The sequence below is a fragment of the Homalodisca vitripennis genome, chromosome X (assembly GCF_021130785.1).
Source record: "Homalodisca vitripennis isolate AUS2020 chromosome X, UT_GWSS_2.1, whole genome shotgun sequence".
NCBI classification, from domain to species: domain Eukaryota; kingdom Metazoa; phylum Arthropoda; class Insecta; order Hemiptera; family Cicadellidae; genus Homalodisca; species Homalodisca vitripennis.
The window spans coordinates 159,886,497-160,030,675 of record NC_060215.1 but is presented as its reverse complement, the minus strand read 5'-3'; the positions used below and the strand labels follow the sequence as shown (position 1 = coordinate 160,030,675).

At 33.8% G+C, this 144,179-nt stretch overlaps 1 protein-coding gene and 1 pseudogene across 1 annotated transcript in view; both read left to right on the top strand.

The window, feature by feature from the left end:
• LOC124370062 (alkaline phosphatase-like) overlaps positions 1-45,166 on the top strand; it is a 54,617-nt gene extending 9,451 nt beyond the window's left edge. Inside the window, exons 2-10 of the mRNA XM_046828381.1 lie at positions 8,756-8,957; positions 10,282-10,502; positions 17,755-17,929; positions 20,153-20,331; positions 22,453-22,660; positions 28,938-29,078; positions 32,673-32,867; positions 34,133-34,455; positions 44,921-45,166. Coding sequence (XP_046684337.1) covers positions 8,876-8,957; positions 10,282-10,502; positions 17,755-17,929; positions 20,153-20,331; positions 22,453-22,660; positions 28,938-29,078; positions 32,673-32,867; positions 34,133-34,455; positions 44,921-45,079 — 1,683 coding nt within the window. The 5' untranslated portion in view covers positions 8,756-8,875 and the 3' untranslated portion in view covers positions 45,080-45,166. The remainder of the gene's footprint in view (positions 1-8,755; positions 8,958-10,281; positions 10,503-17,754; positions 17,930-20,152; positions 20,332-22,452; positions 22,661-28,937; positions 29,079-32,672; positions 32,868-34,132; positions 34,456-44,920) is intronic.
• A 29,608-nt stretch (positions 45,167-74,774) lies between these two features.
• Positions 74,775-142,524, top strand: LOC124369710 (annotated as a pseudogene).
• Positions 142,525-144,179: the final 1,655 nt, after the last annotated feature.

Sequence of the window (144,179 nt, the reverse complement as noted above, 5' to 3'; positions counted from 1 at the left end):
ATAATGTATATGGGTTTAGTATGCCATAAAAATATTTTTGTACAGAGTTGTATAAAATGTGTCTGAAGCATTATAAATGAGTCATTGACCTACAATCAGTTGTGACACAGTTAGCCTGTACTATTGTAGAGAGAGGAGCCACAATCGTCGCCTAAAGGCGTGTGCAAGTGAAGTCAACATTGACGCGTTCTAAAATCCCTGTAAGTGAAGTCAACATTGACGCAGTCTAAAATCCCTCTAAGTGAATTCTACATTGACGCGTTCTAAAATCCCTGTCAGTGAAGTCAACATTGACGCGTTCTAAAATCCCTCTATAGAAGTTGACGAATAGCTGTCTTTGAAATCACAATAAACAATATTATTGAGTTATCTCAACTTATACCTATGTGATATTTCTTAACAAAAATGTCCTAGTGACTTGTAACTTTGCACATGGGTACCTTGAAGTCCAAAGAAAAAACTTTTTGATTGTAAGGTTAAACATTCAATGAGCATTCATTACGTCTGTTTATAACTTTTTCGTTACTTTCTGCCGTATCCTTCGATACAATAATAGGTTTATGCAATTTTATTTCATAAAACGTATTCATACAAATATTTAAACTTCTAAGACTCAAATACCTACGGCACTGGGTATTTAAAATACTGGAGTAATGAGTGGTAGATTGCGTATAACTGTTACACTAAGGGCCCAACTATCAATTTTGTCCACACTATTTAAACTGGCATGTGAGATTTGTAACGTTTGTAAATCTGTTTCAGTGCTAAGAAAAAATAGCGAAAACTCCTAAAGTGGTGATGAGGGCACAAGAAAGGTTTCGTAACTCGCATCTAACGGATTACATACCTCATAAGATGCATTGATGAGTAATCCCAATCACATGTGGAAGCCACTAATTCTGTCTGAATAGTAATGATCATGTATTGTTGTAAATAGAAACCCTGTTATACCCGAGTATAGGGAGTCAAAGTGCTGATGTTTCACGTAGCGTGATCGAAAATGCGATCCCTGTTATCCAAGGCTTTGACTCTTTAAAGATTGTAACTTTAAAGCAACATTTGTTTCGTAATAATCATGCCTTTATAGTAATTCTTTTAATTGACTATTAGTATAAGTAAAGCTAGCTAAAATATTTTCTTTGCATTATTAACAATTCCTAATCGTAGACTGTCATATTGATGGAAATCCTAAGATTATTTAAGTATTACAGTGAATAAACCATGTAGATACCTTCTTTGATTAAAATTTATGAAAAACATCGATTAAGTTATACTCGTATATGTTATTCATTTATGTTTTTTATTTATCTACAGGTGAAGTTTCAAATTTAACAATATTTTGTAACAACGTGCTCGAATAGAACGTTTCATTAGTAGTTTCGAAAATGATCTAATGTGAAGCCAAACGTATAATATGCTATCGAGCCCTGCAACAGAACTGTCTAGACAGTGTGACCTTTCATCTCGACACAAACGACGCACACGAAATATTTAAAACTATTGTCTGACATTTCATACTCTGGTAAAATTCTTCCTTAAGGTAACGTTACACGATTTTATAACTTATTTCAATGGTAAAATCAACTGTTTCAACATAGAGATCACAACCGAATCACAATGATGTGCTTACACATTTAATAATGTCCGTCATACAGAAAAGAGTAAAAAATAACTGCAAGCGGCTTTGATTTGTCAGGAAACCTGCCTTTAGAAAAATCACGTAATATATACCAAGATGCTATAAGATGCTATGGAATGGTGCAGAGTTGAAAGTATTAGAGCAACCCAAGTAAGCGATGAAGTTTCCGGTTTATTTGTTTGCTAGTCAACACACTAGAAACTTTATTGAGTAAGTTTTAAATTTTGAAAAAATCTTATTTAAAAATTAAAGAAAATATAGATATCAGTGACTGTTCTAGAACTATTGCATTTTTTTAATCGGCACGAGTTATGCAGGGAAATAAAGTTTGGGAGTGGAAAAATCAGCTGACAGGTTCAAGGAAAACGATGAATTTCTCAGTTGTATTGCCAAGTTACCCATTACCATGAAAAGATGTTAAAATTTGTTTATTATAAATAACAGCCGTATATATCATTCATGAATAAATCATTCTTCATCTTGGTTTCACTATAGGTCATATGGGAGCCGCTCTTTGTCGTACTCATTGTTAAATTAACCGATAATTAAGCGAGCCGTTTACGGAAAATTAATATAAGATTAGGTACTTTTGAAATAAATGGCTATACATAGCTTGATGAAAAGTCGTTTCAAGAAATCGTTCTAATCGTTTTAGAAAGTTCTAACTCAGAAAGAAAGTTTGTCTCTTTGTGCCTTAGTCAGTCTGTTGAATGTCTCAAGACATTAGTAAATGACATTATTAAGCCTACTGTATTGAAGAGACCCTGAGTTTTATTGTTGCTCGTATGACAATGGGATATATATCGTTGTAGAGATACGACTAGTACACATCTAAATCATTATTAGTTTTTCTTGTAAAGAGGATAATTTTGTCAATATTAAATATGTAATATAGTAAATTTTTTTATTGGTTTTCTTAAAACAAATAAAAATAAGAGCTTAAACGTGGTTTAAGTTTAAAAATAAGATAAAAACCAAAATTTCTGCCTCTTAAAACTTAGTCTCTCTCTGAAACTTTCTTTCCTTTGTGGAAAATGTCCATGACGCATTCTAGAGGTAAAAAGTACCCAAGTTACTATGAAAGGTTTTAGAAAAAAATATAATCCTTCCGAGATGGACTTTTCTTTCGGCACGAACGTTTATAGTAGTGTATATTTTATATAAAACAAAATAGTATTCAGTGGGTTATTATTTGTTTGATACACGATATCGTACATGGATATGACATTATTAACACTAACAACAACAAAAAAATTCATGACTAAATAGAAAACCACCTTTCCACCGTAGGAAAGGAAGTACTGTAATAAAACCATTCTACGAAGCATACCGAATGTCTGGTCACCCGGTGGTATTCGGTGAGAGGATACCGACTTCCGCTCCCATGCAGCTGCTAGACAACAGGATGTGATCATCATTTTAACAGTTCCCATCAAACATGCTGATAACAAAATATTGGTACTCACCATAGACCAGTGGAGATTCGGAATAGGCGTGGTCCAGAAAATGGAGTGGGATGCTCAAAACACAAAACCCTGGAGCGGAGACGGGAAGCCACTCAAGAAGTCAAGGGGAGTTCGAGAGACTTCGCGGAAGACGCGGGAGTAACGATCAGACGCGTGTGTGTGTGTGTGTGTGTGTGTGGGAGTGTGAATCGTGAGCGGGACAAATACTTTGGGCGTAAAAGTATCTTGTGTGAGTGCCCAATATATATCTAAGTTAAAAAAGTTGTATCGAAATATTAAGAAAATAACATTAGGTAAAATCAGTGTTTAATCAATTAATATTTGAATGTTTTATTTCAAGTTTAAAAGGATTTATATTTAAAAGCAATGAATTTAAAGATAATTACATACTGAAATTAATAGCTTGTTTAAGAATACAATATAAGATATGTTAATTATTCTTAATTTGCACAATAATTTTATACTAGTTGTTTTTGTAAAGATAAAATGTAACCGTTTTGATATTTAAAGAGAACATTCTCCCCTTGCATAGCTTGATCATTTTAATCGTTTAGATATTTAAACTGAAAAATCTCTCCTGGAGTAGTTTTTAAAATACAATTGTTTTAAATGATTAAAAGAGAGACATTTTCTTCATGCTTAATATGTTAATGGAATTTATCTGAAAATATTTACGATCTGAAGCATAATATTCAAGTACAAATGTTATCATTGAAATCTAACTTATTATTACAAACGATAGTAAAATTTTTGTTCGAGATCAATAATAAATTGTGATGTAAATAAGATACTTCTCATTTTAAATTACGTGAAAACTATTGCAAATAAATTAGATTTTGAAATTAAATACAAAAATATTTGTTAATTAATTCAAGTGTCTTGAATTGCTGAACGAACCAACTAATATACATCATCATGCTATAGTCAAGTACACACACACACACACACACACACACACACACACACACACACACACACACACACACACACACACACACACACACACACACACACACACACACACACACACACACACACACACACACACACACACACACACACACACACACACACACACACACACACACACACACACTCACACACACACACACACACACACACACACACACACACACACACACACACACACACACACACACACACACACACACACACACACACACACACACACACACACACATACCCACACTAAGCTTACATTTTATGCAAAAACCTTACACCCTTTTACAACAAACTTGAAATATGTGATAAAATTAAGGCCTTTATTGGTATCAATAGACGATGAGTAAACAAAGAAAGAAATTTAAATTGTTATTCAAGTTCCAGACAATGTAGCACTTTTTGTTTAATGTGAGACCATCAACATGTAATGTAAGGCAGGGAACTGACAGTTTAATTGTTCAGTTGGGAATATAAAAGAATGGTTGAGCAGAGCAGTGTGCTTAGATAGAGTATCACGTGTGTCTCAGAGATACACAGGATGCAAATGCGGTGACACTGAGGGAATACAGTTTCTGCTGTCTGAGACAATTAATAGTCGATATTATAGAGTTATTTTGTTTTTTTTTTAGTTTTAGTGAAGTACAATCCAAGAAAAAAATCTGTTTGACTTTGAATTACAATTAATTTTTAACTTAGATTTTCGTATTTTTTCACAGAGTTTTAATCTCGTACAGAGAATACTTTTGACTTATACCTAGTGCACTCTTTGATCTATAGTACAAGATTATCTCAGATATTTAGATCCAGTAGTGAAATATCTGAGCTTATGTCAAAATTGTCCACATTAAAAATTTACTAACAGGTTGTTTTAAAATTAATACATATAAAACCATTATATATATATGGATAGATATAACAATACGTTTTGGATATACATATCTATCCTGGAGCCTTACTGAAGTAGAGAGTCTGGATTTCTACGGAACATGAAACTTATAAATAAAAATTATGGTTGCCTGTAAAGTCGGTTTTACGGGCGAAGATTTTACGTGACAACGTCTTTTTCTCGGTAGAATATTTATTGATATGAATATTATTAAATTGCACAATAGGAACAAGGAATTGAATGAAAATAAGAATCGCACAAATTTTAAATATAGAAATATATTTTGTTTACTAAAACATTGTACATAATTTGAAATTAATTAAAATTTGTTACTGTAAATGGTAAAGTTGAATAAAACATTTACTAAAATTGGAATTGGAAATTCTTGCTAAACACAGTTAAATTCTAACTCCGCGCGTGGTGATTGGTCGGTTTAGTTCGTTTGTTTGGTCGCACTGTTATGACAGGTTAGAGGTTATAATTTGTTGTTTTAAATGTTTGACTAGCAATACGCGCTGTTTCTTCTCAATCGACTGAATTACGATTGATTGCAGAGTGATTTAAACTAATAATTTACTTAACACTATCAACATTTGTCAATAGTATGACATAACCTATAAATTCAGTTTCTCAACTTTTGTGTCAATCTAACAATTAATCAATCAATCATAGTTTACGATAATGAAATATCAGTGTACAATTATTTACCTTTATTGTTGTAGTTGTTGTAAAATGACGAATCTAAGCACTCCACATTTTCACGAATAAACATAGTTATCTGCTTTATCCCGTGCGGCGGACCCACAGTTATCTGCTTTATCCCGTGCGGATCCCGTGCGGCGGACCCACTGGACGGGCATCGTAACGTTACCGGGCGTAACGTCACTTTTTCATGAGTGACTCCGAGCCGCAACCTAATTTAAGACGTTGTCACGTCAAAACACGATTCTTAATAAAAAGTACAAGAGTGTTTCTCTAACCCAACTTTTGTCGTCTAGTTCATTTCAGCTCAGCAATCACTTCAGCTCCATTGGTTTTATACATTGACATTAGTTAAAATCTGTTCGCTTGAAAGCAACAAGAACATTTTCGAACAGATTCTTCTATACCTAACGCCCAGTTATTACGATTTCCATCCCCAGTTATTACGATTTCCATCTTGAAAATTTTAGTTGTGTTAGCAATGATTCGTGTGAACTGGAAAATTTAGATGTTAGTTATAAAACGTGCCACTAAAAAGTCTAAAGAAATTATGATTTTCCTTTATCCTCCAATAGACCGATTTATGTAAGCTATTCAAAGTTATGGTAAGTTAGTTCCATTAGTCTTTCTTCCAATAACCACAGGTATTCAATTCGAATTTTAGTTTGAAGTTATTTTGATGTTATCAATTATAAAAAATTAACATAAGGGCGTACGAGGGAATGCTAATTTAATTCAAAATAATTTTTGCCGATTGTTCCAGGGTTTCGTATTTTTGCCGAGGAATGTGGTAAACACTTGTATAGTTGCCCTTTCGTGCTATTTAATACATCGGTGGAAATTATTTTTTACATCGTCCGATATAGATCTACATTTGCTGCACAAAAATGTTTCAGGGCAGAAAAATCTGTCAATCGTACAAGTAAAATGTCCATATACAAACAGACGTTCAATTACATTTTAAATTACCCAAAACTGTTTGACTGGACGAGCGCTCGACTTTTGCTACTCGGGCGCTGAGAGTCGCTATATCTGGCGTAATGGTGATAGTGATCTGTTTTATATTGGTTTCACGAAGAAAGGTTTTTGTTTCAGTGCTTCAAAGTATCTTTAATATACAGGAAAAGTAGGATTATTTCCATTGTAACACGAATCACAACTATTTATAGTAGTAAATGGAGGTAAATTGTATACACGCTCATTGGTAAAGACAATAGTGTGTAGTATATACAGAAAAATACCTTTTGAAATGCGATTTCTGAATCTAGTTGTTTTTTAACTGATATGAAAATATTTTCCTGGTGATTTTCGAATGTACAAATATGAAGAATGGAAGGTGGAAACTTATAAAATGACCACAGTACGAATAGGTCTTGGGATATAATTTTTTGACCTGATTGTCTTTGGGCTTTTGTGAAAGGCTAAGCCGGGATAATATTCTAAAAATCATTAACAAAATTATGAAACAGTAAAACTATGGTAAATTTCAAGGTCATATTTTGGAATGTAATATTGTCTCTTAGATGACCAGCAAGACGAAACCCGAGCGATCGCTGAAAATACAAGGGATTTGGTTGCGTGTACAGGTAAACATTTCTTATTAAGATATCTTTAACATAGTTATCTCTATGTCATTAGAAAGATCGCCCCTTCCATCCAAAAAACAAATCAATAAGATAATAAATACAGGTAAAAATGTTTTGGAGTATCGTATTTTACTTAGTTGTATTTTAACTGAACAAAAGCCCACCTTCGATTATGGCCAATTATACTTAGTTTTAACTATTTTGTGTTGTACGTTATACCAACAACTAAATTTGGTATTTACATGTAATGCAGTGAATAATAACTTTGACGTTGAAACGATAAACCTCGTCTAAGTAAACGACTAGATGGTATGCCGATAGGTAAATAGACTGCACCGTTCATTGCTTTTGGCAACATAGCATAAGTTGAACTGTATTCCATACAAGCAAGTGCGATATATCAAGGAGCTCCGATATTCAATATAATGTGTTCCTCCCCCACCCAACAAAATATTGGAGGATCGTTGCGAAATCGTACCCGTTTGTTCACAATGGCAGGCGTTGTGAATGTAAAGCGTTTAGTCCTCTTTCCAATAACCACAAGGTTTGGAATAAAATGTCTGTAATTAAAAATTATTTTGCTTTCATTAAATTAGCAAAATGTAATGTAAGTGAAATAATAAAATGTTTTTGTAATTAAATTGAAGTAAGGTGTAATTTCTTTACCTCATTATAACTCTACTAAGGTTTGCGCGAATACTATTTTACTTACACTAATTAATTATTTATACTAAAGAATACTTTCACTATTATCTTTTGAAATGTTTTGTAATCCACTATTAATGACGTCATTTGAGTTCCAGAACCATTTAATGTTTTTAAAGTTTCATAAACTATATTAATAAAAGTAAAATTAAATCAACTAGATTATCTTGGAATAATTTTTCTTTTTCTTTTTACCCTTTTTAAGTTCACTTGTGATATAAATATGCTTTTGAATATTAACGGTATTTTAGATACGGTTTACTTTATACAAAAGTTCCAATCTAAAGGCAGGAGTTATAAATTTAAGGTTAAAGCCTAAATTAAGTTTTAAGACGAACCGGAATGTTAAACTTATACAATACAATATAATTGTACAAAACTATTGGAGCTATGAAAGTTTAGTCGAGATCCACGAGAAAAGATAACGGACATATGTCAGTCAAGTCACTTGAAAGACGTGGAGGCTAGAGCCTCTTTTAGCCAAATGGGACAAGGAAAGACATACTCCCTGACTTCTAGGCTTTTAATTGCCTTTAACATTAAGGAATCCTCGTCCACTACAATGGCCATCCACCGCAGCAAACTAGACCTTTTTCTAGACCAATATATACACATTTGTGCTTATTGATGTGTCTGGAGATCCACTGGATATACCAGATTCAGATTTAAGTGACACATCGGCTTTTGCTATACCCAGTGTACAAACTAGCCAAAACTGAACTCTCCTGTTGGGGTATGCACCAAGAGGTTATACAAATAAGTAACCATATAATAACTGAACTTAAACAGTTCGTTTGTTTTATTTCAGGAATTCACAAACGGTCAGGTCAAAGCAGATTATCTAATTATAATCAAATAGCAAAGCCATTGGTCTGACTGAGTTGGAAATGTACAAGAGAAGATAAGGTGACGGTGCCGATATGGCGGTATGACAACCAACTATCTCAAGCTTCAATGTCTGCTGTGCTTGCTCTCCTTGCTGGCCACGGGAGATCAAGACGGTTTCCAAGGTTTGTTATTAACAATTTAACTTGTTTTTATAATATTATAACTACGTTAGAAGAAATTAATCAGTTGGAACCGAATGTGTATGTCTTGGAGGTTAATAATAAAATCAATTTCTTTATAACAATTTCAAAATTGTTTTATGCAAAACATAATATAGTAAGCAAATATTAAAGTTTTTATATGAAGTAAGTGTACAGTTAGAGAAACAATAACAAATATGACAAGTTAAATTATTATTAATATTTTATTACGCCCTTGGAGGAAACAGTTTGTCGTAATGTAAGTTATCCCATGGGATTTTACAACAATAATTAATCATGCTTTTAAATAAAGTACTGTATGACGTGTTCAGCTATTAGTTAGTCACTGCAATAACGGAAGTGATGCTTTAGTTGATTATTACACTTTATAATTTACGTTAATAGACCTAAAGATTTGATCTCATCTCAACTATTCCATGGAGTTTAATATAAAGTACTGTATGACGTGTTCAGATATTAGTTAGTCACTGCAATAACGGAAGTGATGCTTTAGTTGATTATTACACTTTATAATTTACGTTAATAGACCTAACAATTTTATCTCATCTCCAATATTCTATTTATTTCTATTTCATTTCATTTCATATTCTATATTTCTAGTTTCACTCTTTTTATTAGTCCAAGTTGTAATATATAATATGTCAAATTATTAGTTGATCAGAACAATTACGGACATTATGTTTTAGTTATTTATCGAACTTAACAATTAACGCAATTTTCTAGAAGAGTTTGACGTGACTAAGTTATTCAATGGAGTTTCACTACTACTGTTATGCTACATCTCTAAATTTAGCCTTATTAAGATAGTTAAACACTTTATACCCTAGTGTAATGGTGTAGTAGTTTTATGACTATGGATGGAATACTTGTCAAAAGATTTTTACAAGCCTATCGATGGTTCTGATAAAATATTGAAATGGAAACAAATTAATTTCAGTTTTTTTTTTAAATATTGTTGCAACTCGCCTATTACAGTAGTCCCTCTTAATCCAAGACTTGAAACATTCCTTTTGTTAATTTATGTGGGGCTGTTAACTGAAACAACATTTTTACATTTGTGTTTACTCTTACTACAACAACGAGTAGCTCAAGTGTATAGTTTAAGTTATTTGTAAATATTGATAGTTAGTATTGATCACTCACTAGCTGACAGTCTGTAAAGAAGGATTTTTATCAAGCAATGTACCAGTTACTTTGTAATGAAGAGTTATAAATAGAACAGTTGTACGGTTTAACAAAGAAATATCGCTAAGTTGTAAATTAACTAAGCCGCTTGTCGCCTCAGACCGAGACTTCTGGTTCGAGGAAGCTAATGCTGCGCTTAAGCGGCGCTTGTCGCTGCAGAGCCGGCGTCAATCGGCGAAAAATGTTGTGCTCTTAGTTGGGGACGGACTGGGTCTGGCTACACTCACGGCAGCGAGGATCTTCAAGGGGCAGCGGCAGGGACAACCGGGGGAGAGCAGCCACCTGGCATGGGAGAAGTTCTCTGCAGTCGCATTAGCAAAGGTATGTAATGAAAATTAGTAAAAGTCAGAAATTTATATTTTAAAATTTTATCCTGGTGAACAAAACGGTTAAATTTATTGAAAATCACTGGAAACTCCACTCTGTTCAGAATCTCTTATAATTTTTAATCACGAACAAAGACTCAATACTGTATTCCCATTATAGACGTAAAATTTATCCGACACACGTAAGGAAGGGTTTGGTTCTTATTTTATATAATTATTTTCAAAATGTATCTGTGTATAAAGCATGCGACAGATACCAACAAAGAATGGAAATTGACAATGGCCTGTATACGATAGGACAAACAGAGAGCACTTCCGGAGATTGGGTAGGCAATATTTACTCAATGTTACTTGAGTAAGTCTTTCGAAATTGTGTTTCGATATGATGATTGAATAGGAATTGTTTCTTATGACAGTTTTGTTGTCGGTGCGAACATCATATGTATCACATTCTTACGTGTGAATGTTATGTGAGGGCGATGATGTAATGGTATGATAAAAATATCTTTGACCAAATATATAAAGTACTACCATATTAGAAACAATGAATACAGGAACATTTGTATGGTTGTTACTTGAGCTAACCGTGTTTTCGTAACGAATACCTCGTAGTACTACAACCAAATGAGATAATATCCTAAATATTGCCTCTAATCTCAATCCTAAAAGTCTTCTTTGCCAACACCTTTAGGGTAGTATTCCTGGAGATCCTCCTGGGAATTAAAAACCCTTTCAATAACTCTCCAGTTTAATAATTTATAACAATTTGTCTCAGACGAATATGGCGGGAATTGTGAGCGTGGAGCCCCTTAGTTATCTAATGAGCCCAATGAGTTTCTGCAGTTTTCCAAACTGTGTAGCTTGCTTGTGGGAATCTTTGTCTGCGTTATCAGGGCAAGACAATAACTACCACGCAAAATTAAAAGCGTCGAATCCCTGTATTTCTAATCCAAAGTTGTCCAGAATTTTTACAAGCTATTTCATTAGAGAGTGTGTCCGAGAGAGGTAGGATCAACAGAGTTACTATTTGTTCAGTTATAGATTATGACGGAATTTTGGGAAATGACAGCTCTTGTTGCATTTTTAAGCTTACCTCTGTGAAAAAGTAACAGAACGTCAACCATTCTGTGGAATCATCAGTTTTGTAGCTTTTATATCCGTTCCATTGTTTGGAGTTTGTTTCTGAAGATGGAAAGATTTTGTGGGAAACAGGATTTTCCGGAAATTTGCCATCATTAAACGATATAATACAACAAATAATACTTCGTTTTGAGTGTTGCAATTTAATCTATTTCTCATTTGAATGACTAACCTAATACATAACTAAAATCTAGATTAAAGTAACCAAAACATAACAGACCTTTATGACACGCATAATTCAGGAATAACATCAGCCAAGCTGTGTGTCTTTACCATATATACTAACTCTAAAATATGCTCTTCACAAAATTAAATACTAATTATTAAAACTTATCAACAAGATAGCGGTCGCAACTTACTTTATATCCATTTTTAAATGTAACCAATTCTGAAAATCCAAGAAGAGATAAACATTTTGTGCTTAAGGATGGAAGAGAAAGCTTTCTTTTCCTTCCTACCCATAGGAACGTATCTGATTTTGTCAGTAAAAACTAATCTTTGTCTTTTAAGATAGTGGATCTAATCACAGAGCATGTTTATCTGAGGAAAGGCCTTCACAGAGTAGGTATATCTAGAAGCAATCCTCTGTGCAGGTTAAGCAATGTTAGGTTTAAACCTGAAAATTTCAGGGGTTTAACCTTCGAGGTCTACATTCATGGCAGTTGGCCACCCTTTAAAAGAAGATTGCGTTTTTAACCACACAATTCATAGGTAACGATAGAGGAATTTCAGTGGTGAAAAGGCTACTGTCAGACCAATCATGCTACATAATCCTCTGTAGTCATGCACACCATTGTTTGGTGGATTAAGAAATATCATGGTGTTTGATAAACTGTCCACGAACCTGTGTAATGAACTAACTAACCCCTTTTTTGTTTCTCTGTCAGAAATCTGATGTTCAGCTCTGAACAGGATCACAATTTGGACGTTGCGTAATACAAATACATTTTCCAGATTATCTTTGTTGGAAAATAAATACTATAATGTTATATTATATTTTAATCTGACTTTTAAAATACTAAATATAAAAGTAGATCATACATAGAACCTATAATCATGAACATTCAGTTAATAATCGTCAGAAACGTTGGAACTAAAGTGCAATTTTTTTTAGTTCTTTAAACGAATGTGCAAATTCAAAGCAACGCCAGCTTATAGGTTGGGTAAGTTATTAGGAGTTGTAAAAACTCATATCACAAAAATGTCTGTATTGAAAATCTTTATTAGAATGAATAAAAAAATTGAATATTAAATTTTAAATAATTTAGAATAAATTAAAGCCAATCTTAACCAGTGTTTGTTACGGTACACGCATGTAAAATGTCCAAAATAGAATAGAACCCTATTGGTGTTAAAGCAATGTTGATTATTTTCCCTCCGATATTACATTATGAAAAAAAGATACAGAATAACGTACTAAAAACTCTAAAGAATCTTATTTAAGTTATCCAAAAAGAATTTTAAAAATAATACAGACCAACCTGAAAGTAATATTGTTTGAGATATGTATTGTAAGCTAGCATAGAGCCTAAGTACTAGGATAAATATATGTCCCTTTAATAGCATTATGAGAAGAAATCTAAAAGCCTAAACAAATGTTTGCCATGGACCTGCATAAAACGTACGTTAAGCTCATTCTAAATGCGCACAATCTTTGTGGAAACAAATTGTTGAATAATTTTTCCTTCAAAAGCATTGAGGACTACGATAAAACCTCAACTAATGATTTTAATGCGTATATAATGAATTCTGCACTCAACTTATAGCTATCAATATAAAACATTGCTGTCCATTCTTTTATTAAACAACATTTTACGATTAATAAATAACGAAAGAAACAAATTATTTGTTAGGAATAGTCACTAAATGGATCTTTCAACCAGCCTTCATGTCAGAAAATGTCTATACATTATTTTTTTATGTACTTGTACAAGTATTTTTAGAAAGAATAAAGAACAATCTAAATCAATGTACAATGCGGAGAATACAGGAAATTAATCGTACTTTAGACTAAAGCTCTAATTATGTACAATGAATGGTGGTTATGATACCTTTTATACAATTTTGAAAAGGAAAAATAAACAACGTCAACTAATACCTCATTTACACATACATGAAGTGTATTTTATACTCAGACTACAAGATAAAAGAAAGTAGAAATATGAATGAAAAGTAATTGATCCTCTGAGGATTTTGAGAAGGAATCAAGAAAAAGCTGAACTAAGATTTGTTATAGTGTACAGTAAATAGATCTTACGCTGTCTAAGAATTTTGAACCACGTGTTTTTATTGGTTCTTTTAATTAGGAAAATATAGCATCGTATGACACAAAAGTTCAAAGGTCTCAATAAAAGAACGAGATCGATAAAATGGTTTCCAGGTTGACTACATTCAATATAGCGTCAATAGAAATTACAAGTTTAACTGAGTTAAAACAATACGATTTTGGATAAGTCATAAAAAACTGTGGCTGTTGGTGATTTTGGGTGGCTCAACAATAGTGCTAGCAAAACATTTTAAGATCTTGACAAAAGAAAAATACTGGTGAAAGTTTAAGTTCAGGTTTACTCTACTTAACATGACATCAGATTGAATTTATAGATCTAATTTTGTTACAGTGATACCCCTTTTGAGAGAAGTAAACAGAAGTTCAGATGGTTCTGATTGTGGTTTATCTCTAAAGACATATATTTTGGAATATTATTCGAGAGGTCTCCCACTTATAATATTTGAACTTTCCTTCATACTCCTTACTTTCGAGTGAATGTGTGGTAATTTATAAATCTATAAATATTAGGATTAAATGATATTGTTTACTTTAAGTCTGTTTTTGAAGATGGAGTGATTGTGAATTAAACAGGATTTTCCGGACTGTTATTGTCTAGTTATGCAAAAAATTATTAACACTACGCTTTGAGATCTGTAATCTGATCTTTTCTTTAGGTGGATAACTAACGAATACAAAACTGCAATTTATAATAAGATAAACAACCATACCAATCACAGTTTTTTAGTTCTTGTTCAACTTGTATTTTAGTTCGGTTTCAATAATTTGTATTTGATTAAGTACATGTTTTATTGGTAGTATGTATTCAACAGAGCCACAATAATGTTTGTGTTGTAATTTTTGCCTTATACGTATAACAAAGCTCTGTTTAGTTTAACCTACATTGTAACTATGTGTTAGGTTATTTACACACCTGTGCAAGATATCATATGTCAGATATCGAAACTTAGTGTCAGTGATTTATTTGCTGAGCCTTAGTGTAGTCTATCACTCGTGGTTCTGCCCACACAATATCTCATAAACGAACTGAACAATAGACTTTAAGGTTCTTTTTCGTTATACGTATACCACTGAGTAACAACCTGTAAAATGCATTCCCATTATTTTTGTACGTAATATGTAAGTTAGTTAGCTGTTCAACTCGATAAAGAAGGCCAATAGTCGACGATATTGTGTATTATTTCCTCGAACAGGTTCTTTCCTTGGTGTCTCCGCCGTCACGTAAACTCGCACAAAGAAGAGTCAAACATTGCCCGGCTGGCCCCGCACTGATTTTTATCACGCTGTTTTGCCAGACGCCAAGTACTTTAACTTGAACTTTGTTTTATATAAAAGTTCATAGTAGGCTACAATAAACTGGTTGCTGCAAGGAAGAAACTTCAAGGTAGGCTACAATAAACTGGTTGCTGCAAGGAACAATGTTCATAGTAGGCTACAATAAACTGGTTGCCGCAAGGAAGAAACTTCAAGTAGGCTACAATGAACTGGTTGCTGCAAGGAAGAAAGTTTATGGTAGGCTACAATAAACTGGTTGCTGCAAGGAACAATGTTCATAGTAGGCTACAATAAACTGGTTGCTGCAAGGAAAAAACTTCAAGTAGGCTACAATAAACTGGTTGCTGCAAGGAAGAAAGTTTATGGTAGGCTACAATAAACTGGTTGCTGCAAGGAACAATGTTCATAGTAGGCTACAATAAACTGGTTGCTGCAAGGAAGAAACTTCAAGTAGGCTACAATAAACTGGTTGCTGCAAGGAAGAAAGTTTATGGTAGGCTACAATAAACTGGTTGCTGCAAGGAACAATGTTCATAGTAGGCTACAATAAACTGGTTGCTGCAAAGAATGGACGTGCACTGGCAGCGCGCGTTGGCAGAAGCTCGCTTATCGCGCAGACAGAGATAAGGATATACTAGTTAAGAATGTCGCTTCTATAGAACCCTGCTTTAAAATAACTAATCACAACCATTGTAGTCGTACTTTTACTTAATCATCAAGTAAACGACCAAAAAATTCTATTTTAATAGTGGTATACGTGTGACGGAAAAGATCCGACTTTAATTTTTGCATGAAGCTTCATTTCTAAATAAGAAACACTAAATTGGATGATGGTGCATGTCATAATGGGATTTTGCTGAGCGCTGGCAAATATTTTTACATTTGTTTTATAGGTACTCATGATCGCAACGGGAAAACAGCATAGTAATACATTTGTAAATAAACTCAACATCTCTGGAATGAAATGAACTACAGGTTTGAAATGTAGGATGTAATTTTAGAGAAGCCTGTTACGACACTTGATATGTCGTACTCCTGCCTTTTTATATCACTGAACAACGGAAAGTACCTGGAAAATAATTAATGTCTCTACACATCCTCAAAATAAAATTTAAAAAATCCCAACCTTTCACAAATTAATATTCAGTTAGAACGTACAGGACATCCGTTATATATAAACAGGAGTATTACAAAGAGATTCTGGCTAATGTCCGTGATATTTAACAGAATAAACTGTAACACTCTAGAATCACACCTTACTGAGAACGGTTCTGCTGTACAGGAAGTTCTTCATTTATTTACATACAAGGGTGCACAGAATAATTTAAACTATGCATGGAGACTAGAAGCGTCTCCTCGCTTTAACGTACTCGGTACACAAGGCTTTGTTTATTGTTTCAATATTCCGCAGTGGAGGGCAATGTAAATTCACCCTAAACAGGATTTTTGTATTATCAAAAGTCAAACAAGAAGTCTATTCAGATTAATAATGTAACTCGATTGTGATTTCCTTGCGTTATCTCCTCTAATGTATTTAATCAATGTTTTGATTATCATACACTCCCTACCAGTTTAAAAAAATAACAGTTTGTAGAGTAAAACTCGTCATATCCGATCTTGACGGCACCGAGCTGTGGTCGGAACAAAAAGATTCGGATAACCCTAGCAGCGAAATCCTCCTTTTTTGAGCAAATTCGTGTATATATATTGGACGAAAACCATAAATACAGTAAGTGTATAAAACAGTGTAAAAGCTATATACCATGCTGTATACAGTAACTTATTGAATAACAATCGAAAAGATATATGCTTACGGAAAATAATGTTTAAACTCCGATCTCGACAGTTATATATACCTTTATTCATACATATTGTTTATCCGTCAATCTCTATAAATATTTGAATTATTAGGGTTTTATTAATCTAATAGTAGACAGTTCATAAAAATCAATTATTTACCCTACAACACAAGAGGTTAAATATTATACTCCCTCGTGGATTGACAAGTGTATTATTCTGCTTTAAAAGTTCCAAATAAATTGCACAAACTCTTTAGAAAACGAATGTTCAAATGAACCGTTTGAAAATTCCGGTTTTAAAAGTCGTACCTTTTAAACCGAGCATACTATTTCGTAAAAGAAAATTTAATTTGTTCACATTTCTAATTTTTGCATGTAATATTGTATGATATTTTGATATTTTATTTTTTATTTATCTTCTTTTTTCATTTATAGTATTAACTAGATTACACTTACAACTCATATAGCTCAGCGAAATTAAATGTAAACGCAATGTGAAACTTTTAATTGGACTAATGAAAGTTATCTAAGTAAAGTTATCGCCTGATACCGGGAACAATCGGATTCGGTCGGATATCCCGAGGAGTCGGTCACGCCGTGTGGTCGGATACGAGGGGTCCTACTTTACTTCATCTTAGGTTCTGTGATGTATTGTATTCTAAGGAGGAGGATAACAACAAGAGCGAAATTAAAACTCTTCCCGGTAATTGTATTGATAGACTTTATTTATACTACTCTATTTTTAGACGTACAATCTCGACGCTCAGATCGGCGAGTCGTCCGCCTGCGCTACGGCACTCCTTTGCGGTGTAAAGGCGAACTTCGAGACTGTCGGCCTGGACATCAGAGGGAAGTTCGGGAACTGCACGTCTAGCTTCGTGTCGAGGGTGGAGTCCCTCATTGATTGGGCTCAACAGGAAGGTGAAACAGACTGTACATAACTTAAAGACATAAGTTACATTCATGTTAGGGTTATAATATATTTTCTTACGTAACCTTTATTTTAAGACTTACGAAACCTATGCTGTGAATAAAACGTTAATGTACAACAATTGTGAAATAAATTCAACATCAGAGACACTTATTACTAAGTGAAATTTTGAAATTAAACTGAATCAACCCTTCTGGATCTACTCAGACGAATATTACTCCAGATTCCAGGAGTCAAGTCCGAGACAGAGTCAGATAAAAGACTCAGCAACAAAAGGAAGGTGACTGGAGCTAAACTCAAAATTTAACCGAATCGACCCTTTTTATCATAGGTACGTTATATGTTGTTAATTTTTTATATAAGAAAAGGGGTTTTAATAAGATAATTTCAATAAATGTAATAAAAACTATTTATTCAAGAAACAAAATTTCAAACGATACACACTTTTGTAACTAAAGAATATTTAGCCCACAAAGACTACACACATGTGGATGGGACAAAAAACTGCTTATGAGTCTAAATGTAAACGATAAACACTCGAATATTATATTATAAACAAAATAAACTTTGATAATTTATGATAAGAACATTTTATTATAACATAGGTACGTATAAGAAGGTTAAATGCCTAAAATTATGAACAAATGCTGTTGGGACACAAAGTAGATTACGCTAGAAATTGGCCCATGGTTTAAGAATTTATTATTAAATTACGTAGTTTAAGGATCATTGTGGGTAGAAGCGAAATTGAAAGAACATATAGAATTTGTAGATTAATCGAGGCAGAAAATAGCCACAAGGATACAATTGAAGTATTTTAAATACTGTATATCGTTTAAAAACTACGTGAACTTAATAACTGTAAAAAACTTATCCAACAAATTTGAAATTCTTTGAATTATGTTTAAGTATTTTTGTACTTTTACATGTATTTTACATCATATTATGATGTACGAATTATGAAGAATCAGGGTTGTATTGGTGTGCATGTATTAAAGTAATTAAACGTACAAACATGATTGGAATGACATGATAATTGTATTTGATTTATCTAATTGTTTCATAAGTCATATTTAAATAGATTAACAGAATCCACATTAGTATGAAAATAGAGTTAAAATATCAAAAAAATTTACACATATACATAATTAATATGGAGTTATAAAAACTTAATTGAACTCTAGATCGGTTTAGTTAACTGCCGAAAAAATATTCAGCTTAACTTTATAATACCATGAAACTTTTTAGTAACCTTCAGTTTAACTTTGAAATGCCAAGGAGCTATATAATAACCAAAGTAACTGTGCAGCTGGTATCTTCGACTTCGGTTCTTTTAGCAATGAACTATGAGTCTATTATCTAAAGAAATATATAAATATTTATTAATACGCGTTCTTTTTAATGTACAAAATTTCCCGGCTGCATGTTTTGAAATCTGGAAAATCATAACAACGTTATTAATTGTAAATGACCTTTTTCATAGTAGCAAAGTGTTAATTTTTTGAAAGAGAGCCCGCTACCCTTGTAAGCCTTATTCTACATGTCCTCATGATCCACTGACCTGTGCGAGGATCTTATAAAATAGAACAAGGGAGAGAGTCAATACACACAATGTCAATTATTCTGTTAAATGTGCAACGGTCAATGACATGATTTGAACATACGCTATCCCTAAACCCAGACCTAAAGTCCAACGTAACACCGCTCGGCCATCGGTATACCCTAACTAAACTAACAATTATTTCATAATATTCGTGCAGGTAAAGCGACCGGTATATTGACTAACACGAGAGTATCACATGCTACTCCTGCGGCTCTCTACGCCTACTCAGCTAGCCGCTACTGGGGGAAAACTAGCAGTCATCAGCTGCCATTATTATACAATCTTGTAAATTCCTTGAGTGTTTGCAGGTAAAGCGACCGGCATAGTGACTAACACGAGAGTATCACATGCTACTCCTGCGGCTCTCTACGCCTACTCAGCTAGCCGCTACTGGGAGAAAACTAGCAGTCATCAGCTGCCATTATTATACAATCTTGTAAATTCCTTGAGTGTTTGCAGGTAAAGCGACCGGCATAGTGACTAACACGAGAGTATCACATGCTACTCCTGCAGCTCTCTACGCCTACTCAGCTAGCCGCTATTTGGAGAAAACTAGCAGTCATCAGCTGCCATTACTATACAATCTTGTTAATTCCTTGTCTGTTTGCAGGTAAAGCGACCGGTATAGTGACTAACACGAGAGTATCACATGCTACTCCTGCGGCTCTCTACGCTCACTCAGCTAGCCGCTACTGGGAGGATGACAGCAAAGTTCCTGCCACAGCCAGAAAATCTTGTAAGGACATTGCTCGACAACTGGTTGAAGATGATCCAGGGAGGCATATCAATGTAAGAATATTTGCGCACTTTTCTTTTATAAAAGTGGAGCTTTTTGTATTTTATGTATTTTTTATTGCCCATAATATAATAATCTGTTTGCGGTAATCACTTATTAGAATTTCGAAGAAAACAGGACAGCATATGGGGTATGATATAAGTGTTGTTAAATCAAGAACGAAATCTGAACCTGCCCTTTATAAAGCATACCTTTTAAAACATATGTATTAAAACCCTAATAATTGTAAACAATTTTTACGCTGACAGTTACGTATGAAGGAAAGAGAAAATAAACAGAAACTAGTCCAAAAAAACTACGGTCGAAAGGATAGAAGAAGCTAAAACAGGTATGTAAAATGTCACTAAAATAACGTAGCAATACTTACTAATTCATTATATTTCATACCTAAATATGTAGACGATCTCAGACAGAAAGTGAGACTCTTGAAGCTCTACAAGTAATTGTGTTCTTCATTCTGATGTTGAACTAGCATCGTTATACACACCTAGGATTGGTCTAACCTACTGGGATTTGGAGGTATATAATTGCAGACTTGCAGATGGCAAGTGACATAATCATGTGCACTAGCTATTTGTGACGGGTAATCTTATTATACTAGTATTTTAGCATAATCAGATAACCTATTTAACAAAACTACAATTTAACACCTGTTATTGCCTGCGTATCAATATAGCGAAATTCCTCCCAGAGTGTACTGGCTCTTATCTAACTAAAAGTGATCTTCACTAATTATGTGCAATTACTACGGTGGTTCAGCCTAACTTAAGTAGAACGTATCACATACACATTATACTTATAATTTAGTCCACCATTGCTTCAATCATGAGAGACAAGTAACACCCGTGACACTCTATATCTAGGTTTAAATACAACCTGGCGTGTTCTGGCTTACTACTTTTCAACACCCTCCACCGTCATAACTGAAAGGATCAAACACAACCGTTATGCCGTATAGTGCTCTGGCTTACTACTTTTCAGATATTAGTAGAGACCTTCTCCAACGTTAGTATTTAATGCATTAAACACGATAAGCTTTCTTCCACATTAACTTGGCAATATCAATATTTTTTTTATTTATTATGCTCTATAATTTTTACTGGAAATATATAATTAAGATGGAAGATTGTGAGGGAAAATAAATGAAGACGTCTGGTCCACTTCCCTGAGTATGGACTGGGAAGGAGATTAACCTGTGTAATATTTGTGCGATTGAAAAATAAATATTCCGCACATTTTTAAAGAGTTAGTTTAAATGAACAAATAAAGACTAAGGTATATTGGTTATTTACAGACTAAGACGATTTGTGAAGTTAAGAATTTATAAGATGAGTATTGAAGTTGCAATCAACAAACACACTAATATGATAAAGAAATGCTTTGAACAGAATTGAAATTATCTAAACTGAACGGGGACATTCTAAGAGTTCAATCAATAAAACTTCATACAAACTATCGACGCAATGCAGTCTAATAAATGTCTCGGTAATATGTAATAATTGACATTGCAACTCTGTTTGAAACTTTTTAACTCTCAATAAGATATACTTTAACCTTTTCACACTCTCACTCCCACTAAGATTTACCGTTTAAAACCTAAGTTAAGGAACTAATTAAATTTCCAGCTCATCAGAGTTTTATGATAACAAAGTGAAATCAAAGTTTCCTCTCGAGGTCTTCTCGTTAAGAAAGGGATGTAAGATTTTTAATAGACAAAATTTATTTAGCTGATATACTTAATCGAGAACTTGTTTAAAAAATTCTTAAAATGATCTTTTTTATTTTCCGTAGGAGTGTGTAGAATCTTAGTAATAATTGAAGTCACGCGTTATTTCACTTGGAGGAAGCTATTATGTCTGGAACTAGTAAGATCGCAGATGTCAGAAAATACAAGATACAAACTACTTTCAAATTCTTATTACAGTTCTAATGGAAATCGTCAACAATTAAGCCGTTGTCTTCTTTAAAGGTACGTTTGCACAGGCTGGGATCAACAAACATGTATAAGCAGCTGATGGCTCTCAATTGACAATATAATGTCTCAATCGTATCATTGAGATTCAGCTCTCGCAGTACTAACATTCAAGAACCAATTTAGAATGTACCCTTTCCAGGTGGTGATGGGCGGTGGAAGACGCCACTGGCTTCCCAAAGTCTCAAGGGATCCTGAGGAGCCGAGTCTAGAAGGGAGGCGCCTGGACGGGAGAAACTTGATCGACGATTGGGTGAGAGACAAGAGACGTCGGGGACTCAAGGCCGAATACGTTTGGAACAAAAGGCAGATGGAGCAATTGGACCTGGAAAGAGTGGACAGATTACTTGGTTTGTATCTAGTACATACTTTCGTTTATCTTTTTTGCAAGTGGATGTATATTTATTTAATTTTATCTGTAAAAACCGTGACATAACGACGTCTGTTTGATTGAGTAAAATACAATGAAGTGTATACACTCTCAAATCATTACAAATTGATTGTACTAAATGCATATCAGTAGATTGATAATCGTAAGTTAAATATCAGTTTCGGAACAACTTGTTATGGCCTCCTCATAAATAAATTGGTTTACACGAATAAAAAAATTCAGACATACTACAATCTTAATTTTTGTTATAATTTAAAAAGCACAGGGAAGTTTTATAAAAAAAAAATATAACAACTTTATGAAATCTCCAAAATTCATTAAAATTTACCGGGACATTTTTAAATATCTTTTACTTTTACCAACATTTCATAAAATATAACTCATGATAAAGATTTATAGCATTAACGCAAACATTTCTCTCTGAAATAAATTTCTTGAAAGTAATGAACTCAAAAAAGGCTCTAAATTTTATTATAAACAAAGAACTTACAAAATAAATCAAGCGGAGTTTGAGAAACATGTAAAACACATTTTCCTATGGCATTTTATTTCAAAAAAATTTTGTGAACCCCTGAAAATATTTCAAAATGATATACTAGAAACAACTTTAATCATTCTAAACTCCTGGATGAATTCAATCCATTAAAATAAATTTAAAGCATTTTATTAAAACTATTTAAAACATGGAATTTAGCTAGAAAATTAAAGAGTCAGCTACAATAAATAATGTATGTAAAATATTACGAATAGTAATTTGCCTTGTTAGTTTTTGCATAATGAGGCCAAATTATTTTTTCTAGACTAGAAATTCTGCGTTAACTTTATAAATTTGATCAGAATATTATTAATTTAAGTGGTATTCAATTTATTCTAAAGAAAGATGACTTTATGTGCATGATGAAGAAAAAATAATCATCGAAATTATGCTTTTAATATTAACAGAGACATTCAACTAAGAATTATATAGGAAATTATTTGCAATAAGAGATGGAAAATGTATAAAAAAGTAATGTGAATTATTTTACGAATTAATTCAAATGCATTCAAAGATAACATTTCAGTTACATACATTGTAGCAATGTTTGAATGTAAATAACCTCTTTTATTTACTCCGTTATTCGCTTTTTTCCTATAAAATGATGAGGGTCCTTAAGGTAAGAAGTGGGCTATAAGTGGTGGGGATCACGCTTACCACATTTACCACACAAATGACTGGTGCAAATGGTGTTGACTGGTGCAACAATATTTCATGGTGCACACGACTAAAGCTTTGGACAAATCGAGGGATATATCACCCATTTTTATCACTTCTGAATCCGTCGACAAAATTCTTCAAAAGGTTGTTAACAGCGTCATTTGTATATGTATATATGTATTTTTCTTTTGTTCTAGGAATTATTTGCATGTTTTAAAAGCGACAAAGTTTTGCCAATTTAAAATTAAACATGAAAATATTTTGTAAGTAGTTTATTGTATACTAGAAGTAACGTTGTTTAATAACACTGACTTCCCGTTGTCATGGCAAGTTTTTAAGCTCAGTCTCTTAATAGTACGTGTTAGTTGCAATTATTAATAAACTTGTTTTACAAAAATTGCCAAATTTCACAATTTAACCTGTTTCTAAATACATGTTTTTAAAATTACAAATTTTAAAATTTTGTTAAGGTAAAATACTTAGGATTTGAATCCATGAACCTAGACTTCAGACACATTAGTTTTACCTCTTTCTACGGGCTCAACTGTTTATCAATCTTGTTCGTTGCCACTGGAGTGCTCTGGTAAATTAGTTTTATTACTTCGGTTAATAACTTTTAATTCCAAAATAATATTTTTAAATTTATATTTTTATAACCTTCTCGTTTAGTGATGAAAAGAATAAAAACTAGAACATCATGCATGCTTTCCAATAATGTTAAGTATAGTCAGCAAAGACTTATAAAAATGTTGTCTTTGTGCGATCTAGTAATAAGTTATCATTCAAAAAGTGATGACGTAATAACAGGAGTGACTTTGGCAATAACAAACCGGGAATTATCCAGTCACCATGCATTAGTTCACTGCTACTCAGTTTTAATAAAACACTGGCAAATAATAAAAAATATATATAAGATTAAGTTGATTTACAACATATACCATAAGCTGTTTGATTTAACCGAAGATTCGAGTATTAATGATATAGGCAGATAAAGGTCAGTGAAGTACGACTGACATTTGAATCAGTTCCAACAGGATATATCGAACCGCTTGCTCCATTGCCAACAAAATAAGTTTCTGTTAGGTAAAGAGTTTGAGTTATTCAAGTGTCAAATTATAATGCTTCATTTTATTTATTTAGTCAAAATAATAGTTTTTCTTTGTTATTGTTAGTATAACATCTGCTGATTTACCTATAAAGATAAAAATTATGCTGAAACTTACAATTCATTCTTTAAGTTAGATAGATGCTCCCAAACTCCCAAATCAGTAATAAATAACACATTTTATATTTGGAATGGGAATCAAAGGAAATCTTTCTGAAAAAAACATTGTACCCAAAAATAAGGCTAAGATAAAATTATTAACTTGATAGTGGAATATTTAATACCTAACATGATGCCAATAAATTATGTATAAATCATTACTCACAAATAGAACCTATAAACTGTTAAACATTTTGAAATGTTTTGTCTTTGACTGATAGTAATAAAAACGATTTCTTCTTATGAGCTCTTTGGATAAAACGCAACAATGATTTGTTCTGTATTGTAAAATACGATATTGAATGAAACCTACTTCATTGTTAACACTAAAATTAGAATAAAAACGAAGCAACCTGTATCTTTTACAATACAAGGTAACTAGACACGAGTAGGGTTTATTAAATCACACATTTCTAATTTGTTTCAGAAGACAAGTTTCTGCGAGGCATTACCACCTCATTAACCTTTTTACCAATTGAGGCAATATGGTTACGTTCTTGTAATTGCGTTATCCCAGATGGATATGTAAAATCAGTCAAGGCAATTCTTTGTAATTAATGAACTGATATTTACAGGAGACTGTCTCCCTATATTTTATTAGATATTATGCATTAATATATGCATTTTGAGGCGTCTCAGTTTTAGTAAAAGTGTCCTATAAATGATGATTTTTAATATATAAATTTTTCATCCATCAGCATACACGAACATAACAAACATATACGTAATTTAATAACAGAATTTACCTGTTGAGTATTTTTCCTATGTGGTAATTGTAATTATTGATCAGATATAGATTAGAGTCCACGGTGTGCGTATCTGCACTCGACCGATCTGTACAAAAACTAAACTATCCTTGTAAAAACATTGTCTTGACTCAGCGACAAACCCGCGTTCAACACTGGAAGGTTTTCAAACTAAACACTAATTAAACTGCACTTCGAACAAAAAAAGTTTCGGAAAACTTTTGAAATGTGGGGTAAAGCAAGTCAAGACAAATTAAATTTCAAATTGTATTATCTTTTTACTTATATTTATAGTTATCTATTAAACTTTGGAAACAGTTAAATTGTGAAACTAACTTTGAGGAGAAGTTTATTATTGATAGATCATGCAATTTATGTCCACTGCAAAACGTTTTAGATAAAGAGATAAACGAAATTTCGTAGTAGTACTATTTCATCCTTCCGTGTTCAGGACTAGGGATAACATGTGTCGTGTATTCTATATGTCTGCACAGGTTATATATTTTTTAAAATTATAATTATTTAATCGCCGTAATGCAGATTTTTATCGACATTTAAAAACTGAATATTAATCTCAACGTGTATTAATTCTGAAATTAAATATAAATGTTTAAGGGGGTTCGTTAGGCCCTACCTTGCCAATGTTAGATTTACTATATTGATGACCGTTTTTCTTAGAAACTACTGGAGATATGTGACTGAAATGTTTTACACATTATATATGAGTTATGTTTACCACTTTAATACGGGGAAATTTCTTTTATCCATCCCTGATTTTTAATTACAATTTTTTTAAATTTTATTTATAAAAATTTCAAATTTTTTAATACGTTTTGGCATGTAAAATAAAAACTAAACCAATTATCTTAAAACCCCTGTTTTAAAGTTTAAATTATACCTCAATTAGCATGTGGTAAAAAATATCAAGTCCATATCATTTATAGTTTTTGAGAAAACGGGTCATTTGCATAAAAATTTAAAGTTTTCGGCAAATCGCAAATAATGTATAAATAAACTTTTATTACCTGTATAAATAGGGGTTTAGTGCATTCCTGCACCATAGAATGGCTTGTCTGGGTCCTCCTCATCTAAAAATGCTTCTTCCAGCTTTCTTTTTGCACTGTCTCTTTGTTGTCTGGCTTTTTTCAATAAACTAGAAAGCATTCGCTCGGCTCGTAGTACACGTAAGTTGCCAAGTTCACAAATCACTAAGGCTGTATTATCAGTAACAGTCATTCTAAGTTCTTTTAACACTAGACATCTAGTTTCATTGCCCTTATTAAAATTAAAAATGGCATCATAGACTCCAAATTTTAGGGTTTTCGGGCCTACAAATACTGTTTTAGGTATTCGCGACCAAATCACTGCATTGACCGATTCGTTAGGGTTTTGTGACTTGCCATCAAGGCATTTCTTTAGTAGATTAGGGTCTGAATAATCCTGGAAAATAGGTTTTATGGCAGTCATAATAGCTTCAGGTATGTGCATGTGCTGACGGTGGTCATATTTTTCTTTTTTGAATATGGCTCGCTGGTATTTGCACTAACTGTCTTCACCTTTTTCACAAAGTCCGTGCTAGGGGGTTTCATCTGTGGATAACAGGTGAAAATATTCAGCCCATATAGCTTTCTTCATTCCGTCCAAATTCCCAGAATTCCTCCTGATAGCCAAGCCGTAATATTTTGTATAGCTAAGATGCGCTCATCGGTAAGTCCATCTCTTCCTCCAATAGTTTTCCCATTAGAAAGAACATTTTTTCCCACATTTCATTTTTAGTTTCCTAAGTCTTGAGCCCATACGCTTTTGAACATGTCCACAAACACTCCAGTTTTTCAATCACACATTGGTCTCCATATGGCCTACTCTGAAGAACTGTACTGAACGCACTTGAATCTCCGTCCCAAAGGGAAAAAACGTTATGACATTTTCCTACATAAAGTATGCATAAAATAACTCCGTTTGTATTTATAGTACAATAGTGGGAGTGGTCTTAAATAAAAACTAAGATGCAGAGGAATACAAAAATGCAATAAAAAAATTACGATATTTTTGAAGAATTATAACTACCGAACCCCCTTAAAAACTAAGATTTGATAATACGTTATCAAAAATAATAAATAGTTAAAAAAAAACTATTTTCTTAAATAAATTCTATAATGTATAACTAAGAACAACAATTTTACTTCTAAATGATAAAAAATATGTAGGGAAATAGCCTTTAAAACTGGACTGAAGTTGTTTGTGCTAAACAAGAATAGTTTCTGTGCCTTTTTAAGTAGACATTGTCCTATAAAATGCACGTTATTTTTTTCGTAATTAATATGCATAATATCTTCAAAACAAGAAACAAGAATTGGTCTTCAAATTTAACTGATGCTTTATCATGTTATTATTAGAATTTGTTTACAATTTTGGTTATATCCTTTGTCCAATTGTGTAAAGAAATGGAAATAAAAACCCGATTTCAAAAATAGCAAATAAAATATAATTGCTACCTTTTTATCCAGATTACACTGTATTTTGTACTCACTGTGGTGGAACTGTGGAAAAAGTTCGTCTTAAGCTTATAGGTCACCGACTTGTTTTGGATCTCTTCGGTTCCAAGAATCAAGTCTTTGACAGCGTCAGATTTCAGACGCTGCGCTAAGTGGAAGGTGAAAAGGAGCTGAACTCTACATTCACATTGAATGAACCCTTCACACCTACATTATGTGTAAGAAAATATAATCATGGCAACTGCTAACAGTAAGGGATATTTCATCATTACAGAAACGAGCTTTTACAATTTACAATAAAAACGTGGAACTCACGAGTACATTAACAAACCACTGGGAATTGAGTCAATATTTTTTGCTATTACTTACGTTCCTCCACTTCACCCCTCACCAATCCCACCTCCGCTGAACAAATACATCCACTCACGCCGCTTACTGTACATTCATCATGATTGTAATAAATTTAAATTTCAATGCAGTGAACAAGCAGGAGTATATGACACTGCTAAGTTGGTAAACTTTTTTATTTTTTCCAGGTTTGTTCTCATTCTCACATATGGAGTTCGAGGCCGATCGAGACAGAACGGCTGAGGGCGACCCTTCACTTGCAGAAATGACAAGGACCGCCCTTTCTGTACTCATGAAGAACCCCAGAGGATTCTTTCTGTTCGTGGAAAGTAAGTAGGAATTTTGTACGGAAATATAGTTAGTTAACCACAGACTTTGTTTTAGTTTAACCTTAAAACGTTAAAAATGCCAATAGCTAGAAATATTCGTGCGGCAAAAATACTAAATTTTAAAACGGATTAGCGATAGCACTTATTAATTTTGAATACTGTATGATATTTGAAGTTAATTTTTTCAGGTTACAAAATGTGCATTTACCCCCATTTAGAGTCTCTAATCTTCATACGAAGATTAATAATAAGGCACAATACACGTGTACCAAAGCGTAACAGTTAAATACAACTAGTAAAACCCTTCTTCGTAGTTGGCAAACTTGAAAAATATTTAACTTTGTTTAGGCTGAGTTAAAAAGCGCAAACACTTACAGAAATATACACCTCGTAACACTCGAGACTACCCGTATGGTTGAGGACATGTTCTCGGGTTTTATTCGCATACTGAATATCAGTAAACGCATAAATAGGTCTAAGAGTTTCTGAGAATATTGTAACCTTTACTACAGGCCACAATAAAGAGAGCTGTTGGAATTTTTGTGAATATTTATAGCTGTTTATAAAAAGGGCGCCACCTCATTTGCAGTATGTCTCGTGGTAAGAATGAGGAAATTGTCCCCGCCTGTCTATCGTTAGTTTACGGTAGCTTATTGTAGCCTGGGAGGTGAGAGGTCTTTCGTACCGGATCGATTACGGTTTAAACCGGATTTAAAATATATATGTTTATGAATCTTGAATGTGAAAGTTTAATATACGGTCCTCCACAGATTTTATAAAATAATTTAGACCCACGTGAAATGTAAACTAATTGACTATTTTATAGTTTTAAAACAATTCGATTAAATAAAAAATTGAGCTTTGCTGCCTGTCGAATAATTATCAATTATATAACTGACCTATACAGATGTAAAATCAATAATATCAATCGACAGAGGTTTAAAGCAGAGTTAAGACTTAAACAATTGTTCCAGGCAAAAGATAAAAAAACGTGTAGTTTTTAGAATAGGAAAAATTCCTCAGACTGTAAAGAATTGCGATAGTTGGTCTTATAAAGAATAAATATCTCAATAAATAGTAACTTTTTCAGTTTAATATATATATATACTAGGTGGCCACCAAAACAGAATAAATACTGCAATGACATTCACTAGCAAATAAATTGTATAAATACCTAAACATTGTAACCGTAAGCTGCACAATAAAAGAAGTCGTAGGGCTGACAGTTGTCAGTTCAGTGGCAGGTTCACAAACTCCCTCTCAAAACAATTATAAGTTTTAAACGTATACTCGCGATGTTCGAATATTTATTTCATCATAGATAATAATCGTAATCATATAATATGCTGCGTTACATTAATAGACTTATTGGTTGTTGTATGATAAGGTCGAGACAGAGATAGCGATACATCTACATCCCTCATTAATTGTAACTGTGAGGATGATAGAGGTACAATTATAAGGGCACCAAAACTCCAGAACGCTTAAAAACTAACTTATAATTCCTACAGAGCTATATATTTCATGATAACAGATAATGACCATTTGCTTATTTTAACAGAATAATTAGCATGATAGCCATACATTAAACCTTAAAATTAAATTGCTGTACATTGCAAATTAAATGTATTTACGGTTAATACAGGGTAGCGGTAATAAAGAGAATATTTCACTTTGCTCATCTCCGAGTCCATGAATATCCCTGTTTTTCATTCAGAGAGGAGAAGACAAGAGAACAAGAAACGACAATCTCCAGTTTTCAGCACACGCAATCTCAGACAAGCTTAGCTCAGAACCTTAACGGCTTCTTCTGATGGATGATAACGGCGCTGTGTAGGTCTAGTACGATAACGAGGCAATTTCTTCACATCCAAGCCCAAGCCCTCATTAGTTCATGCAATTACGCCGCGCTCCGCAATTGATTAATTTTATTCTGCAATAGCGTGACAAGTCCCATTTTAACCTGTATAGCGATGATAAATAAAAATTCTTACATTATGAAGGAAAACGAATCACCTGGGCATTTTCCAAGGTAGAAGAAATCACAAACACTCTAGATCTGCAATAATGCATACACTTTTGTGCATTAATATAAGAATCGTTTTCGTCAAATATATACACGACATTTCTTAAAATATGACGTTTCGTTCCTATGGTTATCCGAATTTTTCCTTTCCCACCACGGCTCGGTACCGTCAAGATCGGATATGACGAGTTTTGCTCTACAAAATATTATTTTGTTTAACTGGTAGTGAGAGTTTATCTAGTTATGATAATCAAAACATACGTTCCCTCCACTGCGGAATATTTAAACAATAAACAAAGCCTTGTGTACCGAGTACGTTATAGTGAGGACACGCTTCTAGCCTCCATGCATAGTTTAAATTATTCTGTGCACCCTTGTATGTAAATAAATGAATACCTTCCTCTACAGCAGAACCGTTCTCAATAAAGTGTGATTCTAGAGTGTTACAGTTTATTCTGTTAAATATCACGGTAATTAGCCAGAAATTCTTTGAAGGAATCCATTTTATGAATACCGGATGTCCTGAAAAAAACCGAACCTTAATTTGTGAACGGATGAGTGTTTCAAATTTTATTTGTATTTGTTGTGTATTGGATTTGTAGTAACTACAATTAATTAGGCGAACATTTGCAATCATTCAATGGTATAATAAATCAGTAACAATAGGTTCCGATATCTGAAATACAATCTCTTGCTCAGGTGAATAACTACCCTAACAAATAATTACAATGTACTTTAAAATTAGCAAAATATTGCTATTTACTTTCTTATCAATCGTTCCCTTCTAGCTATTTCATCATTATAAAATTATTCAGTTTTATATCTTTACAAATATATTTTTCCTAACAGTAATAAAGCTTGCCTTCATCAAGAAAAATATCTACACGAAATGTTTCTTTTCCGTTATAAGGTACGTACACTTTATGTTATGTAAACATGTTAGTGTTTTTCCGTCAATAAACACGGATATACCTGTTTTAATGGGTACATCGTACATGAAAATAATGGGAATGGTTTGAACTAAGATGTTAAAATAAGGAATGGCTTGACTTTAAAAACTTGTGTGTGTGGGGGTGATTCATGTATAATGAACAAAACACTATATGTTTACTTATGATCTAAACTTGACGAACAATTTTGTTATATTTAGTCAATTAAATGATATTGGAATCAAATTAAATGAGCTCACCAATAGCGTTCATAAAACTATAGATTAAACTAATTGTTGTTTATTAGACGTCATAGACTACTCCACTTCCGAAGAGATGACCTAATTCTATAGTTAACAGAGCCGTCTTTGAGTTGTAACTTTGTTTATCATCTTAAGAAGCAATTTGCAGGGTATGGGCACAAGTTGTTCATAACATCAAGATACAGGCTAAGCCTAATATCAGATTATCAAAATTTGTTGATCAAACTCGTCTAACTTCCGCAACCTTTTCTTCCGTTCTACATTAATATATCGTTTAATACAGTATATAGTAGAATATGGAAAATAACCTTTTCTACTGCCTATAGCAATGAGCAAATTTAAAGTGTTATTAGTAGTGAGCCAAGTGTTTGTCCAGGTGGTAGGATTGATCACGCTCACCATTACAACAATCCTTACCGAGCCCTGGAGGAGACCTTGGTGCTCGAGGAGTCGCTGCTAGAGGTCCTGTCAGTCACGGACCCGCTAGAGACTCTTACAGTAGTCACTTCAGACCATTCCCACGTTCTTACGTTCGGTGGACTGTCCACTCCGCTCGGCAACCCCATACTAGGTACAGATTGATACTGGCAGTAGTCTCTTTTTATTGGATTCATAGAATGTGTTCTGTTGGTTTATCTCAACATTCTCTAGTTAAGATCTAGACAGTGCTATCTCAAATATTATAATATATTTTGGAAATAATGATATTTTAGAATTATATAAAATTTTTTAAATTAATAAAACAGATTATAACAGTGATTAAACAGATTTTCAATATCTTGGTTAGCAGGGATTTCAATATATTCGAACGATATGCTGAAGTAGGTATATAAAGCTTTCTGAAACAAATCTTTACCACTTTCTTGGACTGTCTTTTCCAGCAATTTGCAGTAATTCAATATAATGCTATTTTTATCATCATCGCCTAATGTTTTATTTTGTAACAGAACGTAATATTTCGTCTAATGAAAGAGATCTAAATATGAAATGTAAAGAAATAATTCTAGTTTCAGATGTAATTTTTGTGAGGGTAAATGAGAACACGATCCGCAATTCTTGCAATTCTTAAAATATGAAATTTTTGTGATAATAATCGATTTAATAAGTATTTACTTGATCAATTATTAAAATTCATTTGGGTAAAACACCCAGCTTTTTCTGGTAACAACTAATTATTTGAAAATGAGTGTTTGACTTCAGTCCAAAAACAAAACACGCGAAAAGTCTAATGTGTGTACATTCCTGCGAGAATATGCTTTTATGTGATGTTGAGGTTACTTTTCAGTAGTTTCAAAGCTTCTAGTGATTAAATAGGCAATATAATCCCAGCTAAGCTTGGACTGTATCTCTAAGAGGCTTGTAAAATCTAAGAGCTATAACAGTACGAAAGTAATGACTGTCCATGCATGAAATTATAGCGTTGTGTTTCTTAACTACACAATATCTACCAAACCAGGCGCTGACTGATGGCTGAAATATTCGAAAACTTTAACACTTTCGCAAGGTAACTGCTGGCCATGGACTCTAGCCTTTACTTTCTTAATTAAACAGTATGAATCGAGCGAAACATGAACGCGATATTGGGATACCTTAAATGTATGTTTATCCAGTTTAATCATAAATCTTACACTCCTTTCCCAACAACAACTTGTAGATTGCTTTTACAAAACATACATACGAGGCTTGTAATACTAGTGTCATGTATGTAAAATGTAATAAAACTTTAATACAATTAACGTATTTAAATAGGTAATAGACAGTTTATATGTAGTTGTGCATGATACTTGTACATTTAATACACCAAATGTCTGTGTAGTGATGACCTTCTTTCTGCAGGAACCGACACCAAGGTGTCAGACATGGACGGCTTGCCTTACTCTACCCTGCTGTATGGTAACGGTCCGGGCTACGCTGCTCCAAGATCGATCCCCGCCAACACCACCAGTGTCAACTCCGTCCACGGGTCCGCTGCGCCTCGGCAATGGGCGACCCACGCCGGTGAGGATGTCCCGGTCTACGCCCAGGGACCCCTGGCCAACCGACTCTTCAGCGGCACCCTGGACCAGAGCTTCATACCTCACGCGATCGCCTACATCGGCTGCCTGGGCGAGCACAGCAAGCGCTGCCAGGACTTCAACAACACTGCTGCCAAACAGGCGGTACAGTACAGTCTTTCTTCCTATTATCTTTCATGTGTTTGTTTCCCAGGAATCTCCAGCATGCTAATTGATATGTCTTATTTGTTGTCAGTTTATATTATATACTAGCTATTCCCGGGGCTTCGCACGCTTTTCGTAAGCTTTGCCCGTGTATGAGTACTTCTGGTTCAAGTGAGTTATATTTCCAAAGCTGATGTATAGTTTACCTTGTTGCAATGATCAAGAATATAAGTCAAAAGTGTATCTTTATAGCTGTTGTACGCGTCCATGTATTTTATTGTATTCAGTGGTAGACCACTTTAAGGTCAGCCAGAAATTTATTTAATGACGAATATACATCAAAACTTAGCGCCTTCAATTAGTGTTTCGCTATTGAATAATTGTACTGTAATTGCAGTTTTGATAATGCAGGCGCTCTGATAACTTTTATATTTTGCAGCACGGCCTGTAGGTGAGTTACATCAATAGGCATAGCATATAAACCTTGTATGTGGAAAATACATATACATAAAAACATTTTATAATTATCCATCAAATACTTTGTGTCACAAACCTGACCTCAAAAGGTTTACCCTATTCAAAATGGTGGCGTTTTTAATAATTTCTTCAAGGTAAGACCATTAATACAATGAAGACGCCTTGGTATTTTTATGGTAGGTGTGTGATAGGAGGGGTAGGGTAGAAGTTGCTCTCCGGCACGTACAATATATGATGGGCGGTGAAGAGGGACAGTGGTTCGGTTCTTTTCCTACTTGACTGGACTGAATTACGGCTTGTTTACAGAATAGATACGCTACAGTGAACTATGGCCGCGCTGTTTTCGCCGGCCTCGAATTGTAACATAGGATTGTCTACTTGTATATATGGTATCTGCTACAGTGAACTATGGCCCCGCTGTTTTCGCCGGCCTCGAATTGTAACATAGGATTGTCTACTTGTATATATGGTATCTGCTACAGTGAACTATGGCCCCGCTGTTTTCGCCGGCATCGAATTGTAACATAGGATTGTCTACTTGTATATATGGTATCTGCTAGAGTGAACTATGGCCGCGCTGTTTTTGCCGCCTCGAATTGTAACATAGGATTGTCTACTTGTATATATGGTATCTGCTAGAGTGAACTATGGCCGCGCTGTTTTTGCCGCCTCGAATTGTAACATAGGATTGTCTACTTGTATATATGGTATCTGCTTTGATTCATGTCAACACTGTTACAGTTCTAAAAATTTTTAAATATTATTTATTCAAGTGCATTTTGCATATGTCGATGCTGAATACTTTAAAATAACATTTCAAATTACCCTAAGTGTTCTATACATTCTAAATCTACAAATGATGAGACTGCAGTCCATAATAAGTATTAGTTTTTTGTTTTTCTGAAAATCCTTATTATCACGTAGCGGGCCGTTTGCTGTCTAAGTAATTACAAAATTTCGATATTTGAGTTTTTTTATTTACCTAGTTGTTTTAGTCAAACAATCATTTCTATACTTCAATCAATAGATAAAGAATTTAAAACGATTATTTCGTTCGATAAAGGAAAACTCAAAAACACGGACCTGGTTATAGACCTAATGAAGTCTATTTTTTAAGGAAAGGCCGATCCCCTTTTAAACTTATTCTGCCCGCCCTCATCGCTGACATTGTTTCCAACAGTTAAACTTTCAGTAAGGCTGCAATCCTGTTTAGACTTCCAACCTTACTGAAAGTATGGTTACGAAAGGAATTCTACTCTCGTTAAGCAGTGACGATAAATGATTTATTGCAAATTGAGTTTGGCGGTGAGGAATAAGAGGCATTGATGAGGCTATTCTTGTCTCACTTGCGCTTGTTTCAGAGATAAATTTGACACTCCGACTTCATGGCCTTTAAACACTGCTCTTCAAACATAAATCCAAATGCACTAGGATATTAGGTATATTTTAGTGACTATTACATATCTTTGGAATGTTTAGAATGATATTGAAAAGAAATATATGCTCAAAATGTTAAACAAATAACTATTAACTATATAATGATAGAATATTTGTTAATACATTTAAACTAATCTCTAAAACCAACATTTATTTCATCAAAATGAAGAGAGACTGGAAATTTTGCACGTAACAATTTACAATGTATCCTCTGTTCGATATTATGTGGCGGCGCGGCCTCGGTATGTAACGTATGTTGGAACTCCGCGGCCATTTTAAATACTTTATTTGTGTTGGTGAAACACGACGTACTCGTTTCATCCATCTCATATTTGGTATTTACCCTATGTATGACGAGTCCACGTTTCATCCATCTCATAGTTAGTATTTACCCTGTGTATGACGAGTCCACGTTTCATCCATCTCATAGTTAGTATTTACCCTGTGTATGAATGAGTCCCCGTTTCATCCATCTCATGGTTAATATTTACCATATGTATGACGAGTCTACGTTTCATCTCATCTCATAGTTAGTATTTACCCTGTGTATGAATAGTCCACGTTTAATCCATCTCATAGTTAGTATTTACCACTGTGTATGACGAGTCCACGTTTCATCCATCTCATGTTAGTATTTACCCTGTGTATGACGAGTCCACGTTTCATCCATCTTATGGTTAATATTTACCCTGTGTATGACGAGTCCACGTTTCATCCATCTCATAGTTAGTATTTACCACTGTGTATGACGAGTCCACGTTTCATCCATCTCATAGTTAGTATTTACCCTGTGTATGACGAGTCCACGTTTCATCCATCTCATAGTTAGTATTTACCCTGTGTATGAGAGTCCACGTTTCATCCATCTCATAGTTAGTATTTACCCTGTGTATGACGAGTCCACGTTTCATCCATCTCATAGTTACTATTTACCCTGTGTATCACTAGTCCACGTTTCATCAATCTCATAGTTCGTATTTCCACTGTGTATGACGAGTCCACGTTTCATCCATCTCATAGTTAGTATTTACCCTGTGTATGACGAGTCCACGTTTCATCCATCTCATAGTTAATATTTACCCTGTGTATGACGAGTCCACGTTTCATCCATCTCATAGTTAGTATTTACCCTGTGTATGACGAGTCCACGTTTCATCCATCTCATAGTTAGTATTTACCCTGTGTATGACGAGTCCACGTTTCATCCATCTTATAGTTAGTATTTACCCTGTGTATGACGAGTCCACGTTTCATCCATCTCATAGTTAGTATTTACCCTGTATATGACGAGTCCACGTTTCATCCATCTCATGGTTAATATTTACGCTGTGTATGACGAGTCCACGTTTCATCCATCTAATAGTTAGTATTTCCCCTGTGTATGACGAGTCCACGTTTCATCCATCTCATAGTTAGTATTTACCCTGTATATGATGAGTCCACGTTTCATCCATCACATAGTTAGTATTTACCCTGTGTATGACGAGTCCACGTTTCATCCATCTCATAGTTAGTATTTACCCTGTGTATTACGAGTTCACGTATCTCTTCGTCACAGAGACACACAGAAAGATAACATTCTTATAACAAATATCGATGTGTTAATAATACCACAGTGTTCATATATATATATATATATATATATATATATATATATATATATATATATATATATACATATATATATATATATATATATATATATATATATATATATATATATATATATATATATATAAATCTTCAATAAGAATTCTTCAATTAAATTAAACAGTTTCTATATTTCGGCTTAAGCCGTCTTCAGGAAATTACAATAAATATATAAATAGGGCTATAAGAACAGAATAAACATAAAACATCAACACAGAAAATGAATAATATATATATATATATAAATATATATATATATAAAAATTATAATAATAATTGTGCATGCATGTAAACATTACAGATTAGGCAGTAATCCAAAACACTGTAAAAACTAACAACATATATAATTTTAATATATCTTGCATTGACGTTTTATTACTTTTAACACTGCCAGCCCTTTTAATAAATTATACAGTATATTAAATAAGGAAATATTAAGTATCGCTCTCATTTACAAGTTGTTCAGTACCTTAAGAAAATTATCCGAAGTTATTTTTAATTTTTTATTTTCTTATTGAAAACCGTGTAAAACGATAGACACCAATATAAATATAAAGCTTACGTCACCACATTTTATTTATTATAAGTATTACAGAAGACTAATAGTTCATCGAAGAATAAATTGACATCTATTTGACCCCTTATTTCATAAGCATTTTCCTATCTATGTGTAAATTTAATTATACTCGTACAAGCCAAACTTTTCGTAAAGCACCAGTCATTAACAATTGCGATTCAAAACTGATTTTAATTTTGAAAATAAATTATATAATTAATTCAACTATACACGGAGTTGTTTATCTCAATATTGATATGCTTTACAACAGATTAACGTAGGCCTATTAATCCCATTCATGATTGGATGTGTTAGCTTTCAACCATGGTTAATCAGCCATTGCCAATCTCCTCTAATACTTGGATCTAACCATTCATATCCGCTTAGGTAGCCCTATTTTATCGGATTATCTACAAAGCCTTGATCTTTTTAAAAATAATTTACGTAAATGAAATTATAATTGAAGTGTTATGCATGTCCAAAACTTTAATATAAGCAGGATATGTCTATCTTTTATAGACGAATTACATATTTTACACATTACTGTGTTTAGTACTCATTTTTCGGTTACTGTAGAAGGTTTAACGACTGTGGTTAATATAACTACTTTTTATTTTCTCAAAAAGAAAAGGTCGACAGTAAAAGTCAAAGACAGTATAAGTTTTAATCTTGGCGATCGGCCTTCAAAACAACTTTAACCACAACGCCAAAGAAAATGGTAGAGAAAGGAGCACGCCCCTCGTGGCAATATAATCATTTTCCATTGTAACTAGTTCTATAACGTCAAAGTTAACCACATTTATTTGGCAATTACGAATGTAGTTGAATAATATAATATTGTTACACTCATACATATAAATACAGCGCCATGTATTGAAAAATATAAACAGTAAATAATAAAAATATATATACAAACATGAATACTGTCTGAAACTTTAATAATATTACTAATTCTCTTTTACCATCGTATAACCATTTTTTGATTAGTACGCTTGTTCAATTAATATATACACTAGGTTTATTCTAAAATTGATGAATGCTCCTAAATTATAGTATACACAGTAATTAAAAATTCTCTGGTAATATTTTGAAGATTTTTAAAGACAAATATTCTATAAACATGAGTTTTTAAAAGGAGTTCCAAAAAGGAGTTTTTCGTTACGCTGTATGTTTATGTTTTTGGATTTCATTTTCATACCACTAACCAGTACAGACGTTTTGCTTGTAATGGTCCTCAAAGTTGGAACATTTATTCGTGTAGCAGTCTCAAATAAAGAAACAATTTAATGCTAGGTCGTCATATAGCCGTAACATTTCAACCTGATGGACGGTGGAAGTTTTAAAGCTTGATAACGTAAACACAATAAGACTATACAAGCTTTTAAGGGAAAATTTAAGCTGCTAAATTTCATTACAAACTTTGTACTATCCACATAAAAATTGGTCTTGACATAATATAGATATAAGCTTTAAACTGTTGCAATACACGGCAATGCTGTCATTGCTTACACGTTTACGGCGTGAATAACCGTGCATCACCAAAGTTAAAAGTCTATATTATTTCCTGATACATTTTTAAGTTCTGGATTTGAACATTTCTGTAATTAATTGTAGCAACTTTTATTAATCCATAAAAATATTGATGAACTTATAATGTTTATTTTATTACGCTTTAAATATTTCAATTGTCCGCAATCTTGAAACATGACATGAATTTAATATTACTTCCGCCTTTGAGTACAAAAACAACTATTGTAACAAATTTGAATAGAATTAGGTTTTTATTTTTTATTTAATTCACGTATTTTGTCTATCAAAAATGTTTTTGTGGTCGTTAATTAAGTGTTATTTAGCTCATTTTAGTAAATTATCATCTCATTTTGAAAAATATCTTTGTTATCCAAATGTGTTTTATTTTTATGCCTTTCATGATTTTATCTTGATATTTCTTTTTCACAATAGGGAAAGTTTATGTTTTCGCGCTCTATTAATTACAGAAAACATTTTTAAATAAGCATTTATAAAATTCACATTTTTGCGATATAAGGTGTATGAATTACGGCATATTGTTGTAAAATTTGAGAAAAGGGGGTGAAATATTCAAAGCGGAAAAACAACTGTAAGGTAACATTGTAGAGGTGATAATGTTCCTCAAATTTATACCAATTTTCATTGGTTTTGAGAGATTATTGACAGATTTTTGTAATTTTATTATTACAATTTTCTTCGTAACTGTAGCAGATTTTTTATTCTTTTACGCTACTATAATTAATATAACGTTGTTAATATTTGAAGAGTGTAACTTTTGGTTTAATGACTTCAAGATGATTTATAAGAAATGTAAATGATTTTTAAAGTAAGTTTTACCAAACTTTTACATTTAACTTTTCTACGCTTTAAAAAACTTTTCAAAACACAATTTAACCCATACGTTTTAAATTATTTTGTAAAAGATCTTCTAAAAACACCTATTCAAATACTAAACTACTAGTTGCTTAGCTTAGTACTAAGTACGATGTGGTCACTCCGCTATTTCTAGATCAGTTTTCCAACATATAGCATTAAAATATCTTGATTGAGTTTGTATTATTATTTTAACAGTGTTTAAAATGATCTTTATGTACTAGAATTTATTCCCTATTTGTCTCAGGCATAATTTGTTAAAATTGAGTAATTTTTTCTATATAATTTATATTGATATTTGAGAGTGATTGTAGGGAATTGTGTAAATGTATGAACTTAATAGACATTTTATTGTCCCATTTTTGGCACTTGCAGATTAAATTTTCTGCTTATATTATGTATTGTGCATTGGACAAGGATATTAAACTGATTCACTGTCGACTCAAAAAGTGATCCGGCATGGGCATAATACTATTAAAATATATTTTTTAACAATTTTTAAATTCTGTATTTTTCATCAATAACGTTTAGAATAATGATTGTTGAAAAGTATTTTACTATAATGTTCATTTGAATCAGAGTTGGCATCATTCTTAAGTTTTCTGTAGTTTTTATCAGGTATTTTAATTCATTTTTAACAAATTACCTTATTTATATTTATAGCCCTTTGAAAATATTTTTTTATTTACTGCCTCCTCCAAAGGGGAGCCATCACCGTATTATTAATGTCTACAAATATATATATATATATATAATATATATATATATATATATATATATATATATATATTTATATGTAAATATTTTTATATGTATATATCGTGAAAAAAAATAAAACAGGGTACAAATTATAGAACCATTCAAAAATCTATGTACAGTTTTTCCGGAGTTTTTCCCTTATGAACGAGATAACGGATGAAATTGTGTATCTCGCACTTCGCAGGAGAGTGGATTGGCATTTTTTATAAAACATACTATCTTATAGAAAGTATGGCCTTGAACAAGAACCAGTTTCCCGGAGCTGAGGCATTCCTTTACAGATTTAAAGAAATACAGTATCTTTGATTTCTATTTTCATTTAACGTTATTATTTTATTCTCTATGAGTTTAAAACCTGTAGTTTCGTTGGTTTTTTGTGTTCAAAGTTGAAAAAATGTGACAATTTAAATAATATAAATATATTTACACAATTTTAGATAAGAATGATCGCAATGTGTTATATCTAATTTCTTAGTAAGTTTGTAGGGACATGATGCAATTATCCTTTATCAATCATGTAGGTATTTTTATTAAAAGATCCTTACTAATCTTAGCGTTATTCATATACCATAACTTTAGTTGTAAAATTATTAAGTTTGATAAAATTATACATTTAATATCATAGCTCATAATAGTTTTTTTAATCATGCTTTTTACTTTTTCAGCGAATATAAAGTTTCACCTTATAAACCTTATAAAGTTTCAATTGTCGAGTTTAGGTAACCAAAGGTAAAATACAGAGGTATAACATATGTACGTGTGTGGGTTATGAAAACGTTTGTTCAAGCAAATGGGGAAGTGATTAAACAATTTTCTTTTCGAGTTTATTCTTTAATAGCACAGTTTATTTAGCAGTTTATTTAGTCCTAGAACAGTAGCAAAAATTATACAAAACTACATTATTTTATTTTGTTTTAGGAGCTGTTATAATAGTTTAGAAAATTTATGTTGGGGGCTGTTTTTTGTTATTTTGTGAGAATCTGCTTGTGTTAGAATGTTACAGATCTGTTTACAATTCGTTTAGCTATCATTGCGTTTCTACTTATCAGCTTAACATGATCCACATGTGTGACCTACGTGCATAAAAAAAACTAATAGTGTATATATAATATTTTTAATTTAAACATGATTGGGCTTTTTTAGTAGAATCGAATGATTGAAACGGACAGGTAAATGCTGAATAATCACTTATACGTATCCGCAAACAGTGTTAACACAATTATTTAAAACATTTATATATGAGCGTGGTCAGAGGAATTGCCTATTCCTGGTTTGTGAGTTACAACATTTCAAAATTTTTAATGAAATCTGTTACATCAAAAGTATACTACCCCAAAAGTAAGTTTTAGGAGCAATTCTCTTTTTAAAATTTATAATTATGATCTTTGTATTAAAAAAGTAAATTGAAAATTAACAATTTTCACTATCGTTACAGCTTTTTTTTACATAAAACCTAGCTGGACTGAAATAGAGCAGGCCATAAAAGACTTGAAAGCTATTTAATAGTGGTTTCCAAAAGTCTGGAAAAGTAAATACATTTTAATTTAAGAAGTAAACAACAATTTTATAGTGATAATATATATATAAATGAATGCACTTTTGAAAAGGAGTGCAATTTGTCGCAGGCTGGTAGTTTATAATAATTGGGAGTAATTGTAGATAAGGATGTAAATTAGAAGAAACACAATTAATTTTAAAGAAAAAGTTCATCAATAGCCTACAATTTACAATTTACTTTAACGGGTGCTCAGAAGATGTTTTAAGAATGTTACATCTTTCATTGGTATACAGTAGATTACATTATTGTAGTATCTCTTCGGGTTGGACTTTTGACCGGAATTGTATACCAGTTTATATTCTAATTTATTAATAAATCTAAAAAGTACATTAAAACCAGCATGGCTTTTATTTGTAAAATTATGAATTCTCCCTCCAAAATACATATTTGTATATATAAAGTATGAACATTCAACATCAAAAGTGGGAAGTGGGGTAAGTCAAGTGTTAAGAAAAATTGATTGACAAACAACGTTTAGAAGTTCTAAAGCCAAATTTGAAATTTTTTACAAAAGTTAACTGCTTTTTAGGTTCTAGAATATTTAATATTCTTCAAATCGTGAAAAAATTTAAAATGGTATGTTACTAAACATTTAAATTTCTGTTTTTCCATAAGCATGATATTAAGCACCAAATTTAAAAATGTTTTATTTACATTTTAAACAAAAAGTGTTTCCTAAGCGTGCTAAGTTTGTTGCAGTAACATGGCCACAGTCACATTTTAATTAGTAGGATTTTTATGTACTTCAATAAACAAAGTTTTGCAAAAAAATATACATTCTATGTTAAATGTTTTGTCTTTAAAATTTTATATACATTTTCAAAGTTTTACTTTGATAATCTGAAATATTGCTGTATATACTAATTTGTAAATATATTGTAAAATTGGAAATAATTTGCAGGATTAAGTATAAGAGTAATTGTAAATGGATACTGCCACTATCTGTGTTGATAAGTTTGTTACAGATTATTTTAGTTGTGATAAATTATAATTATTAAAACTAATATGTAAATTAAAAAAATAAAATGAGGCAATATTAGGACTACACAACTTTATCGTTGATACATCAAAACTAGTTAATATATTAAGTATACGGATTCACACCCGTTAATCCTACTATATCCAGATTATTGCCATTTGGTACATTAGTGGCTTACTGAATTTTTGCGTAGAAGGCTTAGGATTTAGCTAACTCCAAACCACAGTATATTTATTCAACATCGAATTTTAACATTTTTACTAACAATAATATTCATAATCAAATTTAAAATATGATTGAGAGATTATAAAAACGTTTATGTGGTATAGCATACTGTGAATTTAAAACGTCTTCTTTTTAACATAGTTTTTATTGGTTTTATTTGTAAATCTACTAAAATACTTTTAATACGTTATTTCTCCTCAATACCAAAGACTGCGTGAATGTTATTCTAACTACACAAGAGTAATACAGCAGTTTCTAAAGTTAAGACTGTTTTGAAGTTAGCATATCCCCAATATTCGACTATGTGCTGAGAAACAGTTTAAAAATTTAGATTTAGAATTCTATATTTAAGTAAGCTGGAAACAACATAGTTTGAATAATATAGAATGTGGAGACTAAAATTTACGTGTATGTTTTTCAGGAGGTTTGCGAGACTCCGGAAATAAACACAGTTACCGGAAAGACCCGAGGCGGCCGGATGTTGGCGAGTAGTGTGTTGAGTGATTCCGCTTACCAGGAAAAAGTTGCTATCCATAACTTGTTACTTCTTGTCCTCATCGTCATATCTGCGGTCACTTGATCTTGCGATGTTTGTCTAAAAACCTTTATTGGTTTCATTGTATATATGTAAGCAATTAGAAAATACATTTTATTATATGTAATTTAACCATATTAGTTTTATTTTCAAACCTTTACTATCAGAGTCTGGTCTTTTGCATACTACTAAGATATTCCAAAATCAGATTTGTTCTGATTGATTGGTATTTTTTTTTCATTAAAAAAAAGCTGCAGTCGACGTAGTATAAATACCAGTTATTTCAAAACATTCAAACGTGTTACAGTAGCAAGCTTTCAAAATTTTGTGAGCCACAAAAATAAAAATTAATTTACATATTTGAATGAAATTTGATATCTGACCTTATTTTTTATGTATTGAGATAGAGATTTTAGTAGGGATTGGGTAATTAGGAATTTGCTGTCTTTAATCATTCTGGTAAACCCGGTAGGAACACATTAAATTGGTGAGTATTATATAAAGGCTTTAGATATTCTAATATAGAAATAAAGTACATGCTGTCAAATCATTGAGTAAAGAGGTGGGTACACGGACCATCACGTCATGTTCCGTTCAAATTCTGATGGAAAATGTAACGTTAAATGAAGATAATTTAACATCACGTCTCAGAGTTGGGAGGATACTGTTAAAACTTGTCACTTTATAATAGGTGACTCGACTGCCATCTCACTGAATTATGTTATATGTATGAAATAACACAGGTCAAAACTGTAAGTAGACAGTGAGAAAAAAGATTTAGCCTTAAAAAAAGGTTTTTATGAATTAGTCTGCACCAACTGTAACATGAATCTGAGAGGATAAATGGATTTGGTCATTTCCCGTGATATGGTATAAAAATACAACACGTTAGGAGGATTGGAAATTATCTTGTTCTTCAGGAGTGGGAAACTTAAAACACGCTGGTACAAACTTAAGCTGGTAGACATAAATATATTGCGAAACTAAAACTTAGCACCAGAATAGTCGGTCAAAACATTCAGACATACAAGTATACCTGAGAGTCAATAACGGCCAAAAATGCACAAACCATTCACCTGTACTTTACAGGCACACAGCTCAAACTATATAGTTTGTTAAAAAAAGACTTCCTTTTTTTAGTGTAAATCATCCGGTATAAGGATAAATGTAAGGACCCGTATACTATATAAAATTCTGTAAATGCATGACAGTTTAAAAAATGCTGGAACTAATGCGTCTCTTTTTTACAATCAAAATATAAATCATGTAGTAACCCAAGATACAAAATAGGCATCCAACTGCCCCTTAGAAGTATGCAGGTGAATTTTTTATTTTAATATAAATGGTGTCAAGAAAATATTGAAATAGTCACTCTCTGAAGAGAATTTACAGAAGTAAGATAATATTAATTTGGAGGTAATCAATACCTGAACGGAAAAATTTTATTAGAAATTAAAAATAATAGATTTCTGTTGAATTTGAATACTAAATTTTGTTTAGTAACATTAACTTAATTGTAAAACCTTATGTCGAATAAAAGGGTCTTCTGCCACAAAGTTCTGGTTGTAACAAATAAGAAAGAGTTAGAGTAAAACGATAAAATATATTATTATCGTTTTTGACGAAGATAACTCTGAAAAATCTTGTGGGCTGAAGGAAATGTACATTATGTCTAATAGAATAAACATAAACGATAATTTCTTACTTGTCTGAGATGATATCAACATTAAACCACTTGTAATGAAAATAGACGTTGAGTTGAAGCACATTCATTACAGCGCAATTGAGAAATTTTTAAAAGTCATGAAAACATCTGTCTCTACAGGCATTGTGCTGAAACCCCAGAAAATAGAGAAGTTGTTATTGTAACTAATAATAATTACAGCATCAAAGCTGGCACTGATTGAAATGTTTAAAAATTATTAGGCACTGTCCTTTTTTGTCGCGTGCTCCTTCTCAATTTGTGTCTGGGCCACTTTTGTTTTTGACGTTAAACTTGGTAGCTGTAAACTTTCATATTGGTGTATAAAAAAACTATGATTTTTACACAAACTATAATTTCTTGCTTCTTTTACTAACTGTTTTAAGATTTCAACCCTATATTTTTGTTGGTAAAGTATTAATGCTTAAGATACATTTTCTCTAATAAATTATAATTTCCTTTACTTGCTCTTTTAAGTATTATAATACCAAACTTTCGTTTTTATGTGTCTATTGTATGAATCTATTAAATATTTACAACTATTACAAGGTTTTTAGGCTGGTTATATTCCAAATTGAACATAAGCCTATCATTTCTCTTTAGAATTTTTTAAATCAATATCAAAATTCATAAAATGTCTCTATAGAAACATTAACCCTCTATAGACGCGAGAACATAAAGCCATATTAGACTGCAGCTTATGTGCCAGTTTTGCTACACATCCATTCTGACAGATATAAATACTGCCAGGTTATCCCATCCATTACATCTATAGTCGCGAGAACACACAGCCATATTAGACTGCAGTTTATGTGCCAGTTTTGCTACACATCTATTCTGACAGATATAAATACTGCTAGGTTTTTACATTTTCACGAATTCCACAAAATGTAATTACTTTTAAATTAGGTCGTGGTCGACAGAGTGTACTTTTAATAGAGCACAAATAACAGATCCTACGCGATTCCTTCCTTAAAGAGATATTAAGACATTTTCAAATAATACAGTATACGTGTATATATTTTGAAATATCTTATTATGAATCAAAATTGAGATTTGAAAAGATATTTAATTTCGAAATACATTATATTGATCTAGCACGAAATATTTTTCACAACTCTTGGATAAGTGTATACTCCTGTATATAATATATAAACTTTTATTTCCAAGAGTTTCATCATTTAGTGGAAGGTTCCACTACGAATGAACAGTTCATGCCAATAGATAAACGTTTTGCAGTGAAGTGAGCGTAAGATATATATTAATTCTAATCTAACCAGTGGACGTTGCTTCTTTAGGGTAATCACTGCCCTGAATAATACTTACGGTCAGGTAGAAAATAAAACATTGGGGCAATGTTTTCTTTCTAACTGTCAATAAGTCTTGTGGTAAATTGTCGTATATTGAGAAATTCTAAAGTGGTTCAATTTTATGTATATTATTTTAAGTGAAGTTTTCAGCTTCTAATTCTTCATTTATTCCATTTCGTGACGGACAACCTCGGCATTGAATAAGGTTGTTCTGTTATTTTCCATTGTAAATCGGGTAATTGGTAAAGTAACCAATTAAGTAACATGTAACAAAAAAAGTAAATAAAACTTAATTGTTGGTGAATTTCGAGGTGTGCTTGAATTTGCATTTCTAATATCCAGGGAATCTCAAAAATTTGCTCCTCCACCACGTTTTAAGGTCTGGCACCATCCCGGAAGACGAGAGAGATTTGAACATGGACCATAACAGTCGTAAGAGGAAAGCCTATTGAAATTTGACAAAATCTTTTAAAAAATGTTATTAACTTTCATTTTATAGTTCTTTATTGTTGATGACTGATATTAGAGATTAAAATAATGGTTAATAATTTAATTTAATTTAAATAGACAATTATTGTTTCTAATTTATTACCGCTTGTTCCTGTTAACTGTTAAAAATTAACATTATTAAATTACTGGCTTCTTCATCAGTGATATATACTTAATTGAATATTATATATATATATATATATATATATATATATATATATATATATATATATATATATATATTCCTATAAATCTTAGGTTTTTAATTTTTTTTATTATGTGAAGTGTGTTGCCAAAACTTATATTGTGTTTATCTTCTGGTTGCAACAATACCTGATTTTTACGCAATTTGTATTTGTACCAGAGTGTAAAATAAAACATTGATGTTTTACCTTATAACTGTCAGTACTTAAGAAAGAAAAAAATTATCCACATTTTGAAGTAATTGTATATTGCTTATTAATATGATGAAGTAACTTTTGTAACATATTTTGACAAAAGACATAATTTAACATGTTATTAAGACATTAAAACGAACCCGTGAAGATCACTCAAAAGCACAGTCACCTGAAATACGACGTCTACTTGAAATTTGATAATACTATGAATAACGTGTTCATGACTGAGATAACTATTAAATCAAGGTAGATAAAAAGGTATTATATGAGAAACAATTTCTAGATGACAACTCCCACGACCGATTTGCTGCCTGTAATTGTCTGCAATTGTTAGTGAATTATCGTGTTAATTACTAGATGAATATTGATTTCATCATTCTAAGCTCCCCCTCATCATTACCATATAAGGAGCCAATGATTAGTTAGTGCGTAGTCAGTGAACCAATAAATTAAATTCTATATCGATATGAGGTAAAAAGGAAAAGAGTAAATCATTATAAACCTGTACGTCGGTAACAAGAAACCCGTAAAAGCAATCGTAGCGGTTATTGTCCTCGTTTCAAAAAAAAAAAAAAAAAAAAAAAAAAACCTAAAAATATTACTTAATAGAATCATCTGTTATTATCTGATTATACCTATAGTTCATACTTACGTTTTAATCTGCTGTAAGATATTGTGAAGTGTGGTGCCTAATATTATATTGTATTTATTTTCTAGTTCCAACTTTACCTGATTCTTACATTATCTTCCGTGCACTGTGTTGTAAAACAAAACAAAGGTTTTTATATTTGTGTGTGGTTTATTAATATTTTACACCAACAATTTGTAACATATATTGATATAAGTTTATTTGTTATTACAAAATGAAAAATAAACAATTGAATATCAGTCAACGACACGGTTAGTAGAAATATGAAAAATTATACTTGAAATTTGATAATATTGCGTATCACGTATCCTTGAATGAGATAATTGAGGTATTAAGGCTGGCAGTAAGATATAATGTGAAAAACAATTTCAAACTGACAAGTCCCGCGGCCGTGTCGCAGTTTTTAATTGCCTGCAATTTACACCATGTGCTCTCTACTTTGATCAAGATATGGTTTGTGCACTCGCTCCATCACGAACATGGGCGTGGAATATTTTAATATCAACACAATATTACATTGTAAAAACTGGCGGAGTATGTAGTGGAGTGAGAAACAATTTACACCCTCAGCTCTCTACATTGATCAAGATATGGTTTGTGCACTCGCTCCATCACGAACATGGGCGTGGAATATTTTAATATCAACATAATATTACATTGTAAAAACTGGCGGAGTATATAGTGGAGTGAGAAGCAATTTCGAGTATACAACTCCCTCGGTGGTGTTGTTGCCACCCGACTGCCTAGTTTGGTCCTCCTCAGTGCTCTTGCCTTAAACATGTTATGGTTTGTGAACCACTCTTCCACGAACACAGCGATGGAAACTACAAACTTCAGCTATAATATTTGCACATTTACATGAGTTTGTACACGTAGTATTTAACTATGCACAAAATCATCAAAATAACTGGAAGTTTGAAAGCTGATTACTCCATATTTCTCTATTTCAATTAACTCATCAAATTATAAATACGGTTTATATTTTGAAACTTTTGCTTTACACAACTTAAATACACATAACGTAGCTATGACGAGAAGAGTTAATTTAATGTGAATATTGAGTTTAGCTCAAGTCTCAGAGTAAATTCCAGACGCTGTACTAATGAGTAGGTGAACTTGAGCTAAAATCAACATTTCCCTAACTTTGATAATTGACCGTCGAGTCATCGCCAGCTCCAAACCAGCTATAGAGGCGCCACTCCACTCCACCACATCACACAACAACAGCAAGTCCATAGATACAACTGAGTCGTTTATTGATGTATCGGACGTTTGGAGACCAACTAAGCTTACAGTCTATACTCCTAAATAATTATATTGTTTCCCGTGCTCAACAGTGCCGCAGGGTTAGGCAACACCAGTTCAGGCATTATCTCAGGATTAACTTTATGACTTTGGTAAATAGCAAGGCTTTTGGTATTATTGATATTTAATGTTACAAAACCATGTTCAAGCATGACTATGATTACGATTTCCACGATACAAAACGCCTGGTACCACGAGCACGTAGACTGTACCATAGCAGTAGATAGATACAACTTACATTTTGTAACGACCTGAAATATTTTTATTAGCAATATTGGAATAATTTTGAACACAATTATACTTCCCTGCACAACTCCAAATTAAAATTGACAGATAACTTTTATTGTTACAATCAGTAGGTGAAGAACGAATCGTATGCATTATATTTTACACCTATAATGGTGGTCTTACTAGCTCTTGTTTGTTCCAGTATTAATTCAGGATGTAGAATTATGTTGGTCATAAAAGTAGAAATGTACCCATTTCAGCAAAATCAAAAACTTTGTTTAAGGTCCTGTAAATATTTATATTTACAATCAAATAAAAAGTTATTAAGTATTTATATGCTCTGCAGAAAAATGTTACTCCAATTGCTCTACAAACGAATCTAGGATGTCCTTATTAATGATCTGTTACCTCAGACCTCTCAGCCAGGACCCTGACAACGGATGAGCGTAATCAATATATTCCCGTCGTTACAGACAACGTCGAGCCAGGGGCTGTGCTTTCTGGCTGATAAGGCTCCTTAGTGAACTGAGAATTCATGAAAAGATTGTTACGCTCAATTTATTTTGTAGATTTAGTTTACCATTTGACAAGGACATTTCACCAGCGCTAATAATCAAGTATGGAGAATTTAATGAATAATGTATTAATGAATGAGTTTAAATTGTACGTGATAGAGTTACTCTTTTGTAAACTGTCGATACAACTTTAAGTAAACGTATTAGTAGTGTTTAAGTATTAAGTATTAGTGTACAACCTGGTTTATTTTTGTACATTGGTATCTAAAATAGCATCCAATAATGTACGAATTTGCATTTAGGATAAAACAAATACTTTAAAAACAGTTTGACAAGAGTTGGAAGCAGTTGGGATCTATACGAACATTTTAATTTTTTGATGTCTTTTAATGAAACCACTAAAGCTTAATCTTAAGAAGATCAATAAAATTTGTATCTGCCCTCTTCCACATTAGGGGGTTCAGTGGCGGATGTAAATACGTGGGGGCCATTCGCACCTTGGCCTTTATGGGCACTTTGTTGACAATTAAATAGTAATATTTTTTATTTACTCATAGGAATGAATTTCGATACATAAGAGTTATAGTGTAAATTCGTTTATTAATGACTGGTACTATAGTATTAAACTGGGAATATTTGTCAAATAAATCTTAATGACATATAGAAAAAGCAATTTTTAATGTATTAAACGATATTCAAATTGTACGAAACTGTAGCTTATTAATAATATTTACACTTTGTAGAGCACAGGCTAAATACATTTCTTTCTGGACTTTTCAGCAGCAAAAGTGTCTACCAGTTTATAGTAGCTGATATTTTTCAAAGAGTTACTTTCTATGTAGAGAATTGCCAATTCATTCAGGTGATCTTCTAAAAGCGTCGTGGGAAGGTTTTATCATCTTCAAAGAACTAAGTGATCTCTAGCCAGAAGCATTGAATATTGGAATTGTAAGAAAGGTTTTCAAGAAAGTTTCCTGATTGAGAAATATTCTTTAACTACGTTGTTTGTCGCAATATGCGTATAATATTTTCTTAACAACTCTTACTCACATTTACGTCCGGCCCTTCAATTATAGTGGACCTACATGTTGCATTGATTTCTTCTAAGATATTTAAGAACTCAGAAAGTGTTTGAATAAACTTCGGATATATTCTTTAAGTGACTTATTGAAAGTTAATCAATTAACAGAAAACAAGTTCTGAAAAATTATTATAATATGCTAAAGTTTTCATTGTATTTTATAAACAATTATTTAACAAACTTGAAGATTGAATACTTCCACTCCTTCTGCATCACTGCCCTGTGACATTAATTCATTATATTATGAAGATGGAGTCTCTTTCTTATGATTGATTTATTTCTCCGTTTATATCGTTTTATTTTATCATCTCTTTATTGAAATGTTTCTGTCAACATTGTCAATTAACTTTGGGCTTCACTTTCCATTGTTGGGAAATCCTCACTTACATCAAAAACATAGATTGTCAATGACACCATCAGCTGTATTACCATGTTAGTGTTTCCATATTCTTTTTGTAAACAATCATTGGTTTTAGTCAATCATTCAAGCAAGCGGTTCTATAAAACAATCACATCGGCAGTTTCGTAAGACGGTAACGCTTTGGCCATCCCCAGTGCTTGCGCAATAACTGTAACTTTTTCAGGCACTTTTTCATGTAACACCTGCAAGAGTTCCTACAATAGCATTTTGAATTTTTACATAGCCTTTGTAAGAGCTAAGGAAGCGTCTGCTCTGGTAATCCACCTGGATTCACCCAGTCGTTTTAAAACTAGATGTTTTGGCTGAAGGTGCATCATGAGTGTACCCTAGCTATATGTTGAAGCACTAAAAAACGTATACACATGTTGAACCAATTCAAAACAAATAACGAACCCACTGCAACTTTCGGCAAAGTTATTGCCAACCAAGTTTAAAGTTTGAATGGTGCAAGGCAAGTAAATGCTTTAGAACTCATCTCCAGTACCTTGGGTTGTAGTTCTGCAAGTACCACTGACGTATTTGATACATTGTCGTAGCACCTACCACTATACTGTGCTATGTACAGACCTAGACCATTAACTACTTTCAGTACTGACTCTTTCACGTATTCTGCTTTGTGTGACTTGACTATTTTCAATTGGACATCCATTAAGTGTGACGTATCGTATTACAAAAGTCAACTAGTCTACACGACTCATATCGGGTGTTGAATCTACAGTTATGGAAAATTGTAGAGTTTCTTTAGCTTCGTTACTTAGAGTTTATATAAGGTCTTTTGCCTTGAGTGTTAAAATCTAATAGTAGAGCTGAAGAGACAAGTAGTTAGTTTTATCAGGACCACAGGGATCATATTTCATTAAATTTTCTTTCAGAAACTTATCAAATTCATAAATACATTCTAAACATACAAAATGTTCTTCGCTTGTATTTGTACCAGAAATTTAAGATGCTCTCTGTGACCTTTAAGAGGAAGTCCAATTTTAGCGAGCAGCTTAACAGTGGCTACTACACGATGTAGAAGATGTTTCTCCAGTAAAAATACTCATTTTCAATTTGAATCGTTAATTAATAATTTAATCTAAGTTTTTAATGGCTTAATTCAAAGAAGTCTGACATAGCTCTGAAAGTTAGATAATAATTTAGTTATAATTTTTGATTTTCTTTAGGATTAGGACACAGGTTAAAATCGTAGCAAAAACTGAATTAGAGGTTTCATAAAATATTAAATAATTTTTCTTTTCTTTTCTCTTATTCATTTGGATCCTGAAAAGTGTTTTTGGTTTAGATGTCTAAAAAACTTTTAAAAACATTCTTTTTAAAAATCTAAAATTTCTGTTTTCCCTCCGACTGATAATATGGAACTCCCAGAATGATACACTGGTTTTTGTCATTGTGCAGCATATATATCAGATAATTAAAAGAATATATGACAAATTATAAGTAATAAATGTTATATATAATTTTTTTGTTAGAAACTAGTGAAAACTTTTTCATATAAAAAAATATGCACTTACCATAGTTATTGTTTTTTTTATTTGTACATAAATTAAAAAATATGTATTGTTAATTTTTTGTTTTCCAAATTTCACTACATGTAGCTTTCACTTCAATTGAGAAATTACTTCACTGTAAATGTACAAAATATACACAGTTTTGTAGTGAACAAAAATATTATCACATATATACACTTATTTACAACACAAAAAGTTTTTTGATAAAAATATAAAGTATGTACCACTTCTTTTTTTCACTCATCACCACTGGAATCAGTTCTGTTCCTCTTCCCTGAGTGTGTAGGCCTAAGATAGTGGTCTAATTTATGGATCACCCATTTTACAATGTAACAATCAATCATAAACAACTAGACCACATAATAACCCTAGCAAGAGTAGCAACAAAGAACGTCAAAGCTAAGCAACGCGCCGCGCCGCTCCGACCATGCTGCGCGTCAACAGCTGCGTAGTCTGTAAGCTGTATGACGGGCGGCCTTTGGATTTATATTAGCTGACAACGAGTAATATTACGGATATAAACTATATCAAATGAATTTGTATGTATGAGTGGAGGATTCGACTGGTGCAAGTTATGTCTTTATAACTTTAACGGTTCTCGCGTAATAGTAGCGGAAAGTTCATCGACGTCTGAACCGTCGGTCATCAGTCGGATGGTTAAGGAAAATTCTGTTTTGGAAGTAGGCCTAGACCTAAGGATGAGCTCGAATTAGTTAAGCTGACACTAGCTCAATATTACAAAGACTTAAGCCAGGTTCAGTCAAGCAAAAGAAAATAGGATTAACCCTTGTTTTTCTTGATTTAAGGAAGTGACAGATGCACGGAATTAGGGCACTAATCTCAAAGCCATGTACCCCAGGAACAAGGGGAGGCCAGCTCAGAAACAGCCTCTCCAGTCAAAGCAGTCAGGGGTTGGAACACCCTTGTTGAGGTTACCAAGAACCCCTGAGGTTAGGGAACGAGCCCCACTAAACTCCAATAGTTATGTCCCGCAGTAGATTAGACCTATCGAATTGTTCTTGCACCCCCGAATATAGACATTTTCGGTTATTGATTTGCCGCTCCTGGACATCCATAGGTTTGCCCACATTTAAGTGACACATTAGTTTCTGCTGTGCACAGTGGTATGTTCAACTGGAAGGTATAAACCAGCCAGGAGTGGTCACAGCTGTGGTCGGGGGAGGTAATAGATTATTACTTACCAGTAGTTCCATACACATTTTATAATCACAGCAAATTATACTGTAACTGAAAAGTTTACTTTAGTAAATTTAGGCTCATTTTAACTAATCAGGAGTTCATTGCTGCTATTACTCCATTGAATATACGAAGAATGTTTGGTTCGTATGACGAAAGACGGTCACCATTTACTATTATAGTAAATAACTGTAACATCAATTTATTTTTTTTAAAAGGTATTTAAAAATACATATAACTGAAAATGCAATTTCAAACTAATAAGAAATTCAAAATTTATAGGAAAATGTTTTGTATAGTTTTTGCGAGTGTTATTTATAAATACGAAATTAAAGTTCTTTCATTTTGTTTCTTGATGGTAAATTCCGTTCCTTTTAATCGAAAAAGTGTATGTTGAGAACCGTAATGTTTTCTGAGCAATAATTGGGGCCGCCATCTTATGCCTTATGAGCATAAAATGCATCAGTTTATATAACCAGTGAGCTGAACAGTGTAAGAATTTATTAAATACAATTATATTTTCCAAATGTTCTGTAGTTTTTTTTTACTATTACCAGTAAAAACATTTTACGGCATTCAAATATTTTACAAATATTGTGACTATAATAGAAGGAACAAAATAAAAATCCCTCCGGTGCATAAAAGTTCCAATACATTCTCTTAAACACAAAACATGATGACGTAGCACTCTATTTAGTTTATTACCGATCTCGTATTCGATAATATACAAGACTATCAAAACCTACAAGTAGCGCGCCCTTAATGCTCTTGAAGCAAACATTAGAGCCGTCAATAAACGAACTCGCCCAGGAGTGTAGGTCAGGGGTTTAATGGTGAGGGCTCTGGGGAATATCTTTGAGCAGCATTGCAGTATGCCACTGGGGCATTGGAATGTGAGTTGAATACTTGTGAGAGTTCCAAGTTTTGTGTATTTAATCAGTTATGGATAATTGTCTATTTAAATCCCGTATCCTTATAATGATATGTAATAATGGGCATATTAGCATTTAATAATAAATATATCAGATATAATTTTATATCTACAGACTAAGGCTGTATCTTTGATCCGTGTGCGGTAACTTCACTTGACCAGCATCGTCACTAAGTACTTTTTGAATTGTTATGGTTATAACGCAGAATGCAGGAATTTGCCACATTATATTGAGAGCCGTAAAGAGAGACTAAAACACATATTTTATGTCTATGACAGTGAGATAACATTAACACATAGATGATTCAAGAACGCATTAGAGTTTTCTAAATATTTAAAAGTTAAAGTTTACTATTTAAGTGGTTGTTAGACTAATTACAAAATTGAACTAGGAAATTTCCCATTCCTCTACTCTGAAGATCTCAGAAGAAAGTAGGTGGAAAGTAAGACAGAACCATGATTCATCTTGATTAACTCACTGCAGAGTAAAGGAGGCCATTTGCAATTTCCGAGGCCTTGTTATCCTCATCTAATGGACTAACTTTATTCATCCCTTACCTCGCATCGGCCTTGCGTGCTATAAGTTCAAACTTTCCATGGGTACTTTGTTAGTTCTGTGGTAGTTTGGTAATAACGTCCTGTCTGATCTTTCAATGGACCTCACATTTTGTCCTGGCATATATCCTGGTATATATATTGGGGAGGCGGAAATCCTATATCTGTAATGCTAAAATAAGGAATATTTTCTCAAAAACTATTAAGCCTATTGTTTTGAAATTTTTGTTAGTTATTCATATGCCTTTTATACATAGCCTTAGTTTTTTTAAGTAGTTATATAAAAAAATAAGTATGTTATAATTTTTTTCCCATGACACCTAAAATATTCAGATTTCTTTTTAAGATTTAATTTTTTTTTTACCAAATTAGTTAACTTAAGGCCACAAAAAAATCTCAGGGTGTGTACAAATATTACATAAATATTGTGTAAAAATTTGAACTCTCTATCTTCAGTATTTCCAGAGAAAATGTACCTTATGTCAAAAAATATAGATTTTCGGAAAACGGCTAAAAACTAAAACTGTGCATTTATTTACTTACATTAGTACATTCCACTCTTATATGCAGGGTTTTCATCTTCCACCTCTTCAAGCCTTCTCTTCAGACTCCTCTCTTTTCTTCTTGCCAGCCTCAAGAAGTCTGAAATGGCTTTTTCAGCTCTTCGGATGCGTTCTGAGTCTAGAGATTTCATCGCGTTTATTAATCGGACACAAGGTTCAAGTCCCATTTAGTGCAGAACTCTGCATTTGGTAACCTGCCCATCATTGTAAGTGGCCACTGCCTCATATACACCAAGTTCCAGGGTTTTAATAGTCACAAAAGTGTTTTTAGGAACCCTTGACCATATCACACTATTAACACTCTCGTTCACATTTTGAGTTGTTCCGTGTAAACACTTTTTCAGCAAGTCTCGATGGACCAACGCCTTAAAAGTTGGTTTGATTGCATTCATTATAGGCTCTGGTAAACTATTTAAATGTAGGCCTACTAGAGGTTTGTTTTCTGCTTTGGCTTTATTGTACTTGCACCATGATTTATTACTCTCTGGACATAGCAGATGTTGTGGTTTCTCATCTGATGAGCCTATGTGACAAAAAATAGCCCACATGGCCCTTCGCATCCCTTCTAAGTCAGTTTTGTTCTCTTTTATGGCTTTACCATAATAAGACTGGATTTGATCTATTTTACTGTCAGTTAGGCGATTTTTCCCTTCCAAACTTTTACCATCCTCTAGGTCTTTTTCTTTTTCATGTCCGTCTTTAGTGTACGTAGTCTTGCACCCATACGTTTCATAACATGATTCACACATTCTAATTTTTCTATTTTAGTGTTTCCATAGGGACTATTAGCAACTATACCAGAAAAACTATTGCTATCCCCATCACCTAAGTATTTCACATATTTGACATTGTACTTATCTATTGACCTGCTAAAGATATTCTTTGCACCCACGCCTTCCATGCTGCCACTTGAGCCCTGATGGTTTCCTGCACAAGCTATCTCATGGTTAGTTTTATCCAGGCAAAGGCAATACTTGGATAGAACCTCAATGTCCATCACCTTGCCACTGTCAATGCTGGTACATGTGACCACACCATTTAGGGATTGGTGGTCTCTACGCTGCCACGTACCATCAAAACCCGCACATATGTCACGAGAATCCGTTTGCAGTTCAGGATTAGTTATTTTTTCCTCTTCAATTATAGCTTTATTTTCTTCTACAGCTCCTTCAACAGCTCTGGTCATAGATTCTAAAGCCACCTGTTTACATTTTTCGTGCAATACCGTGTTATAGGGTCGGAATTTTGTAGGAGGCTGGGGGAGGTTCAGGATGCCGCATAAAGTTTGCGCAGCGGTCTGACCTTTTCCAATGCATCGCAGGCCATACACTAATCTAATATTTACATCAAAAAGCTTCTTACTTGCTACGTTAGGTATTTCAACCTTTTTAGAGTTGTTAAATTCTTCACAAAAGTTACAATGTGTGCAAAAGAGTTCTAGTTTCGACACTAAGCCAACATAATTCATGGAACGCAACTGTAAACCATATTTCTTACAGTTTTTGCAAAGAGAACATTCTTGGAGTTTCTCTGATAGTATACTGATATCTATAATTTCATTCTTATAGCTATGATCTGTAGCATATTGGCTATACTCCGAAAAGTCAATTTTCTTTGATGAGCTCGACGCTTTGGTAGGCCTAGGCCTAGGAGAGCTAGGAACACTAGCAGATGAATGTACAGGTACACCTTGTACTACCTTCTTTTTTCCACGTCCACCAACTCCTTTCCTGCTTTTAGTTGTTTTATAAGTAGTTCTAGGCATTATGAATAAATAATACAACCAATAAACGAAACTGTAAGAATCACAAACGTTAGTAAAAACTTTCACAGAAACTAATAACGTCCATAAACAATAACAAACAAACAGGTTACGTTTACAATATTTATTCCCTAGCAAAAGAAGACAGTAAGCAGTTGTCTATATTCAGTGTTGCCAAATGAAGCAAAATTAAATAGCAACAGAAATGATGGGTAGATATACGTATGTATGCAAGCGAAAATATTCTAGTAAAAACTGACCCTGCAACAAAAGTTCAAGGATTTATTTTGTAATGAAATATTTAGATAACCCAGGTGTATTATATATCAATGAACTCGGAAAAATGTATATTTAATAAAATACAATAAAAAAAGTTTGATTTTTTTTTTTTGTTCCGCCTCCCTTTAAGACGTGAATGAGACAAACATAAGTGTTCTAGATCAACTCAGCGGAGATATAGGAAAGGAAGCCTTTTGAAATTTCTGAAATATTTTCATCCTAAATTAATGTATTTAGTCTGTGCATATCATGAGGCCTTAGCGCTGAATTTAGTTATTAAATAGATTAAACTTTAACGAGAAACATAACATTTCGAGTAAAACTAGGTATTTTGATTAAACACTCGATTTATATTCAAGAGTTCTTCGGCCGAATACAAGGGAAGTCGTGGGTAATTTGGAGGTTTCATAAGTTCACCTCTTCTTTGGGCAGCTTCTGTGAAAAGTTCACAATGGCTGACCGTTGAATTGAAAGCGATAGCCTTCTTCCTAGGAGCTGTTACGCCGGGTGGAAAGTTGCTGGCAGGAGATAAATGAAGAAGTAGCACTACAATTTATGCCTTTAATGATAAGAATAAGAGCAAAACTTTTAAACTACCTAGACAGATATTGCAATAAAGCTGACTATTCATGGTGCCGAGCAGCCCTTTTAAACAATAGTCAATAGTGAAGTATTTATTGCAGACAAAAAGTACATTTGTGTAACCAACGTCAACTTTACTATCTAATAATTTCGACACACATGCCACATCGAACTCTTATCTATACATACATTTGATACTCACTTCCATTCATCGCCAATTTTTCTTTCCTCAAAAAAGTATTCTAATTGTGCGATCTCCAAGTTATGAGCTACACTCGTTCAAGCTATAAAACGTGTTCGACACCAGACAGCGTTTGAAACGAGTTTTTAATGCTTTATCGTAGGTGAGTTTTTAACAAGCGTAGCATGGTGTGTTTTTTAATATAATAACTGTAAAGTTTGGTGCATGAAGTGTAGAAACTTTTAATAACTAAATATCTTGATGTTAATTTATAATAACATAGGAAAATTTCAAACCAGACTTATTTCCTTATTGAATATCAACATTCCCTTCATGTTTTACTAAGTTAACGTTTTGTTATCCAGTGTCCAGAATTGAGTAAATACTCTACTTCAAGAATAATAAAAAAGTAACAGTAATTTTTTAAACTTTGTAATATTAGGTATATCCTTTAATGTATGTACTAAATATATGATATCATGTATTTTGGACTGTTTTTGAGAATTCCATGAGATGTAAATTCATGTCATATTGTTAATTAATAGGTTTCGTCTTGTTAGGGTCTTGAAAGCATAACTAAATACACATACATGCATTACAAAAAACACTTAATCATACATTGTTGGAAGACTGCACATTTGATAAAAAACATATCGTGTTTACTGACTATATGACAGAATAATTGATTAATAACTGCATTTGAAAGACATTTAAATTACTGGTATTTTACTACGATTATGTATTACAAATTGCATTGACACTTTCAACCCTTTACTGATTTAGCATATCAAGTATCACTAGCTTTCTGCTAACGTTACACAAATACTTATTTTGTGATTTACTCATTATAGTACGTATTTATTTTAAATATTTCATCTGTACGATTTGCAACTATTGCATATGCTGTTATTGTATTCTGTATGAGTGAGTATTCAGTATTTTATGTTCCCCTACAGGTGTTCAAATGTTTGTCTTGATTTTGAATGCACATTTTAATACGAGTTCCAAACCTGGCAACGGCACACACGATTTCATCACCAAATGAACTGCATTTCTAATCCTGTCCATCATGCCCTGTCGCGTTGAGGGCTTTGTAGAATACATCTAGTCTTTCGTTCTTCTAGGAATATAGTAGATATGACTGGTTTCTTGATCAATGATAAAAATATCGACATATTATTTCTTTATATATTTTTAAAAATTTATTATTTTTGATGGATTTAGCTTGCTTACTAATACATTTGATACATAATATTTTACTGTCGGAAAGTCTAGGTTCGTATAACCTAAGACGTTAATCTTCGTATGTCAGTCTCGATATAGATTAATCTTAGTACAATTAGTATCTTAATATCCGTTTAACCTATATATGCATACTAATTTCCTCCTCCCAGATAATGCAGGAGAGGTACCATGAAAGTCAGTATGTAATCTTTCACTGAAAGTATTGGTTCGTTAGAAATCAGTGATTTGTTAGAGCAAAAGGGAAATAATAAAGTCCATTCAGGCACCGACAGGAGAAACACGAACCTTACAATTGGTTTGAGGTATATACAAAACAACTGTAAAAAAACCTCTTCATTCTCTTTTGGTTTCAGATTATTTCAAACCGAACTGTCTTATAAGAAACGTGCTTTACTATTTAACCTACTACAGATGTTTCAGGACTATTCGAACAAGTAATAAGGCTCCAGGAATCTGCTTCTTGAGAAGTTTCGTTACAAAGTACATTCTCCAATTCATGTATTCTTCTTTTCAGACTCACTCACATTACAGCTGTTGTTGTGTACCTCAGTATTTGGCACAAAATTAATGCAATAATTTTTGATATTGTTACGCTAACGCTACATCCACTGAATCGTTATATTTCTCTATAATAGAAGGAAAGAGAAGTAAAATAAAATATAGAAATACGAACGTGCATCTAAATGACCATTCTGATACACAAAAGAATGCAAACTGATAGGAGTTACACCTTTATTATGAAACTAACTTTGTTTGCCAGTCGATGAGGCTTTCTTCGTTACTCTATCAACAGCAAATAAATTTACTGGGGAATCAATTTTTGTAAGTACCTTTAAACCAACTTGTTAAAAATATATAAAATACAGGAACTATCTCAGAAACCAGCATCTTTAAGGTATTAATTATAATAAAATTTGGAACAATTTACACACTTACAATAAGATATGATTAGTTGTACTTATGAATTAGTGAATTAATGCGTAAATTACTTGATGAATATAGATTCCATCATTCTAAGCTCCCCCTCACCATTACTATATAAGAGCCAAAGATTAGTCAGTAAACCAATAACGTAAATAATTAGTTCTTAAACCCTTTCTCTAACCCCCTTCGTTGAAGAAAATAATCCAAATTATACATTTCAGTTTGCTTTCTAAATAAATTAAATTCTTAATCGATATTAGGTAAAGAGGAAAAAGGTAATTCATTCTAATTCATATCTTCGGTGCACTGCGTTGTAAAACAAAACAAAGGTTTTTATAAATGTGTGTGGTTTATTATTATTTTATACAAAATTTTTTTTGACATATATTGATATAAGTTTATTTTTTATTAGAAAATGATTGAATATCAGTCAATGACACGGTTAGTTGAAATATATTAAATTTTACTTGAAATTTGATAATAATGTGTATCACGTATCCGTGACTGAGATAATTAAGGTATCAATGCTAGTAGAAAGGTATAATGTGGGGAACAATTTCGAGTCGGCAACTCCCGCGGCCGTGTCGCTGCTTGTAATTTACCCTCTCAGCTCTCTACATTGATCAAGATATGGTTAGTGTTGTCGCTCTATCATGAACACGGCCATTGAATATTTTAATATCATCATAATATTACACTCTAGAGTCTGGCGGAGGTATGGAGTGGGGTGAGAAACAATTTCGAGTAGACAACTCCCCCGGTGGTGATGTTGCCGCCGATTGCCTAGTTTTGTCCTCCTCAGTGCTCTTGTCCTAATCATGTTATGGTTTGTGAAACCAGTCTTCCACGAACACTGCGGTGGAAACTACAAACTTCATCTACCACGTTTTTACTTTACTTCTAAAATTCCCTTACTCTTTTTATATCTATATTAAAATGTAAAATACTTTTTACATTGTACATATAATGAAATTATATTAAATATTAATAACTATTTTATTGAAACTTTTATAGACTTCCATTATTTAGGAGCGTTATAGTAATATTAGTAGCAAATTATAAATCACTTCATACTTACGATAAGTTTAGGTATAAGTGATTTCGTTCACGTTATTCTGTCATTTTTAGTAGACCTTAGTTTTAAAGAAAAAATTTTAAAATATTTTTACTGATTTTAATAATTTATTTATTTTACTAAGTATGAATGTTGGTTAGCACAATATACAGAGTGCATCTGGCGACCTGAGTAAAATATCTCTTATTCTTTTATTATCTTGAAATATACTTATAAATACAAACAATTTAAGTTTTTTATTGATCTTCAATTTTACGTGAATGGCAGGCATACATTGCCATTTGAAATTTTTTATACAATTAGTAATTTATTTTCTCAACGTGTATAATGTTTTTTTAAACGTGCTTTATAATATGATTTTTTTTTACCTAAATATACTAACAAATTAAAAGTTTTGTGTAAAATAGTTCACTACGTTTTTATATCTGTGATTAAGGCTATTTCCAATTGAATTTAATTTGTACTGATATAATTAGGTGTACTATGACCAATATGTACATTTAAAAACTTTGCAAAAAACCGACCTTATACCTCCAAAAGTGCCATTTTATAACGTGCAACCGACTTGATTGTAATAATGTTCATTAAACAAATTCGTGTTGAAGTTAAAGCTAAGAACTAATGGTCCAGGACAGATCGTATGATGCATCCTGTATTAGAGCTAGTGCCCTGTTCTTGTAAAATGGTAAGGTTGTTAACGCGAGGTGTTAAGAACAGGCAAGAGTTTGTTGTTATAATAATGTAACAGGTGTGGATTATCACCCCCTAGTTCATAACGGAGAAAAGCTTATAAATCGAGTATAATGTTGCCAGTTCTAATGGAAAGATATACCCCCATATCGGGTCCAAGAGCTGCCTGCAGCATACTATTATCATCACAATGGAAGCTTTCAGTGAGAAATATTCTCGGACGAGTTGATGTTTTCTTTTTCTTTAGGTTTCGTTATTTTTGTTTTACTTTGCAACGGTCTGTTTTAACAAAATACAGCGGGAAAGTTAGTAACTGAGGATAAATATAAGTGATATTAAAAGGTTACTCATTTAACCTATAGATATAAAATTAAGTGAAATTTTAGTACTAGTGTTTTTTGCAACCCGTGTTCCGTATGCGTAAGAAAACTTAGGGACCTTGAACGTTTGCTCTGTAATGCCGGACATTTTAATATGACGTGCTTGGCTTTTTTTATCAACCACGCCACATTTCTTGCACAGTGTTTCCTGAACCGGAATACCTATTCTGTTCAGGTGGCTTCGGAATATCCAATGACTTGTAATAATACCAGCCATCTTACGGATCTCCGTTCTACTCATTCTAAGAGCATCTGCTGCAATGTTCCTTGATGGTCCTCTGAACATCCGCTTTGTTTTACGTTCCCCTTAGTTTTTCTCCAATAGTGTCGGTGTTTCTTAAGCGAACACTTGGCAACTGATCCACGTGCTAAGTTATATGAAACCGCACAGGTTGGTTCAGGACCATCAAAAAGATAGTTGGCTCCTTAGTTAGCACAACTGTTTCCCCCTTCATTACCTGTGATTCCTCCATGTACCGGCACTCATGTTAGAATAACTTTATTGTTTTTCTTTAGCAATTTCATGACCTTAAGGCATTCCCATAATGTCTTTGAAATAACAGTCATGGTTTGCCAATTCCTGCTGAGCAGCCTGCTGTTCGAGTTAATGTAGATGGCTTTGCCTTTATAGCATCTTTCCACATTAGTTCTCACGCATTTCTGCAAGGGCTGTCACTTCATCTTGAAGGAAAGTTTCCAGTTTTCCTAGGCTAAAGCTTAAGCTAGCTCTAGGTCTGGCTCCTCAGATCCCTGGCCTAGTACTCTTCAGAGTTTTTCGACCAGTCCGTGTACCAGGTTTGAGCCTTCATGTAGACATGCTCACCGTTTGAACGTTGACCTTGAAACAGTTTTCCCCAGTCTGTAAACCTTTGACATTCTGTCAGACATCATCTCCAGAATGTCCAGTTTTAGAAATGTGAAGAGGTCTTGCAGTGCTTGCTAGCATGGTGATAATGCCTCTTCCCATTGCAATTGCAGTCTTTAGGCAGCCATCCTAAGCCTCTCCTATGAAAAATATATCAAAGGGGTGGGAGGTTTAGCACTAATTTCAGGGCAGCGGTTGGTGTGCCTCTCATGGAGCCCGCTGTCCCTAAGTTCGCCAATCGCTGTTAATTTGACAGATTTTTGCGGCAGTCACCTATTGGACCCTTGGTTACTATACCAATCAGACATACACTATCATCGATCTAATGACTCTGATATAAAGCAAATATTGCAGGTAGGTTGTAAGTCCCCATGTGCATTCTACCACACGTCTCACTAATCATCAATGTAGATTGAGATCGGCTGATTATGTATTCCAGATGAATGTTCCCAGATGGGCCTTATCATCTAGTTGGACTCCTAGATATTTCAACTCCCTGCTTACCTGTATCTGTCGCGGCACATAGGACTGGCCTGAGAAATTTGGCAGTTTCCTCATACTTGTAAATGGTTTTCATGACGGTCTTCGAAGGATTCACTGCAAGTCCTTCTCCATCACACCCATCGCTCCACAACGGTGTTTTATGCTTTAATTTCCAAGCACGTTACCATATGCTTGCCGTCACTAGTATGACAACATCATCTGGATGACCTAGGGCATACGTAACCTGTTTATACAGAGTCCAGAGTAAGTCATCCACAACTATGTTTCACAGGTTTGGTGATAGTACACCACCTTGTGGACATCTTCGCTGCGTTTTTACCTGTCTTGTGACTCCGCACGGAGATGCCTGTGCTCTTCTGCTATTAAGCATGTTCTTTATCCATCTGACAACAGTTTTCTCAGTACCCTGGATGTAAGCTTGAACACTATAGACTGAGTACTCATATTATCAAAAGCTCCTTTTATATCCAGGATTAATGCTAAAGCTATATCATTTTTTACAATAGCTTATTCAATCTTGCCAACCAAACGATTAAGGGCTTTTTTCACAAGATTTACCTTTCTGATAAGCATGTTGATTTGGATTTAAGGGGAGAGTAATGAGGAATGTGTTCCCTTAAATGCCTATCCAGAACCTTCTCCCTGGTCGTGAGGAGGAAGGATTGTTAGGCTCATTAGTCTATAAGCCTTTGCAACCTTATAGAAGGTTTTCCTGGCTTCGGGATAATAATAACCCTAGAGATCCTCCAAGATGAGTGTAGGACTCCTGTCGCTAGGCTAGTTCTAAACAGTCGTAGGAGCAGAGGTATCACCAATTTGTGTTTTGACTGGCTATAAAAAACTCTAGAGCCCACTCTATCCCTGATTAGTAGATGGCAGTCTTTGCACAGTTCCAGTCCTCATTAGAAGAGCTCTCCCTAGGTTGTCGCCGGCAATTCACTAATAACTTTTTCACTGGTCTGGAAAGATCCTGGTAAGTGTATGTTCAGTAAACAATGAAGAGTCTCCTCAGGATCCTTGGAGTAAATATTGAAGTATAGTTATTCACCACATTTAATGGGGCTTCGATCTAGGTTTTTTCTGGAGTTTTGCACAGTTAGGTACCTTGTCAATACTCCGTCAGAATTCTCTCCATGAGTTTTCTCTTAGCTCTTCTCACCTCTTTATTATAACTATGGTAGGGCAGCATAGTACCAATCATAGTTCCCTTCACATTTGCATATATTATATGCTTTGCGAAATATTTTCTTTTAAGGTTGTAAGCCCCTGGTTCCACTAACAAGCTTTTTCCTACAGGTCTTTTCTGTTACGGGGTAGGCTTTATCGTACGATTATTTTATGGCGTTTTGCAGAGAGTTAGCCATATCATAAACTCCATGCGTTGATACGAATTTCTTATTACGAGGTTGCTTCTTAGCTCCGCATTTAAAGCGACGCAATCTGTTTCCTTTGGTTTTGGATGCTTCATCTAGCATAATACAGTTAAAAAACTTTAGTCGCAATATAGATGCTAGCCAGGATAAGACCTCTTATCTTACCCCTTTACCTCTTCTTTGTACAAAAGTTGGTTTTACGGCCTTGATTCATAATAACTAAGTTAGATTCTACTAAAAAATCTAAAACGCACACTCACCCCTTCTTGACGAACTTGCTGCTTCCCCATGCAGTTGTGGTGGGCATTCGTATATCAGCCGACAATTAGGTGCCTCTTCGTAAGGGTTCCGAGCACCACAATCCACCTCCTCTCAGCAGTTATCGGTGGTTTTTAGAGAATCGTATGGGAGGGAAAACCAATGCAAACAGGATTATGACGTTGTAATCACCTACCTGCAAGTGAACCTCTATAATGGCTGATTCTCAGGAACAAATTTGTGCAATTGTTGTGATTTGATTTTTGTTACTGACATAATATACATGCCCTAGGGTTGTTACTGCCAGAATCATGTATCAAATTACCTTTAGCGATGATCATCCACATCACACGGCTGCCAACGGTCCCATGGTTCTTGTATTAGGACCACGCCTATGTCGTCATGATGAGCCAAGGATTCTTCATTTATGTTTCCTAATAATGTTATAAAGAAGGAATAGTTTACATCAAATATATATATATATATATATATTATATATATTATATATATATATATATATATATATATATATATATATATATATATCGCTGTCGCTATGTGAATAAAGCGTCCGTCTGTTCAAACAGTTGGTTTTAATGGATTCGTAAACAGTCAAAAATGAAACTGACAATTGAATACAGACGACGGAAGTAAGCAATGTGTCACTTTTTCCAATATTACAGTTACAAATCTAGTTGAAGAATGAGGTGTAACCTTATATTATATTAGACCCGATACTTTCGTATTAAACATTACCATTTACTAATTTATTACTGGTGATATAGAATATTTATATATATTGCTTCCGAGAAATCGCACAATAGTTATAAAGAAATTTCTAGTTTATAAAATAGTGCAGAGTAAAAACACAAGTAACTTATGGGGAGAGAGAGAGAGAGAGAGAGAGAGAGATTTTCGTTTTAATAAATAGTTCTAATCGTTTTTGTAATTTCCACCTTATAGAAAAAACAAGCTCTTATAACTATTTGACAAGTATATTTGTAGAGATACGACTAGTAGACATCTAAATAATTCTTATTTTTTCTTTTAAAAGGTATAATATGTTTTTTTCATGATATGATATACTAAATATTTTTATTTGTTTTCAGAACAAAAAACAAAAATTAAGGCGTAAATATGTCTGCATTTACAAACAGATAAAAAAACAAGAAGACTGCCATTAAAGCCGCCACTTAAATCTTGTCTCTCTCGAAATTTCTTTCCTTTGTGGAAAATCTACAGGACGCAATCTAGAGATGAAAACGAACCCATGTTACTATAAAACGTTTTCATAAAACACACATCTTCCGAGATAGAATTCTGTACCAAAGTTTATAGTAGTATATATTGTTATATACGTTTCAATCAAGTAATATTTATTAGGCTATTAGTCGTTATTAGTTTTTTTAATACTCTATATTTTATAAAATAAAGACTTTCATTGTTATCAATAGACGAGGAGTAAACAAAAGAAGAAATTCCATTGTTTTTCAGGTTCCAGAAAATGTAGCAGTTTGTATTTAATGTGAGAGTAAATGAAATTATTAAGCCTACTGTATTGAAGAGACCCTGAGTTTTATTGTTGCTCGTATGACAATGGGATATATATCGTTGTAGAGATACGACTAGTACACATCTAAATCATTATTAGTTTTTCTTGTAAAGAGGATAATTTTGTCAATATTAAATATGTATTATAGTAAATCTTTTTATTGGTTTTTCTTAAAACAAATAAAAATAAGAGCTTAAACGTGGTTTAAGTTTAAAAATAAGATAAAAACCAAAATTTCCGCCTCTTAAAACTTAGTCTCTCTGAAACTTTCTTTCCTTTGTGGAAAATGTCCATGACGCATTCTAGAGGTAAAAAAGTACCCAAGTTACTATGAAAGGTTTTAGAAAAAAATTTAATCCTTCCGAGATGGACTTTTCTTTCGGCACGAACGTTTATATTAGTGTATATTTTATATAAAACAATATAGTATTCAGTGGGTTATTATTTGTTTGATACACGATATTGTACATGGATATGACATTATTAACACCAACAACAAACAAAATTCATGAACTAAATAGAAAACCACCTTCCCACCATAGGAAAGGAAGTACTGTAATAAAACCATTCTACGAAGCATACCGAATGTCTGGTCACACGGTGGTATTCGGTGAGAGGATACCGACTTTCCGCTCCCATGCAGGTGCTAGACAATAGGACGTGATCATCATTTTAACAGTTCCCATCAAACTGCTGATAACAAAATATTGGTACTCACCATAGACCAGTGGAGATTCGGAATAGGCGTGGTCCAGAAAATGGAGTGGGATGCTCAAAACACAAAACCCTGGAGCGGAGACGGGAAGCCACTCAAGAAGTCAAGGGGAGTTCAAGGGACTTCGCGGAAGACGCGGGAGTAACGATCAGACGCGTGTGTGTGTGTGTGGGAGTGTGAATCGTGAGCGGGACAAATACTTCGGGCGTTAAAAGTATCTTGTGTGAGTGCCCAATATATATCTAAGTTTAAAAAAGTTGTATCGAAACTTTAAGAAAATAACATTAGGTAAAATCAGTGTTTAATCAATTAATATTTGACTGTTTTATTTCAAGTTTAAAAGGATTTATATTCAAAAGCAATGCATTTAAATATAATTACATACATGAAATTAATAGCTTGTTTAATAATACAATATAAGATATGTTAATTATTCTTAATTTGCACAATAATTTTATACTAGTTGTTTTTTGTAAAGATAAAATGTAACCGTTTTGATATTTAAAGAGAACATTTCTCCCCTTGCATAGCTTGATCATTTTAATCGTTTAGATATTTAAACAGAAAAATCTCTCCTGGAGTAGTTTTTAAAATACAATTGTTTTAAATGATTAAAAGTGAGACATTTTCTTCATGCTTAATATGTTAATGGAATTTATCTGAATATTTACGATCTGAAGCATAATATTCAAGTACAATGTTATCATTGAAATCTAAACTTATTATTACAAACGATAGTAAGATTTTTGTTCGAGTTCAGTAATAAAATGTGATGTAAATAAGATACTTCTCATTTTAAATTACGTTAAAAACTATTGCAAATAAATTAGATTTTGAAATTCAATACAAAAATATTTTGTTAATTCATTCAAGTGTCTTGAATTGCTGAACGAACCAACTAATATACATCATCATGCTATAGTCAAGTACACAGACACACACACACACACACACACAAACACACACACACACACACACACACACACACACACACATATATATATATTAGTGGTTTCAAAATCAAACATTACATTGTGGATGCAAAAGCCACACTAAGCTTACATTTTATGCAAAAACCTTACACCCTTTACAACAAACTTGAAATATCTGATAAAATTAAGCCCTTTATTGACGATGAGTAAACAAAGAAAGAAATGTAAATTGTTATTCAAGTTTCCAGACAATGTAGCACTTTTTGTTTAATGTGAGACCATCAATATGTAATGTAAGGCAGGGAACTGACAGTTTAATTGTTCAATTGGGAGTATAAAAGAATGGTACAGCAGAGCAGTGTGCTTCCGTAGAATATCACGTGTGTCTCAGAGATACACAGGATGCAAATGAGGTAACACTGAGGGAATACAGTGTCTGCTGTCTGAGACAATAGTCGATATTAAAGATTTATTTTGTTTTTTAGTTTTGGATGAATGCAATACAACAACAAATCTGTTATACTATGAATAACGATTACATTTATACTTTGATTTTCGTATTTTTTCACAGAGTTTCAAGCTCGTACAGAGAATATTTTTGACTTATGCCTAACGTACTCTTTGATCTATGGGACAAGTCCATCTTAAATATTTAGATCCAGTAATGAAATATCTCAGCTGGCCTCCAAGATTGTCCACAGTAAAAATATCCAAACAGTTTGTTTTAAATTCAATACATATAAAATCATTATATATAGATATGGATGGATATAACAATCCATTTTGGATTTATATATCTATCCTGGAGCTTTACTGAAGTGGAGAGTCTGGATTTCTGCAGAACATAAAACTTCAAAATAAAACATGATTGTTGAAAAAAGTACGGTAGTGTTTCCGTAACAGAACTTTGATCGTCTGGTTCGTTTCAGCTAAGCAATCACGTCAGCTCCATTTGTTTTAGACATTGAAATTATGTGAAATTTGTTCGCTTTAAAGCAACAAGAACATTTTCGAACTTATTCTTCTATACCTAAGGTCCAGGTATTCCGATTTCCACCTTCAAAAATTTAGTTGTGTAAGCAATGTTTCGTTAGAACTGGAAAACTTAGATGTTAGTTACAAAACGTGCCACTAAAAAGTCTAAAGAAATATTGATTTCTCTTTATCCTCCAATATAAAGATTTATGTAAGCTATTCAAAGTTATGGTAAGTTAATTCCATTACTCCTTCTTCCAATAACCACAAGTTTTCAATTCAAATTTTAGTATCAAGTTTTTGTTGTTATGAATTATAAGTAATTAACATAAGGGTATAAATCCTAAATTAATTCTAAATAATTTGTGCCGATTGTTCCGGAGTTTCTTTTTTGAGCCGAGGAATGTGCTGAACACTTGTATCGTTGCCCTTTTGTGCTATTTAACACATCGGTTTAAATTATTTTTGACATCGTTCGATATAGATCTACGTTTCCTGTACAGAAATATTTCAGGGCAGAAAAATCTGCCAATCATACAAGTAAAAAGACGAGCGCTCGACTTTTGCTATTTTGGCACTGAGAGGCGCTATATCTGGTGTAATGGTGATTGCAATCTGTGTTTTATTGGTTTTACGAAGAAAGGTTTTTGTTACAGTCCTTCAAAGTATCTCTTAATATACAGGAAACGTAGGATTATTTCCATTGTAACACGAATTACAACTACTTATAGAAGTAAATGGATGTTAATTGTTCGCAAGCTCATTGGTAAAGACAGAAGATTGTGTGTAGTATTTTCAGATAAATACCTTTTGAAATACGAATTCAGAATCTAGTGCTTTTTTTAATGATCTGAAAGTGTTTTCCTGGTGATTTTCAAATGTTCGAATGTTGTGAAAAATGGAAGGTGGAAACTTATAAAATTACCACAGTACGAATCGGTCTTGGAATATAATATTTTGACCTGATTGTCTCTGTGCTTTTGTGAAAGACTAAGCCGAGATAATATTCTAAAAATCATTAACAAAATTATGAAAACAGTAAAACTATGGTAAATTTCAATGTCATATTTTGGAATGTATGTAATTGTCTCTTAGATGATCAGCAAGACGAAACCCGAGCGACCATTGAAAATACAAGGGATTTGTTTGTATTTACAGGTAAACATTTCTTAGGAAGCTATCTTTAACATAGTTATCTCTATGTCATTAGAAAGATCGCCCCTTCCAACCAAGAAACAATCTATTAGATAATAAGTACAGGTAAAAGTGATTTTGAGTATCGTATTTTACTTAGTTGTATTTTAACTGAACAAAAGACACTTTCGAATATGGTCAATTATACTTAGTTTTTAACTCTTTTGTGTTGTACGTCATACCAACAACCAAATTTGGTACTTACACGTAATGCAATGAATAATAAATTTGACGTTGAAACGATAAACCTCGTCTAAGTAAACGACTAGATGGTATGCTGATAAGTGAATAGACTGCACCGTTCATTGTTTTTGGCAACATAGCATAAGTTGAACTTTATTCCATCCAAGCAACTGCGATATATCAAGGAGCTCCGATATTCAATATTATGTGTTCCTCCCTCACTCAACAAAATATTGGAGGATCGTTGCGAAATCGTACCCGTTTGTTCACAATGGCAGGCGTTGTGAATGCGAAGCGTTTATTCCTTTGTCCAATAACCACAAGGTTTGGAATAAAATTTCTGTAATTAAAAATTATTTTGGTTTTATTAAACTAGAAAAATGTACTGCAAGTGTTACAATAAAATGTGTTGAGATTAAATTGAAGTAAGGTGTCATATTTGTAGTTGATTATAACTTACTCTACTCAGGTTGCGCTAATACTTTTTTACTTTCACTAATTAATTATTTATACTAAAGAATACTTTCACCGTTAACTTTTGAAATGTTGTGTAATCCAATATTAATGACTTAATTTGACTTCCAGAACCATTTATTGTTTTTAAAGATGCATAAACTTTATTAACAGAAGGAAAATCAAAACAACTAGATTATCTAGGAATAGTTTTTCTTTTTCTTTTTACTCTTTTTAAGTTTACTTGTAAAATTTTAGATGCCTTTAAAATTAAGGAATCCACGTCCACTCCAATAGCCATCCTCTGCAGCAAACTAGACCTTTTTCTAGACCATTATATACACATTTGGGCTTATTGATGTGCCTGGAGATCCACAAGATATCCCAGATTCAGATTTAAGTGACAGATCGGTTTTTGCTATACCCAGTGTACAAACTAGTCAGAACTGATCTCTTCTGACTTGGGGGGGGGGGGGGTAGTATGTACCAAGAGGTTAAACACATATGTAACCATAACATAACTGAACTTAAATTGTTCGTTTGTTTTATTTCAGGAATTCATAAACGGTCAGTTCAAAGCAGATTATCTAATTAATCAAATAGCAAAGCCATTGGTGTGACTGAGTTGGAAATGTACAAGAGAAGATAAGGTAACGACGTCGATATGGCGGTATGACAACCCACTATCTCAAGCTTCAATGTCTGCGATATGACGCTATGACAACCCACTATCTCAAGCTTCAAATGTCTGCGATATGGCGGTATGACAACTTACTATCTCAACCTTCAATGTCTGCTGTGCTTGCTCTCCTTGCTGGCCACGGGAGATCAAGACGGTTTCCAAGGTTTGATATTAACAACTTAAACTAGTATGTATAATATTATATATGTTAGAAGAAATTACTCAGTTGGAAACGAATGTGTATGTCTTGGAGCTGAATAATAAAATCAATTTCTTTTTAAAAATTTCCAAATTCTTGATGCAAAACATAATATAGTAACCAAATATTAAAGTTTTTGTATACAATAAGTGTACAGATAGAGAACAATAACAATAAAAAATATAATACGTTAATTTATAACTAATACATTATGACGCCTTTGGAGGAAACAGTTTGACGTAATGTAAGTTATCCCATGGGATTGTACTACAATAATTAATAATGCTTTTATATAAAGTACTGTATGACGTGTTTAGTTCATTAGTTAATCAGTACAATAACGAAAATGATGCGTTAGTTCATTGCACTTGATAATTTACGGTAATAGTCTTAACAATTTGATCTCATCTCAACTATTCTATGGACTTTCACTCGTTTTATTAGTCCAAGTTGTAATATATAATATGTAAAAATATTAGTTGATCAGAACAACTACGGAAATTATGTGTTAGTTATTTATCGAACTTAACAATTAACGCCATTTTAGATAAGAGTTTGACGTGACTAAGTTATTCAATTGTGTTTTACTACAAGTGTTACTTACATCTATAAATTTAGCGTTATTAATATAGTTAAACACTTTATACCCTAGTATGATGGTGTAATATTTTTATGACCATGAATGGAATACTTGTCAAAATATTTTCACAAGCCTATCAATGGTTCTGATAAAAATTTTAATAGAAAAAAATTAATATCAGTTTTTTTAAACATTGTTGCCACTCGCCTATTACAGTAGTCCATCTTAATCCAAGACTTAAAACAATCACTTTGTTAATTTATATGTGGCCGTTAACCGAAACAACATTTTTGCATTTGTGTTTACTCTGTTTACTTTAGCTACTGTAACAATGAGTAGCTCAAGTGTATAGTTTAAGTTATTTGTAAATGTTGATAGTTAGTATTGATCACTCACTAGTTGACGGTCTTTAAAGAAGAATTTTTATCAAGCAATGTACCAGTTACTTTGTAATAAAGAGTTATAAATAGAACAGTTGTACGGTTTAACAAAGAAATATCACTAAGTTGTAAATTTAAAAAAAAACGCTTATCGATTCAGACCGAGAATTCGGGTCCGAGGAAGCTAATGCTGCGCTTAAGCGGCGCTTGTCGCTGCAGAGCCGGCGTCAATCGGCGAAAAACGTGGTGCTCCTAGTTGGGGACGGACTGGGTCTGGCTACACTCACGGCAGCGAGGATCTTCAAGGGGCAGCGGTAGGGACAACCGGGGGAGACCAGCCACCTGGCATGGGAGAAGTTCTATGCAGTCGCATTAGCAAAGGTATGTAATGAAAACTAGTAAAAGTCAGAATTTTTTTAAATTATGGTGGTGAATAAAAGCGATGAATTTATTGAAATGGAAACTCCACTCTGTCCGAAATCTCTTATACTTTTTAATCACTAAACAAGACTCAATATTGAATTCCCATTATAAACGTAAAATTCATCCGATACACGTAAGGAAGGGTCGGTTTTTATTTTATTTAATTATTTTCAAAATGTATCTATATATAAAGCATGCGAGAGATACTAACAGAGAATATAAATTGACAATGGCCTATATACGCCGGGACAAACAGAGAGTACTTCCGTAAATTGGGTAGGCAATATTTACTCAATTTTATTTGAGTAAGTCTTTCGAAATTGTGTTTCGATATGATGCTTGAATAGGAAGTGTTTCTTATGACAGTTTTTGTTGTCGGTGCGAACTTCATATGTATCTTAATCTTACGTCTGCAGGTCATATATGATGGCGATGATGTAATGGTATGATAAAAATATCTTTGACGAAATATATAAAGTACTACCATATTATAAAAGTGAACACAGAAATGTTTGTATGGTTGTTACTTAAGCTAACCGTGTTTTCGTAACGATTACCAATGCTACGACTGCAACCAAATGAGATAATGTCCTAAATATTGCCTCAAATACCAATCCTAAAAGTCTTCTATGCCAACCCCTTAAGGGTAGTATTCCTGAAGATCCACCTAGGGAATTAAAAACCCTTTCAATAACTCTCAACTTAAATAATATGTAACAATGTGTCTAAGACAAATATGGCGGGAATTGCGGGCGTCGAGTCCGTTAGTTATCTGATGAGCCCTATGAGTTGCTGCAGTTTCCCAAACTGTGTAGTTTGCTTGTGAGAATCCTTGTCTGCGGTATTAGGGCAAGACAATAACTTCCACGCAAAATTAAAAGCGTTCGAATCTCTGCATTTCTAATCCAAAGTTGTCCAGGATTTTTACAAGCTGTTTTATTAGATAGTGTGTCTCAGAGCGGTAGGATCTACAGGTTTACTATTTGTTCAATTATAGATTATGACGGAATTTTGGTAAATGACAGCTCTGGTGCATTTGTAAGCTTAACTCAGAGAAAAAGTGACAGAACGTCAACCATCCTGTGGAGTCCTCAGTTGTGTAGCCTTTATATCCATTCCATTGTTTGGAGTTTGTTTCTGAAGATGGAAGGATTGTGAGGAAAACAGGTTTCTCGGGACATTTGCCTTCGTTCAGTGATACAATACAATAAATAATACTTTGTTTTGAGTTCTGGTATTTAATCTCTTCCTCATTTGAAAGACTAACCTATACATAACTACAATCTAGTTAAAGTAATCAAAACATAACAGACCTTTGTGACACGCATAAGTCAGGAACAACATCGGACATAGCGTGTGTCTATACAATGTACACTAACTCTTAAACATGCTCTTAACAAAGCTAAATACTTCTCTAAATGTGAGCAATTCTGAAAACCCTAGAATAGAAAATAATTGTGTTTAAGGATCTAATAGAAAGCTTTCTTTTCCTTCCTACCAATAATAAGGTATCTGATTTTGTTAGTAAAAGCTAAACTTTGACTTTTAAGATAGTGAATCTAATCAAAGAGCATGTTTATCTGAGGAAACGCCTTCACAGATTGGGTATATCTAGAAGCAATCCTCTGTGCAGGTTAAGCAATGTTAGGGTTCAACCTGAAAATTTCAGGGGTTTAACCTTCGAGGTCTGCATTCATGGCAGTTGGCCACCCTTTAAAAGAAGATTACGTTTTTAACCACACAAATCATAGGTAACGATAGAGGCATTTTAGTGGTGAGAAGGCTGATGTCAGACCAATCATGCTACATAATCCTCTGTTGTCATGTACAGCATTGTTTGGTGGATTAAGAAATATCATGGTGTTTAATAAACTGTCCACGAACCTGTGTAATAAACTAACCCCTTTTTTGTTTCTCTGTCCGAAATCCACTTCAACGAGTTTACATTTAAAACCATACCAAATGTCTATAAAGTATTTTTTTATGTACTTGTACAAGTATTTTTAGAAGGAATACAGAACAACCTAAACTATCAATGAACAAAGCGGAGAATACAGGAAATTAATCATACTTTAGACTAAAGCTCTAATTATGTACAATGAATGTTGGTTATGATCCCTTTTACACAATTTTGAGAAGGAAAACTAAGCAACGTCAACTAATACTTCATTAACAAATACAAGTGTATGTTATGCTCAGACTACAAGATATAAGAAAGTAGAAATATGAATAAAAAGTACTTTCTTTCTCAGTAAGGATTTTGAGAATGAATCAAGAAAAACCTGAATTACAATTTGTTTATAGTGCACAGTAAATAGATCTTAGACTGTCTAAGAACTCGAACCAGATGTTTTTATTTGTTCTATTAATTAGGAAAATATTTCATGGTATGACACAAAATTTCAAAAAAAGGTCTCAATAAAAGAACGAGATCGGTGCAAATGGTTTCCAGGTTGACTACATTCAATATAGCGTCAATAGAAATTATAAGTTTACCTGAGTTAAAACAATACAATTTTGGACAAGTCATCAAAAATTTTGGGTGTGATTTTAGGTGGCTCAACAATAGTGTAAGCAAAGCTAGCTAGGTCTCCTAGTTATAATATTTGATCTTTCCCCCATACCCCCATTTCGGGTGAATGTCGGGTGATTTTTAAATCTATAAATATTAGGATTAAAGTTATTGTTTGCTTTAAGTCTGTTTTTGAAGATGGAATGATGTGAATTAAACAGGATTTTCCGGACTGTTATTGTCTAGCTATGCAAGAAATTAGTAACACTATGTTTTGATATCTGCAATCTGGTCTACTCTTTAGGTGGATAACTGAACGAATCATACCATTCACAGTTTGGTTTTGAACAGTTCATTTAGAATGAACAAAGTATAAAAGCCACACCCGTTTCCTTATTTGCCAACATTTTGTTTCTAGTTTTTCGATCGATTAATACTGGCCTCTGTTTATCTCAGTGGTTAGTCATTCAGTAACTTGTATTTTAGTTCGGTTTCAATAATTAGTGTTTTATTAAGTACATTGTTTATAGGTAATGTGCATTCAATTCACCACAATAATGTTTGTGTTGTAATTTTTGCCTTATGCTTATAACAAAGCTTTGTTTAGTTTAACCTAGATTGTAATTATGTGTTAGGTTATTTACCCACCTGAGCAAATATAATATGTCAGATATTGAAACTTAGTTTTACTGATTTATTTGCAGAGCTTTAGAGAAGCCTATCACTCGTGGTTCTGCCCACACGATATATCATGAATCCACACAATCGAATCTGACACTCGTTTGCTCCAGTTCACCGACGAGATCTTCACGGTGAACAACTCGCCTCGCTTCAACCAGATCGTCCGCGCTTCCGCGACAGTGGACTGCGGTATACAGTGCGAGCTCCCGCTCGACCACCGTTGGAGCCCGCATCTCCCGCTGTAGACTTTGGTGCACAGTGTGACCTGTCACAAAACCCTGTTTCTTCTGTGGTGTGCAGGTGTGCAGACAGCACTGAGCTTCTAAGTGAATTTAAAACCACAATAGATGTAATGGAAGCTGAAAACCAGTGCATAAAATATCAACTGCAAACTTGTGATTGCATGGTATTTAGTTGTTCTCAGATGTGGTCACAAGTTAAAACAAAGAAACCGGCATATCCTGGAAATATTCAAAACAAATCGTCATTGCAATCACCAAACAAAATTAATAGTCTACCGGCCCAAAAATATATAGAAACAAATGTCCCTACAATAATAACTACAGAAAGAAGGCATAAAATTAAAAAAATAGACATTCCTTTAAGACATCCATTCCCAACAGTAAAAGAATAATGATTAATGGCGACAGTCACACCCGGCATATCACGGGACTTGTGCGGGAGTTGACCGACTCTGCGACCTCGATTGGCGGAGTGTGCATGCCTGGGGCCCGACTGCTAAACATCATCAAGCTGAACCAGTCTTCCCTGGACCTGGACCTCGATGTGAGGTACTGATTGCCGGCACAAATGATTTGGCAGTCAGTGCCCAGAGAAATATATACCGCCACATAGAAGGATTTATTGCTGCCCGACAAGCCGATGCCGAGTTCGTCATTGCCACCCTGCCGCACCGTCATGATCTGCACCCAGACCTTCCTGTCCACGATGAGACCGTCCTCTTCAATGCTTACATCGAGGAACTGGCTGCCCGATATAATGCCAGAGTGCTAAACTTGGGGGGGATCGGCCGAAAGTTCTTCACGAGACACGGACAACACCTCACAATGAGGGGCAAGCGGCTGCTGGCTAGGATGATTGTGAGGGTCGCATCGGAGAGACCTCTCAAGACTGCGGGTGCACCGGGCCTGGCGATTCCAACAGTCTCCTCCTCTCCCACCATTAGCCAGGTGCCAGCTGCTGTCAACCCTCAGCACCACCACTCCGGAAGACTGCAGCACATTTCGTACGCTAAAGCTCTGAGGAAATACCCTGTGCTGGACAGTGGCGATAAGTCCGGATCTGGTGCGGCCGTGCCACGGGGAGTCAACGGAGCTCAGGCTGCTTCGATGTCGCCCGGAGGCGGTGTTCTTGCTGGTGCCACAGAGGCCTCCGAGTACATATCGCCAACTATACGACAGACTGACTCGCAATCGACTTTTTTAGGGAGCCCACTTTTCGGCAAAGGGCTAAGTTAGCCAACTCAAATCGGTGCAAACAAAAAATACACAATAATGATTCATTACGAATGCTTAATCAAAATGCCCAATTAGCAACTAACAAATTGGAAGAACTTCAACTTATGGCTGAAGAACTGAAAACAGATATTCTCGTTGTAACCGAAAACGGTTTTAACAGTGAAAAATATTGGTCTGTGCAAAATTCAAAAATTATAAATTGGCAAACTCATACTGCAGACAGGTCTCTAAGGGAGGCGGTGTTGCTATTTTCTTAAAACAAAATTGTATCTTCACAAACTTTACAATAAAAGAAACGTCTGAAAAACATTTTGAGCAGTCGTGGTCAAACTTGAAACACACAAATCAAAATTAGTCGTCGTAGGCATATACAGGTCTCCTGGAGGAAACGAAGACGTTTTCTTTTATAGTTTAGAAGCTTTACTTACGGACCTGGGTAAACAAAAAAATTACATTCTGATGGGTGATTTTAATGTTGATGCACTAAACAACAATCACCCATCTACCAAGCGTTTAGTCGATTTGCTAAGATAATTTGATCTTGAACTGTTGGTGAAATCTCCAACGAGAGTAACCACTAATACTCAATCGGCTATAGACAACATTATTACTAATATCTCTGATGTCGCAGTGACTGTGGTCAATACAGCAATCTCTGACCACTATGGCCAAGAGGCTATTATCAGAGGTAAACTATTCAAAAAAAGAACCGAAAATTCCCAAAACAATAAGAGACACAAGGCCTGGAAATATTGCTCTCCTCAACGCCTCCCTTTCTAAAGAAAAATGGGATTTTCTAAATTCGATACAACCGGTAGAACAGCAGTTTAAAACTTTTCAATATTTAAATTTCCATTTCAACCCCTGTTGTCCTACTGAACAGGCAAAATACTTGGATTACAAAAGGCATCCTTGTTTCAAGGGGAAACCTTAAGTTTTTTTCAGAAATCAATAAAACCACGACCTACGAACAATTTAAAGCCTTTTTTAGAGTTTACAAAAGAACTTATAGGAAAGTAATCATTGCTGCGAAAGCATATGTTGTTTCTAAATTAATTCTTTTTTCCAAAAATATTTCCAAAACTGTCTGGGACATTATAAACAACAAAAGTCGCGAAAATAATCAAATAAAAGTCCAAACAGGGGATAGACTTGTGAGTGATGCCTCAGAGGTCGCTAGCGAGTTTAATAGATTTTTTGCATCTGTTGCTGGTGGGCGAGATCCTCGTTCATCACTTCCACAAGGAAACCCCAGGCGTAGACAGAGCCCACCTCATTGGTGCTGGCTCCTGTGTTTGAGGAAGAGATCAATCAAGTAATTCAACAACTTCCAAACAAAAAGTCTAATGACGTTAATTTTATGTCAATGTGGCTAAAAAAAATGCTCAAAGCATATAGTGAAGCCACTGACCAAATTAGTTAATCTATCGTTTCTAACAGGAGTCTTTCCCTCTCTCCTAAAACTGGCAAAAGTGCATCCAATTCATAAGAAAGATAACCCCAATTCAGTAAATAACTATCGGCCTGTCTCTATTTTGCCTGTATTAAGCAAAATATTCGAAAAAACTTTTTTTGTCAAGAATGCTAAATTTTTTAAACAAACACAACCAACTTTCAGACGACCAATTTGGTTTCAGAAAGGGAAAGTCGACAATTGACGCTATAGTGAATCTTGTCGATATGGTTGTAGAGGGAGTTGAAGGTCATAAACACACATTAAGTGTATTTATTGACCTTTCAAAAGCATTTGACTGTGTTGACCACAAAACACTGCTTGAAAAATTAGAATCCCACGGCATTCGAGGCGTGCCACTTTTATGGATTAGTTCATTCCTAAACCATAGAACACAGGTCGTCCAAATTTCGAATCAAATTTCAAAACCTACTGCACTGAGATATGGAGTTCCCCAGGGATCAATACTCAGTCCAATTCTTTTCCTGATATATGTTAATGACATTGAATCATCACTACTGCATGGAAAGCTTGTGCAGTACGCAGATGACACGACTCTCTGTTTTAGAGGAGGTATAAAACAAAATTTAGAAATACAGACCTTTGTTGACCTTAACAATTGTGTCTAACATTTCAATAGCCTCAATCTTCAAATAAACTCATCAAAATCTAATTTCCTAAACTTTTCAATGCGCTCTATAGATATTGAAAGAGGTCCTGCTGTTATGGTTGCAGATACATTATTGGAAGAAGTCTATTCTTCAAAGTTCCTTGGAATACACCTTGATCGAGGGTTGACATGGAAAAATCACATTGATTATGTTTGTGCCAAATTATCCTCAGGAGTTTATGTCTTAAGATCTTTGGCAAAATACTGCCCAAGTCAGGTACTGATTACGGCGTACTACGGGCTAATTTATCCCCACCTTTCGTATGGAATCGTTTTGTGGGGAGCCTGTGCAAACAACCATCTTACGAGAGTTTTCAAATTACAAAAAAAAGCAATTCGCATTATCGCTAATTTTAAACTTCAGAGAGTCGTGCAGGACAGCGTTTAAAAATTTCCAACTGTTAACTTTGCCATGTCTCTACATCTTAGAAACAACCTTATATTGTTTGTCTAAATGTGCCTTAACTAGAAGACGCGACATACATGAATATGAGACAAGAGGCAGAGATAACTACCGTTCGGGAATGCACAGAACGGTGGTTTATGAACATTTGCCTTCGCAGGCAGGTGTTCATTTTATAAACAGATTGCCAAACAAAATTAAAAATGCCTCAACGCCCAAGGTGTTAAAAACTCGTATCAAACTCTGCCTGGCGTCAAACGCTTTCTACAGTGTTGATGAGTTTCTGGCATTCAACTGGTAGTCCACGCGATGAGGAAAACTGACTCCAGCGCCGAAAGTGGGCGTAATTGGCACGGAATGAATGGGGAGTGAATGTTTCAATGTTGGAAGTTTAAATGTGGCCTTGATGTGGGATGAATGGAAACATTTTAGACATGAAAAATTGACGTTTGCTATGCAATTTATATTGTCAACTGCAATTAAACGATTTGATTTGATTTGATTTGATCATACACGAACTGACCTATTGACTTTAAGGCTATTTTCCGTTATACGTATACCACTACATAACATCCTGTAAAATGCTTTCCCATTATTTTTTTACGTAATATTTAAGTTAGTTAGCTGTTCAACTCGATAAACAGGGCAATACTCGGCGATATTGTGTATTATTTCCTCGAACAGGTTCTTTCCTTCGTGTCTCCGCCGCCACATAAAATCACACAAGGATCTAACACTCCATGGCTGTTTTGCCAGATTCCAATACTTTCAACTGTTTGTATGAGTGCTTATAGGCAACAGCTGAGCCGCGGAACGTTCAACAACGGCTACTAAAACACTCACGACTTTCCCGACTCACTCCTCAAACACCCACTGTTGTGTTATTACACGTCCAATATTGTTTTTACAACAAGAAAATGAAATTTGATCAATTTCTACGGTAGTGTTCGGTCCTCCAATTGTAATAGGATTGTAGAATATTGCCGACACAAACTTTTCGGATATAACTACAACAATCAACTGTAGTGTTATGGTTAAGTTCTAATTCATGTTTACAAAATTCTATTGTTATAAATTTCTTTGAGTAGCATTAATTGAAAAACAATACCTTACGGAACGAGAGTTTTGAACCGGATAAATATGTGTCGACAGGAATCGACTGACGGCAATCACGTTTAGAACAAACCCACTTCAACGAGTTTACATTCTACACCATACCGTAGCCACGGGCATATTTACGGGGATTATTTAAAATCGACTTTAGCTGGAAAAAACTTAATTGCGTCTACTTCACTTCTATAAGCATCCGCTAGGCGAAGAAAGTTCATAGTAGGCTACAATAAACTGATTGCTGCAAGGAAGAAAGTTCATAGTAGGGTACAAAAAACTGGTTGCTGCAAGGAAGAAAGTTAACAGTAGGCTACAATAAATTAGATACTGCAAAGAATGGACACGCACTGGCAGCGCGCATAAGCAGAAGCTCGCTTATCGTGCAGACTGAGATAATGAGATACTGGATAAGAAAGTTGCTTCTATAGATCCCTGCTTTAAAATAACTAATCACAACCATTGTAGTTGTTTTTTTACTTAATCCTCATGTTAAAAACCAACAATTTCTATTTTAAATAGTGGTATACGTATAAAGGATACATCCCGAGTCGTACAAAGAGATTCTGGCTTATGCCCATGATATTATCAGAATAAAATGTAACACTCTAGAAACACCACCTTACTGAGAACGGTTCTGGTGTAGAGGAAGGTCTTCATTTATTTAAATAAAAGGGAGCACAGAATAATTTAAACTATGCATGGAGACTAGAAGCGTGTCCGCACTATAACGTACTCTGTACACAAGGCTTTGTTTATTGTTTAAATATTCTGCAGTGGAGGGCAAAGTAAACCCACCCTAAACTGGATATCTCACTATCAAAAGTCAATCAATAGATCTAATCAGATTAACAATGTAACTCGATTGTGATTTCCTTCTGTTGTCTCCTCTAATGTATTTAATCAATGTTTTGATTATCATAACTAGATAAACACTCCCTACCAGTTAAACAAAATAATAGTTTGATGAGTAAAACTCGTCATATCCGATCTTGACGGCACCGAACCGTGGTCGGAAAAAAAATTCGAATAACCCTAGCAGCGAAATCCTCCTTTTTTGAGCAAATTCGTGTATATATTGGACGAAAACCATAAATACACTAATTGTATATAACAGTGTAAAAACGATATACCGTGCTGTATACAGTAACTTATTGAATAACAATTTAAAATATATATGCTTACGGAAAATAATGTTTAAACTCCGTTCTCGACAGGTATATAAACCATTTTTTCATACATACAAATAATTATCCTTCCATCTCGATACATATTTGAATTATTAGGGTTTTATTAATCTAATAGTAAGCAGTTAAAAAAAAACTAAGTATTTTCCTTACAACACAAGAGATAAAACATTACACTCCCTCCTCCCTCGTGGATTGGCAAGTGTATTATTCTGCATTAAAAATTCAAAATAAATTGCACAAACTCCTTAGAAAACGAATATACAAATGAACCGTCGAAATATTCCGGTTATAAAATTCGTACCTTATAAACAGAGAATACTTTTTCGTAAAAGAAAGTTTAAATTGTTGACATTTCAATTTCTTGTATGTAATATTGTATGATATTTTGATATTTTTTAAAATGTATCTTCTTTTTCATTTATAGTATTAACTAGATTACATTCACAACTCATATAGCTCAGCGAAATTAAATGTAAACGCAATGTGAAACTTTTAATTGGACTAATGAATAAAGTTATCGCCTGATACCGGGAACAATCGGATTCGGTCGGATATCCCGAGGAGTCGGTCACGCCGTGTGGTCGGATATGAGGGGTCCTACTTTACTTCATCTCAGGTTCTGGGATGTATTATATTCTAAGGAGGAGGATAACCATAAGATCGAAATTAAAACTCTTCCCGGTTATTGTATTAATAGACTTTATTTATACTACTCTATTTTTAGACGTACAATCTCGACGCTCAGATCGGCGAGTCGTCCGCCTGCGCTACGGCACTCCTCTGCGGTGTAAAGGCGAACTTCGCGACTGTCGGCCTGGACATCAGAGGGAAGTTCGGGAACTGCACGTCTAGCTTCGTCTCGAGGGTGGAGTCCCTCATTGACTGGGCTCAACAAGAAGGTAAGGCAGACTGTACATAACTTAAAGACATAAGTTACATTCATATTAAGGTTATGAAATATTTTCTTACGTAACACCTATTTTAAGGTATACTAAACCATATAGAACCTATGTTGTAAAACAGACGATTATTTTCAACAATTGTGAAACAAATTTGACATCTGAGACACTTATTACTACGTGAAATTTTGAAATTAAACTGAAACAACCCCTTCTACCTTAACTTCCTTACCTTACCTTACCTGACCTTACCGGGTTGTGTAGAAAAACTCGGTTACTCCACCGTGGTTAGTGATCGTGTCTATCACATCATAGTACAGAACACAAGTCTGAGACAGCGATATATATACCAAAATCTGCAACAAAAGGAAGGTGAACTGGAGCTAAACTCAAAATTTTAACTAAATAAAACCTTCATATAATAGCTACGTTATGTATCGTTGTGTCAGGGTTTTTAATAAGATAATTCAACTCAATTGAATAAACACTATTTATTCAAGAAACAACGTTTTTAACGCTACACAAGTATATAACTAGAGAATATTTCCCCCACACGTGTGGACGGGAGAGAAAACTGCTTATGAGTCTAAATACAAACTATAAGAACTCGAAAATTTTGTAATAAACTTTGATAATTTATGATGAGAACATTTAAACATAACATAGGTACAAGTTAGTTAGTCTATAAGAATATTAAATACATGAAAATATGAACAAAAGCTGTTGGGACAGAAAGTATATTACGCTAGACATTAGCCCGTGGCTTAAGAATTTATTATTAAATTATTTAGTTTAAGGTTCATTCTGGGTAGAAGCGAAATTGAAATAATATAGAATTTGTAGATTAATCGAGGCAGAAACTAGCCACAAAAATACAATTGAAGTATTTACAATACTGTATATCGTGTAAAAACTACTAAACTTAATAACGGTAAAAAATTATCCAACAAATTTGAAATTCTTTGCATTATATTTAATAATTTTGGACTTCCAAATGTATTTTACATCATATTATGAGGTATGAATTATAAAAAAATAGGGTTGTATTTGTGTGAATGTACTACAGGAATTAAATGTCTAAACATGATTAGAAAGAAATGATACGTCATATATAAATAGATTAAAAGAGTAAATTAGTACATTATTCTATAAATAGACTTTAAATATCAAAGAAAGGTTATTTAGATATAAATAAACAAACCTAATACGGAGTTATTACAATTTATTTACACTATAGACAAGTGGAGTTAACCGCTGAAAAATATTCAGCTTAAGCTTATAATTCCAAGAAGCTTTTTACTAACCTTCAGTTTAACTTTGAAATGCCAACGTTATGGATTGTAATGCCCCTTTTCATAGTAGCAAACTGTTTATTTTTTTAAGGATAGGCCGCTACACTTGTAAGCCTTATCCTACATGTCCTCATGATCCACTGACCTGTGCGAGGATCTTATAAAACAGAACAAGGGAGAGAGTCAATACACACAATGTCAATAAATCTGTTAAATGTGCAACGGTCACTGACATGATTTGAACATACCCTATCCCTAAACCCAAACTTAAAATCCAACGTAAGGCCACTCGGTCATCGGTATTCCAAAATTAAGCTAACAATTATTTCATTGTATGTATGCAGGTTAAAGCGACCGGTATAGACTAACACGAGAGTATCACATGCTACTCCTGCGGCTCTCTACGCCCACTCAGCTAGTCGCTATTGGGAGAAACCTATCAGTTATCAGCTGCCAGTACTACACAATCTTGTAAATTAATAATAATAATAATATTTTATTCGTTCAAATTACAATACAATTGAACACATCAAAGTAAGAACAAATATATAACAAAGAAATTACAGTTTACATGTCTTGTATAAAGTCCGTCTTATAAAAGCCTTTTGTTAAAAAATACTCTCTTAAAAGTCTTTTAAATGTATAAGCACCTGTCTCTTTTTTATGTTTGGTGGCAGCCTGTTATATACTACAGTACATATGTACTGTGGCCCTTTTTGAAAAAATGTAGTCGAATGTTGCCGCACTGTCAGTCGCTGCGCGCCCCGAGTTGAATACGAGTGGCAAGCCGCGCCAGCAGTAAACAGAGTGGGATTATTTCTAACAAACATGCAGCACTCATACCCCACCAGACCAGCCAACGTCATTATGTTTAATTCTTTAAACACCAACTGACAAGATTCCCTTCTGGTCATTTTCAACATTGCTCTTATGCACCATTTTTGAATTGTGAAAACTCTTTGAAAATTTTTTTTACTTGACATACCCCAAAAAATAATTCCATACCTTAAAATTGATTCAACATAGGAGAAGTATACAGCGAGAAGGACTCGGATGCTGCATACCTGAGCAAGGCGGCCGAGAGCATAGCAGACTGGGCGGAGCCTTTTGCAGATGACATCCACATGAGATTCCCAGTTGAGATGGGCGTCCAAATGCAGCCCAAGAAATTTTGTGGCAGAAAAATGTTGCAATGAGTTGTTGTTGTAGGTGAGTCCACTGCCTGGGAATATGTGACTGTTGGTTGCTTTAAGTATTGTGAAACGTATAAAGCCTGTCTTGATTGGATTGAGAACAGGCCCATTTTTGCAAAACCATTCAGAAGCTTGAGCGAGGCTTTTGTTGGTAGCATCAACTGCTGCTGACGCAGTAGACTCTGACGTTTGTAAAGTGCAGTCGTCGGCGTACGTAATAATCTTACTATGGTTGATGTTTTTGGGAAGATCATTTATGTAGATGACAAACAGTATTGGTCCCAAAATAGAGCCCTGTGATACGCCGCACTTAATGACTCCCTCATTTGAATGGTGAATACCTGTATTTGTGGATATTTCTACGACTTGTTTTCTGTCTTTTAAATAGGAGACAAATAATTGAAGCGCAACACCTCGAATGCCATATGCCTCAAGTTTACTCAGCAGAACGTCATGCCTGACACAGTCAAACGCCCTGCTGAGATCACAGAAGATGCCTATCGAGAACAGCTTGTGGTCAAGAGAAGTTATAATGGAATTATTGAAATTAAAAATTGCAGAAGACGTAGATTTACCTTTGAGGAAACCGTGTTGGTGCGGTCTAAACATATTTTGTTGCTGAAAGAATTGGATAAGTTTATTACATATAATAGTTTCAAAGATTTTTGAAAATGCCGATAGGATACTGATTGGTCTGTAATTTTCTATCTGATAATTAGAGCCTGATTTAAATATCGGTATGAGTTTGCTTATTTTATGTACAGATGGAATAATGCCATGGGTTAAGCTGGAGTTTACCAAATGAGTGAAAACAATAGAAATGAACGGAAAACACCTTTTTATAATACCAACACGGATACCATCCATCCCAGTTGAACGCGTGCTCCTCAGCCGCCTCACAACATCCCACACCTCAGAGACTGACACCTCGCTGATGAACATGTTGCCAACCGGGGTGGGGGGTACAAGCACCGCAGGCTCGGATGGGTGTGGAATGCTGGTAACCATGTCCGCGGCTACTACTGAAAAATAACTATTAAAAGTGCTCGCTAACAAGCTGCCATCAATTATTTTCAATCCATTTACAAAAAGTTCATATTTAAATTTATTTTTTGCTTTACATCTCATAGGTACTGTGTCATTAACAACATTCCACATAGCTTTAGACTTGTTGTCTGAGGTCATAGTTTGTTCATCGTAGAACTTAGCTTTTGTATTCTTTACAAGACCATTATACTTACTCCTAGCATCCTCAACAACATTGTCAGGTACTAAATTCCTAGGAAGTGACTTAAGATAGTTAAGATTAAGATTAGCCTCTCTTACTTCTCTAGTTATACAGTTCAAGCTAGTTTTTTTCCTAAGATTAACCTTTTTACTAACCACTGGAAAGGCTAAGTTATAGAAATAATAAAATGTATTAGTAAACAATTCAAATTTTTCGTTCGTTAAACTACAGTTATATACATCATTCCAAGTTTCTGAGTTTAAACGTTTTTCAAAATATTTCCAGTTGTTGTCAGAAAAATATCGCTTAGTTATTGTTGCGGTTTCGGGTACTAACTTTTTACTGGAGTTAACAAAATATAAAACTTGAGCATCATGGTCAGAAAAATCTGGTCTTATAACATGCGACTTAATAATATTTTGTATTGGCAAGTTGGTAATTATATTGCCAATTAGAGTAGCACTATGAGAAGTTATTCTAGTGGGTTCCTTTATAACAGTGTTATAATAGTTTAAAATCTAGTAAGTCAACTAAGTTTTGTCTTTTGTTACAAGTCTTATCTAAAAAATTTATATTGAAGTCCCCACATATTGTGGTGTGGTACGATGTCTTATGAGCGAAAGAAAAAATGTCATTTAGAATGGTTAAGAAGACATCAAAGCTTCCATTAGGTGGCTTGTAAATTACTATTAAATTCATTTTAATTTTCGAAATGGAGATTCCTGTACACTCAATGTCCATTTCAGATGAGAGCTTTTTTTATGTTTTGTAGTGTTTTTGTGTCGCAACACCGCCATGTATATGGGACTTCCGAGTAGTTGCAGATGATTGAGAATGGCCATTAAAATAAACACAATAACTATTGTGTTCATTTTACCAAGTTTCAGATATGCAAAAGAAATCAGGTTGATGTTGGTTTAAAAATACATTAATGATGTCAACTTTGTTATTAATTCCTCGTGTGTTTGCAGGTAAAGCGACCGGTATAGTGACTAACACGAGAGTATCACATGCTACTCCTGCGGCTCTCTACGCCCACTCGCTAGTCGCTACTGGGGAGGATGACAGCAAAGTTCCTGCTACAGCCAGAAAATCTTGTAAGGGACATTGCTCGACAACTGGTTGAAACACAATTTAAGCCAGGGCGCATATTGCCACACGTGGCACGGCCCGGGCAGCGCAGCACAGCACAGGGCAGCAGCGGCGAAAAATCTGCGTCGCACAGTTTACCTCGCATATTGGGAAGCAGTTATCATACAGCAGTTCAGTGTCTTGTGTGTTTGTTGATATAGTTTTGTTTTATTATAATAGTTTAACATAACAATAACAGTTACCTTGTTTACCTAGTTTATTACCTTGTTTAAAACCTTGTATGATGAGCATGTTGTCAAAATATTTGGATTTGAGTTCTGACTCAGATTCTGATGCCGACCTAGATTTATTATTACTACTTCATCAGAGAACAAGAAAGAACAAGCGTAGAAACAGTAACTACCTGAAAAAAAGAAGTTCTCATGGTGAATTTGTTCTGACAAAAGAGTTGTGTAGTGAAAGGTTTACGAACTATTTTCGTCTCAACAAAGCGGAATTCCAAGAAGTTCACAGCCTGGTCCAACCTCTTATTTCTTCCGAGGGATGTAATGCTCAAAAACCAATTGGGAGTGAAGAAAAACTAGCAGTATTTCTAAGGTAAGTTTTTATTTATAAGTATAACACCAATATGAAAACGTGTAAGTACAATGAAAAAATGGAAAAATCATATTGCCTTACTGTAATAATCTAAAAACATTAGGTGTTAAAGGTATTGATAAAAGAGACCAGTGAAGACGTTGGCAAACTGGGGTTTTCAGGGGCATAAGGCGAGGTCGACGTTGAACGATGTCCTAGAGCTGAAGAAGAGGTAGAAGTTTCCGGAGACAAGACGTTTGGAGAACGTGACCAGTTGTCATACGTTAACTGACGATCCTCATACATAGGCTGATGAACTTGATGCCGGGGCTGTTGTGGGGAATGGGTAGGTTGTTGAATGTTCAGCAAACGTGCTTCCTCGTCGTCGGTTACTGACAGAAAGACATTCCTTCTCACAATATGCTGGGATGAAGGAGGCATTTTTTTGTTAGCTCATACATCGACATGAAAAATAGATGTAAATCATCTGAAGGAGCTATTTTTTCATCCAGTTTTTTTTTTTCTTTAGCCCCTCTCTGTTGCCCTCTGCTCACGCTGTTCAATAGCTTTTACTATTACGGTGTCAACTTCATGTTTTTTAAATTTCTTTTGTGGTCTTGATGGTGGTGGCGATAGATTATCTGTAGGTTTCCTTTACAGACAAATCAACTGAGTTAACTCTTTCAACGTCGGCTGTGTCTGGCTGAGACTCTTCATCAACTATCCCGGTAATGTTATTTTTCGACGTCCTGGTTCTCTTCTGCCTGCTGTGTTTCTGGTTGTCCTCGTAGTTGTGGTTCAGATTTGGGGTCATCATTGGTAAAACTTGTTTCTCGATTTTCATTAACCATGTATTGCAACAAAAATTCCATTTGAGCTTGAAACCTCCATGGTTTAATATCTGTTGCTGCTGCACCACTTTTCATCATACGCTTTTTGCCGGCGTAGAGCATCTCTATGGTTGTTCCTTAATTTCTTCCACATAGATTTTACCTCTTCAACTGAAAAAGAGAGAGAGAACTTAATACTTATTTTATTTATAACGATAAACAGGTAAGGGGATTCCACACTGGAAAATGACTATTTACCAAAAACAATTTTGTTGCATACGTTTGTTCCGCTAGGCTAAACCAGAACTATCTACTGCAACTATTAAGTTATCTATTGCATGAAAGTAGCATATATATATTTTTTGTTGTAGGTATCTGGCTTCTGGTGACAGCTACAAAAGCATCGGCTACAGTTACCGGATGGGAGATAGAACAGTAGCTAACATTGTGAATGAGGTCTCCGTCGCAATATGGACAACTATGCAGCCGGATTATTTGCCACAACCTACATCAGAGACGTGGCTGTCGATTGCGTCTGATTTTAATTCAAGATGGAATTTTCCTCACTGTGTGGGAGCGATTGATGGGAAGCACATTGTTATAAAGAAACAAAACAAATCTGGATCATCATACTACAATTACAAACACACTTTCTCCATCGTCCTAATGGCAGCTGTTGACGCTACATCAAAATTCACTTTCATCGATGTGGCATCCATGGGGAGATTCAGTGACGGTAATATTTTTTCAAGTTGCGAATTGGAAAAAAAATGGTAAGAGGAAGTCTTAAACTGCCCTCCCCTTCTGAACTTCCCTCCTTTCAACATAGTATGCCATACGTGTTTGTAGGGGATGAGGCCTTCCCGCTAATGTGCAACTTGATGAGACCCTACCCAAAGAAGCAAGTTACAGACAACCATGAAAATAAGGTGTTCAACTACAGGCTTTCACGGGCCAGACAAACTGTTGAGTGTGCTTTTGGAATTCTAGCATCGCGATTCCGCGTATTCCAAAAAGCATTCGAGATTAAAGTTTCTAGCGTTGTCAGTGTCGTAAAAGCAGCTTGTTTGCTACATAATTATCTGCGCAGAAATGCTGCAGTAAATGTTGATAGTGAAGATGTTTCAACTGGACAATTACCAAAAGAGCAACTGGTTCCAGTATCAAGGAATCGAGCAAGAAGTGTACGAGCAGCTTTTGCAGTAAGACAGAAGTACACTGCATACTTTAACTCAGTAGGAAGTGTGGAGTGGCAGGATGAACGAGTCTCTGAAGGACAATATTAAATTCATGTTTGTAGTTGGTCTACGACTGGAGTTAACCCACTGGAGGTTGTATCTTCTGATTGTCCATACTGTTAGAAATATAAGTCATTGGCATGTTATATGGCTCATTTAAAAAATTGACATCCTACACAAAGTAGGCCTATCCTCCATTGTTTTAGTTTTTATTTTATATAAAGCCTTTTTTGTACACAGAATTATAATTCTTTCATACAAATGTTTACAATAAAACTAAATTTTTGTGGTAAAAAATTTAATGTAGTAAAATAATTTCTGTTCCTGACATTGTATATCTCAAAATAACTAATTTTTACAACATTTTACAAGAATCGTGTATTTATTTCTAAATAATATTTATGTAAATGTATTTATCCCTATCCCAAAATATTAATAATATCACTGTAGTACAGAAAAGTTATTTATGTGATATATAAAACAGAAATTCGGTGTAGATAACCTGAAAATAATAAGATACATAGATTTTGTTAGGGTTAACTAATAACAAGTCCCTTACCATCTGCAATGTTGAGTTCTTTTGCGATTTTCCCCAGATTTCTTGCTTGTATTTAGTCTTCATATATTTTCCATCACTGGTATCATACAAAACTGGATAAACACGCACCATTTCAATTAACTTTTCCTCTTGACATTCCATTGCAAAACAGTGGCGTAAGACGGCGCAGGTCAACAATGTGAAGCAGTTTCTGTGTCTCGACCACAAGTGCGGACAGTCGACGTGCGGGACTACACTGCCCTGCCTTGCCCTGCGCCACAATATGCGCGCTCTCTAGCGAACACGTGCTTTACAAAAACTGCCCCGCCCTGTGCTGCGCTGCGCTGCTCAGACTGCGTCTCAATATGCGGGGCGCCTAAGGCCGGAACACACATAACCGCACCGCGCCCGACACATCAGTCGGCCGTGTGTTGGCCGTCATACGGTGAAAGAATTTCAGCGCAGTTTCCAACCTGCAAATCCGTACATGTCCGCACCGACACCAGACCGTTGTGGCCGCACCGTGCCCGCACCGTCACCGATATGTGGAGTTTGAATTTTGACGGGCACGGTGCGGTCTACGAGCGGCATCATATGCTGTTTATTGTTGCGTTCTTCTTTATAAACTATTTAAGTAGTCTACATGTTCTATTTTATTGCATTATTTAGTATAGCCTACAAACTCTACATCCTGTGTTCGCGTACAAAATCATATCTATTGATAAAAGTATTACATTTTCTTACCTTAGAATAAACTAGTCATATTTTCTTGTTGTTCTAAAATTACAAAGAATTTGGAAACCATGTTGTACATTAAGTGATTTTAAACAAATAAATTCGAAATATAAAAAATCTATAAACATTTTTCATTAATTAATAAATAACAAGCCTGTAATTATTTTCGCAAAAATCTATTTTTCTTTGATGTATTGAAGTTGCTTGATAAATTTATTCCGGTATTTTTAAGGGTCATATTTAGAATGTTTCTATGAAATTTTTATTTATTTATTCTTTTCACTTCAATAAATTAAAAATAAAAAATATTTGATTTACAATAAGATTTTCAAGCAAGAAAAACCCATGTTAAAAATAAATAATAATAGTAATAATAATAATAATAATAAGAAATCCTTTAATTCCCCAAAATGACAAACTGAATATTACAAATAAATATTATTGCCAGTGCTTATTAATAAATAATACTATGACATAACGTATTTACTATAGCAGTAAATAACAAATATAACAAAAGTGTTCTACTTACTTTATTTCTAATTTATGTACTTAGAGTAATAAAATATCAAAAGTAGGTTACATCCTTTTTTAGATTTTTCTTTCTTTTTTTAAACTAATAATTAGGGGAATATATTTACAAAATAAGGGAAATTTAGGTACCCCATAATACTTTGCGTGTGTTGGGGATACTATATACAAAAAGGGTAAAAAATAAAAATAGCGGAAACGAGCAAGAATGAAATGATAAATAGGAGTTATTGTAGCTTATGTAGTAAATAATGTACTATTACGTATCAAAGTTTAAATTTAGTATAACTAGTGTGCTGTATTAAATAAAAAAAGTTTTATGCATGATTTACGATTCAAATATTAGGCTTTATACATGTAACATTAAATATTAAATTATAAATAATTATTTTATAATGCTCTAATGTGTCTATTTCAATATTATTATAACTTAGCAGACAAGACTAATCATACATTAACTTATTATCTTAAATATATACTCAATATCATTTTGACCGATCAACCATACTCTAATTTTTTTAGAAAATATATTTATATTTCTACTACTATTACTAATTCTGGAAATAAATTATATGTCCTCAGAGCTATAAAAGAAAAAAAAATTGTAAAATGTGTTTTTGTATGTTCTCCAGTACCGTATATTTTTACAAATATTTACTATGTTTTACAAATTATTATAAACGGGCTTGCTACATGGCAAACTCTCTGCCATCACACTATAGCTCTTGGGTTTAATACAAAAACACCAAATATACTATTTATAGTGTATTTGACCGAAATTCACTGCAGTGAAACACAATGAACAAGAATTATAGGGATAAAAAATATAATCAAAATAATGATATTTACAAATTTTACATACTAGCTGATTGTACAAAGCTTTACTGTAGCATTGCAAAGTTTCATTCACCACAGCGATTAATAAAAATAACAACAATGAAATTGACAATTATCTCAAGCAATACTTAATCTTCCGAATATGTTTTAAGTATCTGTCTCTTCGAAATCAAAAGAAACATGCTCCATTACAAACAGTGAGATTGTTGCGCTCGGACTGCATACGGCCTCACGGTAACCGAGCCGAGCCCGCACCGACACTCGGCCAACTCACGTGTCGGGCACGGTGCGGTTATGTGTGTCCCAACTTTTACTGTGGTATTTTGTTTAAACACATTTTGTGAACCCTTAAAAGTATTTCAACATGATATACTAGAAACAATTATAATCACTCTAAACTCCTGGAAGAATTCAATCATTAAAATAAATTTAAAGTATTGTGTTAAAACTATTTAAAAGGTGGTATTTAACCAGAAAAATAAAGTCAGATTCAATAAATAATGTTTGTAAAATATAATGAATTGTAACATGCCCTGTTAGTCTTTGCATAATGAGACCAAATTAATTTTAACTTGACTTTGAGATATGAGAACATGTGCGTGAATTTCATAAATTTGATCAGAATATTATTCATTTAAGTCATATTAAATTTATTCTAATGAAATATGACTTTATGTGCATGATAAAAAATAACTATCCACATTATGCTTTTAATATTAACAGAGACATTCTACTAAGAATTATATACAGTAAATTATTTGTAATAAGAGATGGAAAATGTATAAAAAAGTAGTGTGAATTATTTTACGAATTTAATCATAATGCATTCAAAGTATAATTTTAGTTACATATATTATAGCAATGTTTGAATGTAAATAACCTCTTTTATTTAATTCTTTATTCGCTTTTTTCCTATAAAATGATGAGGGTCCTTAAGGTAAGAATTGGCCTATAAGTGGTGCGGATCACGCACACCAAATTTACCGCACAAATGACTGGTGCAAATTGTGTTGACTGGTGCAATAATATTTCATGATTCACACGACTAAAGCTTTGGACAAATCGAGGAATATATCACCTTTAAGTGGTGGGGATCACGCTCACCACATTTACCGCACAAAAGGACTGATGCAAATGGTCTTGACTGGTGTAACCGACTAAAGTGCACTTTCATAGTGCACACGACTAAAGCTTTGGACAAATCGAGGAATATAACACTTATAAGTGGTGGGGATCACGCACACCACATTTACCGCACAAATGACTGGTGCAAATTGTGTTGACTGGTGCAATAATATTTCATGATTCACACGACTAAAGCTTTGGACAAATCGAGGAATATATCACCTTTAAGTGGTGGGGATCACGCTCACCACATTTAACCGCACAAAAGGACTGATGCAAATGGTCTTGACCGGTGTAACCGACTAAAGTGCACTTTCATAGTGCACACGACTAAAGCTTTGGACAAATCGAGGAATATAACACTTATAAGTGGTGGGGATCACGCACACCACATTTACCGCACAAATGACTGGTGCAAATTGTGTTGACTGGTGCAATAATATTTCATGATTCACACGACTAAAGCTTTGGACAAATCGAGGAATATATCACCTTTAAGTGGTGGGGATCACGCTCACCACATTTACCGCACAAAAGGACTGATGCAAATGGTCTTGACTGGTGTAACCGACTAAAGTGCACTTTCATAGTGCACACGACTAAAGCTTTGGACAAATCGAGGAATATAACACTTATAAGTGGTGGGGATCACGCACACCACATTTACCGCACAAATGACTGGTGCAAATTGTGTTGACTGGTGCAATAATATTTCATGATTCACACGACTAAAAGCTTTGGACAAATCGAGGAATATATCACCTTTAAGTGGTGGGGATCACGCTCACCACATTTACCGCACAAAAGGACTGATGCAAATGGTCTTGACCGGTGTAACCGACTAAAGTGCACTTTCATAGTGCACACGACTAAAGCTTTGGACAAATCGAGGAATATAACACTTATAAGTGGTGGGGATCACGCACACCACATTTACCGCACAAATGACTGGTGCGAATGGTGTTGACTAGTGCAACAATATTTCATGGTGCACACGACCAAAGCTTTGGGCAAATCGAGGATTATATCACCTATAAGTGGTGGGGATCACGCACACCACATTTACCGCACTAATGACTGGTGCGAATGGTGTTGACTGGTGCAACAATATTTCATGGTGCACACGACTAAAGCTTTGGACAAATCGAGGAATATATCACCCATTTTTATCACCCCTAAATCCGTCGACAACATTCTTCAAAAGGTTGTTAAGAGGGACATTTGTATACATATATATGTATGTTTCTTTTGTTTCTTGGAATTATTTGCTTGCTTAAAATCGACATAAAATTGCTAATTTAAAATTGAACATGAAAATATTTTGTAAGTAGTTTATTGTGTACTAGAAAGCAATGTTGAGTAATAACACTGACATCCCATTGTAACAACAAGTTTTTAACAAGTCTATTAATATTACGTGTTAGTTGCTATTATTAATAAACTTGTTTTACAAAAATCGTCAAATTACACAATTTAACTTGTTTCTAAATACATGTTTTGAAAAATAAAATTGTTTAAATTTTAATAAGGTAAAGTACTTAGGATTTTAATCCATGTACCTAGACTTCAAACACATTAGTTTTAACCTCTTTCTACGCGCTCAACAGTTCATAAATCTAGTTCGTTGCCACTAAAGTGCTCTGGTAAATTAGTTTTATTACTTCGGTTAATATTTTTTAATTTCACAATTATATTTTTTATTTATATTTGTATAAAACTTGTCGTTTAGTGATAAAAAGATAAAAAACAAGAAAATCATGCATTCCTTTCCAATAATGTTAAGTATAGCCAGCAAAGACATTTAAAAGTGTCGTCTTTGTGTAATCTAGGAATAAGCTGTGACGCGTCAATCAAAACTGACTACGTAACCAGAGTGACTGTGGCAATAAAAAAACCGGCAATAATCCAGTCCAAGCAATCGTTCAGTGCTACTCGGTTGTAATAAAACACTGGTAAATAACAAAAAAATATAACAAAAGTGTTAATATAAACAAGATTAAGCTGATTTACAACATATACCATAAGCTGTTTGATTTAACCGAAGATTCGATTATTAAAGATATAGGCAGATAAAGGTCAGTGAAGTGCGACTGAAATTTGAATCGGTTTCCAACAGGATATATCGAACCTCTGGCTCCATTGCCAACATATAAGTTTCTGCTAGGTAAAGAGTTTCAGTTATTCAAGTGTCAAATTATAATGCTTCATTTTATTTATTAAGTCAAAATAATAGCTTTTCTTTGTTATTGTTAGTTAAACATCTGCTGATTTACCTATAATAATAAAATGTTATGCTAAAACTTACAATCCATTCTTTAAGTTAGATAGATACTCTCAAAAACTGTTGAAATTAGTAATAATACAAAAATTGTATTTTTGGAATGGGAATCAAAAGACAGTTTCGTGAAACAACCATTATATACCCCAAATTAAGCCTAATATAAAAATAACTTGATAGTGGTATCGTATCTCACATGATATCAATAAATTATGTATAAATGATTAACCACAAATAGAACCTTTAAATTATTAAACACTGAGATGTTCTGTGTTTGACTTGCTATAAAAAAAGTATTCTTCTTTTGAGCTCTTGGAAGAAAACACAACAATAATTTGTTCTGTATTGTACAATATGATATTGCGTGAAACCTACTTTATTGTTAATACTAAAATTAGAATAAAATCGCAGCAACCTGTATTTTATACAAGACAAGGTACTGAGATACAAGTTGGGTTTATTAAATTACACATTTTAAATTGGTTTCAGAAGAAGATTCTGTGAGGCATTACCACCTCATTAACCTTTTTACCAATTGAGGCAATATGGTTACGTTCTTGTAATTACGTTATTCCAGGAGGATATGTAAAATCAGTCAAGGTAATTCTTTGTAATTAATTAACTGATATTTCCAGGAGACGGGCTCTCAATATTTTATTATATATTATGCATTAATATATATGCATTTTGAGGAGTCTCAGTTTTAGTAAAAGTGTCCTATAAAATAATGATTTTTAATATATAAATTTTTCATTAGCATACACGAACATAACACACATATTTGTAAATTTAATAACAGAATTTACCTGTTTAGTATTTTAATCACGGTGTAGTATTTTTTTCCTACGTGGTAATGGTTATTAATCACAAGTAGATTAGAGCCCTCGCGCGAGTACTATCTGTACTCGACCGATTGATAAAAACTATTATATCCTTGTAAACGTTTTCCTTTGACTCGGTGACAAACCCGCGTTCAACACTGGAAAGTTTTCAAACTAAACACCAATTAATCTGCACTTCGAACAAAAAAATATTTGGGAGAACTTTTGAAATGTGTGGTAAAGCAAGTCAAGGCACATTGGATGTCAAATTGTATTATATTTTTACTTATGTTTCTAAACATGTATCAAATTTTGGAAACAATTTTAAATTGTGAAACATGGCTTGAAAAACTAACTCCGAGAGGAAGTTTATTACTGATTGATCATGCAATTTATTTCCACTGCAAAACGTTTCAGATAAACGAAAATTCGCTGCAGAACTATTTTATCCTTCTGTGTTCCGTTTTACTAGGGATAACGTGACATGAATGCAGTATGTCTGCATACGTTTTATATATATATATATATATATATATATATATATATATATATATATATATATATATATCATTATTTAATCGCCGTAATGCAGAATGTTATCGTCATTTAAAAACTGAATATTAATCTCAACTTGAATTAGGCTATTTATGAATTAAAATATAAATGTTTGAAACTACGATTTGATGATACGTTATCAACAATAATAAATAGTTCCAAAATAAAAGGAAATTGTCCTAAAAAATTCTATAATGTATAACTAAAAACGACAATTTTACTACGATCAAAAATATGTAAGAAAATAACCTTGAAAACTGGACTGAATTTGTTTGTGCCAAACAAGAACAGTTTTTGTGCATTTTTAAGTAGAAATGTTTCTGTAAAAAGCTTATTATTTTGTTTGTGTAAATAATATTTATAATATCTTCAAAACAAAAAGCAAGAAGTTGGTCTTCAAATTTCAATCTTGCTTTATCATGTTATTTTTTGAATTTGTTTACAATTTGGTTATATCCGTTGTCCAATTGTGTAAAGAAATGGAATTAAAAACTCGATTTCTAAAATAGCAAATAAAATATAATTGGTACTGTAAGACACACGTAATTATTAGTATAACAAAATTCATAGATTCAATGTACAGATAGTTGCTGGAAAGGAAGTCTTGTATAACAATTCGAAGCAAAAATCCTCCGGATGTAAGTGGATACGCACATCAGCCCAGACACCGATGAAGAGCAAACAGGAAATGCTTGCTTAAGCAGCGGAAATGCTTATTTCTAAAAATCATGCGGCGATGTAAGGGACAGCCATGCTGATATGAAAAATTGGTACTCACCAATTATGATGGAGCGATTTAGCATAGGCGTGGTCATGGAGAGCTGGTGGAGGGGCAACAACATCAAAAATCAGGAACAAGGGAGAGGCAAGAGGTCGAGGACGGGATTCAAAAGGCAACGTTCGGGAGTGCCAATGCTTGTGTTTGCGTTTAGGGAAAAATCTTTTAGGCGTAATATGTGTCAAGTGCAAACGAAAGTAAGTTAAGAACATCTTGTATTTAATTTTAAGAACGTAGTATTATATATCAGGGATCATTCATAATTTGAATACATTTCATTTACAATTTCAAGGTACCTGAACGTAAAGTAATGAAAAGAAATGATTATAATGTGTAAAAATGAAATGAATAGTTTAATATAGGAATTTATATTTTCTTATTCCATATATTTTATTTTAATGTGTTTTGGAAAAGTCACTCATTTGTTTTTAATCATGTAAATTTATGTAAATGTTTAGATATTTTAAAAGAAAGCTTTCTCACGTTGGTTCATGAACACATATTTATTGCAACACAACATAAATTGTAGTGAATAATACTAAACATAATTGGTATGAAAGTTGTGTTCAATATGTCGGTTGATGATCTCCATTGTTATTTAAAATTTTAATCAATATAATGAGATACTATTAAAAATAAAATATGTGTTGGTTTATTTGAGGGTGCGTATTGCCAATCGAACTTATTATCTAAATCCTCTCACAAGAGCCCTTCCTCATAATACTTTCTAATATTTTACAACCTTAATCTAAACAAATCCAACCTTAAACTACCTTTTTATCTAGATTACGCTGTATTTTGTACTCTCTATGGTGGAACGATGGAAAAAAGTTTGTCTTAAGCTTCTTGGTCACCGACTTGTTTTGGATCTCTTCGGTTCCAAGTCTTTGACAGCGTCAGATTTCAGACGCTGCGCTAAGTGGAAGATGAAAAGGAGCTGAACTCAACATTCACATTGAATGAGCCCTTCATACCTACGTTATGTGTAAGAAAATATAATCATTTCAACTACAGACAATAAGGGTTATTTCATCATTACAGAAAGGAGCTTTTACACTTTGCAAAAAAAAAAAAACGCCTATAGCTAGAAATGTTCCTTTGGCAAGAACACTAAGTTTTAAAAATGGATTAGCGATAGCAATTATTAATTTTGAATACTGCATAATATTTATAGTAAATTTTGTCTGGTAACAAAATGTGCATTCCTCCCCCCCCTTAGAGTTTCTAACCTTCATATCAAGTTTAATAAGATGGCACAATACACGTTTACCCAAGCGTAACAGTGAAGTACAAATTTTAACACCCTTGTTCATAGCAGGCCACCTTAAAAACTATTTCACTTTGTTTAGGCTGAATGAAAAAAGCGCAAACACTTACAGAAATATACACCTCGTAACACTCGAGACTACCCGTATGGTTGAGGCCGTGTTCTCGGGTTTTATTCACATACTGAATATCAGTAAACGCATAAATAGGTCTAAGAGTTGCTAATTTAATACTGGACCGCATTCTGAGAATATTGTAACCTTTACTAGAGCCCACAATAAAGAGACAGCGGTTGGAATTTGTGTGAATAAGCTGTTTATAAAAAGCGAGCCACCTCATTTGCAGTATGTTTCGTGGTGAGAATGAGGAAATTGTCCCCGCCTGTCTATAGTTAGTTTACGGTAGCTTATTGTAAGGGTGGGGGTTAAAAGGTTTTTGCGTACCGGATAGATTGCGGTTTAGACTGGATTATCAATTTATGTTTTTATGTATCTTGAATGTGAATGTTTAATCAATGTAGTCGTCTACAGGTTTTATAAATTAATATAGATTCACGGGAACTGTAAACTGTTTGACTATTTTATAGTTTTGAAATAATTGTATTAAATTAAAAATTGAGCTTTGCTGCCAGTCGAATAATTATCAATTATATAACTGACCTATACATATGTAAAATCAATAATAACAATCGACAGAGGTTTAAAGCAGAGTTAAGACTTAAAACATTGTTCCAGCCAAAAGAAAAAAAAACTTGTAGTTGTTTGAATAGGCAAAATTCCTCAGATTGCAATGAATTGCGATAGTTGGTCTTATAAAGATTAAATATTTCAATAAATAGTAACTTTTTAAGTTTAATATATCTACTAGGTGGCCACCAAAACAGAATAAATATTGCATTAACATTTACTAACAAATATATTGTATAAATACCTAAACATTCTAACCGTAAGCTGCACAATAAAAGAAGTCGTAGGGCTGACAGCTGTCAGTTCAGTAACAGGTTCAAAATTTCCCTCTCGAAACAATTATAAGTTTGAAACGTATCCTCGCGATTTGTGAATATTAATTTAATCATAGATAATAATCGTAATCATATAATATGCTGCGTTACATTCATAGACTTATTGGTTGTTGTATGATAAGGTCGAGACAGTGATAGCGGTACACCTACATCACTCATAATTGTAACTGTGAGGCTGATAGTAGTAAAATTACTGTATAAAGGTACCAACATTCCAGAACGCTTAAAAATAACTTATAATTCCTACAGAGCAATATATATTTCATGATAACAGATTATAAACATTCGCTTATTTTATAACAATAACTAGCATAATAGACATATATTGAACATTAAAATTATATTGCTCTACATTGCAAATTACATGTACGATTAATATAGGGTATCGGTAATAAAGAGAGTATTCCACTTTGCTCACATCACAATTCATGAATGCCCTAGTTTTTCATTCGGAGAGGAGAAGACAAGAGAGTGGCAAACGACAATCTCCAGTTTTCAGCACACGCAATCTCAGACAAGCTTAGCTCAGACCCTTAACGGCTTATTCTGATGGATGATAACGGCGCCGTCTAGGTCTAGTACGATAACGGGGCAATTTATTCACATTCAAGCCCATCGAGTACTCTTTAGTTTATGTAATTACGCCGCGCTCCGCAATTGATTAATTTTGCAATGTCGTGACGAGTCCCATTTTCAACCTGTATAGGGATGATAAATAAACATTCTGATATTATGAAGGAGACCGAATTATTCGGGCATTTTCACAGATAGAAGAAATTAGAAACTAGATCTGCAATAATGTATGCACTTTTGTGATTTAATATAAGCATCGTTTTCGTTAAAAATATGTACACAACATTTCTTTAAATAGGAGGATTTTGCAGCAAGGGTTATCCGAATTTTTTTGTCCCGACCACGGCTCGGTGCCGTCAAGATCAGCTATGACGAGTTTTACTCTACAAACTATTGTGTTGTTTAACTGGTAGGGAGTGTTTATCTAGTTATAATAATAAAAAAATTTATTAAATCACAATCGAGTTGCAATATTAATCTGATTAGACTTATTCATTGACTTTTGATAATGAGATATCCAGTTTAGGGTGAGTTTACTTTGGCCTCCACTGCGGAATATTTAAACAATAAACAAAGCCTTGTGTACTGAGTACGTTAAAGTGAGGAGACGCTTCTAGTCTCCATGCATAGTTTAAATTATTCTGTGCACCCTTGTATGTAAATAAATGAAGACCTTCCTCTACAGCAGAACCGTTCTCAGTAAGGTGTGATTCTAGAGTGTTACAGTTTATTCTGTTAAATATCACGGACATTAGCCAGAATCTCTTTGTAATACTCCTGTTTATACATAACGGATGTCCTGTACGTTTTAACTGAATATTAATTTTTGAAAGGTTAGGATGTTTTAAATTTTATTTTGAGGATGTGTAGAGACATTAATTATTTTCCAGATATTTTCCGTCATTTGGTGATATAAAAAGGTGGGAGTACACCATACCAAGTGTCGTAAAAGACTTTCCTAAAGTTAAATGCAACATATCAAATATGTAGTTCATTTCATTCCTAAAATGTAGAGTTTATATACAAATGCATTTCTATCCAGTTTGATCATTGCAATCGTGGTTACCTATAAAAATGTATAACAATAAACTGTATATTGTGTTAATATCACAAATATTAGCCAGAAATTATTTGAACGACTCCTGAAAGTTAAAACTGAACCTTAATTTGTGAACGGACGAGTGTTTTATACTTTATTTGTATTTGTTGTGTATTGAATTTGTAGTAACAAAAATTAATTGGGGGAACATTTTATATCATTAAGTGATATAATAAATCAGTAACAATAAGTATCGATATCTGAACTGCAATCTATTGCTCCAGTGAACAACTAACTAACCTGATAAAATAATTACAATGATTTTAAATATAAAAATATTATTGCCCTTTATTTTCGTATCAATCGTTCCTTTCTAGCTATTTCATTATTATAAAATGTATTCAGTTTTATATGCTAATAAATGATAATAGATTTTTCCTAATAGTAATAAAAGCTTGCTTTCATCAAGAAAAATATCTACACGAAATGTTTCTTTTCCGTTATATTTATATAGGTATATACACATTACGTTATATAGACATGTTAGTGTTTTCCGTTCATAAACACGGATATCCCTGTTTTAAATGATGCATATTACATAGTAATAATAGGAATGGTTTGAACAATGATGTTAAAACCTTGACTTTAAAAACAAGTATAATAAACAAGTGTAATAAACAAAACACTATATCTCTACTTATGATATAGTGTTAAAGTGTATGGTATAATAAACAAGTATAAGAAACAAAACACTATATCTCTACTTATGATATAAACTTGACGGACGATTTTTTATATTGAATTCATTAAATGGTATTGGAATCGAATTAAATGATCTCACCAATAGCGCTGATAAAACCATTGATTAGGCTAGTTGTGGTTTATTAGATGTCATAGACTAATGCTCTCCAGAAGAGATGACCTAATTCTATAGTAAACAGAGACGTCTTTGAGTTGTAACTTTGTTTATCATCTTAAGAAGCAATTTGTAGGGTGTGGACACAAGTTGCTCATAACATCAATATACAAGCTAAGCCTACTATCAGATTATCAAAATTGTGTTGATCTAACTCGTCTTAATTTCACAACTTTTTCCACAGTTCTACATTAATGCAACGTGTTATAGAGATATATAGTAGAATAACCTTGTCTACTGCCCTATAACAATAAGCGAATTTAAAGTGTTATTAGTAGTGAGCCAAGTGTTTGTCCAGGTGGTAGGATTGATCACGCTCACCATTACAACAATCCTTACCGAGCCCTGGAGGAGACCTTGGTGCTCGAGGATTCGCTGCTAGAGGTCCTTTCAGTCACGGACCCGCTGGAGACTCTTACAGTTGTAACTTCAGACCATTCCCACGTTCTTATGTTCGGTGGACTGTCCACTCCGCTCGGCAAACCCCATACTAGGTACAGATTGATACTGGCAGTTGTCTCTTTTTAGTGGATTCATTAAATGTGTTTTGTTGGTTTATCTTACATGAATCATGTGATATGTTTACACACTACATCTAGAGAGTACTCTCTCAAATCTTATAATATACATCGGAACTAATGGTAACTTCAGAATTATACTAAATTATTAAAATGGATAAAATAGATTTTAACAGAGATTAAACAGATTTTCAATATCTTGGTGAGATGGGCTTTCAATGAATTCGAACGCTATACTGAAGTGGGTATATAAATCTTACTGAAATAAATCTCCAGAACTTTCTTTTACTGTCATTTCCAGCAATTTGCAGTTATTCAATGTAATGCTCTTTGTATCATCACCGCCTAATGTTTTCTTTTGTAACATAACGCATTATTGCGTCTAATGAAAGAGATCTAAATATGAAATGTAAGGAAATAATTCTGGCTTCAAATGTAATTTTTGTGTGGGTCAATGAGAACACGATCCGTGACGTGGACAATTTTATTAATTTAATTCTTAAAATAATTTTTTTTTTTTTTTTTTTTTTTTTTTTTTTTTTTTTTACGTAGGGGGAATGCATTTGCGCACGGAGTGTGGGACTCCCTTGCGGACTACCCACTAAACCCCCTACGGGCCACGGAGAGCCCAGGCCGGAACCCTTTCGGATGACATCTTGCCTGGTCCGTGTGTCTTATGTCCCAACCAGGACAAAAACTACTTGTTTCGGAAGCTAGGGGTCAGCCAGGCATCCGTCTTCACGCTTCTGATGAAGGATCGCATGTACGTGAGTGGTGACTGCATTCCAGGCGTCCTCATTCTGCAGCATCATGTCCACAATGGTCTCTGCCGTAACATCACCAACTGTGGTGGCGAGCGTTCGCCTGGCCTCGGTGAAGCGCCCGCAAGCGAAGAAGGTGTGATGAACATCATCATCTTCCTCCGGGCAGTAAGCACACCGAGGCGACCTGACTTTTCCCATCCTGTAGAGGTACTTCCTAAAGTAACCGTGCCCCGTCAGGAACTGACACAGGTAGAAAATCTATCTCCCGTGGCCACGATCTATCCAGGATTGAAGCTCTCGAATGAGACGGAAGGTCCAGCGACCGTCCGATCCTTCCGTCCACCTCCGCTGCCAAACCTGCAGAGTCTCCGCCCTGGCAGCAGCCATGGCATCCTCTCTACCCCGCTCGGCAGCATCCCGGAAGACGGTCTGTCTCTCGATGGCCAGCAGGTCAATAGGAATCACCCCAGCCACGACCGCCACGGCCGAACCGGAAACGGTGCGATAGGCGAAGGCGACCCTAAGTGCCGCTCTTCTCTGTACCGATAACAGCTTTTGACTGTATCGCCTTATCCTCATGACACCCGCCCAAACCTCTGCGCCATACAGAAGGGTTGAGTTTACAGTAGACATGAGGAGGCGTCTCTTACTTGACCTAGGGCTTCCTACGTTAGCCATCAGCCTGCCGAGAGACATAACCACCTTAGAGGCTTTGTCACACACCGCGCCTGAATGTGCTCCCAATACCGAAGACGGCAGTCGAGTAACACACCCAGGTACTTCGCCGCAGTCCTTGTCCGAACCTCGACACCCCCAACATTCATAGAGATCAGAGTGGGGATTCTCCGTCGAGTGAGCATAACGATTTCGGTCTTGGCGACCGCCAGCTCAAAGTCCATGGCTCGTCATCCAGGCATTGACCCGAATCATTACCTGATTAAGGCGTAACTGTGCCAAGTCCGGCGTCCTCGCCGTGATAACTGCAGCCACGTCATCAGCATAACCCACGAGGTAGACGTCGTGGGGCATCTCGAGGCGAAGCAAACCATCGTATGAAACATTCCATAGGTCTGGGCCGAGAATAGACCCTTGAGCCGCACCGGCAGTGACCTCTTTTGTTCTCCTTCCGTCTTTGGTTTCATACAATAGCCGTCGGTTCTTCAGGTAGTCCTGCACAATGACCAGGAGATAGTCGGGCACGCTGAAGTCCCGCTGCAACGCCTCTAGCATGTCCTCCCACCGAGCAGAGTTAAACGCGTTTTTTTACGTCAAGTGTAACCAACAGCACAATCGGCCGAGCCTGGTGACAAGCTGTTTCGGCCTGCTGGACGGCACTGATCACCTCTGTAATGGCGTTCAGAGTTGAGTGTCGCTTTCGAAAGCCATGCTGCCGGGGAGAGAGATCTCCGGCGGCTTCGATGGACGACTGCAACCTGGGTTTCAGCAACCTTTCATAGAGCTTCCCCGCGGTGTCAAGCATACAAAGTGGCCTGTATGCCGACGGGGAGTTCGGATCACTTTTGCCTTTGCTGATCAGCGCCAACCTAGCAACCTTCCAGCGCGACGGGAACACACCCGCTACCAAACATGCATTAAACATGTTCAGCAGCAAGAGTGGATAACTCGCCGCCACAATCTTCAAAACCTCAGCTGGAATGCCATCAGGTCCAGGAGCCTTCTTGTTGCGCATGGTAGACACCGCCGCTACAAGCTCCTGCTCCGTAAAAATGGGAACGTCTGGTACCGGTCTCGCTACTCTCTCCTCCCGCCTTACAGCGTGACTTGGGAAGAGAGCTTCCACGATCGTCGAAATCATTTCAGCAGGCATTTCCGTGCTTTTCCCTATTCCTCCGAGCTTTTTTCGCACAAGTTTGTATCCTCTTCCCCAAGGGTCCGAGTCCACTTCCTGGCAGAGCTCACGCCAGCATCGTGCTTTGCTCAAACGAATTGCTGCACTCAGAGCTTTCTTAGCAGCCTTGTGCTCTGCCGACCTAGTTATAGCTTCAGGCCGGTTTCGAGCTCGCTGCGCTCTACGTCTGCACATTAGTGCAGTTCTCCTGAGCTCGCCAATTTCGTCCGTCCACCAGAAGGCTTGGCGACGGCCCCGGTAAGGTCGTTTCCGAGGCATTGACGAATTGCAAGCGTGTTCTATCATCTTAAAATATAAAATGTTTGTGATAATAATCGATTTAATAAGTATTTACGTGATCAATTATTAAAAATTCATTTGCGTAAAACATCCAGCTTTTCCTGGTAACAACTAATCATTTGAAAATGAATGACTTCAGTCCACAAACCCAACACAAAAGTATAATCTGTGTAAATTCCTAAGAAAAATATGCTTTTTATGTGATGTTGAGGTAAATTTTCAGTACTTGCTAAGGTACTGCCTTCTAGTGATTAATTAGGCAATATAATTCCAGCTAAGCTTGGACTGTTGCTTGTAAATTCTAAGAGCTATAACAGTACGAAAGTAATGACTGTCCATGTATGAAAGTATAGCGTTGTGTTGCTTAACTACACAATATATACCAAACCAGGCGCTGACTAATGGCTGAAATATTCAAAAACTTTAACATTTTCGAAAGTTAACTGCTGGCCATGGACAAGAGTGTAGCCTTTACTTTCTTAATTAAACAGTATGACTCGAGCGAAACACGAACGCATTATTGAGATACCTTAAATGTATGTTTATCCAGTTTAATCATAAATCTTACACTTCTTTCCCAACAACAACTTGTAGATTGCTTTTACAAAACATACATACGGGGCTTATATCACTAGAGTCATGTATGTAAAATGTAATCAAACTTCAATACAATTAACGTATTTAAATAGGAATTAAACAGTTAATATGTAGTTGTGCATGATACTTGTACATTTAATACACCAAATGTCTGTGTAGTGATGACCTTCTTTCTGCAGGAACCGACACCAAGGTGTCAGACATGGACGGCCTGCCCTACTCTACCCTGCTGTATGGTAACGGCCCGGGCTACGCTGCTCCCAGATCGATCCCCGCCAACACCACCAGTGTCAACTCCGTCCACGGGTCCGCTGCGCCTCGGCAATGGGCGACCCGCGCCGGTGAGGATGTCCCGGTCTACGCCCAGGGACCCCTGGCCAACCGACTCTTCAGCGGCACCCTGGACCAGAGCTTCATCCCTCACGTGATCGCCTACATCGGCTGCCTGGGCGAGCACATCAAGCGCTGCCAGGACTTCAACAACACTGCCGCCAAACAGGCGGTACAGTACAGTCTTTCTTCCTATTACCTTTCATGTCCTTGTTTCCCAGGTATCTCCAGCATGATAATTGATATGTCTAATTTTAGTAAGTTTTTATTATATACTAGCTGTTTTCTGCGGCTTCGCGTGCTTTTCGTAAGGTTTGCCCGTGTATAAGCACTTCTGGGTCAAGTGAATTATATTTTCAACGCTGATGTAAAGTTTACCTTATTACCATGATCAAGAATATAAGTCAAAAGTGTATCTGTATAGCCGTTGTACGCGTCCATGTATTTTATTATATTGAGTGGTAGACCACTTTAAGGTCAGGCAGAAATTTATTTAATGACAAATATACGTCAAAACTTAGCGCCTTCAATTAGTGATACGCTATTGAATAACTGTACCGTAATTGCAGTTTTTATAATGCAGGCGCTCTGATAACGTTTATATTTTGCAGCACTGCCTGTTAGTGAGTTACATCAATTATAAACCTTTTACGTATGTGGAAAATATATATACATACAAACTTTTATAATGATCGATCAAATACTTTCTGTCACAAACGTGACCTCAAAAGGTTTACCCTATCCAAAATGGTGGCGTCTCTAATAATTCCTATAAGGTGAGACCATCAAAACAAGGTGTGTGATAGGAGGGTTAGGGTAGAAGCTGCTCTCCTGCACGTACAATATATTATGAGCGGTGATAAGGGACAGTGGTTTCGATTATTTTACTACTTGACTGGACTAAATTACGGCTTATTTACAGAATAGATACGCTACAGTGAACTACGGCCGCACTGTTTTCGCCGGCCTCGAATTGTAACATAGAATTTTCTACTTGTATATATGGTATCTGCTACAGTGAAACTATGGCCCGCGCTGTTTTCGCCGGCCTCGAATTGTAACATAGGATTTTCTACTTGTATATATGGTATCTGCTACAGTGAACTATAGCCGCGCTGATATCGCCACCTCGAATTGTAACATAGGATTGTCTACTTGTATATTTGGTTTCTGCTTTGATTCATGTCAACACTGTTACAGTTCAAAAAATGATAAAATATTAATTATTCAAGTGCCTGCATTTTGCATAGGTCGATTCTGAATACTTTAAAATAGCATTTCCAAGTGCTCTAAGTGTTTTATACATTTCAAATATTATTATTTAAATGGTTCAATCGATTGATAAAGATTTTTAAACTGTTATTTGGTTCTCGATAAAGAAAAACTTAAAAGCACGGACCTGGTTATAGATATAATGCAATCAATTATTTAAAGAAAGGCCGATCCCCTTTTAGACTTCTTCAGCCCGCCCTCATCGCTGATATTGTTTCCAGTAGTTAAACTTTCAGTAAGGCTGCATTCCTGTTTGGACTTCCAACCTTACTGACAGTGTGGTTAGGAAAGGAATTATACTCTCGACAAGCAGTGACGATAAACGATTCATTGTAAATTGAGGTTGGTGGTGAGGAATAAGAGGCATTGATGAGCCTATTCTAGTCTCTCTTGCGATTGTTTCAGAGATAAATTTAACACTCCGACTTCATGGCCTCTAAACACTGCTCTTCAAACATAAATCCAACTGCACTAGGATATTAGGTATATTTTAGTGACTATTACTTATCTCAGGAATGTTGAGAATGATACTGAAAAGAAATATCTGCACAAAATGTTAAACAAATAACTATTAACTATTTAGTGATAAACGTTTTTGGCAAAACCTTTAAAATGACTAGTAAGACCAACAGACTAACATTTATTTCAACAGAAGACCTGGAAGAGAAATGGGAAATTTTGCACGTAACAATTTGCAATGTATCCTCTGTTCGATATTATGTGGCGGCGCGGCCTCGGTATGTAACGTATGCTGGAACTCCGCGGCCATTTTAAATACTTTATTTGTGTTGGTGAAACACTACGTACTCGTTTTCTTCCATCTCATACTTAGTATTTACCCTGTGTATGACTAGTCCACGTTTCATCCATCTCAGTTTGTATTTACCCTGTGTATGACGAGTCCACGTTTCATCCATCTCAGTTTGTATTTACCCTGTGTATGACGAGTCCACGTTTCATCCATCTCAGTTTGTACTTACGCTGTGTATGACGAGTCCCACGTTTCATCCATCTCAGTTTGTATTTACCCTGTGTATGACGAGTCCACGTTTCATCCATCTCAGTTTTGTACTTACGCTGTGTATGACGAGTCCACGTTTCATCCATCTCATAGTTAGTATTTACCCTGTGTATGACGAGTCCACGTTTCATCCATCTCAGTTTGTATTTACCCTGTGTATGACGAGTCCACGTTTCATCCATCTCAGTTTGTACTTACGCTGTGTATGACGAGTCCACGTTTCATCCATCTCATAGTTAGTATTTACCCTGTGTATGAGGAGTCCACGTTTCTTCCATCTCATACTTAGTATTTACCCTGTGTATGACTAGTCCACGTTTCATCCATCTCAGTTTGTATTTACCCTGTGTATGACGAGTCCACGTTTTCATCCATCTCAGTTTGTATTTACCCTGTGTATGACGAGTCCACGTTTAATCCATCTCATAGTTAGTATTTACCCTGTGTATGAGGAGTCCACGTTTCATCCATCTCATAGTTAGTATTTACCCTGTGTATGACGAGTCCACGTTTCATCCATCTCATAATTAGTATTTACCCTGTGTATGACGAGTCCGCGTTTCATCCATCTCATAGTTAGTATTTGCCCTGTGTATGACGAGTCCACGTTTAATCCATCTCATAGTTAGTATTTACCCTTTGTATGACGAGTCCACATTTCATCCATCTCATAGTTAGTATTTTCCCTGTGTATGACGAGTCAACGTTTATCTTCGTCACAGAGACACAAAGAAAGATAACATTCATATAACAAATATCGATGTGTTAATAATACCACAGTGTGAAATATTAATAATTGTGCAGGCATGTAAACATTACAGATTAGGCAGTAAATCCAAAACATTGTCAAATCTAACAACGTATATGTTTTTATTTATCTTGCCTTGACGTTTTATTAGTTTTAAACATTGCCAGCCTCTTCAACAAATATTATACAGTACATCAAAATATATTTTCGAAAACTGTCTAAAATTTGAAATCTTTAAAAACCTTAAGATTAAAGTTATTAGATTATATTAAATTAATTTGAAACATAAAGGGACCAATTCCACCTCTTAATAAATTTGGTGTATTTTCACGGTTTTCTGGAGCACGTGCCATCAAATGTGTTGTATCGCCAATGTTATCTCGAAATTGATGAAATGTCGATTTATATCTTGATATTGGATGACGAAGAGTTATAAGCCACGGTTGGCCGTATCCTTAACCTTTTCTGAGACTGGTTACAGAGTGGATATTGGCAAATGTGTAGGTTTGTTTATTAAAGTAAAAAGTAGTAGAAGCGGCTTGAGAAAAGTTTTGTTTACCAAGTAAAAAATAGCGAGAATGCTAATCATCCTGTAATTATTGTATACATACGTAACTAGAAAGCATTGATTTAAGAAGCGTAGCCCTTATAAATATACAATGAACTAATAATGAATTTTCTGTTAGTTATAATGTTTTCTCATGTTTAGGACAAATTTTTAACTACCAACATTAAACCTGATATATATATATATATATATAAAACTATTAATATTTTCATTTCCTCACCATGGTCAGCCCAGTCAAAGTGGTACATTAAGTACGATTAACTCGTTTTAGTCATAATATGGTTAGAATGTGAGATTTAAATTTGAAACAAGTAAAAACGATTTTGTTTGGTGAATAATTATTATTGTCTGCTATATTTACTTTGTTAGAATATTAAAAGTAATAAATTTGACAAAAACTATAACGAAAATTCTTTTTAATAACGTGTTTCGATTCTGTAACATAAGCTTCCGGTAATACTGGGATAACCGACTTGCTATTAGTAATAATTTCTCTGATTATTGATAATGACGTAAGCATTACTTGAGGATAGTTTATCGCACAAAATATTGAACGAAACATGAGTTTGACAAAGTTAACATCAAAACAGATAGATGAATGAGTAAAGCTTTATTCTCAAATTGACATTAGCCTGTCTGTGAAATTAAAAAATAATTAAGATGTATATATCAGATTTAATTTGTAATTTATAATGCAATTTACAAAGCTCTCGAAATTCTGTTTGTGTTACAATAATCAAAGCCTTATTCGTTCAATTCCAATATAGTTTAACTGTACTTAGGAAAAACATGTCAGAATATGTTCAATACTACATCACATGGGTAGGCCTTAAATTGAAAAAGTCCTCAGTAAGAATAATGTAAATTAAAATAATTCCAACTCTGGATACTCGTTAATATATATAAATTAATCAAAAACTTCACACAAGTGACGGTGCAGAATTTGCATTGAGCACAAAGTTGGTGGTTTTGAAATGTTTTTGTCATTTTGACTAACAAAAAATGTCAACAGCAATGTTTTAATTGAGTTTTTTACAATTTCTTCTCCCAGTAAAATTACAATTTTCAGCCCTATGTTTTGGGTGTGATTGTGATTTTGATTAATTTTTAAAGTTCATAACAAAATTTTATATATTTTTTAAAATTATGTACTTTTCATTTGCACTCGAAGATTTTAAAATCGTTGGATTTAACGTTTTATAACAGTAAAATAACAGTAAATGATTTTTAAAACACTATGGATTAATTTATGGTGCCAAATGTAGATAAGTTAGGTACATTTGCCAGTCAGTTAGTTTCAAAAAGAAAATTAAGGCATTATCTTAATTATTTACATAGCTATAGTCAAGAACGTTATAAAATTAGGTTTAGTGAAATATGTAACTAAAAATAAAAAATCTGAAAAGATATGTTAGGTTCTTTAAGTGCTTTAGGGGTGTTCTACGTATGGGCTTTCGCTTGACACTAATTTTTGGGACAAACTTACATTATAAACCAATGTATTGATTAAAACATTATGCGCACAATAACACTCGCCGGATATATTTGATAGTAAATATTTATGATTTAGATTATCTGTGTAGTGTATAGGTAGATATAATTCCACCTCGCGCTGAGTCGACAAGCAGCCTATTATAAATAATGTTTATACTTGCTCACTCTGTACTCATGTATGACTTTTCTGCAGGACTGTATGATTATATTACAGCAAAGTTAACAACAATTATATCTTGAAATTATATAGACAAGATACGTATTCTTGTGATTTACAAGAACATTATCTAGATGTTACAATACCAGTATGTGCATTTTGTTAAATCAAAGAATACTTTTATACAGAAGATATCTGCAATTTGAAAATACGCACTACTGACGCTGAAAATTAAAGAATACATAAAGTGAGTGTGTGCATCCAGGATAAGCTTGAGGTATATAGAAAATGAAATGTATAATCCATGATTAGAATGCAGAACAAATAAAGTGAGAATGTGCACCAAGGATAAGCTTCAGTTATATATAAATGAAATGTATAATCCATGTTTTAGAACGGAGAACGAATAAAGTGAGTGTGTCTACCTAGGATAAGCTTAAGTTTCAGAGAGATTAAATAAATAATCCTTCTGTATAATTCAGACCACATACAGTGAGTGTGTGCACTAAGGATAAGCTTAAGTTTCAGAGAGATTAAATAAATAATCCTTCTGTATAATTCAGACCACATACTGTGAGTATGTGCACCGAGGATATGCTTGAGGAAGGATAAGCAGAATTATTGCGTAGTGAAATAAGCTTTATCACATTATTTAGTTCTTAGTTAGTATTATTATAATTCTGTTTGTATTTGTATTGGCGAGTGGAGTGATAGACCTTCTCTATCCCTTGAAACATTTTTGAACTTGGATATCTAATCTTAATATTGAGTCAAGTTTACATATTTAAACACATAATTAACTGTACTAAAAGCAAAGTGTTAGTCTTTTGTGAAGCTAAAACTTTAAACAAATTGTCTTTTAACTGAGTATTAAATTAATTTCATTATGATTCTTTATCTTAGTATAGATCAAATTTATTCTCTTCACATTTATGTCCTCGCAATTGATTAAGTCATCAAACATATTTTAAGGTTCAAATATGAATTACTTATTTCACAAAAATACTGACTTAAAATAATGGTTGAAATCGCCTGTACTTGACCATGAACTAAATAATTTGTATTATAAAATACACGTTTTTAAATTAACTTTATAAGCTGTGTCCATGGCGTTTGTGTGAGGAACTTGTTATTAAAACATTGGCGAGTGTTGATACGGTAAGTGGTAGATGATACTGACAGATAATTATACACGGGTTCCAATTCTGAGATAATTCTAACACGGACATAGAGACATACCGAATATTAACGGCGTTTCCGACTATTTTATGCATAAACATATATGTGTAAATCTTGTTTTCATCTGAAATACATAACAAAATTGAACCTTTGAAAATGTACTTCAATGAAGTCAATTAATTTGTCATTCTTAAAAGTAGTAATACCAGAAGTAAGCGTATATATATTTCCTAAAAATAGGGTAACATGATAACTTTAGTTTATTTAAACACAAATATATTTAATTATTTGTGGTAAGGAGGAGTTTTTCTCGTCGTTTCAATGGAAATTAACATGTTACGTAAGTCAATTAGTGATATGTTTGAGAATGATTTGTTCGTTCACCATTATTGTTTTATTACAGAGTCTAAATAAAAGTAATTTCTCTTCACTGAGTAAGATAGAATACTATTATAACGTCAAATCATAAATGTATGTAATGTATACTGATTAAAAACATTAATATGAATGTGAAAGATAATGTCCTCGTAGATTTAAAAGCTGTCACCGCTACACTGTAAACCTCGTTCTGTATCGACTCTCACCCCTATTCTGTTTGATAAGATCTTTGAACAAGTCAATGGACCCACGATTGTGGGCTGGATATGAATGAGAAAGATAATGTCCTCGTACATTTAAAAAGCTGTCACCGCGACACTGTAAACCTCGTTCTGTATCGACTCTCACCCCTATTCTGTCTGATAAGATATTTGCAGGAGTCGATTGCCCACGTTTGTGGGCTGAATATGAATGTGAAGGAGACCTCATCTACGCGCACAAACGTATGCACACAAGGGTAACACACTTTATCATTTTATGCACTACTGTGAATATTAAATCAGAAAACTCTTGTAAATTTCTCCAAAAGACTGCGTTGATTGGACTGTAAATGCCATACATATAAGTATAAATAATAATCGGCCAGATGATAATCTTTTTAGAAACATATTTTGACCCTTCGCTAACATATTAATATTCTTTAACAGGGATTTTACAAACAGCAGAGGGTTCCTCCAAAATTTACTTCGACCAACTGAAGCACGCCAGTTGTTGTTAAAACTAAATTAATATTCTGACTGAGTAAAAAAGAATGTTGAGCAAATGAAAAAAACATACATTAATAAAATTATTATAATATCGTTGAATAGGCATACATTTTTGTAAAGACTTAAAGAGGCTATCTCGACTCTCGTCTTTTGAGACGAAGACTCTGTTATTATCTATATATTATCTTCTCTGTTATTCACTCTCGTATGTCCTTGCTTTACGTATAATTCAATCATTTCCTAGGAACATCATTATTTCGCCAGAATCCAGAAAACTCCTTTTGCTTTCATTTTTACCTGGTTTAATATTTTCCTGCCTAATCATGTAACCAAGCGTGTCTGTCTGCCTTCAGAACTATAACTAACTAATGTCCCCTGTCAAATACAATTCTACGGTATTAAATTTTTTCTTATTAATTTTATAACGTTTTCTCTCTTTTTAGGTTACTTTTCTATTAACATGATTTATTTATATAATATAATTCTGTATACTATTGTAGTAGAAATACATAGAGAATGACTCACATATATTAATAGTGATATTATCACATACAAAATTCAGCAAGGAGTTCTTAAACCAATATGGAGGATAGAAAGCCAGATGGAAATATGATCACAAGAGTTTTAACACACGTTTTTTTATGCAATGAAACATATTTACAAGATAGTAATTATATTCCAAATCTACAGCTGATACATTTGGCATTCACACGGAAGAAATATGGTGATGTCTGGGTATTATTTCAGTTAGTTCTGAGGTCCCGCACTAGGGCTGCGCCACGTAACATTGATTTGTTACCGTTCACATATTTACTACCTGACTTCTCACTCAACAGAGGTCCACAATTATTATCTCACTTTTGCGTGCCACAATTATTATAGCACAGGGTGGGTTATAACTCGTGCAGCTAATACATCAAAGGTTAACTTAGTCTAATGCCATTAAGTCTGTTTCTACAACTTACAGGCTTTCAGTAGTAGAACTAGGTATATCAAGACTTAACAAAGAATCATTTCACATGTACAATTACCAATCTACGTACTAATAGAAAACAATATTATTTAGTAGCCCAATAACACTACAAAAGTGTAAATCGCATAAAAGTTGTGGTGCAAGAATATAGTTACTTCACTTTACTTCAAGGATTGCGTTGTAGTCTTTGGGTCTACGGAATGATCACGTGTTTAGTGGTTCGTAAGCTTGATAACTGTGAATGCTTGACTGCCATAAAGTTTATTTAAATAGTAAGTAAGTAAGTAAAGTGAGTTATTAAATAAGGAATAAATAATTATCGCTCTCAATTTACAAGTTTTTCTGTACCTTCAGAGGATTATCCGAAGTTAATTATTTATTAATTGTCCTTATTGAAAACCATGTAAAACGAATGACTCACCAATATAAATATAAAGTTCCACATTTTAATTATTGCAAGTATTACAGAAGACTAATAGTTTTTGGTTTAAATTCACATTTATTTTACCCCTTATTTCATAAGCAAATCGAACTTTACATAAAGCACCGATCATTAACAATTGCGATTTAAAAGTGATTTTAATTTAGAAAATAAATGATATAATTAATTAAATTATACACTGAGTTTTTCATCTCAATATTGATGTGCTTTGCAACAGATTAAAGTAGGCCTATTAATCCCATTCATGATTGGATGTGTCAGCTTTCAACCATGGTTAATCAGGCCATTGCCAATCTCCTCTAATACTTGGGATCTAACCATTCATATCCGCTTAGGTAGCCCTATTTTAGCGGATTATCTTCAAAGCCATAATCCTTTTGATATGATTTACGTAAATGAAATTATAATTGAAGTGTTATGCATGTCCAATAATTTAAAATAAGCAGGAAAGGTAAATCTTTTATAGACGAATCACATATTTTACAAATTACTGTGTTTTAGTACTCATTTCTCTTAAGGTTACTCTAGAAGTTGTAACAACTGTGGTTACTATAACTACTTTTTTTTTCTCAAAAAAGAAAAGGTCGACAGTAAAAGTCAAAGACATTATAAATTTTCATCTCGGCGATCGGCCTTCATAACAACTTTAACTACAACGCCAAAGAAAATGGTACAGAAAGGATTACGCCCCTCGTGGCAATATCATAATTTTTCATTGTAACTAGCTCTATAACGTCAAAGTCAACCACATTTATTTATCACTTACGAATATATTTGAAAAATATAATATTGTTACACTAATAAATATAAATACAGCGCAAATTTGTTGAAAAAGATAAACAGTAAATAATAAAAGAAAATAGACAAACATGAATACCGTCTGAAAACTTAATAATTACTAAAATTCTCTTTTACCATCGCATAACCATTTTCCGATTAGTACGCTTTTTCAATTAATATACACTAGTTGTATTCCAAATTTGATCCTAAATTATAGTATACACAGTGATTAAAAAACTCTCTGGAAATATTTTAAAGATTTTTTAAGGCAAATGTTCCATAAACATGAGTTTTTAAAAGGAGTTCCAATAAGAAGTTTTTTTGTTACGCCGTATGTTTGAATTTTTGGATTTAATTTTTATATCAATAACCAGTTACAGACGTTTTGCCTGTAATGATCCTCAAAGCTGGAACAATTATTCGTGTAGCAGTCTCAAATAAAGAAACAATTTAATACTAGATCACCATAAAGCCGAGACGTTTCAACACGACGGACAGTGGAAGTTTTAAAGCTTAATAACGTAAACACAATAAGAATATGAGTTTTTAAGGAATAATTGTAGCTGGTAAATTTCATTACAATATTTGTAGTATCTACATAAAAATTGGTCTTGAAATAATATAGATATAAGCTTTAAACTTTTGCAATACACGACAATACTGTAATTGCTTTCACGTTTACGGCGTGAATAACCGTGCGTCACCAAAGTTAGAAGCTTAAAGTCTATATTATTTCCTGATACATTTTATGTTCTGGATTTTAAAATGTCTGTAATTAACTGTAGCAACTATTCCGTACACACATTGATAAACTTATAATGATTACTTTATACATATACAATAGTTTATTACACTTTAAATATATCAATTGTCCGCTTTCTTGAAACATGACATGAAAATTTTAATATTATCTCCGTCTTTGAGTTGCAGATACAAGTATTGTAATAAATTTTAATAGGATCTAATTTTTCTTTTTTCTTTAATTCACGTATTTTGTCTCTATCAAAAAACTTTTGTATTTGAATTAAGACTTTACTTTGCCAAGAAGTAAATGGGGGGCCATTTTGAGCATTTACTTTGAGCTTAAAAAAGGTTGAGGTAAGATTTCACCGGAAGGTAAATTATTTTAAGTTTAAATTTGTACTATTTAGTATTAAGAATAAAGTCTCTGAACAGCTGGTTTAAGAAAAGTAGTGCTTTTTTGCGTAATTTATTAATTAAATTTTGACAAGCCGTTGTTTCGTACTTGATTGAGATAGAGAACATCTAATCAGTGGCATTGTCCTTTATTTTACGGGGGTTTTGCGTTTAAAGATTTTGACTTTACCCCCCCACCCGCGATTTTGGGGGGCTAAGTTCTCATGAAGCGCAAAAATCATCCTTTCTCATTATATAACAACCCCCCCCCCCCAAAGGATATTTGTTTGTTATTTCCGTTCAAAGGGTAGAAGGGGAGGGACTTTTGGGACACCCGGTATATATATATATATTATATATATAATATATGTAATTATTTATATATGTATATATGATGAAAAAAATGTAACTGGGTACAACTTTTAGAACCATTCAAAAATCTATGTACAATTTTACCGGAGTTTTTCCCTTAGGAACGAGATAGCGGATGAAACCGCGTATATCGCACTTGGCAGGAGAGTGGATTGACATTTTTCATAAAACGTACTATTTTATTGAAAGCTGTCACGGAGCTGAGGCATTCCTTTACAGATTTTTAGATATACAGTATCTTTAGTTTCTATTTTCATTGCACGTTATTATTTTATTCTGTATGAGTGAAACCTCCAGTTATGTTGGTTTTGGGTGCTCAAAGTTGAAAAGTGTCGCCATTCTGACAATTTAAATAGTATAAATATATTTACTCAATTTTATATAAGGATAATAGCAATGTTTTTGTCTAATTTCTTAATAAGTTTGTAGGGACATGATCCAATTATCCTTTATGTTGGAATTTTTATTAAAGTTCCTTACTGATCTTTGCGTCATTTATATACCATAACTTTAGTCGTAAAATTATTGAGTTTGATAAAAACTATATAATTAATATTATAGCTTGTAATAGTTTTTTAATCATGCTTTTTAACTTTTTCAGCGAATATCTCTACACCTTATAAAGTTTCAATTGTCAAGTTTAAGTAACCAAAGATAAAATACAGTGGTATAATATATGTACGCGTGTGGCTTATGAAAACGTTTGTTCAAGCAAATGGGGAAGTGATTAATCAATATTCTTATCGAGTTTATTCTTTAACAGCACAGTTTATTTAGCAGTTTTTTAGTCCTAGAACACTAGCAAAAATTATACAAATTATATTATTTTATTTTGTTATAGGAGCTGTTATAATATTTTCGATAAGTTATGTTAGGGGATCTTTTTTGTTATTTTGTGATAATCCGCTTGTGTTAGAATGTGAAATATCTGTTTACACGTTAAACTATCATTGCGTTACTACATAACAGCTTAAAATGATCCCCATGTGTAACATACGTGCATAAAAAACCAAATTTGGACATACTATATTTTAAATTTCAACATGATTGGGCTTTTTTAGTGGAATTGAATGATTAAAACGGGCAGATAAGTGCTAAAATAATCACTAACAACGTTTTGCGATGTTTGTGTATAGTATAGTTTTGGACTCACCTGTTTTAAAACTCCTTACGGTATATCGCATGATACAAAACTATTGAAAGAAATATATTTTTATTGAAAATGTTTTGAATTTTTATATAAGGATTGAGTACAGAGGTAGCATTAAGACGTTTAATGGATTTAGTGAATGGGGCTTTGTATTCCAGAAATAAAGATAGTGCAATTTTTCTTATACATAAGAACTTTTACACAGTAAATAACAAAATTCTTGTAAAAAACGATTTATATTATGAGTGGGGTCAGAGGAATTGCATATTTCTGGTTTGCGAGTTACTTAACAAACAGGATACAATGTGTGAAAATAAACAACATTTAAAAGTTTTTAATGAAATATGTTACATCAAAAGTATAGTACCCCAAATGTAAGTTTTAGGAGCAATTCTCTTTTAAAAATTTATAATAATGATCTTTGTATTGAAAAAGTAAATGGAAAATTAACAATTTTCACTAAAGTTCAAGTTTTTTTTACGTAAAATATAGCTGGACTGAAATAGAGCAAGCCATAAAAGACTTAAAAGTATTTAATAGTGGCAAAAGTCTGGAAAAGTACATAAACTTTAATTAAGGAAGTAAGCAACAATTTTATAGTGATATTATATATAAATGTATGAACTTTTGAAAAGGTGGTGTCGCAGGCTGGTAGTTTTAAACATTTGGGAGTAATTGTAGATAAGGAGGTAAATTGAAAGAAAAACAATTCATTTTAAAGAAAACGTTTATCAATAACTTAAAATGTTCAATTTACTTTAACGTGTGCTCAGAAGATGTTTTAAGAATGTTATATCTTTCATTGGTATAAAGTAGATTACATTATTTTTAGAATCTGTTGAGTGGGACTCTTGACCGGAATTTGATACCAGTTTATACTCTAATTTATTAATAAATCTAAAAAGTACATTAAAAACCAACATGGCTTTTATTTGTAAATTTATGAATTCCCCCTATAAAATTCATATTTGTACTCCGTTTATAAAGTATGAATTTTCTATCATCAAAAATGGGAAATTTAGTAAATCAAGTGTTAAGAAAAATTGATGGACAAACAACGTACAGAGCCGTTTTAAAGCCCAAATTTGAATTCTTTTTAAAAAGCTAGTTCATTTTTAGGTCCTAAAAATATTTAATATTTCGCAAATCGTAAAAAAAATTAAAATGCTGTGTCTGTTAAAAGATCTAAATTTTAAGCTTTTTCCACAAGGGCGATACTAAGCACCAAATTTAAAAAATGTTTTTATTTACATTTTCAACGAAACTTTTTTCCTAAGCGTGCTAAGTTTGTTGTAGTAACATGGCCACAGTACACATTTTTAATGGATGGGGGATTTTATGCATTAGAATAAATAAAGTTTTGAAAAGAAATATTTATTCTATGTTCAATGTTTATTCTTTAAAACTGTTATATAAATTTCAAAATGTTTATTTCGATAAATCTGTGGTTTTGCTTGTATGTTTTAATTGCAGGATTAAGTTTAAGAGTAATTGTAAATGGATACTGTGGGGTGGGGGGGGGGGGGGGTGGGGGGGGGGGGGGGTGGGGGGGGGGGGGGGTGGGGGGGGGGGGGGGTGGGGGGGGGGGGGGGTGGGGGGGGGGGGGGGTTTTTGAATTAGAATGTTAACTACTAAACCGATATTTATTTCGTGATTCTAAAAATACCCCTCACCATTACACTTACTATAAAAGGAGCCGGCATACCTGGCCTTTTTAATGGCGAAAAAAATGCAATTTTAATATTACTTCTGTTTTGCCCCACATAAATAAAATTAACATTTAAATGGATATAAGGTTAAAAGTTGAAAAGATAAATAATTAAAAACCTGTAATTTCAGTAACAAAATATACGTACTATCAACCATAATAGATATTCTCCTCCCTATAAAAATGGAAAAAAAAAACATACTCTAACTGAATCTTATTATATTATCTTAATTAAATCTAAAAATTCATGGTTTTTGATTTGTTGTGGGAGTATTTGTGAGGGGGGGGGTTGTTTGTACCAAATATTTTATATTTTTTCGTGTATTTATTTCTTCTTGAGTGTCCAAACCAAATACCTGACTGTTACACTTCTTCAGTGTAACAATGGGTGTGTAAAACAACAAGATATATTTTGGCCCTATAACTGTACTATACCTAAGAATAACAATATAGAATGATGCAAAAATTTTGATAGTAATAGCATAATATTTTATGAATACTTTAACGCTAACATTTTATGAATCATTTTTGACAATAGACATAAGTTAATATGCCTATTAGGACATTAAAAAACGAAACCATTGGAATATCACATAATAGCAACAATTAGTTTAATAAAACGTAAATCTATTGAGACTTGAAACTATGATAATGCCATTTATCGCGTATCGCATGGGCTGATTATAGTTGAGGATATCAAGACTGGTAAGGTAAGGTATAAAGTTGAAAAAACAATTTTCCGATGTAGACAATACTCCCTCGGTGGTGATGTCGCCGGCCGATTGCCTAGTTTGGGTCCTCCTCAGTGCTCTTGCCCTAATCATGGTATATGGTTTGCTGGAAATCACTCTTCCACAAACCATTACAATGAAAACATTTAAACTTCAGTTACACAAATTTTTAAAGGTACATGGAATTTGAACATGTAATAAGTATTTTACATATTCACAAAATGCGTCACGAAACAAAAGTATTTCAATTGTATTTTAAGAGTATTTTAAAAAAATGGTTGACAGGAGTATTTCAAAAACTCATTATCTGATAAGACATGTATAAGTATTTCTGATCATCACCATGTTTATTTAAAAATACTTTGTAAGTCCTCTCTTTTGCCCATCACGTACTCATATAAATAATAAAATTAGGTATAAAAGTTACAGTAACTGCAATTGGGTGAATAACTAGTCACGTTAAAATTAATTTTTTTTTTTTTGCAAATATTAAATAAAAATGTAATAAACCTAATCTGTTTCTGACAACTTTTCTGACAAAAGTGACTGTACAGAGTCTCATGTTAAATCAAATAAACTCATTCAACTAAAACATTAACTCCTAACATCTGAAACATTTTCATCTGGGTGTTTGAAAGCCTGATTACTCCTCCATTTCTCCCATTCCAATTAACTGATCAGAATTAATAAATACTGTCTATATCTGTAACTTTTGCTTAATACAACTTTGAGGTATAACATAATTATGTGTAGGAATGAATGGGATTGTGTCTTTAGTTAGCTGAAGATGTTATAAGTTTATATTCCTTTGAATTTTGAGGTAAACTCCAAAATTCACATAACTTTGATAATTTAGGTAAGTCCTCGCTGAGCTCGTTATTTATTGATTAATCTGGACTCTTCTGCAAGGCAATTTACACTTAATAGTTCTATACCCCAATATAATTGTTATAGTTTTTCTTTCCCCGTTTTAATAGTGCCGCAGTTTCTGCCGAATACTCAGCCGTACAGCCTACGTTTAATACGTTCCCAAAGTCAATAAGGTAGTTTATTATTTCCAGCAAAAGGTTTATTACTTTGGTAAATATCAAGGACATTTTGGGTTTTATCTGATATTTTATTGTTATAAAACCAAGATAAGTAAAGCATGGTTTATGAATTATAAGACCCCCCCCAACGGATACATGGCAAAACGCCTTGGTCCTCTACGTGTATCTCACAAGGCACCGTATAATCATTATGACTTGAAATGTTGTTAATAGAAAATAATGGAAATATTGTGTATCCAGATATAAAATAATAAGGTATGTATATCCATGCATACACTCCGTATTAAAAATTATATTGTGCGTTTCCAAACAAAAGTTACAACACTAGTTCCCTTGTGAATGATACTAGGGTGTCCTTATTAATGATCTGTTGCTTCCATAACCTCTCTGCCAGGAAACCTGACAGTAGGTAAGTCGTGGTCAATAGATTGGTTAAGGGGGTGGGTGTCGTCGTCGCGTTCGTTACTGTCAGCGTGGGGAGATTGTGCTTTCTAACTGATAAGGGCTCGTTAGTGAATTTAGTGTAGCTGAGAATTCATAAAAACGATCGCGCTCGCATCATACATTCATTTCATTTGTTGTAGATTTTTTGGATTACCCATTTTGACAAAGACAGGGCACTGGCGCCTATTGAATTCAGATATACAGGATGTATCATTATTACTGAACCAGATAATTCAACTTTAACCCCACATTTTCGTATTGCCCAAAGAACCATATGATTAACATCTTTCAAAGTGTCATTACATAGGTCATCAAAAAAACACTTTTTGTGAGATAAAGGAGTCAGATTTGTAGCATAATATTATCCATCAACATTGGAGAGTAGAATATTAACACGAGGCGTTAGAAACAGGCAGAAGTTTTTTGTCATAGTAATGTTAGAGGTTGGATTATCACCGCCTAGTTCATAACGAAGAAAAGCTTATTAAGCGAGTATAATTTTGCCAGTTCTGCTGAGAGGTAAACCCCAATATCGGGTCCAAGAGCTGTTTTGCAGCGTACTATTATCATCACAATGGAGGATTTCAGTGAGAAACATTCCCGGACGAGTTGAGGTTTATTTTTTCCTAGGACGTCGTTTATTTTGGAAAACGTCACAATGGTCTTTTTAGTAAAATACATATAGGAAGTTGTTTGAATGAGTTAACTAAAAAGAATAATAAAAAATTTACTCATTTAACTTGTTTATACATCACTAAAAACATTTTAGTACTAGTGTTGAGCTTGTTTTATTTTGGAAATATTGATATCTTAAATAGCCCTCATATAATATAAGCATTTTCATTTATAATTAATTATATAATTAAAAAAACCGATTAACTGGAGTTTGAAAACCGTTGGTATTTATACTCATTACTCATGTCTTTGACGCTATTACTAAAGCCTAGGTTTCATAAGAGCAATTAATACATCACTTTCTTACTTGCCCTGTTTCACATCAGGGGAGGTAATACCAGAAATCAGAAATCTTTATTGTCGTTGACATTTTACAAAATGCATGACAGTCGTCAATTTGAAACTTAAAATGTAAACTTAAGGTAATATTGCAGCTATTTCACCATAAAAATCTGTAATATTATACAGTGGTTTATTCAATAGCATTTTCTGTGCTATCTTAAAACTATGAAGTGTCAGAGTTTTTAATTTTTTAGGTAATGTATTATACATTTGAATCCCTTGATACAAAAAGCTTTGTTGAGTCCCTGAAAACATGCATCTTTTTAGTGCTATATTATGTCTATTTCTTGTCATATAGTTATGTATGTCACTAACTTTAGTTGTTATTTGCAAGTTTTCCCTTACATACATAAGAACTGAAAAAACATACATTGACAGTAGAGTTAGGGATACCTAGCCAAAAAAAATGGTTTGCAGTGATCCTGTCAGTCTGCACCACAGATAAAACGGACAGCTTTTTTTGTAACACAAATAATTTGTGAGCATAGGAACAATTCGCCCAAAGTGAAGTTCCATAGGACAACGTGGCATAGTGAAACATGACCATAAGTAAGATGGCAAAGAAATAAGACATCAGGAGGAGACAACATTCCCTCTCAATGATCTAATCATACAATAGACCCCTTAGTAGAATTTTTGCGGACCAGATTGTCAATACGAGCAGATGTTATTGCAGGTTTGGACTGAAAGATTGGAAGTCTAAGAAAATATTTTAATAGATGGCCATATCTCCTTAAGCGCTGAAACCAGAACGAAGGTAAACGTATTTGTATTTCCTTGAACAATTCCTTCCCTATTTAAGCTCACAGGTTATTAGCCAATTACACCAGTCACCAAAGTATGAACATCTTGAATTTAGAATTAACAATATCATTAGCTTTCTGAGGAAATCAATTAATCCCTGACACCACTAGCCCCCCACACTGCCAGATAATTTTGTAAACATAAAAACAACTCCTATCATGATGCTAGGCCATGAATGTTTACTTGGAAGATCATTATATTGTAAATGATGAACAAGGTCGGGCCAAGTATAGACCCTTGTGTTACACCTTGTACAATCTGCAAAGACTTGAAAAAAGAGCCATTTAAATATACAGACTGCCATCTATTTTCTAAGTAAGATCTAAAAAAAGAAATGGCAGCACTGTCAAACGAGTAAAATACAGCTTATCTAGCAGCACATCGTGTGTTACAGTGTCGAAGGCCTTGGACATATCATACGAATTTAAAGAGAACACTCCTTTTAGCCTCCAGACCTTTAAAGCAGTTTGTAATTTAGAGCTTGAGTGGCTGCAACAGTTCTACGCTTAGGCCTAAACCATGCTGACACTCTGATAAAATATTATTTCGTTCGAGGAAGAATATCATCTGACTATGTATGAGACGTTCCAAGATCGTCGACACTGTGGGCACAATGGATATTGGTCTATAGTTTGAACATAAATCTTTCTGACTTTTCTTATGTATTGGTATCACTTTTATTGGTTTAAGTTTCTCAGGATAAAAGCCCTGTGTGATGCATATGTTAAATAAGTATGCTAAGAGCTCACTTATGTGTTTAGAAGCTAATTTTAAGTGTAAAGCATTTATTCCATACATATCTAGACAAGAGCTATTTCTTAGTTTATTTATGGCTAAGAAACATTTCTTCAAAAGTGAATTCTTTGATAGTAAAATTTTCACATAAAGGCATTTTACTTTTTTATATTTATACTTAAGAAAAAATTTTTGTCATTTGGGCAAGTTGCTACATTTTTAGTTATATCCTCAATAATATTAAGAAAGTAAGAATGAAAAATATCTGCAGACAGACAATTTGTATATAAAAGGGCTTACTATTTACATTTCTACCTTCATTAATAACTGCCCATGAAGCCTTTGACTTATTCACTGATCCAGCAATAAAATTATTGTTATAGTTTAGTTTGGAATTCCTAATTTCACATTTATATTTTGCTTTCAGTGATTTGTATTTTTCCCTAATTACATTGTTATTTGAGGTATTACAAAATAAACATTCAACCCTATCCAACTCTTTTTCTAAAATTAACCAATCCTTTGTGGTACCATTTGTTGTTTGGTTTTTTGTTATCCATACTTTTAGTTTTTATTGGTACAGAAATATTTAAAGCCCATAGAAACAGGTCAAATAACACATTAAACTTGTCATTAATATCTAGGGTACTATTATATACAACAAACCAGTCTAACTTTGCTAATATTACACAAAAATCTAGCAGAGTTTTCATCGCTTATAGGCCTTGTTATATGTTTATATTTTATTCTATCTGAGGTTTGCAGACTCCAAACTAACACAGAAAAGAATAGCATTGTGATCGGAGACTGGTGTAATGTAACACAGAAGCAGTCAATTTGTCCGGATGCAATGTAGACACGAATATTATCAATGCAAGTCCCTTTTGAAGCGTTGTGCGTTAAAAAGTTTGGGCGGGTTACTTCTCTTACTGCAGTATATAAACCAAATGATTTTGTTAGGCTATTTAGTTCTTGTGTTTCATTGTTATTTTCCAAGAAGTCTACATTAAAATCGTCCATGCATCTAAAGTCAAACTTCACACCATGCACACTCGAAAAGATGTCAATGCAGTTTATCTACCCTATAAAAGCGTGAAAGTTACCTGTAGGTGATCTGTAGAAATTCACCAGCAAAGTATTAAAAGTTTTCAGATGTACCGCGGACGATTCAAAAACAAGCTTTACTTTAGACAACCAGTGCTCCGTTATACAAATAACATCAACACTGTTGTTCGATGCTAACAGGTTTAAATAGTCAATTTTATAAGGTAGGCTCTGAATATTCCACAACAACACAGTTAGGGGCTATTTACACTATTTACACAAGGCAATGTAGAAGAAACTATTTACATCCTTAGAGATTTTACTTCCCCCACTGTTTCAGTTTAAGGATTTTACACTTACCCTCAGAAAGACCCACTGTTAAATGTTTGCCTCTGTGGTTGTCTGCTCCTCTAAAAAAGATTGCAGGTGTTCTTCCTTATGTAACTTTAGGGAAACGAAAACGACTCACATACACTCCAGTAGGCCAAAAGTCAGACAGAAAAACTTTGTGCCAAAGTGATACAGGCACTCCAATTTAAAAAGACCGGTATCCCGGATATCTGTTTCTCAACTGTGAGACCTCATAATCTCCGTGAACACCCTCAACCAAAGTATTGCTTGACTGAATTACAGTCAAAACTAGGGGCTAACCTAGAAACAAAAAGATATCGGTATTTTTTCGAACGAGACCCAGCATATTATCTTTGATAGCACTGCCCAGAAAGAATAAAATTTTCCAGGTTTTCTAGCAGACTGTTTAGCTTCTCACTTCTGAGCATTCTTTTATTTTTACAGTTTAAAATCCACCACTGTCCTCACTTTCAACAGACAACCGCATCTGTTTGTCATTGTCAACAACACTGTTACATTCCACATCGCTAGGAATAGGCTGCAGCCTATTTACGTCATATGTTTTGCTTAGAACAGCAGATCCTCCCTGAGCCGTCTGCTGTTCGTTATCCATAACTTGCAGCTGACTAATGTTTCTGCTAACAGAAGAAACTTCAGGTCTAGTTACTACCGATGTCAAATCCGACTATTATTGTTCCTCTTGAGGCCTTTATAATTATTGATTCCTTTTTTAGAAAATTTAAAGTTGATCCCGAGTAAACATTAGTTTTATTACTATCAAAATAAATTAAGTTTCTCAGTAGAAGTATACTGTTTGTCAAAAGTTAAAATGTCTCCGATTATCACACCATGGCTAGACAAAGCAGAGCTTATTTTGACATTTCAGTTTGTAATTCAGTAAGTTTTTTTTTCTCATCTCAGTCTGGTTTATCGTTAATTCATAAACTAGTTTTGTTAAAATTTTTATATGTGCAAAACACTGACTAAAATTATCACTATCGCTGTTTTCTGACTTATCGGTATCGGGCGACTTATCAATTGCATGATTCTTACTGTCAGTACCGGTACTGCACAAATTGCACAACCAATTATCAATACTCACAGCCTCGATTTTACCCAATTCACCACCATTAACAGCTGCACAATTCATTATGAAACCATAAACCATAATAGTTTACGACGTACCAGTAGCTTCATAGGCTACAGTATAATTTACAGTGATTATACTGTATGTTCATTGAAAATATTAAATTATATTAGAGATGTAGCCTCGAAAAGTGTTTGATAAATATGTATATTATTATAAACCTTTTAACACTTTTTAAACATTTTTTCAATACTATGTACATTTCGAATTCTGGGAATTCATGTTCAGGTACTAAGTTTAAGTTAATTATGAAAATAAATAATTAAACGAATGGTGGCTTCTGACATCTAAGAGGAATTAGGCACTAGACGTTACCGGATTCAGGTCTTTCAGAACTCTCGGGTTTTTCAACTCTTCTAGATCTGCGACCTCCTGGATTGCAAGAGCTCTGTCGGAAGTGCTGGTATCTGAAAGCATCATCTTCTTGAAGTTGTTACACTCTAGCTATATTCGATCTCAGAAAGTTCCCTGGATCTAGGAGCTTTCGGGATGTAGGGACCTAGGCCTCTGGAAACTTTATTTTCTGGAAAATGTCACACTTGTGGTTTATCAAAGCAATCATTCATAAGTCGTGTAACGTTCATTTTTTGGAAAACCGGTTTGTGTTTTTGAAGCTCTGTCCGTGTTGTCCAAATGGCGTTGGAAAAAAGTACTATGGTATAGCATTCATTCTACAGAACTTTCATACGGATTTTTATTAAAATCTATCTAACCTAATCTAGTTATACTTTGTAAAAATAGATTTTAACCTCTAAATCTTATCCAGAAAGTATTGCCTTATCAGGCATCTACAAACAGTTTCAGTGTTCATATCCATTATAGAGAATGTATAGATCCAGAACTAACACGATTCTGTCAAGTAGTATGTTCTATTCACTTTAATAATCGAGCGTTACGTTTGTGCCCAGAATATGCTGTTTTGTTTCTCAGCTTGAGGGATTTGAGTCAACGTGGTTGAAATATATCTGTAAGTCCAAAATCCGACATTTTTAAAATTGCATTATTTATCTACATCAGAGCATGAGGTAGAGAGAGGCAAAGGCAATGTAAAAACATACATTTGTAAGTCAAAACTCTGAAAACTTTACGATTCAACAACTCTACTTTCCTGCGTCTGAGTAACAAACCTACTTAAAGTTGATGCTGCTTACATTTCACTGCAAACACGCTTGCTTCCTTAAAGGTTCGTATATTACAAATGCCACATTATTTTTTTTATCAATAGTAAAGATTTTAGTGTTAAAAAAGATTATTGAGTGATCACATTAAAATAACAAACTATTATAAAACCTACGATTATATAATAATTAGCTTTCAGAGTTGTTCATAGGCAGATTCAGCAATACACACAAATTTTATAAAAAACGTATCATATATTACTGTAAATTCATATTAATACAATATTTACAGTAACACTACGTTTCGAGATCTCGTGCCAGTACTTATGGAACTGCTAGAACTATGCACTCAATGCAATTATTTTTAGGTAGAGGGTACAAATTTTCCGTCAAGATGAGGGGATGGCAATGGGTTCTCCACTGTCTCCTATTTTCGCCAATATCTTTGTGGGGGAATTTGAGCGAAAAGCTTTAAATCAGCTCAGTTCAAATCGAAGATTTGGTGGAGGTATGTGGATGATACCTTTGTTATTTTTTCTCATGGAGATATTGAATTAAATAATTTTTTGAATCCATATTTATAGTATTTCTCCTTCCATCCGCCTCACAATGGAAGTGGGAAGTCCAAAACAAGCTTCCCTTTTTGGATGTGTGTGTATTAAGAGATAGAGATGTCCATAAGACAACTGTTTTTCGAAAGATAACACACACAGGAAAATAATTATATTATCAATCCAACCATCAAAAATGTATCAAAGAAGGAGTAGCCTACTGGTTGTTTGATAGAGCAAAAAGCTTGTGCCTCAGATAAAGATGGATTAAAAGAGGTATTTAAGAAAGTTGAATCGGAAGCAATGGATACCCTCAATTTAGTAATAAATAAGTGCAAAGGAACCTGAAGAAATCATTCCTGAGTCAGAAAAACACAAATTTAGTTAAATTTGCGTTTATGTCAATCCTTTATGTGCCGGGATTATCGGAGAAAGATAGAAGAGTAGGTAGGAATTACAACATTAGAAACCGCGTTTAAAACACACAACACTCTTAGAGCAAAAGTCTAGTGAAAACAAAACTAAAAAATGGCACACAGGATTCCAAAAACTGTGTTTACAGTATAAAATGTAGTAGCAATAGGGAATAGAAGTAAAGTTATTTGCTCTAAATTTTATCTTGTTAATTCTTAAATGTTTATCATTGTTTTTCTTTTATCTTGTTGTTGTTATTATTGTTATTATATCCAAGTTATATACGTTTTCTAGTTGGTTAGTGTAATTTATGATTTTTTATTTTTTTGATACTTATTGCATAGTCCAAAACTAACACACCATGTTTTATTGTAAATTTGTTCGATTAATTCCTGTCCCCCCTTCCTTTTTATTTCCGCCATCTTGCTTTTGGTCTGCCGTGACGATGAGAGAGAGAGAGAGAGAGAGAGAGAGAGAGAGAGAGAGAGAAGAGAGAGAGAGAGGAGAGAGAGAGAGAGAGAGAGAGAGAGAGAGAGAGAGAGAGAGAGAAGAGAGAGAGAGAGAGAGAGAGAGAGAGAGAGAGAGAGAGAGAGAGAGAGAGAGAGAGAGAGAGAGAGAGAGAGAGAGAGAAGAGAGGAGAGAGAGAGAGAGAGAGAGAGAGAGAGAGAGAGAGAGAGAGAGAGAGAGAGAGAGAGAGAGAGAAGAGAGAGAGAGAGAGAGAGAGAGAGAGAGAGAGAGAGAGAGAGAGAGAGAGAGAGAGAGAGAGAGACCATGACAATGACAATGACAATGGTTTTTATTTATCCTGCCCCTGGTTTTGGCCCCCACCACTCTTCCCACCAGGACAGGCTCAAAGATTTACAATTCTTTTTACATTCGTTGAGGTTATATTACAACTAACTAGTATTAATAATATAATTTCTAATAACTAAGAATAACACACAATTTACGATTACATTATTAAAGTATTTTTTACCTATTATTTTTCAATAAACTAACATGATTTGGTGAAATCGCTAATTATAAATATAAATATTATTATTTTTATCTCTCCAAACTTCAATTAAGATACACACTGTAGAATATGTTTTATTTCGATTAATCTCCATTTATACAAACATCACATCTTTTCTAAGTACATTTTAAATAATCTATTTAAATATCTTCTTAGCAATACCTCTTTTAATAAACCTTTTGGCAAAAATATTGACACTAGGAGCATCCTTAACATAGTTGTCTAAAAAATTCATAAGCCGAACTGATAATACATGAAAAGACCTATTATAAATTAATGTTCTATGAATTGGAACTCGTCAACACTACTTCACCATATCTAGTTTCCCGTTGGTGCCCTTCTCCTAACCTTTTATAAACTTCATATAAATACTCTGGCTTTCTATTGACTAACAATTTCTTCTTGCACAGATTTCAAAAACACTATACTCCCTTTTTTCTTTAACTTTTAATAGTCTTAGTTCCCTTGTAGAATCTAGTTACATGGTCATCTAATCGCAAATTATACAATATACCTAATACACGCATTTTGTGCTCTTTGTAGCTTAGTTGTTAAGGTTTCATTTAAGTCACAATAGGCCTATATTAGCTTAATCAAAATAAGGAGAAATTAAAGTAGTAACTAACATTTTTTTAATCATAAAAGTTGGTTTAAAAATTCAATCGTTTTTAAACTGGTACAAACATTGATAAACTTTCCTATGTATGTAATCCACTTGTTCCGACCACGATAATTTTTAAGTAATTCATATCCCTAAGTTAACAACAGATTTTTTCAAATTCTAAAACTGTACTATTTATTTTTATAGGTAAACAAACAGTATGATGCTCTATGCTAGAAAGTAAGCGAGAAGTGCCCACAATCATAGGTTTGCATTTCAATACATTTAAGCCTAATCCATGGTTTGTGCACCACACTTAACAAGGTTTTCCAAGTCAGCATTTAAATTAGTGATAGCTATGTTAATATCCTTTATACTAGTCCTGCAAATACAACTGTACATCATCATCAGCATATATATGGATTTCACTAAATGTAATGGATTCTATTATTCTGTTAATATACAATGAAAAACAACAACGCAGACAGAGTGGAACCCTGAGGTACACCGAAAGGTTAACTTTCCAATCTGAAAACAAGCCTCCTACGGTTTTAATGCGCTGCAATCTATTGTCTAAATAGGAACTAAACCATCGAACAACATTTGAAATCTAAAATTATAAGACTCTAAAATAGACAAAAGAAGCTTGTGATTAACACAGTCAAATGCACGACTGAAGTCTAAAAACATTAAAATAGTTACAAGTCTCATTATCCATTGCATATCTTAAATCATCTGTAATACGAATTAAAGCAGTTTGAGTGCTGAAGTGTTTTCTATACCCTGACGACGGGTATTTACACAAAATATCTTTCTCATCAATGTATTCACATATTTGACTATGCACTAACTTATCTAAAACCTTTCCGAACACACACAGTATAATTTATCGACCTATAGTGCTTACACTCAGAAGGGCTAGATATTTTGGGCAAAGGTAATATAATATAACTGATTTTTTCCATTGGCTAGGATAACAACTGAGTTAATTATAGAAAAAATTATAAACATGGGCATAAAAACCTCCTTAATTTCATTAAAAAATTAACTTGATAAACTTTATTTGCAATTTCATCGTTTCCTACAGCATTTGAAGATATACTATTTAAACCACTTTTTAAACATTAAATCACAATTAACATCCTTAAAGCTAAATATCCCAGATGGCTCATTATACATGTTCTTATATTGTTGAACCAAATCATTACTGAATTTCATTTTTTATACCACAAAAAAAAATCATTCAAATTATTCAAAGGTACAATTGGTTTCTGTTAATCCTGTTTTCTCCTTTCCAGCTCCCTGTTTCCTAAGCACCTTCCATACATCTTTACTGGAGTTATCTTTTTGAAAGAACAATTCAAAATGCCTATTTCTTGCATCTCTTAACACTGTCTTTACTCTATTTTCTAAGAGTTTTATAACTTTCCCATACACCTAAGTCTTTAGTCTTAACATAACGCCTATAAATAACGTCTCTTTCTTTCATCATATTTCTAATTTCTCCCGTAATCCAAGGACACGGGTCTCTCTTTTTAAGAAACATTACGCTCTATTACATATTTATTGAACAACATAGATAAATAACTTTCTAAAATAGCTACCTTATTATCAATTGAATCACTATTATATAGCTCATCCCACTTTAAACTCAAACACATCATTCTTCAAAGCATCTAGGTTTATATTTCTAAAATCTCTTATCTTAAATTTTACCCTCATCAGTATTTATATTATTTTTAACATTGAATTCTAAATATATCAAATCATGATATGATAAACCAGATACTGATATTTGTCCAAATTGTTTAACTCTATTTTCATCACAAACAATCATGAAATCTAACCAAGACTCGGTATCAGAGAGACAGAGAGAGAGAGAGAGAGAGAGAGAGAGAGAGAGAGGAGAGAGAGAGAGAGAGAGAGAGAGAGAGAGAGAGAGTTAATAATGTGTGTTTGTAATTTTTACCTTGTACGTATAACAAATCTCTGTTTACTGTAAGCTAGATTGTAATCACGTGTTAGGTTAGTTATCCACCAGAGCAAGATATAATATGTCACGTATCGAAAAGCAGTGTTTGGTGATTTATTTGCTGAGCCTTAGTGTAGCCTATCACTCGTGGTTCTGCCCAAACACACGATATCTATATACACGAACTGACCTATAGACTTTAAGGCTATTTTTCCGTTATACGTATACCGCTACATAACATCCTGTAAAATGCTTTCCCATTTTTTTTGTACGTAATATTTAAGTTAGTTAGCTGTTCAACTCGATAAGCAGGTTAATACTCGGCCATATTGTGTATTATTTTCCTCGAACAGGTCCTTTTCTTTCGTGTCTCCGAAGCCACATAAACTCGCACAAGGAATGAGTCTAAAATTGCCAGACGCCAAGTACTTTAAACCGTTTGTGTGTGTGCACCACTGTTAGGATCTACCAATTGTATGTATGGTTTACTGTATAGCGTTTAAAACCTAATTTGTACATCCCGTTATATGCTCGCCACTCGTATGGAGCAAAGTTGTCACTGGTAAGATCTTGAATTGTAGGCAACAGCTGAGCTGCGGAACGTTCAGCAACGACTACTAAGACACTCACGACTTTCCCGACACACTCCTCCGAACATCCACTGTTTGTAGTAGTAATTCGTCCAAAATTGTGTTTTCGTCAAGTTTAATAAACATTCATCAATTACTCCAGTAGTGTTCGTCCTCACGTTTTAATAGGGTTGCGTAGAATATTGTCGGCACAAACTTCTCGCATATAATTACAACAAACAAACTGTAGTGTTAAGGTTGATTTCTAATTCATTTTCACAAAATTCTATTGTTGTAAATTTCTTTGACCAACATTAAATGAAAAACAATACCCTATGGAACAAGAGTTTTGAATCGGATGAATGTGTGTCGACAGGAATCGATTTATACTCCGGCAATCACGTTTAGATCAAACCCACTTCAGTGAGTTTACATTTAAAACCATACCGTGGCCACGTTCACCATTTACGGGGGTATGTAAAATCGACTTTTGCTGGAAAAACTTAACTGCGTCTACTTCACTTCTATAAGCATCCGCTAGGCGAAGAAAGTTCATAGTAGGCTACAATAAACTGGTTGCTGCAAGGCAGAAAGTTTCATAGTAAGTTACAATAAACTGGTTGCTGCAAGGAAGAAAGTTCATAGTAGGCTACAATAAACTGGTTGCTGCAAGGAAGAAAAGTTCATAGTAGACTACAATAAACTGGTTGCTGCAAGGAAGAAAGTTCATAGTAGGCTCCAATAAACTGGTTGCTGCAATGAAAAAACAGTTGATAGTAGGCTACCAAAAAACTTGTTTTAGCAAGGAAGAAAGTTCATAGTACAATAAAATAAACTGGTTGCTGCAAGGAAGAAGATTATAGTAGGCTACAATAAACTGGTTGCTGCAAGGAAGAATGTTCATAGTAGGCAACAATAAACTGGTTGCTTGCAAGGAATAAAGTTCATAGTAGACTACAATAAACTGGATGCTGCAAGGAAGAAAGTTTATATTAGGCTACAAAAAAACTGGTTGGAGCAAGGAAGAAAGTTCATAGTACGCTACAATAAACTGGTTGCTGCAAGGAAGAAAGTTCATAGTAGGCTCCAATAAACTGGTTGCTGCAATGAAAACAGTTGATAGTAGGCTACAAAAAAGTTGTTTTAGCATGGAAGAAAGTTCATATTAGGCTACAATAAACTGGTTGCTGCAAGGAAGAAGTTTATAGTAGGCTACAATAAACTGGTTGCTGCAAGGAAGAATGTTCATAGTAGGCAACAATAAACTGGTTGCTGCAAGGAAGAAGTTTATAGTAGGCTACAATAAACTGGTTGCTGCAAGGAAGAATGTTCATAGTAGGCAACAATAAACTGGTTGCTGCAAGGAATAAAGTTCGTAGTAGTCTACAATAAACTGGTTTCTGCAAGGAATGGACACGCACTGACAGCGCGCTTCGGCTGAGGCCTGGCTTATCGCGCAGACAGAGATAAGGATATACTAGATAAGAAAGTCGCTTCTATAGAACCCTGCCTTTTAAAAATAACTACATTACAATACATTGTATTCGTATTTTTAAAGTTAATCCTCAAGTTAAACGACCAAATCAAATTCTATGTTTAATAGTGGTATGTGTATGGCGGAAAAAGATCCGGTTTTTTAAATTTTTGCATGCAATTCTTAATTTCTAAATCCTTGGAAACACTGAGTTGGAATGATGGTGCATGTCACTTAATGGGATTTTACTGAGCGTTGGCAAATAGTTTTTACATTGTTTTTTTATAGATAACTATGATCTAGCAAACGAGAAGAAACAGGCGGTAGAAATACAATTTGTAAATAAACTCCAACATCTCGGGAATGAAATGAACTGAGCAGGTCTTTTATTATGTTGCATCGTTGTAACTTGTAGGGAAGCCTGTTAACGACACTTGGTATGTCGTTACTCCTTTACCTTTTTATATCACTAAACGATCGGAAAAAAGAATATCTGGAAAACAAATTAAGGTCTCGTCTACATCATGCCTTTATAAAATATAAATTTAATAAATCCCACCAAGCTTTTCACAAAATTAATATTCAGTTGGAACGATTTGGTCAGGACCATCAGTTTATACATACAAAGGAGAATTTTCAATGAGGAGTTTAAGGCTAATGCCCGTGATATTTAAAACAGAAATTATATAAACTGAACGACGGAGATTCTAAGGATGTTCAATCATTAAAACAAAACCTCATACAATACTAATAGACGCAATGCCGTTCTAATACATTTCTTGGAAATATGTAAGAATTAACATTTGAAATCTCTTGTTTGAAACTGATTTTACTCTCAATAAGATTACACTTTAAAACCTTTTCACACCCTTACCCCCACTAAGATCATTAGTTTTTTAATAAGTGGCTTTGCTCCAAAATAATCTTATTTCTTTTTAAACTGTAATGCTCAGCCAGGTATCCTTGTTACCTAGTTTTAAAGCTAAGTAAAGGAACTAGATTAAAATTTCCAGCTCATCAGAGTTTTTATGATAACAAAGGGAAATTAATGTTTCCTCTCTTCGAGTTCAATTTCATTATAAGAAAAGGAATGTAAGGTTTTTAATAGACAAAAATTTATTGATCACTGATATTACTTAATCGTGAAGTCTTTGTTTAACAAAATGTTTGAAAAGTGATATTTTCATTTTTCCATACGAGTGTGTAGAAATCTTAGTAATTAATTATTGAAGTCACGCAATAATTCACATTGGAGGACAGCCTGTTTCATATAACTGAGACTGTCCACATAGTTTGAATACATAAGTCCTCGTCACGTCTAATAATATATATTATTATTATTAATAGAAAAAATAATATATATTATAAATAATAGTATTATAAATATATTTTTTTATATATAATAATATATAATTTATAATTATAATATAATATATTATTATTATCTATATATATAAAAAATAAATATATATATACCACACAACACACATGAGTCGATTAGCACTAACCAAAACATTGTAGAATTTTTTATAAAACATAAACTACTTATCTCTGGAACTAGTAATTCCTTATGTACAGTTTCCTAGCCATGGAAATCGTCAACAAATAATCAAGTTACGTCCTTTCTTTAACAGGTACGCTTGCACAAGCTGGGATTTAGCAAAACATGTATAAACAGTTTTAAGGGCTCTCAATTGACAATATAACGTCCTCAATCAACCTAATATCCATATCAATTGTGATTCAGCTCTTCTCGCAATAACTAACATTCAAAAAACCCAAATTTGTTAATGCGCAGCCCCTTGGCAGGTGGTGATGGGCGGTGGAAGGAACGCCACTGGCTTTTCCACAAAGTCTCAAGGGGATCTTGAGGAGCCGAGTCTAGAAGGAAGGCGCCTGCACGGGAGAAACTCTTGATCGACGATTGGGTGTTAGAGACAAGGAGACGTTCGGGGACTCAAGGCCGAACTACGTTTGGAATCAAAAGGCAGATGGAGCAAACTGGACCTGGAAAAGAGTGGACAGATTACTTAGGTCTGTATCTAGTAAAACATACTTTTTTTATCTTTTTTTGCGTAGTGGATGTATACTTATTTAATTTCATCTGTAAAACCGTGGACATTAGGGAACGTCTGGTTCGATGGGAGTAAAATACAATGAAGTGTATACACTCTCAAAATCCATTAACACCATTGATTGTACTAAATGCCCGGCAGGTGCGCTTGAGGCGGGGGGTGAGGGGGGGGGTGGATATCAGGTAGATTTGATTAATCGGTTAAATATTCAATATCTCGGAACAATTTGTTATGCCATCCTCCATAAAATAGAATTGGTTTAACCACCAATAAAAAAAATCATCACATACAAAGAATCCTATTTTTTTGTTATAATGTAAAAAGGACAATGAAATGGTTTATAATAAAAATTTATTTACAAACTTTATGAAACTTAATTTATAGCCAAATTTATAGTATTCTATTACGAAAAATTTTAATCTCTAAAATAAAATTTCTTGAAAAAACAGTGAACTCAACAAAGGCTAAAGTTTTATTACAACACAAGAGAACCTATAACAAACGAAATCAAGCGAGAGTTTTGAGAAAAATGTAAAACACAATTTACTATGGTATCAAAACTAATTTTTTTTAACCCCTTGAAAAACATTTCACCATGATATACTAGAATCAAATTAATAAATTATTCTAAACTCCTGGAAGAATTTAATCATTAAAATAAATTTTAAAATATTATATTACAAACTATATTTTTATCGAAAGTGGGAATTAATAGCCAGAAAAAGAGTCAGCTTCAATAAATAAATGTATATAAAATAATACGGTATTGTTAATTTGCCTTGTTAGGTTGTTTGCATAATATAGAACCAAATTAATTTTAACTGGACTTTTCGGAGAAAAGAAATGAGATACTTGTGGGAACGCATGTGATCAGAATATATATTCATTATAAGTGATATTACATATTATTCTAAAGAAAATATGACTTCTAAGCGTGCATGATAAAAAAATAACTATACACATTAATGTCTTTTAACATTAACAGAGACATTAAAACTTAGACGTTTATATACGAAATGAGAAAATGTAATTTCCAACAAGTAATGTGAATAATTTGCCGAATATTAATCAATAATCGCTTTTGAGTAGAAATAACCTTCTTTTAATTCACTTTTTTCATGGAAAATGATGAAGGGGGGGGGGGGCCCATTAGATAAGAAGTGGGCTGTTAAGTTGGTGGGGGATCAATGCACACCACATTTACCGCAACAAATGACTGGTTGCAAAATGGTTGTAGACTGGTTTCTCAACAATATTTTCATGGTGCACACGACAAAGCTTTGGACAAATCGAGGAATATATCACCCTATAAGTGGTGGGGATCACGCTGCCTTCCACATGTTTACCGCACAAATGACTGGTGCAAATGGGTGGTTGACTGGTGTAACAAATTATTGTTCATGGTGCACACCGACAAAGCTTTGGTACACATCGGGAGGAATATATCCACCTATAAGTGGTGGAGGATCACGCTCAACCACATTTTACCCGCACAAA